This window comes from Arvicola amphibius, chromosome 13, assembly GCF_903992535.2.
Source record: "Arvicola amphibius chromosome 13, mArvAmp1.2, whole genome shotgun sequence".
In the NCBI taxonomy this organism is placed as follows: Eukaryota; Metazoa; Chordata; class Mammalia; order Rodentia; family Cricetidae; genus Arvicola; species Arvicola amphibius.
The window spans coordinates 45,695,101-45,808,666 of NC_052059.1; the positions used below are offsets into that span (position 1 = coordinate 45,695,101).

The 113,566-nt window shown below is 39.2% G+C and overlaps 2 protein-coding genes across 2 annotated transcripts; both read left to right on the forward strand.

The window, feature by feature from the left end:
• The first annotated feature begins 7,026 nt into the window (after positions 1-7,026).
• Adam28 (ADAM metallopeptidase domain 28) lies at positions 7,027-63,842 on the forward strand. Its single transcript, XM_042054075.1, has 23 exons — positions 7,027-7,117; positions 12,838-12,941; positions 16,440-16,516; positions 17,242-17,320; positions 18,906-18,982; positions 20,494-20,686; positions 23,168-23,239; positions 24,227-24,298; positions 26,638-26,807; positions 30,370-30,454; positions 31,978-32,108; positions 33,891-34,068; positions 35,571-35,660; positions 37,106-37,301; positions 41,983-42,085; positions 44,968-45,127; positions 47,795-47,875; positions 48,190-48,268; positions 55,710-55,818; positions 56,720-56,798; positions 57,542-57,616; positions 58,845-58,891; positions 63,710-63,842. The coding sequence occupies exons 1-23, from the start codon at positions 7,066-7,068 to the stop codon at positions 63,840-63,842; spliced, it is 2,442 nt and encodes an 813-aa protein (XP_041910009.1). The 5' UTR covers positions 7,027-7,065.
• Positions 63,843-68,633: 4,791 nt separating this feature from the next.
• On the forward strand, positions 68,634-96,726 carry Adamdec1 (ADAM like decysin 1). The gene is made up of 15 exons (XM_042054076.1): positions 68,634-68,718; positions 77,841-77,972; positions 79,834-79,952; positions 81,232-81,308; positions 82,403-82,481; positions 82,791-82,867; positions 86,492-86,678; positions 86,879-86,938; positions 88,126-88,197; positions 88,618-88,787; positions 89,152-89,233; positions 89,916-90,046; positions 92,347-92,521; positions 94,290-94,375; positions 95,796-96,726. Exons 1-15 carry the CDS (start codon positions 68,634-68,636, stop codon positions 95,800-95,802), a joined length of 1,539 nt encoding a protein of 512 aa, XP_041910010.1. The 3' UTR covers positions 95,803-96,726.
• The last annotated feature ends 16,840 nt before the right edge of the window (positions 96,727-113,566 follow it).

The following is a 113,566-nucleotide window of genomic DNA, read 5'->3' on the forward strand; positions in this document are numbered from 1 at the left end:
GTCATGAGTATTGTAGAGTATGCTCATTTTCACACCCAACAAACTTCTGAATGTGGCTCTGAGAGAATATGGTGAAATATTATGCATGTTTTTTCTGGTTTCATACTTAAGTGGTTAAAAAGAGGGAGCCCTGTCCACTTATAAGGAGGAGTGTTATATCATGATATACTCTATATCAATAAATAGTTCAAAGAATGAAAACCAACTGTTGGGGGGGTACATGAATTCTTTACATACGTGATAAATAGAAATATTTAAATGCCAAAATTTTTCTTAGTTAGCAGAAGACTAGAAACTCAAGAAAAATTGAAGTTAGGTCCACAGGAGGTCCTGACTACGAAAAGTCAGTTTTGTGTGTGTTACAAGGCTCACTCATAATGAGGAGAGTGATCTATTCTGCTCTTACTCACCAAGTTAAGTCTTACACCACATCTTAAGACACCTTCATAGAATATTCAGAATATTGACCAAATATCTGACTACAAAGACTCAATCCAGTTGATATACGAGACAACACCAGTTTCATGTGTTTTTTTCATTACTTAATTTTTTTTTTTGAACTCTTCTCTCCATCTTAATATTCAGTTGCAATTTATTTTTTTCTGCTATTGAACCACTTTCAGAAATGGCTTTATTATTGTTTAATTCCAAACAAATAGAATTTATGAAATGTAGATGTCTGTCATTCATTACGTAACACCATAACACTTGCATAAATATTATACATTGACAGAAAGTACATGTAAACTGCTTTGGAGACAGCAGAGACACAAATCAGAAGGGCTAACCCATTCTTCTATCTGCGTTCTCTCAGTTTCACTGACTGTACCTACATAGACACACATGAAACATACACAGGTAAGAATAGGGTGCAGTACACGTGGAACAGATATTCACACGCTGGGTTTATAATTAAAGGAAGAATAGTTGGAAGAGCAACAAAGAAGTAAACCCAGAAGGCCACAAGTCAAGAGCTGTTGGGTCTCAGAAGAAATGCTGGGAAGAGGCTGTGAGTCTTTTAGTAGCAAAACCAACTTAGAGCCTTCTGTTTCTTGTACAAATATAAGTTCCGCCTGTTGATAAGCTGAAACTATTTGATCTTCGGCCTTAGTAAATACATTTTTGCAGCCAGAAAGGCATGAGACTATGTTATCGATCTTCAGGTACCTGTGTTTGCACAAGCTGATACTTTCTTGCTTTAGGTTCTAATTCTGTGGATAGGTCAATAAACCCTCAAGCCCCAGATTGCAAAGCCAAGTGTTCAACTATGCCACATTCCATGGGTCCCCTGAAGCAAGACATGGCTTCCATCAGTCTACCACATGGTTAAATCTCGATAGTGATCAGCAGAGATGCTCTGTGCATGATCAAGCTGAAACATCACTTACATCTTGGCAGAACGCTGTTTACCTAGAGTGAGGGCAGATGTTTGCTCATCCACAGAGCTGTGATACTTTTGTGCCTCCCTCCATTCTTACATGGTTAGAAAGACACAATTAAGCTCAATGTTATGAGTATGCTGGTGCTTTTGAATCCGGAAGGGACCAAAGATGGCCTAACCACAAAGCTGTGGTCCCTCTCCACTCTGTTCCCACCGATGTGGCTCAAAGAGCTCGCTTTCTCAGTTTCTGCCTCATTCATGGATGCTGGGATCCAGTTTCCGTGCCAGCTACAGAACCACTCAGGTAAGTCAGTCACAGGAATGGGGCTTCACCTCTCTTCTGATGACCCAAAGTCTTCTTCCCACAGTTCTGATTGTTCAGCATTTCCAAGTAGGCTGGGTGGTCCCGCATGTCATATGGTGTCCTTCTCCTTAGAAGGGGAGGACTGTGGGACAAGGGACTGTGTCCATCTCATCTGCCAGTCTGTTAGAATGCCATATGTTCAGTTGCCCCATCCTCACCAACAGGACGCCTGGGACACAGAAGATGGTTTAAAGTGTTATCCTGTACTGTGCGATCCTTTGCTTGTCATCTGACTTAGGGAAAAGCTCCCCTGGTTCAGGACATGAAGCAGTTGGTCAGAGATCATTTGTCTAAACCAGTGGTTCTCCATCTTCCTAATGCCGAGACCCTTTAATACAGTTCTTCATGTTATGGTACGCCCCCCCCCACCATAAAATTATCTTTGTTGCTACTTCATAACTGTAAAATTGCTAGTATTATGAATTGTGATGTTAATATGTGATGTGTAGGATGTCTGACATGTGACCCCTGTGAAAAGGTCATTTTGCCCCAAAGGGGTTGCAATCCACAGGTTGTTTAGATCTAAACACTTAAGTAATTAATTTTGAAAAGTGTCTTTAAGCTCTTAAATAAGGTAAACATACAGAGAACACAACACAGCAATACGTTTCTTGAACTGGAACTCATCCATAAGTCTTGAGAAGTCAACCCAAACTGAGTCAGTCTTCCCATTTCTGGGTGTGGGGGATTATCACAAGTATAATACATTTAACTCTGGTTTGAATGTGAAGTGGCCCCCCTACAGGTTCATGGGTATGGCTGCAAGTGGGTAGCTTGCTGTGGAAATTTGGGGTAATTTTGGGACATAGATCCCCGAAGTGGATATGAGAGGCATATGGCCTAGTCCCACTTCCAGCCTGAGTTCCCTTTACTACATGAGCTAATAAGATGTTGACAATCCACACCCCAGTTCTCATTCCAGTTCCAATGCCTTTCCCGCTAGGAAGACCTGGATCCTCTAAACTAGGAACCACAGTAAATATCCCTTCCTTCGGTTGTTTCTTGTCAAGGATTTTGTCCCCCACAACAGGAAAAGTAAAACCATGAAGACCCTAATACACGTTCTCCACTTCTCTGGGTCTTTTGCTCCAGCAATTTAATTTTTGAGGTGGGCACCTGAACAGGGAAGGGAAGGCTAAAGGGGCATTGTAGCCTACTGCAGACCACTGCTCCAAGTCTGCTTTTCAAAGCACAACAACATGCAGCTTCTTAGGTTAGGCCTGTGGCAGAATGACATCCTCAGCCTCAATTCTCTCCTCTGCTATCCTCCTATCTCTTCGCTCCTCTCTATCTCTCTCTCTGCTCCTCTCTCTCTCTCTCTGTGTGTGTGTGTGTGTGTGTGTGTTAGCAGAGAGTTTTCTCTAGCGAGAACATCCCAGCTGGCATCCGTGAAGGACTGTCTCACAATGACATCCCAGTGAACTGCACCTCCTCAGTGTGGTGGTCCAAGAGCTGGATAGACCCCCTGGTGTGTACCTCAGACTCCTACAGTGCCACTGGTCCTCCATTTCTGCATATTCACTGGGGTTCCCGATATCATAAAGCTTTCATAAACATATCTTATGGGACTGGAGAGAGAGCTCGGCAGTCAAGAGTGCTCATTGTTCTTGCAGGAGGACTTGTGTTGAGCACTGAACAACTACATCTGGACACACACACAACCTCCTTTAACTCCACCCCCGGGACATCTTATGCCCCCTTCTGGCCTTGATGGTCACTGAACACACCTGGCAAACATACACACTTATAAATAAAGATTGAAATAAGAAAAAAGAATAAGTGAAATTACAACAATGTACTCAAAGTGGTATTAGGCATGTTGAGGGGGGTGGCTTTCCCAGAATCCCTTCCACAAATCATAGTAGACAGGAGCTGTACAATTGCATGAGATTCAAAGCACCAATGGCCTTTGCATCGAGGTCGAGTTTCATCCCACTGCTTTTAATGTGATTCTTAAAAACTGATCATCTTGCAGGGATCTTTGTCCAGATGACCTTTAACTCAGAGAAGCTGGTGTTTGTAGGGAATAATATAGTCATTTTATGAACACTTGTCCAATATACACCTCCATTGTTCTCCATAAGGTCTTTAGAATCAACTTCTCACTGTATGTATTGTGCAAAATTAGAAACTTACTATTACCTATTGAGATCTAAGACAAAGTAATTCAGGGAAGCATGGAAAGTGGTACAGTGAGGAATTGAACTCCGTATTCCCTTTCAAGAGAGTACGTGCTCCTCCTCCAGCTGCAGCATCTACTCCTGAGAACCTTCTGGCTCCTGGGATGGCGTGAAGAAGACTGCTCCTTTGCTGCACCATGCAGGGCTGTGGTACTTCTAAACTCGCCAAAAAGTGTCAAAGATCCACTCTGACAATTTCTGTCCTTATTCTTCCCCCCTTATTTTTATTCATCACTGCATTTTTATAGGATGGCAAGTTTAGCTTGGTCTGGATCTCTGTTCTGACATGGTACACTGTGACTGTGGAACACTTAATCATTGCCCTGAGTAGAGCTAGTTTGTCCTATGTCAGAGAGATGCTGGGGAATGTTGCTTCTGTGTATGACTTTGATGCTTGCAATCTCATATCAGGGGTCTGTGTACTGAGCCAAGAAAGCAATAGTTCCCACTCCCCCGTGCTTATGTTTGTTTATTTTGACTTGCAGCTCATTCCCTCACTTTCTGTAATTCCATGGAAGTCGTCTTGTCTCTCTTACCCAGACTGGAAACATCTCAAAACAGTGATTGGGTCTTTTTATTGTGTGACACAAATTAGGTACTAATTAATGTGCAATAAAATAAATGAAGGAAAAAATAAAATGAACATAGTATTAAACTAACTCCTAATGACTTATTAATCATACCCATAGATCAATGCTTCATCATACAAGCTTCTTTTTGCAGCAGATTGTGATTAATAGGGACCACAACTGACCGACCAAAGCAGAGGAAAAGAAATTGAAGAATTCTTAGCTCTAAATGAGACACTTTTTATCACATCCCATACCTTTGGGCTCAGGGATCTATTTGGGAGGAGTGGAGGAACGTATAAGAGCCAGAAGTAATGGGTGACTTCAATGAAGCCATGTCCTCAAGACTTCAGACACAGCAGGGCGTACATGAACTCATAGCGACTGTAACAGCATGCACAAGCTCAAGCCAGGGCAAATTCCAGCACAGAGAATGGAGGTGAAAGGGAAGTCTCACCCCCAGCTGATGAGTCATTTGCAGTTGATAGCTTCTGGGAGAGGGACCCAGTTTTCTTTGCTCCCTCTCCCAGAGAGGTAAGTCAGTCACACTCTAGAGGAAGGTCACACATCCAAGACAATATGGTCACATACTGGATTTGATGGGTAAAAATAGGTAAATAAATAAATAAATAAATCAAAACAAAACAAAAACAGGACAAAAAGTTGGATGAGTCGGGGGAGAGTGGATCTGGGAAGAGTTGGGGGAGGGGTGAATATGGTCAAAACTCATTGTCCGAAATTCTCAAAGAACTAAATAAGAAAGTGAAGATAGCCTCCCTCTTGCCTGGAAAAGGAAAAGCTGTAGAGTGTGGGTTGAAGAGACGAGCTCCCTACTAGTAGTAGGCTCTCAACCTCTATCTTGAAATGCTGTCAATCAGATTTACAATCCTCTTGTGGTTGTGTGGTGCTTTTATGGTCACTGAAAAACAGTCCTTTTTACTAACATGTCTTTAGCACCAAAATGTGCTTTGTATTAAGATAGTGTATAACGCATGTGTCCCAGCTACGGGCTATGCATTCACAATTTGTTCTCAGAGCGATTTCTACCCCACAGGGATCTTATCATTAGAAATAACTGTGTGTGTGTGTGTGTGTGTGTGTGTGTGAGAGAGAGAGAGAGAGAGAGAGAGAGAGAGAGAGAGAGAGAGAGAGAGAGAGAGATAACTAAGAAACATGAAGGTGTGTGACTAAGAGCTCAGACAGCATGGAGTTCAAATTCCTCCTCTTCTATTCCTGCCTGAGTAATGTGAGCAAACAGCCTAATCCTCTTAATCTACACAATGAAGACCGCAGAATCTTACTCTTGTGGACCCTTTTATGTTTCTAAATTCCATTTTTCCACAGACAAAATGGAGGTAAAATGGTACTTGACAGACAAATGTGTCTGTAGGATTTAAATAAGAAGAATAATCATCTAAGAAGGTACCTAAAATTTAATAAGCAACTAAACACATTCCTTTTTCATTTCAGAGTATGATTTCTGCACATATCCAAGTGACAGGTTCATAGACTGCTCCTCTTCCCTCCTTAAGTTGACATCCCCATCTCACCCAGGTCATTAGTGAGGCTGCAAACACTGTGGTGGTCCGGATGTTCTTGTACTTGCGTTGGCAAAATTTTTAGGATAAGGGGAGTAACTCAGTTGGACAAAGGCTTGCCAGGCATGTGTGAAACCCTGCATTTGATCTGCAGCACTATGTAAAACCCTGAGTGTGAAGTTCCTGCAATGCCAGCCCTCGGGCTAGAGACAGAAGAGTGGAGAGTTCAAGTTCATCCTGTGCTACACAGTATGTTGGGGCCTAGCCTAGGATTTGTGAAGTCCTGTCTTCAAAAGCTTCTTATTTCAGGACAGTCAAAGCTTCTTGTGAACATCATTGTGTGAGAGGACTGGGCAGAGTAATTGGAATAAGATATTAGCTATAGATATCTTATAGACATAAGATATCACATAGATATTAAAAGGAATTAGAAATTAGCTATAAAATAAATATATATGCAAAGAATAATATTCTCCATAACTTTTTATTGATTAGCTGAAAATGAGAAATCCATATATTTAAATATATTATATATAACATGTGTATGTTATATAATATATATTATATATAATATGTATAATATATAATATATATAACATTCATAATATGCATGTATATTTGTATACAGCATGTCCATATTCCAAATATAATTATGTATAGGATATTCAACCTGGAGTATATATCAAGATATCTCAAGGTAGTTACTTCTTTGTGACCTACTGAGCTATAACAATACACTGAAAACTTGCTATTTTACTCTTGAGTGGGTAAATTCATAGAGAATAAAGAGAGGGAAACAATAGCTGCTAATACAGGAAATTTTAGAGCCAGGCAAGAGGCGGTCAGGACTTCCTCCTGCCATGCCATTGTGGCGGGACCACAGCTCCCAAGTTGTGCAACACCTTCAGTAAATACTTGCTCATGCGTACACAATGAAGCAGGGAGTTTCATTCTGTCTCCCTTAAGAGGAGGCTGGAGCAGAAGCAGCCTTACAGGTGTGAGCGGAGGCAGGCACTGCTCCTGGGACCGCAGCATGTTGCAATGGAGTCTTCTGGTAATCTCTTTCTTTCTTTCTCCAGTTCCAGGTATGTGTTAACCCTTCTCTGGGCTCTGTTCAATGTGTCACAGGACGACATGCTAGTCAGCCGCTCCTAGTCATAGGGTGTATAATACATTAGATAGCTGTTTCTTCCCCTTTGCCAGTTTTACTAGCCTTTTGGGCTGTTTTTAAGCTGTGGTTTGAAGGCTGTAATGGACGTGAAAGAGAGCAAATAGAGGATTGTGTGGAGCATTTATTTTCAGCTGTTTCCTTAAAAGAGAAAAGGAAGCTCTTGTACATTTAAACCATGAATATGATCTTTGAATCAAAACCAAAAAACAAACAAACAACAACAATCCACAAAGCTATCAAAACCAATTGTGTCAATTTTTAGTTCAAAATTTGAGTGGTTTTGCCCATCAAGGATTAGAGAAAGTATCTGCTCTTATAACGGGGGCCAATTCAGCAACTTCAAATACTTTGGACAGCACGTTTGTAGGCTCAATGGTAATGGATGCAGTTAATTGGCAGGGTGCCGTGCTCAAATTTGTGAGAAAGCATTGTGATGTTATTGGTGAGGAGGAGTCTCAGTTAGGTGTGTTGATAACCTTCCCTTACAATGGCTACAGCAGACACTTAAGAATTTGGATGCAGTGAATTCTCCTTCATAACATGTTCTAGCAAGTAGGTTGCACCATTTTATAAATTCTCATCTTAGGCTCTCACGCCTGGGACCTGACTACACATTTTTCTAGCTTTTCTGTGTCTGTGTCCGGAGCTTGAATCTTCATCCTAGCTGGCAAATGTTTTCCTGGATCATGAAATGTTTGCTGGGACCCAGGAGTGAAAGAATGATGAACAGAAGTGACAGGGGCAAGCACAAGAAGATTGTCCCCCTCCCCGACCCGTTCTGCACCTTCTTACTAAAAATGGCTTCTCCTTTGTTTCTCAGACTTGTAAAACACCGTTGAATTTTAGGATACTATTATATCCTTAAATACGTGAGCTCTTGACTTAAAATTCCTATTTGGATTTGCAGGAATTGAAGTGTTTGTAAAGATTCCTTCCTCATATTTCTGAAAACATTGTCCCCAGTGCTGTTGGGGACACCACTCTTAGTAGGAACAGAACTGCTTGGGAGTCAGCTCTGCTCAAGGGAGAAAGATTCGGCAGATCCAGTGACAGTCTCACAGGTGATAGGGGTGCATGCATGCTTCTGTCATGTCAGGGACATCCGGTAGAAATCTCCAGAAACAAAGCTGTTTCTGCTCCTCCCACTCTACATCAGCACATGGCAGCAAGTGATGCAAAGTCTTAGAATCCCCCCTAGAAGTGTGATGTCATTCTGGCTGGAAAACCAATCCTTACTGGGAGTCTAGCAAGGGTTTTCCAGCCAGAATGCAAGAAACAGAAGATTGGTTTTCTTACGTCTTCTTCTTTATTTCTCCCTCCACATCATCTGTACTCCATGCACGTGCCTTCTGGCTCTATCGTTTACCTGGTTCCACTAAAAATAAAAGAAAAAATATGTAAAATTGGGCCAGATGCTTGTAATGAACTTCACTGTTTCCTGAGAAAAGTGACATGGGATTTCATCATAGGAAAAGTAAAAATACATATTTTGAAAGACACGGAAAATGTTTAGGGGAAGAGGAAATAAATTGGTGCATTGACAAAAGACAAATTTCCATCTCATTTGTCCAGGGATGCAGTGGCTTTAAAAATACATTTATTTTAACTAGCAGTTATTTCTGGCCTTTATAAAGTGACTGGAAAAGGTAAGCTATTATTCACAATTTAACCTATTTAGGCAAATAATAGACTTCATTAGGATATGGGCTCTAGTTTCCCCCTATACTCGCTTTTCCTGAATAATGTTCACAAGTTCAAGAGTCTGAGGGGGACAGAGAGTCAATGTCGTAGCATAAACTTGCGTTAAAGGCTTGATGCCTCATTTGGAAAGACAACCCTGACACTATTTCTAACAGAATTGGAGCAACATGCAGATGCCAATATTATACACAAATGGTCCCCCAAATGGACCCAGATAGAACAGCAATCTAGAATGAGGTCAGCTATGACAGTCTCATTAGTGAGTCTTGCTTTATTTTAACCTAACGAACAGTGAAAATAGTCTGATCCACAACCACAGACTCACACCTCTAGCTCAAGCCAGACTGGCTGCCTTCTCTCTCTTGATCCAGTTTTGCCAGTCAACACTAATTCAACACATGAGTTCTGTGGGAGAGAGAAAGCAAACAAGCATTCAGACAAATTTAATAGAAACATATTGTGTTACGCCTTGGATTTCTGTAATCCCTGGATGGCAGTTAGCTCTGTTTGTGCCACTGGCTTCTAAATAATTAACTTGATTTTATTCACCTGGGAAGAGGCTGCCTCATCGCCATCAAATGAGAGGATGCATGAGGCAAACAAGATCTGTGTCTACTCCATTCCTTTTCTATGCTGTGAAAATTCCGACACCTCAGACATCCTATTTCTAGGGTCTTCTTGCTTTCAGGAGAACGGGAGCCTTTTAAGAGAAATCCTATCTGTTTTCTTTAGAGAACGGATGGTGTTGCAAGGGTTTGGAATGAACTAAACACGTAGCTTATTTTATATAGCTAAGCGAAGTTGTTAAAAGAAACACTTTTGTTTGTTTGGGTTTCTGCTTGGAAGTGCCTCCCCACTGAAGAGTGGATTGGAAATAAATTTTGTGAGTAGTATACACTGTGTTGACTCCTAAGTTAAAAACGAGTTGGTGGCTTTCGGTTTCATGAAATGTTAGGCTTTCAACTAACTGGAAGTGTGTGTTCAACATGTGTGGCACCAAAAGGGGCTTGCTGTTGGGTGGGGTGACCTAGTTCCCTGTTCACTTTCTCCCCAAAGAGAAGTGGGGCTGTTGTCACATTCTCTCTATAGAAGGGTCAGGTAGGGTATAATCATCGCTTTATGACTCAAAGGGAGCTTCAGCAGGTTTCCTGTTAGGACCACAGGTGTTGGGGATGAGCCCAACTGATATGACTTTTTGTTATTAAAAAAAAAACTAAAAAATGTTTATGTATGTGGGTGCTTTATCCTTAGGAAGAGTAACTTAAACACTGGGCCATTGCTCCATCCCTCCAATATGGCATTTAAAAAGTTACTTCTACTTTGTAATTGTGAGTTTGTGAGGGCATCTGTGTGTGTGTGTGCAGAGTGCAGATATCTGTGTAGACCAGGAGAATCAGAGGCCCCAGAACTGCAGTTTCAGGCAGTTGTGATAGGAAGTGAATTTGGGGTCCTCTGAAAGGGCAGGAAGTGCTCTTAACTACTGAGTCATCTCCCCAGCTCCACCACTCCCCTTGTATGGCATTTAAAGAAATGAATTGTTGTTGCTCGAGTATTAGTGAGAGATGGCTTCATAACTCAACATTCTGGAACTAATTGCAACGATTAGACACCATAATACACCAGGCAACACACTGGCACCGTATGGCGTGTTTGTTCTGTGCCAGTGAATTAAAAGAGGCTGCAGGGAATTGTACCCATGCCATTAGCTCATTTTTGGCAAGAGCTCTTTCTTACCTCTTGGCATCTCACTGCTCTGAAGTAATCACAAAATTTCAGCAGGCGAGAATGACCAGCCCATGTTTTAGAACATTAAGATGTTATTTTTGTGCCCAATACTATTACTTTTTTCACTGACATTAAAATGAATTGCATATATATTTAATAAAGTTTGTATTTCATCCCATAGAAATAAAAAATACAGTGATTACCTCATGACTGCAAGAAACAAGCAATCCAAGAATCTTGTGGACTGGGCTTAGAGATGTAGGTAGAGAAGCCCAGCTTTGGGATTTGGAAGTAGAAAGCTCTTGAATTTGAGGCTAAGCCTAGTGGGGCCTGGAAAAATGAAGAACAAACAAAAAGACAAAAAAAGAAAGAAAAAAACTTTGTATTACTATAGAAGCATGATAAAGACTTACTTTCACAGCTGATGAAAATGTATTTTAATGAGCGGGGTCCTTCCGAAGACATTATAGCAGTTTGTGTTTGCTTGTATAATATTATAGACAACTTGGACATATCTTAATCTTCCCTCACTTTCCAGGCAGTTAAAATTTTCCACATCTAAAATGAAGATATTGTAGTATCTGCACACGACTTTAAATGTCTTTATTTACATATTTTACATTTTTGTGTATACGGATATTTTGCTTACATCCATGTCTGTAGTCCACTTGCAGGCCTGGTGGCCAAGGAGGCCAGAAGAGGACCTCAGATTTTCTAGACTAGAATTACCCACATTTGTGAGTTGCTTTTCTCCTGTGGGTGCTGAGAATGGAACCTCGGTTCTCTGCCAGAGCAGCCAGAGTTCTTAACTGCGGAGCCACCTCTCCAGCCTTAGCTTTGTTTTTGAAATGTCTTCTAAGAGTAAACAGTAAGCCATAGAGAGAAAGCTTCTTTCCTTCATTACCTTAATTGCTATTTTGACGCTGAGTGCATCCTTAGCGCTTAATGAGGTTTCCTAATCTCCTGGGTTAAATGGTTCTTGTGCGATCAAATGAACTAAAAACATTCCAAACCGACATCACTAGAATTTTTTTCTTTTTTTTTACTGTTTGCTTCAATTCTCATGAAAATAAAATGAAAAGGAATTAATGCTTATTCTCTGAGAAGTCATTGCGCTAAGCTGTCAAGTGCTATCCTGCTTGGCAAACTCTGTCATTTCTGTCTTCTATTGGGTGGGCAACAGTAGTATTGGTTGATGTAACTGTAAGTGCTTGATCTGGGAGCTAGGTTTGCCCTCAGAGAAACTCCAAATAATGACACAGAGAAGAAAAGGAAGCTTTTTCTAGACCCTGTGACACGCATCCTGCCTCTGTTCTCCGAGTTCCACTGGTCTTCATCCCAGTCGGGCCTTTAGGCACCCGCTGCAGCCAGAGTGGGACCATTCACATTTCCTCCGGAGGTACCTGCGGAGAGCTGGGACCATACCATGTGGAGAACAAAAAGAAAAATGAAAAATCTAATTAAAGATATGGAAAGCTCTGGATTTTTCTTTAGCCTAGTTTCCAGAAAAGGCTTGGGCCTGAGCCTCTGAGATGTGAATTGGTTGTTTGGGGTGACTTTCTCTTTTCCTCATGGTGTGAATCTGGCTTCCAACCAGCCCTGCCCAGATCAGCGCCTCTGTTCAGATTCTCTACTTCTCTTATTTTCTTCTTTTTCTATGCCAAAAATGAAGGCTTGTCAGGACCGCTCATGATAGCCCTTTCTATGATCCCAGCACCAGAGCTTTTTCTTATGGGGGGCTACGGTTTAAATATTACTGTTGAAAATGCCAAGGAACATGTGTTTTGATCAGAAATGGTGGGCATCTGATTCCATCTTCATAGCAGCGAGGTCTTGGAGTATTTCTATTGTGTTATCATGGGAGTAACCAGCATCCACGGGAACTGAACGCTGCTTAGCTTGTACTTGTCTTGGTCTCCCGCTGTAGAGTCACTGCCCAGATCCAAAAGGATTAAAAGAAATGGGAACATTAACAAAAAATGTTGTCTTCAGAGAGACACTTGGAAATACCTCCCTGAGAAATACCAAAGGACAGAGATTAAATATTGGGGTGGGGTGGGGAATGGGTTTCTAGTGTTCTCCAGCTTTCCCTGTGTCGGGACACAAATCGCTGAAGGGCTCTGTGTGGCATCGTTCATCACGGTGGCCACTTCTGAACAGCTGGTTCTGCCCCACAGCTTCGTCTTCTCGTCCTTCTTTCTCCCCCAGCGAGTGCAGCCAAAGAACTCCCAAGGGCCAAGAATTATGAAGTGGTTTATCCCATAAGACTTCATCCATTGCGCAAAAGAGAGACCAAAGAGCCAGAGCCAAAGGTTAGTACATCTGTGCTTGTCTTCTTTCTTGTCCATGCAGCCGATGTGTATGCCCGGGCACATATAAATTAGCATTTTGTCTGAACTTTGTACCTTTTCTATGTAGAGAGCATTAAATTTTGTGTAATTCTTATATTGTAATGAAATAACACATTGTCAGGCAGCAGTAGCTCAGATTTTTAATTAGTCACAAGAAGAAAGCTAAAACATGATATGCCGATCTGGGCATGGCAGTGCACACTTGTAATTCCTGGGGGGGGGGTGGTCTATATGTCTGTGAGTTGGATATCAGCCTGGGCTATATGGCGAGTTGTAGGCCATCCTGAGCTAGACTCAGAGGGCCTATTTGCATAGTAAAATATGATGTTCCATTCAACAGCAACGTTCTAATAATGTATGTTCTGCAACATTTGTTGGGAGTCAGAAACAGAGAGATAGACGGAAGTCACTGATAACTGAAATCATCCAAAATGCAACCACTCAAAAGTGTGTATCCCCCTATCAGAAATTCTCTTCATTCAATTTCTTCCAACTCCAATTGGTGCTAGCAGGACTCTTAGTAGAGTCTGCGTACCAGGCCTTTTCCTTTGGGGCCACCAACCAGCTCCCAAATCACGACATGGGGGCATCTTATTAATTATGAATGCTTGTCCTAGCTTAGGTTCATTTCTGGCTATCTCTTTAATGTAAATTAACTTGTTAACTTGTTTCTGTCTATCTTTTGCCTTGGGGTTTTTTTTTTTTTCCTTTCTTTCTTTCTGTATGTCTTACTTTCCTGTTTCCTCTAGTGTCTGTCTGTCTTGTGACTGCCTGGTTTCTTGACCGGGGGAGGGGGCGCTCTTTCTCCCTCATTCTCTTCTTCTTCTTCTTCTTCTTCTTCTTCTTCTTCTTCTTCTTCTTCTTCTTCTTCTTCTTCTTCTTCTTCTTCTTCTTCTTCTTCTTCTTCTTCTTCTTCTTCTCCCCTTCTCTCAAGCCTAGATTTCTCCTCCTGCTTATTCTCTCTGCCCACCAATCCTGCCTATCCTTTCTCTGCCTAGGTATTGGTTGTTCAACTTTTCATTAGTCAAATCAGGTGCCTTAGGTAGGCAAGGTGGAAACAGCAACACATCTTTCCATAATTAAACAAATGCAGCATAAACAAATATAGAGCATCCTTACATTGTTAAATGCAGCATAGACAAATGTAACACAGCTTTATACCGATAAAGTAATATTCTTCATCATAGACAAATGTAACACATCTTTACCTAGTAATTGCCACAACAAGTCTCTTTCCCAAAGTGTCTTTATCAGGAAAATGTCCCACAAACTCTGATGGACTCCACCTGCAGTAGTCTTCTTCAAGGAAATTCTCTTCAAATAACTTTTTTCAATATCAAAAATGTCAGCTACATTTTTGTCTGAGTGTTTTGAGGAAGTTTGAACATAGGTAAAGTGAGTTTATCAAAGCTATGAAACAATCACAAATCAAGCTTTTATTTGAAAATTATATTTTGATATGAAACCATAGATTATAGCCATTGGCTATGGTAGATGGTCAATTAGTTCTTAAATTATTTATACATATGTGCCATGTGTCTGTGTGTATATATGTACAAGTGCAGGTAGTTACCTGTAAAGGTCAAAAGAGGTCATCAGACCCCTTGGAGACGGAGTTACAAATGCTTGTGAGCCACCCTTCTTAGGTGTTAGAAGCCTAACTGGGGTTCTTTGAAAGAGCAGCAAGTGCTCTTAACAAGGAACCATTCCTCCAGTCTCACAATTTTGGCCTTTAGACTGGTTTGCAGAGGGATGTGTATGATGTTGTGTCTTGTTGTTACTGCAGACACATTGCTTGTCTAGGTTACCACCGAACAGCCACACAAGCCTTACATTATCCTGATGTATGGTGACCGAGTGGCAAGGGTGAGTGTGTTCATGTTTAGCTTTGCCAGTTCTCCTGTTGAAAACTCTGACTTTAAATAATCCTCTGTCTTCATGTGCATATAATAACGGTGGTGGTACTGTGTGGAAAATGGAAGATTTAACTTATGCAAAGTGAAGTAGGTTGAAAATAACTACTCTGCATGTGTTACTCACTGTGTCACATGCGTTATGACACATTTTCAAGAGTTTTCTGGTTTCTGTGAATGGGCTCTTTTCACTTCTTCTTCTTTGCGACATCAGCTATTTGAAAGTCAGTGTTGGTGCTGTCTTTTTCTTTCTTTGCCAGTGCTTATGTCTGACTCTCTACAATTTCTTGTGGATTCTCTGCCACTTAAATGTTTATACACACACACGTGCACGCATGGACGCACGCACACGTGCGAGCGCGCACACACAACACACATTTCTGTCTCTCTCCCTTCTTCTCTCTCGATCACCTTATATATTCTGTAAAGTCATTGTGGTATATTTATGTGCAGACTAACAGAATCATTTCCTGAAATCACACTTCATGGCTTGTCTTACACAATTTAGTTCTTGATTCTAAAATAACGTTGGTTTTACAAATATAAGGTGGTGTGTGCATGTGTGTGCATGTGTCTATGAGAGTAAATACAACCTTCCTTCTAGTTTGAAGCTATTTACTTGGGTATTTTAATTTTTTATTACATATATTTATATATTTATTTGTTTAGTACGTGTATATGTGTGTGTGCATATATAGATGAGTGTGTGTATATATATATATATATATATATATATATATATATATATGTACAAATGTGTGTGGGGTGCTCATGGCATGATGCTTATATGGAATTCAGAGTGGAAAGGCAGGAGCTGTTTCATGCTTTCATTCACTAGTGACAGAGTTCAGCTTGCTAGGCAACCCTTCACCCACACCTAAGCTGGCCCTAGTTAAAGGCACTTTCTATGTCTTTAGCATATTCCTACACCCCCACTCCCTCATCCCATCCTCTAATCTATGTTCCGGAATATAAATATTTGTTTCCATAAACACTTGGTGATCCAAATAAAGCCTTGCCAAGAATATCAAGACTATATATAAAGATATCAGATAAGGGGCCTAGAATGGAACTCAGTGATAGAGTCCTTAGCCAGCATTTCCAAGATTCTGGGGTCAGTTCTCAGCACACACTCACACGTATACACACATGCACACACAGAGCTTATTTGTCTGTTTAGTTGTTTGATTGATCTATTGCACAGGGTAGAGACCAGTGGTTCTCAACCTTCCTAGTGCTGTGACCCTTTAATACAGTTCCTTTGGTTGTGGTGACCCCCAACTATAAAATTATTTTCATTTCTACTTCCTAACTACAATGTTGCTACTGTTATGAATTGTAATGTAAATATCTCATATGTGGGATATATGATATGTGACCCCCCCACACCAGAGGGGTCATGACCCATAGGCTGAACACTTCTAGTCTGCATAGACAGTTGGTCTCACAGTCCACTGCTAGAGAAATCAAGCATTACTTGCCAAGGATTACATCGATAGAAATTGCCATGGGTTGATCATAGGTAAATCTTGGTGTATTTTTGCAGGAAGCATTTGAAACTGAGCTAAAGTACCAGATGACAATCAATGGCAAGGTGGCAGTCCTGTACTTGAAGAAGAACAAGTGAGTATGTTTCCAGATGCTGCTGTCCTCCCCCACAACAGGCTACAGTAGGAAAGTGTGCCGGCAGGGGCTGTCATGAGCTTTAGTGCCTCCAAGGCTTGACCCTCCAGCCTTCACTTCCAATGAGCCCAAGGACCCAGCCAATGCTCTTTTCTCTTGCGTCGTAGAAAGGCATTAAGTAAATTAATAGTTTACTAGGCCTTTGAAACTTTATAAGTAGAACCCAACAATGAGGTGCAAGAAGACAGGTTAGATTGCTTTAGCAAGGACTGGAGTGGTTCCAATATAATTTGCTTTAAGTTTTGCTTGTTTGTCCATTTGTGTGCTTGAGAGAGGGCCTCACATTACTGTCCTTTGGAAAGGACTGGGGCAGAGGAGGGGGGTGTGGGTAATGCTATGCATTTGTGCCAAACTGGTTGCAGGAACTGCTTTCTACCACCTTTGACTTCGATTCTGCTTCTTCTCAAGTTTCTCCTGGGAATAGCAACCAAGTCCCCTGTGATTAGGGGCTTTTTCCACAGCCCTCTGGAATGTTCCTGCCCCTCCCCCGCTCCCTACTCCTCTGGCCTGACCTATGTGAGCAGTGCTTTCCTGTGTAGACTTGTCTGGCACATAGGGGAAGCTGAGGAGTTAGCACTTGTCTTCATAGCCTGGGAAGGCTTATTCGTTTGCTGGACTTTCATAGTTGACATGTGTAACCACGCTCTTCCTTTTTCTTTCTCCAGCAAGCTCCTAGCACCAGGCTACTCGGAAACATACTATAATTCCAGTGGAAAGGAGGTCACCACAAGCCCACAAATCATGGTAAACCCAGTCCCCCAGGCCCCTTAATAACAGAGTGCCCCCTGCAGGCTTACTTCCAGTGTCCTTGCCAGACAAACAGGGCTGGAACTGCTTTTGCAGTCTTGGTGTTACTTTTTTCTCCAATAGCAGTAATTACTTAATTAATCTTCTCACATTATTATATTTTTCTAAGAATGATGAAGGATGACCCCAGGAACTTTTTCCAGCTTTCATTGGAGGCAGGCACTAGGAGCTCATATTTTTTTTTAAGACTTGTTTTTTGCAAGGAACTCTGTAACATGAGGAGATATGCACGCCTGGTATTTTTAGATATTTGTTATCACATCTCCAAATTATATGGTCTGTCACACTGAAGACTACTTCAACATTGATGTGGGATTCCCCTCTGTATTCTGTGAATATGTTTTATTATCACTGGTTAATAAAGAAACTGCTTTGGCCTGTGACAGGGCAGAATAAAGCCGGGCAGAAAATTAAAACAGAGATATATATAGAGAGAGTAGGTGGGGTCAAGGTTACACCGTGGAGATGCTGAAGGAGAAAGTCTCTGGATCCTTACTGGTAAACCACAGCCTTGTGGTGATACATAGATTAATAGAAATGGGTTAACTTAAGATGTAAGAGCTAACTAGGAATACACTTAAGCTATTGGCCAAATTGTGTTGTAACTAATAAAGTTTCTGTGTGATTATTTGTATCTTGGCAGTCAGGAAATGAATGAACAGTCTCCATTTACATAATAGCGCCCAGCAGGAAACAAAGGCTCAGTCTCCTTTTACACAACATTAATTGTAGAACTCCATGTTGTTGTAAGTAACTCCATTCTTGATCTGTCCCCTGAGCTCCCCATGTGGAGCTTGACACATGGAACCCATAACTGTGTGGCAAAGCATCTACCTCAGATCTTCTTTTGATGTTGCAAGCCTTCAAACCTTCTGGGATTATGTAGGCACATTGCTATTGCTTCCAAGAAAGGAGGCTCTGGTGTGGAACAGCCACATGGAGAAATAACTCTGGAACTTTGCTCCAAATAGAATCATGGCCTGTTGTACAGGTTCATTTTAATCTAGTTTGATTCTTTGGACAAACAACCTGAATAACCCATAGGTTTAAAAGGGATAGGGGAGTGGTCACTCCAAATTGGAAAAAGTGCAGAGAGTAATACATTTTTATAGAAGGAAAGCAAAAGTTAGATTTTTGGAGACTCAGATTTTAAACTTAGATAACTAAATCCATGGTGCTCATCTATTTTATTATTACTAATATATTATTAGTAATATAGTATTACTAATACATTACAACAATAGTAGACTGTACTATATAATGTTATATAGTATACTGTATTTATAGTACTATATATAATACACATACTGTATAATATAAGCATTTAGGGAGTCATTAACTATCATAAATGATTTGATACATAAAAAGCTTGTATTTAATTTTTTAAAAAGTCTCTAACTTAACTACTGTGCAGCAGAAAGTTATTCCTATTCAAAGATTTCAAATTCCAATTGGTTGTGGAGTCTAAAACCTCTGAAAGTCTGAAGACTTTCATTTACAAAATACCTCTCATTCTCCTTAGGTTAACTGTTACTACCAAGGACACATCATTGATGAGAAAGATTCTGAAGCCAGCATCAGCATGTGTGACGGTCTACGGTGAGACTTCAGGAATCTTTCCACATCCCACTGGCATAGAGTCCATGTCTGAAAAGTCTGAAGATCGTCAAGTATAACTAGTTACATAATATAGTTAAGTGTGATTCCTAAAGGGCACACAATTTTGAATTTCACACCAACATACCATTTCTTTTTAAGCATGAAAATTGTAGAGCCGAACTGCCTTTCATTTTGTTTTTGTTCTTTTTCTCATTTAAAAGTGAAGATTTTTTTAGATTCAGTTTTATAGTCAGACTCTTTGAGAGTATAGGGGCTCCTCTAACTTCTCCTCACTTTTAATTATCTCTAGTTTTATTCTTAAAAACATCTGTGTCTTTCCGCCTGTTTAGTGACTCCCCACATACTGGTCTACCCCATCAATACTAAGAACTGACAGATTTCCTTTTCTGCACTTCTAGTTGGATAACTTAGAGAAGAATTCAAGTTTTAATGTGTTCTAAACTAAGTCAATCAATTGTCTCATTAATCATTACTTTCCCTGTGTTCTTTACCTCATGAGTAGAATAATCATTATAACTTAGCCAGTCAGGTATCATGAAGTCTTTGAAGATTCCCTGCCTCATCTCCATTTCCTTATCAAGCTCCAGTGATTATGTCTTCTAGTTACCACTTCCTGTTGGTTTGCTATGTCTGTCTCTACTGAAACGTCCTACTTCAACTGGACCATCTGAAATAAGAACACACACTTGCTGTCTTCTAGTTTTAGACACTATATACTCATGCATTTCTACTTCATACTAATTAGATATAGTTGTATATATATATAATATATATATGCCTTTGCTAAATAACCACATATACTTTTAAAATTATTTCTTCACATTCATTTTCCTCATTTTGAATATAAGGTTCATAAAGGAAGAGACTGTGGAGATCTTTTATTCCCCGCTTTTAGTACAGGGCTTAATAGTCTTGTTAAATATGATGCAGACCAATCTTAGCCATTGGAGCTCTAGATTAATTACGGAGTGAAAACACAACTGGAATTTCTTTTTGTTTGCACAAAAGCTAGTAAGCCTTAAAAACAATGCAGTGAGCAACCAGCCACGAATCAGCTCAGACTTCAGTACCAGGGCTTGTGAAGACGCTGGAAATCTTCCCTGGCCACACGCTTCACCCACTTTGTCTGTCCACCCCTACCACCCTCCTCCTAGCCCTTCTATTTTCTAGTTTATAGACTAAAAAATGAGGCTGCTTAATTAATGTTTCTCTGGGTTCTTGGTTAATCAGAACAGGCCTAGAATTGTAATCCCTCATAAGACTCCAAAGTGACGGTCCCTTTCAACGCTCTGTAGTGTAGGAACGGGATGAAAAGGGAAGTCTGAATCAGGAAACATTCTCCAGAAACAGGAAAGCTGGGCTACTTTGTAACCATAAGATTACACTTCTTTGGCCTTGGCTAGGAAGTCATGAAGACGTTGAAGACACTGTGTCTGTGTAACTGCCGAAGAATACTTTCGTTAAGAAGTCTGAATTCTTATGCTCCTCAGGGGCTACTTCAGTCAAGGAGATGAACGATATTTTATCGAACCTTTGAGATCTGTGAGCCTGGATGAGCACGCCCATGCAGTCTTCAAGGATGACCCCAACGAAGACCAGGCTAACAGCAGCTGTGGCGTGGATGATGTGCGGTGGCAACAAGGGCTGCATGGGAACATGGTCCCATCTGCCACCAGACTAATTGTATGTACAGTTTGATTGTTACTGGTATTTTAGTTTTGTGTCCTAACCTGGGTTCTAATCCTTTCCTTTTCTTCTTCTCATGTGTGTGTGTATTGTATGTGCAGGCGTATGCGTATACATTGACTCTATGTGTGTCTGCAGAGACCCCTGGCTGACGTCAATTGTTTTCCTCAAATGATCCACAACTTCAATATTGAGCCACGGTTTCTTGATGAACCCAGGCTGTGCCGTTATTGATACTCTGCCTAGCTAGGTTACTCCAGGAATATCCTGTCTCTGCCCTTTCTGTACTTGGATTAAAGGCAGGCTACCACACCCACGAATCTTTCACAGTGGGTTTAGGGATCTGAATTCCAGCACTCACATTTTCACAGGGAGGGTTATATCTGCTCAGCCACCTTTCCAGCCCTTGGTTCTAATCTTAGCAGTGTGCCTGGTTCACATTTTATAGCCACTACTGAAACTAATAATTTATACTTTTACTAATGGGAAAAGTTGTATGTTACTAATTCACTTAATATGAATCTGGCACAACTGTTATTATTAACCATATACAAAGGCTAAAAAGAAATTTGAGCTATGATATAGGACAGCAAAGAGCAGACAGCACTCACAGTGCCCACTGAAGCTCGCCACAAAGCACACGCATGTAAAGACTTTTCTTTTGTAGTAGAAATATGATGGATTTGCACTCAAAGATATTCAGTGTGCTAGAAATGCAGTAACAAGCAATATAAACATAGGGTATACCTTTAGGAACACAGAATATTCTCTTTTTTGGAGAACCATTTTTAAAAAGATTTACTTATGTGTTTTGTGTGTAAGAGTCAGATCCCATGACAGATGGTTGTGAGTCACATGTGGTTTCTGGGAATTGAACTCAGGATTTCTGGAGGAGCAGCCAGTGCTCTTATCTGTTGAACTGTCTCTTCAGCCCCAAAGAATATTTTCTTTTGAATGGAATCCTGTTCTGACCACAGAAGAAGAAACAAACCCAGCTGTTTGCAGCTGTGGTGTGCACTAACATGTTCCTGTCCGTTTACTTACATTGTTTGATGATCTCTTCCAAGTGTTCTTAGAATCTGGGAACACCAGGCAGACTGCTTCTGTGTAAAATTGGAGGCCATTCTCTTCATTATGGATTGAATCTTCACCAACCTTATCTAGGAACCCAGAAGAATTTGCCCTGGCTACATGTTTCTCTCAGTATCATGCTGGTTCTGGTTGGCACCAGCCTCTGCTCTTCCATCTTGATTCTTAGGGATCATGTAGAAATGGCCTTGCTTTCCCAACTTGCTTCTGTGAGCTGTGTGCTGGAACACCTTTCTTTCACTCCTCTTCTGGTTGGTCACTTGATATTAGAAGCCCTTGGCAAACTGTTCCCTGTGTTTTGCTTTCTCAGTGAATTCTTCCCGGGTAATCTCATCTTGTCCCGCACCTTCTTTCCTTCAATGGGACCCTGTAGGGCTAGGATATAGCTCAGTTAGTAGAATGCTTGCTATCCATCTCTTCACATATTTCAGTTCTGCACTGGGCTCTCGGAGAGCATTCCAAGATCACCGTGACAACAACTTGTATCCATCCTGTCTATGTCTGTTTCCATCCTAGCAGAATCTATTCTCCCTGGCCTAGGTTGAGTGATGCTTTGTTATAAAGTGCATCATGCTAAAACCCCTGGGTGGCTTTTCCACTCATCACATTTAGCAGACAGTTCCAACCACTGCCATTAGTTACAGATGTCTGTCTGAGTCTGTCTAGTATTCCCTACTTTGGATGTCTCCCTCCTATAAATTTTTATTCCATTATTCTGATGAAAAAACAACCCTTTTTCCTGTTTTTTAAACATATCACTGTCAATTAGCCAAAGAGATTGGGATTTTACATTTTTTTTTCTTTTCTAGTTTACATTCCAATTATTTTCATTTCTTGGGCTCCCGTTTTTATGAGTATTCCGTGTAGCTCAAGTCTTTAAAAACGCATCTTCTAACTCTCTATTTTGTAATCATTATCTAATCACCCAGCTTCAATCCCGTATTGAATCCATCCCATAGCACTAATTACACTTGATGTGAGTATGGGTGTGCCTGCTGGAGCGGGTGCAAGTGTGTGTTTGTCTCTTGTGAGTTACCAAGCTGATGGACCAAGTACACTTATCTCTCCCAGCACCCAGAAGGTTGTGACTGCATAGAAACTACTAGTAAATATTCTGTTTCTATGGAAAATGGGAGATAAATATACATCTCACTAGACAGTATGTAAGACTCTACCTTCAGTAATTTGTTTCTGATTATGGAAACATGAAAGACAAGCATTTCTGAACTCTGCTTGTCTGCATGCTTGAATGTCGTGGTAGAGGTAAAACAGCAATATTGTCTGTCTTGATTGTAAGGTACAATCTATCCTCTTCTAATATGGCACATGCTAAGTAAAAAATCCACAGAGAAACATATTGTCTTAGTCATGGTCTTCCTTTTATTTCAGAAGCTGAATGATGGGAAGGCTCAAGAACCTAAGACATATATTGAATATTATCTGGTCCTGGATAATGGTGAGGTAATTACATCGGATAAATGCATCTCACAAAATTCTCTTGTGCATAACTTATTGTGTGAAACAGAAATGTCTAGCTCCATTTGGAATTCAAAAATATGAACCATACAAAGAAATTATTCTAAGTCTATAAAATTGATATTTATAATGAAATTGACAGATGTTTCTCCTTGTCAGAAATAAGCAAATGACAAATATATATATTATATATATATATATATATATATAAAACTCGTTGTTGGCCCTATAAATCTCTTTTCTTACTATCTTTAGAGATCCAAATTTAGTTCCCATTTAAAATTCTTCATCATGCTGTTATTGTGCAGAAGCCCAGTGGATGGGTTCTTTGAAGAAAGGCAACCTTTGGTGATAGATGCCACAATTTCTTTTTTTAGGAACACATTTTCTAATTGTGAGTTTCTAAACAAGCACTCTATGTGTTTAATGCAAAAAATTGCTTGGATATCAAAATTATGGGGAAATTAGTTAGCCCAGAACCCATATCTCTGGTCTCATTGCATTAGATACATCTACTATGCATATATTTAAAATGATAAACTGTACTTTGTACTGATTATGCACAGTTAGGAAATCATGAAACTTAAAACACATTTAGAATAAATCCTTCGCTCTACTGTGTCACGGTTTTACTTGAGACTGAGTCTTGGTATGCAGCCAAGGCTGTCCTTACCATGGTCATCTTGCCTTGGTCTCCTACTGTTGAGATTACAGGTGGACCACCAAGCATGGCTAAAATTTTAAGAGCTATATGTTCTCCTGCTATTTCAAGGGAGAAGAAATATGTTATTCCCAGAATGTTTTAATTTCCATAAAAATAAATTGATTTGCTTTTATCTTTAAAATATTAATAAGTGATAATTACTTATAATCATCGTAAAGTAAGTTAAATTTGTCTTTTTTTAAACTTTCCCAGTTATATTAATTGCTATCAGCTCCCATTTCTATTTCTGTCTTTTCCTTGCCTTTTAGTTTAAGAAATACCATAAAAATCTTACTGAAATAAGAAAGAGAGTGCTTGAGATGGCCAATTACGTCAACATGGTATGTTATATTTTATTAAATGTAACTTTAAACACTTTGTTAAGAGATGACATTGAATGTTTCTACGAATGAGCATGAATCCAGAGTGGGGAGCCAAGTCCCCTGAAGTTAAGGCTGAAAGGGGCTCCAAGGATTGATGATGGATTTCGCTATTTCAGTAGGTATTAATGTTGCTGAAAGGTCAGCTTCCAGCAGGCCAGGGAGAATGGAGAAAAATACAGTGATGGCACAACTGTATACACACAGGAGACTTCTGGGGGCCAGAGCTTAATTCTTCATTACAGTTTTCTTTCTATAGCTTGTTCTGTTCTACGTTTCCCCTTTATCTCTTTCATCTGACCCAAGACAAAGATTTCTAGGCAAGAAAAGATCACCCCATCACCACAAGCTACTTATTTTTCAAAAACAGATTAAAATCTTTACATAAGAAGAAATCACATTATAAGCAGAAGCTACAGGTTTTCCTTAGAAGCCTATAAGTAGTTAAATACATTTTTGGCATTAATTTTCCCAACATAACATCTTCACCTCAAAGCAATGATTCTTTTACTACTGATTAACAGAGTTTTTAACAAGCCAAGTATATGTTGGCCAGTTCTTTTGTACTAACAGGCAGCTACTTGAGGTTTAGTGTAGCAGATTTCTATCATTTAGTGTAGCAGATTTCTATCATTTAGTGTAGCAGATTTCTATCATTTAGTGTAGCAGATTTCTATTGTTTAGTGTAGCAGTTTTCTATTCTTTACTCTAGAGAAACTTCAAACAAGTGGTCAGTTGATTATCAACTTTTTTTGCACACAATGGGATCATTTAATTTCCTTTCACAACTTTGTTTTTTCAAGGTGCATGACGGGTCCTGTGATTAATTCTCTAAGCTATACGTTCAAGTAACTCAGGCCTAACCTTGGGTGGACATAATACTTTCTTTAATCACCAGCCTGTTTTCCACAGGCAGAATTTATGGGTCTACAATTCATGAAACTTCCTTGTTCTTGTTTTCTATTCTCTGCAAATCTTATATCTAACAAGGTAGCTTCTAGCCTATTTGTGCCCTTTTTCTATCTCTTATTGGAGCAATTGCAGAATAACCTAAACCGATTCCCTAGTCATCTTTATTAATTGTTCTAACCACCTGCATCTTTTGGATTAACTCCAAAAGTATTTGATACTTTCCAATTAAATCATAGATCTAACTAATCACCATCACCCTTATAAAAATCATCTTCATCATGATCTGCAAGATCTGCCCAGAGAGGAGTGGGATTTTTCTTCAGAAACAATCATACCATCATACCGTACTAGATACAGTGGGGGTCCATTCATTTAGTAATCACACTATGCCACACCCAGCAGGAACATAGCAGCAGCAAGCAGAAGAAAGCACAAGAGCAAGGGGCACTCTGGAAACAATCCTCCTGGGACTTTGGCTCTGCAGAACGTACCCAGCATAGCTTTGCTATCCACTGGGCTGTATTCCAAAAGCTACATTGACATCCACTGACAACCCTACCGGCATATTAATACCACCCTGTGCTTAAGACCAAAAAACAACAAACCAAACTTTATTTAGTAAGAGTTTTCCCCCAAATCCACTTAAGAAACTATTTGTCTTAGTTAGAGTTTACTATTGCGGTGAAGAGACACCATGACCACAGCGAGTCTTATAAAGAAAACATTTAATTGTGGTGGCTCACTTACAGTTCAGAGGTTCAGTCCATCATGCTGGGAGCATGGAGGCATGCATGAGGCATGATGCTAGAGAAATAGCTAAGTGTCCTGCATCTTGCAGCAACAGGATGTCAACTGACTATCACACTGAGTGAAACTTGAGAAAAAGACCTTAAAGCCTGCCCCCACAGTGACATACTTCCAACAGAGGGTGTGACTCAGATTAAATGTGTGCCCTTAATGCTGTGTGTCAGCCAGCCTCCTCCAACAAGACCACACTTCCTCCAACACGGCCACACTTCCTAATAGTGCCCCTCCCTATGATCTTATGGGGTCAAATACATTCAAACTAAACCAATGCTAATAACAAAATTCCAATAGAAAATTATTTCAGGGAATTAAAAGAAAACAAAAACCAAAACAGACCCATTAAGTCTAGAACTGTAGTACCTTTCTTATCTACATCATCTCATTCGATCTTGAAAACAACCCTCAAAATGTTACTTAAATATAATTTCCAGATGAGCATTTTTTTTTAAATCTGGAAAGTTATAGCAATGTGCATGGTGATAAAGGACATGACACTTTTCAAAGATAAAGTGCACTGAAAACACTAAACAGTAATCTCACTCTTATGACCCATTGCTTTGCTATGTATTCTCTTTGGACAGCTTTACAGAAAGCTTAATGCCCATGTAGCCTTAGTTGGAATGGAAATCTGGACCGATGAGGATAAAATAAAGATAACACCAGATGCCAACACCACCCTGGATAACTTCTCTAGATGGAGAGGAAATGATCTACTGAAGCGGAAGCATCATGATATTGCCCAGTTAATCTCGTATGTATAGCTTCTTCTTTGTACTCTTCACGGCAATGTACTGTAGACTCTCTTGTCAGAGCCTCAGCAATGAAGTGATGAGATCTTGGAGCACATGAAAGATATAAGCAGGAAATTGAAAAAGGGAAATTGAAAGTGTTTTTAAAAATACGCAATTGGGTCCTTGATGAATATGATTCACTTTGGGTCTACTTATTGCCTTTTGAAAAAAACAACTTAAAGATAAGGTAGCTATTATTTATCAGAATTCTGTTTTATTGTGTTTACACAAAAGAAAGACAAATTTAGACCTTGGAAAGATGGATTTAAACTGTGTTTAGAAGAACTGATTCACTTTGGCCACGAATTAGGAGAAACTTCTAGAATCAAAGTAAGATCTCCTGTTGAATTAAAGCCCACACTGGGACTTCTGCTGAAGGGCCACTTAAAAACAAGAGCTAAAATAAATACAATGGATGAAAGTTGCATTGAACTTTGACCTCTGAGATCACGAATGTGCCTCTGCAGACATGCATAGTTTCAGTGACTTCAGACAGGAGGAAGCTACCATCATGGATTTGAAATGGCTAAAGAATCTGCTTCCTCAGGCAACAGGGCATGACATGGAAGTGGGTGGCCTATGTCCTATAGAATTAATTTATATTTTATACTGATCATAACAAATCAATTCAGAACTTATGACTTTCATATAAGCTTAATTACCATATATATGTACACACACACACACACACACACACACACACACACACACACCTGTGCTAGTATGGCTGGAACAGGCCGGGCTGTATTGCTCTATATACAGTCTTTCATGTGGCCAGCATAGATTTCCTCCATTGTAGCCGTCTCATTGCAGTAGGATTTTAAAAAAGTGTTTGGCTTCTCTCACATCAGCATTCCATGAAGCCCAGGAGAAACTTGGCTCATTGTGACCTAGCCTTAAAGTTTACACAGCACCACAATGGATGTGTGATCTTAACCACAACGGATGTGTGCTCCTAGCCACAATGAATTATGATCTTAATGGCAATGGATGTGTGCTATTAGTCACAATGAGTGTATGGTCTTAACCACAATGGATGTATGCTCTTAGCCACAATAATTATACGATCTTAACCAAAATCCTATACCACAGTACTAACCCATTTCCAAGATAAAGGTACTCATTGGGCTATAAGCACTACAGGAATGACTCATTGAAGGGCATGGTTGGAGAATAACAAGCACAACTCCTTAGCTTGGAGGAGTGACTTCTAGATTGAGACACTTTTGGGTGGAGTCTCTTCCCTAAGGAGAAATGTAATGAGTTCCTGAGTTATGACCTTAGTTACCAGAGAACCTAAGCAATTTGAACTTTCCCAAGTCTGTCAAATTGCTGTATATTTATATACTAGAGAGCAATGGCATAGAGAGATGAAAATCATAGGCAAGATTTAAATGCGTAGGTAAATTTTAATGGAATTCTGAGAAGATATTTCTTGAATGGATTAGAGCAAACAGGAAAAAAAAATGTCACTAGTTCCCTGGGTAGAAGATTTACTGTTCCACTTATAAATTGTAAATTTACTAGACAAATTAACAAAATACCTATATGCAGGTTAGCAAGATAAGAGCATTAAAGTCGAAATACGCTCTGTTCATGGAGAAGAAAAGCCAAAATAGACAATTACAGAGTAGAGAAAGGTGTTAGTTTTGTTAATGTTATCAATGATGAGAATTGACATCATACAAATGTAGAATCAAGTATCAAATCTTCTATAATATAAAGTTAAATTACTTGCTGATGTGATAAACCTCTAAATATGCCAAAATAAAGAAGTATAATGTCCAAATAACATGTACTATTGTAGGCTCTACACTGAAGGGGTATTTTTCATGTCTACACATTAGGGTGACATCTGTTGGGGTCCAGCATCCACAGGGTTTGCATGTTCCAGTATAGGGGCATGTGGATCAGAAATATTAGGTAGAAGGAGCAGAGATATGAAAAAATACAGAGGCATGGAATAGAACCAGAAGGTCTATCCAGTGAATACTGAATAGGAATAGAACCAGAAGGTCTATCCAGTGAATACTGAATAGGAATAGAACCAGAAGGTCTATCCAGTGAATACTGAATAGGAATGCAACCATGTTTGTTTTCCATATGCTTATATATCCCAAGAAGGGGAAAGACAGCCAAAGACTACTTTAACATGACAGAAAGGACAACAGAACAATTACTTAGTTCAATACTTGAAACATCAAACCATTATTTCCTGAGTTAAGCATTCTGGACGTACAGCAACTATGCTTGGACCAAGTATCCTGTAGGCAGCCACTCCCTGGGTCAAACCTTCTGTCATAACCTTAAAGGAGCAGGAATAGGCTTGAATTATCTGACCTTTGGTCAGGGTAGAGCAGTTCCACCTCTATGGGTCATCTCAATATCCAAAAGACCACGTAACTACACCCTAGGCCGGGATCTCTTGTTTGTAGTAACACCTTAAGACAGACTTCTTGTCAATGATTTTGAAAGAACAAGAGTAGGCTTAAGGTTTCTGACCTTCAGTCAAGGTAGAGTGGACCCACTTCTGTGGGTCCCCACAACATGTGTAAAGTCAGATTAGGTAAAAGGTAAAATATACAGGGAAAGGACAGTGAGGGGAAATTCTCTTACTTTTCTCATCTTTCATGTTAGAATCAGTGTTTTCCTTCTTTGAGGCTGTTCAGTGAAAAAAACACAAGTTTAATAAACTGGGGAGTTGAAGGTTTGACAAGTACTTAAAATTCTGCTAAGGGTCCAAGCCTTGTGCAGATGATAAGGAAGGCACTTTCTGTCACCATTGCTAATTAGAAATAGACTCCAAGGGCTGGAGAGATGGCTCAGCGGTTAAGAGCACTGACTGCTCTTCCAGAGGACCTGGTTCAATTCCCAGCACCCACATGGTGGCTCACAACTGTCTGAAAATGCAGTTCCATGAGATCTGACACCTTCACACCAATGGACATAAAGTTAAATAAATCATTTTAAAAAAATTAAAAAGAAGAAATAGACTCCAAAAGAAAAATAAATTCAGCTAAAACTGTTAGCAAATAAAAGCTTATTTTATTTTAATTATATTAATTTATTTTATTTAAAATAAATTTAATTTAAATTCAAACAAAATATGAAATTTAGCTTATAACCAAAAAAATAGATACAGGGGAACATTTGTTAGGACCAAAGGGAAAATAACAACAACAACAAAATCCCCACAAAAGCCAAAAACCAAACTAAGCTAACAAAAACCAGTTTCTTTTCTTGACAAGGAATAAATTACAAATTGACAAGGGAAATTCTAAAAATTTTAATCGTCATGAATACATAGTAAACATTGAATGTCTTACATCTAAATGCTTGAATTTCAAGTTCTGTGGAAGATAGTATTAGAAAAAGTCCTTTTTGTGATTTCAAAACCCCAAGAAAATACTTAAATGATGGCTGGCAATTTAAGTTACTCCAGTACCTGTTTAGAGTTCTAAATAAATTGTTTATAAAAATACAGGTTCCTCATTTTTACATTCATTCTTTTCTTCCTTACAGCTCAAGAGACTTTTCTGGATCAACAGTGGGCCTCGCTTTCATGTCTTCGATGTGTTCCCCTTATCATTCTGTTGGCATTATTCAGGTCTGTTTGACAATCAAATATTGGTTCTATGCATCTTTCCAACTTTCCTACCCTGTCTATGGAGTTAGGGCTGTCCTAATGCCATTTCTGGGTAAATACAGTGACTGAAAGGCAAACTTTGACCTAACCTTGCATTTTGGGGGTAAAGCTGATATATTCATAAAGTATTGTCATCATTCACAATGCTAGTACATCTTCCGGATCCCTCCGGATCCCTGCTCTAGACTCAAGGGTAGTATCAATCTACAGTTTAATTTTTTACTATAGCTTGCTTACTAAAGGTTTGGTTGTTATAGTGAATTTGACCACATTCAAGGACTTGGAATATATTTCCAACTCTGATTTTATGCACTGTTTTTGCCAAAATCTTTATCACAATACACCAGTAAAACTTTGTGGTACTGTAGTTTTCTTTTAGAAAGAATTTTGAAGTCAAATTTTATTGGTTCAGTCAACTTTAGGACTGCTCAGATTATCTTTATTTGAGCAACCTTGGTAGTTTCATCGTTCAGGGGGAAAAGATGTCCCTTGACTGACTATATTCCTTACAATCTTTTCTATATGGAGCTAACTTACAAGCTTATCCTCTTATTATATTGATTGTAAGTACCTTTTCTTTTTTTGTTGTTGTGATCAGTTTCAGTCAGTGTTTATCAATTTCTTTGCTCTATGCAAAAATCATTGATCCTTTCAATGGTTTTTTTTTTCCTCAAATATCATTGGCTTCTGGCCTTGTCTTACTAATTCTCTTTCCTTTACTTATATTGCATTTCATTTGTTCTTCTTTAATTCAATCACTGTCTCACTGTATATTGTTTTAGGTACATCAGTACATTGAGATTTTTTTTACCTTAAATAATTCATAATTTTTTTAGACCTAACTCTTATATTATCTATAAGTGTTATGTAAAATTTGTTATTTTTATGCACTGGAGTGCAGTCCATAGAATTTTGATTTTTTTTATATTTGTCTTTAGTTAACAGCTCCATATAAACTGACATGAAAGTATCTTCTGTGAATGGTCTAGAGTTGTTAATAACATCCAGGTAATTTTAGTATTGTTGAGATTTATTCAGTCTTAATGAAAAGTAGGCATTGAAATACCTAAACATAGTTACTGGGTTTTTTTCCTTTTTATCTTCCAACTGTATGTTTTTGCTCCATGGGTTTTGAAGCTCTGTGGTCAGGTGTTTACATAAGTGTAATCACTGTCTCCCTGAAGAGCTGACTTTTATTATCTCACAATCCTAACAAATGTTCATTCTCAAAGTGCTGATTGTTTTGGTGTCCACTTTGTATAATGCTGAAAAGGTTACACCAACATTTTGTTTGAATAATAAATACCTTTTCTTACTTGTGTGTTTTTGGTGTGTGTGTGTGTGTGAGAGAGAGAGAGAGAGAGAGAGAGAGAGAGAGAGAGAGAGAGAGAGAGAGAGAGAGAGAGAGAGACTCAGCTGAACTCAACACCAAGAGTATGTCACCATGAGAAGTACATGTCATTCTCCCCTGTTATTACCTTTAGGATCACAGTAACTACCACCTTCGAGTTGCAGGGACAATGGCCCATGAAATGGGGCACAACCTCGGTATGATCCATGACTACTTGAGTTGCAAGTGTCCATCTGAAGTCTGTGTAATGGAGCAGTCACTAAGGTGAGGGTGTTGGGACACGCTGTCGGTCCCTGGTTTGATGTACTATGGTTGGTGCTCTCCTCAAGGTAATAGTCAACAACTTGTTCGAGATGTTATGTCTTAGAATTGGAAGAATTTTAACAGAATCAGCAAGTTTACATTTGTTGTCAAATTTTCCATAAACTCAGAAAGAGTGACTATAGGGACAGAGTTTTTGAAAAAAAATCTGATGTCCCTCAACCACAGAAGAGTAAATAAAGAAGATGTGGCACATTTACATAATGGAGTATTTCTCGGTTGTTAAAAAATGACATCATCAAATTTTCAGGCAAATCAATGGAACTGGAAAATATCAGCCTGTAACCCAGGTAACCCAGACCTATAAAGACAAATATGATCTGCCATCATCAGAGAAGGTTCTTACCGCAGATGGGAACATAGGCCAACATTATACAGAGACTGAGAAACCTTGGAACATCCAGTCTTAAATGGGATATCTCCTCCATTCTATTCCCCCTTTCAGAACCCAGGGAACATTGCAGAAGATGGGGCAGAAAAGTGTTAGAGCAAGAGGGGATGGAGGACACCAAGAAAAATAACCCTTGTAAATCAACCAGAGCAAACCTCATATGAATTCACAGATTGAGGCAACATTCATAGGGTCTACAAAGATCTAATCTGCACCAGGTCCTCTGTGTATATATTGTACCTTCCAGTTTAGTGGATTCCAGTCTTTGTGGATTCCTGAGTGTACAAATAATTGGGTCTTTGTTTTGTGTGCCTTCTCTTGGGTTCTTTTCCTTCTGTTTGCTTATCTTGTCCAACTTCAATGTGATAGTTTTTGCTGTGTCATATTTTATTTTGTTATATTCTAATACTAAATCTTGGAAACCTGTTCTTTTCTAAAGAGAAACAGAAAGTGGGTGGGTTTGGGTGGGGGGGGCATTGGGGAGGAACTGGGAAGAGTAGAGGGAGGGGAAACCATGAGCAGGATATATTATGTGAGAAAAAAAATCTATTTTTAATAAAAGGAAAAAATAAGGAACTTCTTAGAGGAAAAAATGGGAAATGTATTTATATCCCTATCTTTCTGGAAAAATTTCCAGGCAATCTTATCTAATTCTCTATCTATCTATCTATCTATCTATCTATCTATCTATCTATCTATCTATCTATCTACCTATCTACCTACCTACCTACCGATCTATGTATATATGTATTTACATATGAATATGCATACATGCATATAGGTATATATATGTGTGTGTGTATGTTTGTGTGCATATATATTCCCTCTTTTCTGTTCTTATCTTTCTGCCAGCCCTATTATTAGATTATTTTTTATGCTCTTTCCCCCAAAAGAACCTGGATTCCCTCCAGTTACACATTTTGTATCACTTCTCCCAGATATTATTGCATGTTTAAGGCTCTCCTTCATTTATAAGATGAAAAGACTATTAATTGGCAGTTATCTAACAGAATATGATTTATGCATAAAATGGGACTGTTTTCCATAATGATCCAGTAATGAGAGAGATGACATGAGCTGGCCAAGAAGCATTTCTGTTTTCATTAAAATTGGTCAGCATGCTATACTTTTAGAACGGTCATAATTGTCCACTAAGCTGTCTACACAAGTGGGTGAATTTAGAAATTTAGATGTTCTCATAACTTAGTACTTGGTCAATGCATTAGATTTGATGTCTGTGGTTATTTGTCAATATCATTATTGCTAACCCCAGCCATTACTTCCAACAATTAAAGCATGGGGGTACTGCTTTTTCTTTTTCTTTATCTACATAGGTTTCATATGCCCACAGACTTCAGTTCCTGCAGCCATGTCAACTACGGGCAGTTTCTTGAAGACAAATTATCTCATTGCCTCTATAATACCCCATTGCCTTCCGATATCATATCCATCCCAGTGTGTGGGAACCAATTACTAGAGATGAACGAGGAATGTGACTGTGGCTCCCCCCAGGTACTTCTAGCCCTTTCTAAAACCACCTAGTTCATTTATCAGTTGTTGAGAACATAAAGCATACAAGACTATATCATAAAACTGAATGGTTCTTTGGACTTTGGATTGGTAGGTATTTTTCATCTAGTATGCCAAGGCACGTGCAGATCTTAATATATCTTTATTTTTCCCACTAGATCCCTTTCCATCCTGACTTTGTAGCATCCCTCACCAATGCCTTCATCCCTAGAATTCTGGTTGAAATTATTAAGGTAGCTCAAACAGCTGTAGATCAGTGAGCATCACCTTGGGGGGTCAGCACTACAGCAGTATTTAGTGAGTGAATCATTTGCTTCCCCATGCTCACAGACCTGGTCAGAACAAGAGTCAATATCTAGACCCAGGTCTTGCTTTTTGACTCTCACACCCACAATTACATGTCTCACATCTGTCAAGACCCAGAACTTGCTGACATCACAATCCAAACCCCACCCTACTCTCATCCTATTCACAGGTGGGCCAAAATTCTAAATAGGGTTCGACCCTACCCCCATTTTTTTTTAGAACTTAACAGGAGTGATGCATGGCTCCCTCTGGGGACTGGCATTGCAATGACTTCAGAATAAGATTAAAGATTTATTCCTTCTATCCTCAAGGTTAATCTTCCTCTGATGATGGTTTTACTTAAATTTAGGGAAGTAGTTTTAACTTGAAAAGCATTGTAACTCTTGAAGTCTCACTTTTCAGTAGGAGTCCTGACAGGTACAGGGAAATTGCCTGCGGTTCTAGGTTCTTCAACACCTGTAGAAAAAGGGGTTGGATCTCTCAGAAACAAAAAAACAAGAGCCAAAGAAAGTATGATGCCGTCGTGGGTGTCCAGCCATTTGACATTGCAATATGGTGTCACTTACAAATATGTTGATCCACATTAGAAGTTATTCTGGGACATGTACTAGAATTAAATTAATGGCCAAAGTATGTATGTTGATGGCTAGTTTAATTATATTTAATATCTATATTGAAAATGGAATTAAATTGAAGATGAAATAGAGCCACAACTAATAAGTAAGATTATTTAAGTTGGATTTTTCTAAAAATACTACACTTTTCCTTTTGTTTTCCTTTATATTTTATCAAGAAAAATAGAACTTATGAATAGTCCTATTAAAGACTTGTGGGGAATGTATTTGTTCAAAAGAATAGAAAGCATATGTCCATTGAAACATATGGGAGACCTTACCCTTTCTGGAGAGTGGATGGGGGTGTGGGAAGGTGAGGGGTGAGAAGAGGGGGTAGGGAGGGGCAACTGGAGTTGGTATGTAAAACGATTAAAAATATGTAAGTAAGAGTCAGATATACACAAGCCATCAGCCGCTCAGACTCTTTCTAATGTCTGGGCATATCTCTATTTCACTACAGGCAATTTTTAAATGATGCCAAGTAATGTGTACATGTAGCGAACAAGCTATATATCGAATTGTCCTGAAATAATATGTCACTTCCGTCTGACTGACATTTCCTAGGAATGTACCAACAGATGCTGTGATGCGAAGAGATGTAAAATCCAAGCAGGTTTCCAGTGCGCCCTGGGCGAGTGCTGTGAGCAGTGCCAAGTAAGGGTCATTTGTGCCGCTTTTATAATTATGATTCTGTTTCTGTACTAATGCTGCAGTCACTAAGTCGCACAAGGACAGCAGTGCTTTTCTCCCTAGAAAATAATGACTCAATCACTCATTGGGTATTTTTCCAACTCAACCAGTCTCCCAACAATGCAAAGGAGATAGTATCTCATTTTTCTTGTGATTGAAAGGAGTCTTAGAGCAGAAATGGTGAAAAAATATATCAAGTGAAAGAAAATAGACTCAGAGAGCCAAAGGCTGTGTGATCTCTTATAAAGGCAGACTCTAAAAAAGTTGACGTTAGGACTCAGCATGTGATTCAGCTGGCAGAGTGCTCATCTAGCATGCATGAAGCTCCAGATTCAATCACCAGTGCAGCATGGACCAGGTATGGTCATTCATACCTTTAATCTCAGCATTCAAAAGATAGAAGAAGCCCTTGAATTAAATAATTCAAGGGCTCACCCTCACTATATGGAGGAGAAAAAGAGCAGAAATATATACTGGAGAGACCAGAGAACAGTTCACATGAACGCAGTATTTCTGATGACTGGTAAGCAGAAAGTGATTGATTTTAGGTTTAGATTTAGGCATCAAAAAAACAGATAAGAGAGGAAGGAGAAGTGACTTGGTGGGGTTTGGTATAAGAGAACCAGGCTGATTGGAGCAATGGGAATTACATTCAGGTCGGTAAACTCTGACTGTGGTTTTGGTCTGGTCCTGTAACTGGTATTAAAACAGTGGAAGTTGTTTGGTTCATGAGATGAACAGTGCCTACTCACACAGCTGGCAAAGGAAAAGCCTCCTCTGATTTGCTGAAGTGGCAGAGGAGTTTGTTTTTTTAATCAAAGTTTCTCCTTGGAAATAAGGGCAAAATTTACAGTACCATTGCAACAGAGTTCACGTAACTAGAGTTATTTCTTTCTTTGCAATGCAACATTCCATAACAAGAGTTGACAAGAAATACCCAAATCTAGAATGAAAAGAATTGAGGAAACTTGATGCCTGGGAAAGTCTTGAGGTATGCGAATCTGGCACTTGGAAAGCTGTCTTCTTTTCCAGCAGGAGGTTCACTTAACCAGCAAATCCTGACGTTGCCAACTTAAAACTCATAAATCATGACAAAAAGAAGCATTCAACAAAATGAGAGTTTTGTTGCTCTCTGCTCTCCATCTGAGCCATTGCCTGGCATTCTTCTTATTTTACTATGTTTCTTTAGTGTTTGCATTGTAAATTCAAAATGTTAATTGCTTAAAGACTCGGAGTATTGGTCAGCATCAACACTAATGACATGACAAGGATGTAATGCAAAAATAAATTACAGTAATTAAAGAATGTCATGGCCCAGAAGACCAAATGGATTTGCTTGTGTTACTCTTGGGTGTCAGGGCTTACAAGGGGCAAGGTGACACATATTTTCTATTTTTCTTCTCTTGCAGCTTAAAAAGGCTGGGGTTGTATGCAGAGCAGCAAAAGATGAGTGTGATCTGCCTGAAATGTGTGATGGTAAATCCAGCCACTGCCCAGTCGACAGATTTAGAGTCAATGGCTTTCCTTGCCAAAATGGGCATGGCTATTGCTTGAAGGGCAACTGTCCCACCCTGCAGCAGCAGTGCATGGAGTTGTGGGGCCCAGGTAAGACACTGTATTCGTTACTTTCCTTGCTACTGTGACAATAAGGCAAAGAAGAATACTTAAGGAAAGGATGGTTGATTTTGGTCTCTTAGTTCCAGCAGAAATCCTTCATGGTGGGGAATCGCAGGCTGCAGGAATTTGAGACAGTTGGTTATACTGTATCCCTAGTTGGTTATACTGTATCCCCAGTTTGTTATACTGTATCCCCAGCTGGTTATACTGTATCCCCAGTTGGTTATACTGTATCCCCAGCTGGTTATACTGTATCCCCAGCTGGTTATACTGTATCCCCAGCTGGTTATACTGTATCCCCAGTTGGTTATACTGTATCCCCAGTTGGTTATACTGTATCCCCAGTTGGTTATACTGTATCCCCAGTTGGTTATACTGTATCCCCGCTTGGGAAACAGAAGTGTAGTGACAAGGCAAGCAGGCCTGCTTTTCATCCTGCCAGGCTCCCTGCCACCTGGCTAGCTTAAAACCGGAAATAGCAACACACAATTTTGTATTCATTTAAATACTGCTTGGCCCATTAGCTCTAGCCTCTTACTGGCTTACTCTCTCTTGCTTTAACACATATTTAGTAATCTGTATAGCACCACGAAGTGGTGTCTTATCGGGAAAGATTCAGCATGTCTGACCTGGTGGCTGGCTTCATGGTGACTCTCTCAGAGAGGAGAGGCATGGTGTCTGCCCGAGGCATCTGCCTCATTCCCAGCATCCTGTTCTGTCTAATCCACCTACCTATATTCTGACCTATCAGACCAAGCAGTTTCTTTATTAATTAACCAATGAAATCATCAGATAGATAGAAGACACACCTACATCACAGAAGAAGAAGAATGCCTATGCTCCCTTTAGATTTTCCTTTTTATGCAGTCTAGGACTACAGCTCATGGGATGATGTCACCCACGGTGGGCTTTCCCTCCTTAGTTAAGCATTTCTGGAAAGAGCTTACAGATATACTCAGAAATGTGTTTCCATAGTGATTCTAACACATACCAGGTTGGCAATGAAGATTAGTATCACAGCGGCAAGTTCTTCTCCATGCCTACATCATCCCAGTGATGATGTTTGGCCTTGACCAAAGGACCAAGCTATCCCATTCTTCCAAGAAATGGTGTCACTTCTCAAAATCAGAAATAAGTGTATTTTAAATTTTTAATTGGAGAGTTACATCCATGAATACACCGTATTTACATCAACCCCACCCCTTTCCTTAGCTCCTCCCTCCCCCAGCTTGCTCTCAGACTCATGAGATCTTTCTTTTTCTATTATTATTACTGCTAACGTACACACACACACACACACACACACACACACACACACACACCACTGATTCCATTTAGTGTTGTTCATACATACACATGTGTTTAGAGCTGACCATTTGGGATGGTATACAGGGTGTTCATACATGAAGACAACTGATTTTCCCTCCCTTCCTCCCTCCACAACCATTGGTTCTTGAAAATTTTTATCTAGGGACATGGCCTAGTGGGCTCTCCTATTCCTTTTGTGTGTTGAATGGTGTGATTATAATACAGGTCTTGTTTAGGCAATGGCATTATTGAGATTTTATGGGGTCATATATAGAAGATGCTATGTTGCAGCCAACATCTTGGTCCTCCAACTCTTACAGTCTTTCGGCTCTCTTTTCCATTATGTTCCCAGAGCCTGAGATGTAGGGATTGTAATGTAGATGTGCTAACTAGGGATGGGAATCCCATAGTCATGTATTCCTTGCATTTTAGACATATTTGGATCTCTTTAGTAGTCCCTGTGTACTGCAAAAAAAAATAAAATAAAATAAACTTTAAAAAGCTTCACTGATAAGGGAGTGAGAGCAGTTGTTCATGGGTATAAGGATAAATGTTTCAAAAAAAAGTAGCAACTGTATTGATTAGGAAACGTGGTAAAAGTAATTTCTCGTTTAGTGTCGATGACCTCTCCAGTCACGGGTTATTGGTAGCACCAGGCATGAATTTCCTCGTATTGAACTAACTATTAAATCTATCTAGCTGTTAATTAACTCCAAGATATAAGTGCCACTATTGCACCATTGGGGAAATCTTGTTGGGCTGGTCATTGTTGTAGTCAAAGGCACAACAGCTGTGCAGAACTAGTCTCCCTTGGCAGCTTGCAAGGTACCTTTAGATACTTCTGAGAACCGAGTTTAGATTCTAGACACACATGTTCCATAATCTAACTTAAGATGTGGTGTGTGTGTGTGCGTGTGTGTGTGTGTGTGTGTGTGTAATTGTGCCACAATGAGTGATAACACTTGTTCATAGGTGTCATAGACTATCTAATAAGCACCCTAATGACAGGCAATGCACTCCCTTGGAGGTATAGCTCATGGGCTCTCCCATAGACAACCTCCCCTTTAAATATCACATGCTTTTCCGCTACCATTGGTTGCCTCCCAGAACTTGAAGGTAAGACATTTTGCTGAGGACACCACACACCTCAGATACAGGAAAGCAGAGGAATCAAGCTAGATGAGGGTATTTTTTTTTAAGACCAAAAGTTTAAAGATAACAAATAAAAAGGCTGTTCTGGTGAAATTTTACTTTTAGATTGACATTTTTTGCTTTAATATCTTTCTGTCCATACAGTGTTTGAGACAAGCTTTTCAAAAGTCATTTTTTAATCTCATGAGTGCTCTATCTGCATGACTCCAGGAGAGAGTATCAGATCCCACTATAGATGGTCGTGAGGAACCGAAGATCCAGTGCTCTTAACCACTGAGCCATCTCTCCAGCCCTGTGCTTCTCTTGTACTATAGAAAGTTTAAAGTCTAGGGAAAGCACAGTGTTACTGGTTGGGGAATGGTAGCTGTGAAGGTTCTTGATAGTGTGTGTCTGAATAATACTTTCACAAATATTAGAATCTGTAACTCAGAAGTTAAGGATTTTTGTTATGACATTTCCTTTATTTGTACATGAAATTACCTGTTCCAGGAATATATCTATATTGTTATAATAAGGAACTAATATGTTGCTAAGACTCAAATAATCCCAGAAATAGTCACAAAGGGTTTTTTTTCTATCACCTTGAATAAGTAAAACATGAAATTTGTTAAAAAATGTTTCAAGTTTATAAATCAACATCATATTTTTTTCTTGAAAATAGAGGAAACTCTTCCTAAATTTTTGCTTGTTTTACTTTTGTTAATTGTCCCTCAGAGAGAGTTTAAGAGCTGTTGATCACTGAGTTGAGTAATGAGTCAGGGCTGAGGCTGAGGCTGAGGCTATGGCTTGGGGAGAAGTGGGTGAAGTTGGCTTTTTATCTTCCTGTGTGACTTGGGGGTGAGTCTCCATTTCCTTATTGATACCTTACTGAGGACGGCAGTAAGAACCCACACACCGCTGAACAGGCCCTGTTCTCAGTGGCTTATGCATATCAACTCATTTAATTATCTCATCAAACCTATGAGTTATGGACTACATCACATCACACACTCTCATTTTATAGATGAGCAAGCTCGGTGGTTAAGTTCAAAGCAGGTCAAGTAGTAGCTAAGTTGTGCTTAAAACCCGAACTCTTAACTGCTGAGCTTTGTGCCCATCTGATGGCTATCTGAGGCTGATTCCATGGGAGTGGAGGGAGTGATTCTTGGCACTGTGCTTGGCACACGGGAGGCATTTGGTTAAACATAACTGCTAGCTCTTTTCGCTGCATTTTGTATTTGATTCCTAATGCTTGTGGGCCTCTAAAATAATGATGCAATGGCAACAGCTTTCTGGCTAAGTCTTTTATTTGGGTGAAATTTTTTTCCTTTTTTTATTTTTATTGAGCTCTACATTTTTCTCTTCTCCCCTCTCTGCCTTTCCCCTCCCCCTTTAACTCTCCCCCAAGGTCCCCATGCCCCCAATTTACTCAGGAGATCTTGTCTTTTTCTACTTTCTACTTCCTATGTAGGTTAGATCTATGTAAGTCTCTCTTAGTGTTCGCATTGTTGTCTAAGTTCTCTGGGATTGTGGTTTGTAGGCTGGCTTTTCTTTGCATTATGCTAAAAATCCACCTATGAGTGGGTACATGTGATAATTGTCTTTCTGTGTCTGGGTTTCCTCACTCGAAATAATGTTTTCTAGCTCCTGGATGGAATTTTTTAACCCTCAGCAACTCATACAGATATTCCCAAATACCCAAAGAGCAATTATTAACAGAATATTTAAAAGACCATTTTAAATTTCACTTAACTCCTCTGATATTAAATTATTCAGGCTTGTGTCTGCAAATTCTCAATAGAAGTTTGCCAAAATAGCACAAACCTATATTCCTGACCTCAAAAGGCTGAATACTACATGCTCCAAAATACAAAATTAATTTGAATGTCACCATTTACCTATGACCCTCATGTAACAGGTTAAAGTTCAGGCACTCTAAAAATGAGTAAAATAACCAACAGCCATGTGTTTAAAGTATTCATGAAACAGTAAATGAATTTTACTTTTGGGGTGGGTCCTATTCTGTAGCTTTCTCAAGGTATATATGAAAATACCTCAAAGTATAAAAAAAATTGCAATCCAGATCATTTTCAATCTTAAGGATTTTGGATAAGGTCTATTCAATCTGTACTCTTAATGCCTACTTTATATTTTGGTCATATTATATAGTACCCCATTTCTTACCTATTTTCTCTTTACGTATGTCACATTCATCTGCACCTGATTCCAGGGACCAAGGTGGCAGATCAGTCATGTTACCAGCACAATGAAGGTGGCTCAGAGTACGGATACTGTCACATAGAGAACGGCACGCACGTGCCCTGCAAAGCAAAGTAAGTGACTGTACTGTTTGAATCTTTCTCCTACAGTCCCCACTGGTACAACGGCACATTTCCTCCCATGTATCCTGGCTATTTCTAGTTCAAGAGGAAATGATGTCTGGTCTAGAGAGATAGTTCAGAAGTTAAGAGCACTTGCTGCTACCACAGAAGACCTGGGTTCAATTCCAGCACCTACATGGAGGCTTCCAACCACCTGTGGCTACAGTTCCAGTGGAACCAAGGCCCTTTTCTGACTTCCTCGTTCAAATGATACACATACATACATGCAGGCCAAATGCTCGCTCTCTCTCTCTCTCTCTCCCTCTCTCTCTCTCTCTCTCTCTCTCTCTCTCTTTCTCACATACACATACACACATGTGATATAAATGTATCTAGAAAAATATTTTAAAAGATACTTTTTCAATCAGGTGTTTTTCATTATGAGTTTCTGGGTAGAAATTTTTATCTACCCAAAGAAACAACCACTAACACACTAACATATGTGTGTGTGTGTGTGTGTGTGTGTATTGAATTTGTCATGACATTTGCATGAGAAAGACTATACTAAGAAATGTGGCTAACAAGTCACCTGAAATGTTCATTTTAATTTCAGTATTGGTATCCTGAAAGAAAGGTAAAAAAAATATGCCGGATAAACTTGAGATTTTTTTTTTACATATATGTTTTGCCACTTTAAGATTCAAATTCAACTCAAATATTTTGTTTTTCAATTCAATTTTAGTTATAGACATTAAGGTGTGTTTGTGTATGTGTATGCCACATGTGTGCAAGTGCCCACATAGGCCAGAAGAGAGCATCATATCCTCTGGAGCCGGAGCTACAAGGATGCTTCTGGAAACAGAACTCTCATCCTGTGAAAGAGCAGCCCTAGTTGGCTTTCTATTTTATTTATTTATTAACAAATACGTGTCTCTCCTGCCCCCTAAGGTGTTTAATACTGGATCAAATGTTCCATGCCTGGTCCAAATTTTGTAGACAGAATTTGTAACAAAAGGTTGAACAGCAGGAGCATTTTTCAAAGCTTTCCTACTGGACACTGACATTGTTAGATAATTAATATTAACAAATTAGTTGGGTGGGTAGAGACCCATTGAGGGGATCTGGGCCTAAAGGGCAAACTTTGTCGTGTGACTTTTCCTTTATAGGAACACAGAGTCTATTCTAAAATGAAGCAACTATGGATGGACACTGACATTGTTAGATAATTAATATTAACAAATTAGTTGGGTGGGTAGAGGCCCATTGAGGGGATCTGGGCCTAAAGGGCAAACTTTGTCGTGTGACTTTTCCTTTATAGGAACACAGAGTCTATTCTAAAATGAAGCAACTATGGAAAAGGCCATACACAGGCTCAGCAAAGCGGTCCATTGGGTGGGAAGGGAGTTGGGTTGGTTCATCCCTCCTCTGTAGCCTGCGAGTATCCTCTTTGCCTTGATAGCTGTGTTAACAGGAGATAATGAGTATAATAAGATGCCCAGACATCTCATCCTCTTCCCGACACCATCTAGTCTCTTTATAGCCATGGCCTGTGTTGGGTAGTCATCGCCACACTTCCTGTGCCCAGCACCATCCTTACAAGCTTGTCGCGAATCAGCCTCTGACTATTGAAGACCACCCAGTGGAGTCTGGAGAAGCTGTTACTTCCTAAGTTTACCAACCCTGTTTGCTCCAACCGCAGGCAGGAACAGAAAAGCCCGTTCTCTCCCTTCTAGATGACTTGCTCACAGGCGTCCTCCAAATTTCGCATACAGCACTTAACTGTGACTTGGCTTTGGCTTTTCTTGGATTTTCTGATGGTCGGTGAATGGCTTCCCTGAGTGTTGAGCAGTTTAGCCTGCAGATCCAGAGGGAGAGCTCTGAGGGCCACACGGACTGCTTTGATGTGTCAAGAGATCTCTGGAGTTGTGTAGACCACCCTGTTGTGGAAAACTGAGGCTTTTATCTTTGAGAGTTTATCCGAGGAAAGTAAAATAGTACAAATAAATGACCGTCTAGGCCCCTGTGTAAGGTCAGGGACCTATCCTTTGTGTATCCTCTCGCTCCGCCCACAAGCAATGCTCAACGGCTGCGTCACCACCTCCACCTACCACATCCAGCCCCAGTTTGCCTTCTATTTCTGTGATGAAACACTCTGACCCAAAGCTACGTTTGGAAGGAAGGATTTGTGTGACTTACACTTCCAGGCTCCAGTCCACCACTGAGGGAAGTCAGAGCAGGAACTGAAGGCAGGAACCTGGAGGCAGAAGCTGATGAAGAGGCCATGGGGGCGTTTTAATTACTGCCTCCACTCCCCATGGCTTGCTCAGTTTGCTTTCTGATACTCACCCCAATACTACCTGCCCAGGGACAGCACTGTGATTCTGGATCCTCCTGCATCAATAATTAATCAAGAAACTTTTCCCCAGACATGCCCATAAACCAGTCTGATGGGGACAATTCCTTAATTAAGATATTCTCTTCCTAGGTGACTGCAGTTGGTGTCAAGTTGGTAAAAACTAACCAATACACTTTCCATCATCTAAAGCGAGGGGAAAAAATGCCCAGAAATGGGGCGTGTTCCCTTATTCAAGGCCGCCTTCTAGAATTTAGGCCCAAGATTCTGCCCCCTATCCCTATTAGCTATAACATAAATAATTGGCAAAAATTATCTAAGGGATCTGTATTTGAGAAGCAACACATTTTGCTAATATCTGAGGGTCCCATGAGTGCAGAATAAAGACATTGTACATAGGTACAACCAGAAGTCGCTGCTATTAGGGAAATATTATTTTTTAAATATTGATAAGCAAAGGCTTACTTGCATTTGTATGAGAGTGGAATTTGAATTCCTGGGGTCAAGTGTTTGATTTTGTTGTTGTTGCTGTTGTTTGTAGAGATGCCATGTGTGGGAAGTTGTTCTGTGAAGGTGGCTCACACAATCTTCCGTGGAAAGGACTTACAGTATCTTTTCTGACCTGTAAGTTATTTGCTCCCGAAGACACCAGTCAGGGAATAGGCATGGTGGCTAATGGAACCAAGTGTGGACAGAACAAGGCAAGTTGAAATTGTGCTTCCACAATTCATTATCCCTCACCCACACGTGTACCTGAATTTTAGTTCAGTGCCGTTTATTACAATTTCTATAATCACACTACACACAACTGCTAGGATGTAGGGGAACAGAGGAAAAACTAACAGAGGCTGAAATAAATAGGACAGTTGTTTCACACAGTGGTAAGTTTAGAGAAACAACAGCCTGCATGGTAAACCCAGTGATGCAATGCCACCACCAAGGACTGAAAGTGTCTCTCCTTGCCTCCTGCCATCTCCAGTACGCTGCTGTACATGTTCATACACGGTGCTCACCATCCAGCACTGCAGACGCAGGCAGCACATGGCTGTTCCTTTTGTGCATCTTTTCTTAAAAAAAGAAAATTTTACTGAGGTCATAGTTATGACCACCAACCTGATGTGAGTTTTCATTGCCCAAAGTTTTACCACCCAGTCATTTGCAGTGTACCTGACAAAGGACAGGGAAGTACCACAGTGGCCTATGTTTGTTTAAACTCACCCACAAGACACGGGAAAGCATTTGTCATATGAGGAAGCACATAGATACCATCATATTAATAAAGTCAGGTGTCCACAGCCATCTTCTTTGTGTGACAAACAAATCAGATTAGTAATGACCCTTGAACTCTACTTCAATACATTTTGATATTTACGGTTGAAAGTTTTCCATTTGCTTTTGACAGAGCATTTTATTCAAAGGCAATCATACAAGAAATCTAAATGTGAGAAAAGAACGCGAACAATGCCACACACACACCTGTGGCCCCCGCCTGCCTTCTAGAAAGTTTCATGCTCACATGTTTGTGCCTCTGATTTGTGCGTGCCTGCACCCATCTCTCTGATACTGTGTAATTAGCGCCTATGATATGCTTATATCATGTTATCAAACTTGGTAAATATTTTAGAAGGGCTTCTTTCTTTTTTAGTTTTTGAGAATTTCAGACATGTATGCAGTGGAATATGATCAGATACACCTCCATTTCTCCCTCCAGCTCTCCCAGGATCCTCTCCAACACTTTCCCTTGTGACTTCATTGTTATTCCCCCACCCTCATCATCTTACTCCTCCTTTTAATAGCTCACTAAGTACTATTAGTACTGCTCATAGATGCAAGGATATGGGGCCATACACTGGAGCATAAAGCCTACCAGTTTCCACACACTCATAGAAAAACAATTATCTCTTCTCCAGGAGCTGTCAGTTGCCAATAGCTCCTTAATAAAGGTTGGGACTGAAGAGCATCTACTACATCCATGCAGAAATGTTGGTTGGCTTGATCTTATGTAGACCTTGTGCAGGAAACTGAAACAACTCTATCATTCCTGGACATAAACACAAAGGCAATTTGTAGCCTACTATAGAGATACTTAAATACCCATGCTAATTATCACTCTCTACACAACAGTTAGAAAATGAAATCAACCTAAATGTCCATCAACAGACGAATGGACAAGAATGCTGCAGTATGTATACAAAATGCAATATTAGTGGCAAGGAAAATTGAAAGCACCAAACTTCCACATAAATGAGTAGAAATGAAACAAATTATTGTGAGCGAGGTAATTCAGGCTCGTAAAGACAAACTTTGTCAATTCCGGTGCTTCAAAACTGGCAGGTGCCCAGTCAATGGCAGCGCCTCTTATAATGGCACAGAGAAGAAGTATGGCATTCACTTTCTACTCACAGTAGTTACTGTAGCAGCATCATGTGTAATGGGATCCCAGAACTCCCTTCGAGATGTTCATTACCTCAGTGCTTGGCTCTGTGCTCAGTAATATTTCCAAATGTGAGGAGCTCTTAAGTAGAAAGAAATACCTATCAGGAAGGAAGCAAAGGGTCATCTTAAAGACAGCTTTCTAAATATTTTACTATATACTAAAAATTATCGTGTTTGGTCTGTCTGAAAACCTGCTAGTGTTTGCCTAATAAAAAGTTGAGTTTGGTTGCTGTTAATTCAGTGGTTAGCAGCTCTTGCTGCTATTTCCTAGTTCCTCAAAACCTTATAGCTCACAACTGCACAAAACTGCAATTCTAGGGGATCTCAAACTCCTTTCTGGCCTCTGCAGCCACCAGCATACATATGATATTCACTCACAGACACATAGATCAAAATAATAGTAAGAAATCTTAAGTGGACACAACAGGCCATCTGAACATATCAACTCAAAGCTGTTGTGACAGCATGAACAAGACCAGTGTGAGCTCAACCAGACAAAATCCTAACAAATAGTGGGGGGAGGTAGGTACAAAGCTCCACCTCTAGCTGAGCTATTATTGGCATCTGATGGCTAATGGAAGAGAGTCGATTTTCTCTGAAATCATATTCCCTGGAAAGCCGACGGCACTCTTGGGGAAGGCCATACATTCAAGAATATTTGGACAGCATACATTGATTCTGACTTTTTTGTTGTAAAGACACCATATGGGTGGGTTGGGCCTGGACTTGGAAAAAGTTGGGGGGAGGAAATATGATCAGAACGTGTTGGAAATTCTCGAGGCACAGGGAACTAATAAAAAATGTTCTTTGAAAAGATGAGTTTGATGACATAGAATTAATGAAAATTTTTAAGACTTCATTCCAGCCAGTCATTGGCAGAGGTGGATTCTCTGGAAGGGCTCCATCCAATCCATGTTTCCACGTTGTTTCAGGTGTGCATTAATGCGGAGTGTGTGAGCATGGAAAAGACATACAAGTCAACCAACTGTTCCCTGAAGTGCAAGGGGCACGCAGTAAGTTTGGAACACAGCTATCCCCGGTTTGCTAAGCCTTATGCCTTTTCAGTTCTGTTGCGATAAAGCTGAACTCATACGCTCAGCGACCACAGATAATCATGTTTATCTGACACTAAGGGGTATATAGCATGGGACACTGCCTCTGAGAGGTCATCATGGAAATCTTTGCTTGTCATTAATACTTCACCTGAGCAGATGGAAACCAGAGGAGCGGGGGTCCTGCTCATGTCAAAATCCACTTCATTGTGAAAGAATGGGGCCTTGGATGGTACACTAAGTCTCATGGTGACCGAGCATCCTTCTTCCACTAGGTGTGTGACCATGAGCTGCAGTGTCAGTGCAAGGAAGGATGGGCCCCTCCTGACTGTGAGGATTCTGCCACAGTCTTCCGTAGGTAACCCTGCATCTCTGGCCTGAAAACCTGTCCCCTTTGGCCAAGCTCTTCCTCTGTGTTTGTATTAGTCACTTTCCTGCTGCTGTGATAGAAATGCCCAACAAAAGTGACTCGAGAAGAGGTAGGCTTGTTTGGGATCACAGTTTGAGGATGTCATCTGTTATGGTGGGAAGTCATGGTAGCCGGGGAAGCCTGAGGCAGCTGGTTACATTGCTTCCAGAATCAGGAAACAGAAAGATGACTGCTGGTGGCCACTTCTCTGCCTCTTCTTTTTTTAAAAGAAAAATATTATTTTATTAAAATATGTTTCATAGAATGTATTTTGAATATATTCTTTCCCCTTCCCTAACTTCTCCCTGGTTCTTTCTACATTCCTACTCAGCCAGCTTCATGTTCTTTCTCTCTCTCTCTCTCTCTCTCTCTCTCTCTCTCTCTCTCTCTCTCTCTCTCTTTCTCTCTCTCAAATAAAAAATCAAAACAAAGCCGGGCAGTGGTGGCGCACGCCTTTAATCCCAGCACTCGGGAGGCAGAGGCAGGCGGATCTCTGTGAGTTCGAGGCCAGCCTGGTCTACAAGAGTTGGTTCCAGGACAGGCTCCAAAGCCACAGAGAAACTCTGTCTCGAAAAACCAAAAAAAAAAAAAAAAAAAAAGATCAAAACAAAAACAAAAAAAAAGACAAAAAATAGACAAAAAATACCAAAACAAAGCAAAAACTGCTGAGAAACACATGGAGTCCATCTTGTGTTGGCCAACTACTCTCAGACATGGGACTTGTCCTGGAGTTTGATTAATATACCCAGTGAGACCCCAGTTGAGAAAACTGATTTTGGCTTTCCTAGTGATTATCAATTGTAGACTGTTTTTTGTTTAGGGGACGGATATTGTGTCCACTTCCTCTTCTTCCTGCTGGGAGTCTGCCTGGTTTGAACCTGTGCAGGTCCTGTGCATGCTGTCATAGTCTCTCTGAGTTCTCCTGTATCAGTCCTGTTGTGTCTAGATGGTTCCAATTCCTCAGAGTTATCCATCACCTCTGGCTCTTACAGTCTTTTTGCATCCTCTTCTGCATAGATCCCTTAGCCTTGAGGTGGGGTGTTGATAAAGACATCTCATTTAGTACTGATCTCTGCCTCTGGCCCAAGGAATGGTTCTACCAATATTTAGGGTAGATCTTCCTGCCTCATTTAATCTGAAACTTACTCATAGATAGTCCTGGAGTTTGTCTTCTAGATGATCATAGTTTTTTCAGGTTGATAGTATTGTCTTTTACCCTAGGATATAGGATTCATTGTCTTTTTTCTTTCCTCGTCAAATTTCTGTTCTGTAGCTTTTGAACATATGCTATTCACCCCCAAATTTTCTTTAGCAATATTCAAATCATATTTTCAACACTCTTACATTGTCAAACTTCATACACAAAGATAACTTCAAACTTTTCATTTGTAATATTACTTTACTATATCTTGTTTTCTTCCTTGCTTTATGTTTTTTCCATTTCCACAATGTTACACAATTGTTAGATAATATTAACTCATGAGTCTGAGAACATGACTTGGATTATGGTGGTAGGTCTAGATTCTGTTTCTGAGTTATTTTCCTTTATTTTGAGGTATGTTGTCCTATTCATTCAAATGCTTCTACAGGTGGGCTGTCTTGTTTACCTGCATACTGAATACAGATGCTCTCCAGCTCATCCACATGCTGCCCACATTTCGTTAGACTCTTTTTCTTTGGCATGTATGATTTTCATTAGATCAGGGGATAAGCTTACTCAAACTGGTCCAATGGGTCTTCCTTGCATTTGGAGTGTTTGTTGCTCCTACTGACATTTCTTTGGGTAGAAGATAAGACTCAAGGTATGGGCTGGGCGGTGGTGGCGCACGCCTTTAATCCCAGCACTCGGGAGGCAGAGGCAGGCGGATCTCTGAGTTCGAGGCCAGCCTGGTCTACAAGAGCTAGTTCCAGGACAGGCTCTAGAAACTACAGGGAAACCCTGTCTCAAAAAACCAAAAAAAAAAAAAAAAGACTCAAAGTATGAGGAAGGACACCCTCTAGGTCCTCAAGGAGGGAATGAGTCATGAGGAAACCTTGACTTTTAGTTGCCATCATGAAGAATGCTCAAAGCTGAGAAATAGCTCTTTATGAACTCCCTTTTTTTTCTTGAGCACCTTCCTTGAACTCCTTTCTCTGCATGGTTGGGGGTGGGTGTCTGGAGCTAGATTCAGCCACTTTGGGGTACTCCTATACCAAGCACCAATGTCTCTAGAAAGAGATTCCTGGAGTTTTGTCCCAGGATCATGAATCTATAAATCATGAAACTATATCATTCTGTGTACACAGAGAATGGGAATGGAGATGTGCTTAGGATGGGCCTGAATGAACTGTTTGTCCCAAGTTTAAATACATTTTAGGCATTTCAAACAAAAGAATAACATTCAATGTTTATGCTTCAACTTACTTCTTTTATTTACCCAATTCCTTTACTTCCTATCTTCCTGAAGATTCTAAACTCTGTTACCTTTTTATATTATAAGATGTTATTATACGATACATTATGAACTGAATTTATCATGCTTGGAGTGGGGTTGCAGGGTAATTCAGAACAAAATCACAGAATCAACTACTTAATTAGAAAGCTCTTCGATGATTCCAGTTTTCGCTAAAATAACCATGTGTAACTTTTCTCTTTGTGAAGACTTTATTTTTATTCATCTATTCAGCTGTGGGAGTTCTGAAATCTTAATGGGTTGGTGAAGGTTCCACATAAAAATTTGACATTATTCTCATTGATCCATTCCGTAAAGCTTGGAAGAAATACTGACACCCAGTGGATCACCCAACCAGTCCACAAGCACAGAGAGATGGGTGGGCTGACATCTGCAGGCTGCAAGAGCTATGGCCTTGGGAAGGGGCCACAAGGTCCACCATTCAGTGGGGGGTTCCTATCATTCAGCTTGGAGAAGACACAACATTCTCTGGCTCCACTGTCACCATTAATATAAGCAATGCTTGTAGCAAAATTCATGCCCAATAAATAATTTAAGAGCACAAACTTATGAGTAATCTTTCAGGAAGTTTTTATTCATTCAACTTTCTAGATTGAATTAAAGACTGTTTATGTCCAAATAGTTCTATTTATATAGAACTAAATAGAAATGTTTTCAAGGAATCTATAGAAATAAGATTGGGTTCTTAAATCAGGTCTTCTTTCATAACTATATTGAATATACACTGATTTATTTTGTCTGTTTAATTGACAGGGAAAAACATAAAAGTGTATGTACTTATTAAATACCATGTGGTATTTTGGTACATGTTTACATTACATAATGTTGAGGTCAATTTAAACACAACTGCTTCTTCAAACATTTATCATTTCATTTATTTTGGCTGAGATAATTCTGTTTTATTTTATAATCTGCTGTTACTTTTTCTGGTTTAGATTGAAATAATTAAAATTTACTTGGTGAAGTCTGTAAAGTCATATACCACATACATGTTTTTCTACTGGATTATCTCATGTGCAGAAGTAGGAAGCAGTGTGTTTTGCAGACATAAACATATCATTATTTTTTCAGTCTGATATATAGTATTTAAGAGTTAGACATATATTAGGCTAATCACTGTTTTTAATTGGACTCTCATCCTAGCAAAGTCAGCCTTGTATCTGGACAGACTCTCTATCTTCTATAAACATGACTGTCATGTTACAACTTCACTTCCTAGGGACTTATTGTAGACTCTAGAAGCATGAGCAGAACTAACTTCTTCTATACATCAAAAGAGCTATAATATGTGTGTAAAAAAGTAAGCATGCTGCATACATACATTATTAGATAAAGTGCAGTGAAGAACATCCATCATTTATCTATGGTAAAAGACCCTCATAAATTCTGTTACAGATCTTTCAACTGTGCAGTGAATTTCTATCTATGCTACCTCATGTGTGTAATACACCAGAGTTCATTAGTAGCTGACTATTACATATCCCACGAACCCCCTCCCCGGGTCTCCCCACCAGAGACCTACCACCATCTGCTTCCTAACATGCAGGAAAATGGGGTTTCCCTAGTTATTATTTAGTTAATACTTAGGACAACGATTACATGGAAATCAGAGAATATATTATGTGGAATGTATTCTGAAATTAATTTAAGCTAGCTTTATGGCTTAGCACATAGTCATGTGTGCAGGTTTTCTGTGTATGAACAGGAAACACGGCAACATGAAGTTCACACTTGTGTCCTCCTGTGTCTACATGTGTTCTGTGTGCCAAGTTGGTCTGTACCATTGCTCGTATCTAATCCCAGCTACTAGTTTATTTTCTTTGTTCTACCAGTTACCGTGTAGAAATCTTAAAAATAACCACTCTGAAGATGTATTTCGGGGGTGGTGAGATAGTTCAGTAGTGAGGACTACTTGCTGCTTTTACGGAGGATGCTGGTATGATTCCCAGCACTAACTCCAGCTCCAGGGGATTCATCACCCTCTTCTGCCTCCTTCACAGGGTGCACGCGCATACATGCAATTAAACACTCATACATAAATAAAAATAAATAAACCTTTGACTTGATGTTATAACTTGGTACTGCCAGTGACTATCTGATTAGAAGTCATGGTATTATTCACACGCATTATTTGGAATAGTCACATCTCCTCAGCGGATTAACACCGCCTTCATTGTGAACTGGCGCTGTGATTGTCTCTATTGCTGCCTGGAGACGAAGACAGCTGGAGCATAATTCTGCATCTGTTTGTGTTGCTATAATATCCTCACATTTACATTCATCCTTTTTAATCCCTTTAAAACTTGAATATTATGCATTTAAATTATAAAGTTAAGAAAATTATGCACTTAAAAAATCTTTGCTATCTCACATACCTTTGGGTTTGGATTTATTTTTCAAAGTTTATTTGGAGGACAAATTACTGAAGTGCTGGGACACAAATCATAGTTATATGGAGCAGTTTCTATGTGCCTTACCTCATCTAAGCTTCTTCTTTTTGCTCTTTTTTATTTATATTATGTGCTGTATTACAAACCAGTTGGCCATTCTGTTCACCATTTTGCTCTCTTTATGAATTTTGAGGGTAGGAAGTTTTTCATTCTATTAGTTGTCCTAAAAATTTCCATATCTCTTTATTTGTTCAACAAGATTTTGAGTGATTGTAGATACATAGCAACACTGAGCACCACTGTAGAGTGGTGTATTAGTGGCTGCCAATAAACATATTAAGATTCCATTGCCATTCAAAGCACAGCTCATGTCAGGGTTTGCTCTTGATTCATTTGCTCCTTCTCATTTCCCGTGTTTCTAAGCATTCCTCCTCCTCTTCTTCCTGCTTCTCAATTTTGGTTGTCAGTCCTTGAGATGGCATCTAGGACCTCGTACATGCTAGGCAAGCACTCTCCCACCGAGTTACATCTGAAGCTTCTTTCTGGGATCATTTTTCTCTTCCTCTCTGTCTTTTCTTAAATTATATTTTTGTTAGTATGTTGAGAATCCAATACAAAGTATTCCGACAGTATTTACCCCTCTCTTCCACTCCTCCAAGATTCAATTCTCTTACCTGCCCTACCCATCCAACTTCTAGTCATTGATATCATCTTCTTCTGCTCTTCTTCTTCATCTAGTCTACTATTGGGAGTGGAGGTAGGGCCTGCCCTGGAGTGTGCTGACCTTCTAGGGGTCATGCCATTAAAGAAACTGACCCTCTTTCATTTATATTTTTCTAAATTCTTACTACATCATTAATATCTACAAAAATCTATTTTTTAGAACTTTCATGGATTTAGGAGTTTTGTACAAACTTCATGCTAATCAAGATCACCATTGCTAGCAGTAAAAGAAGCTAGACTTGCTGTTCAATTATTTCTATCTTCAACTGCCTACTTACTGTCTTTTAGTATTATTTTTTTCTTTTACTCCAAGCCACAACTTTGTCCTCTCAGATTTAGCGTGTTTGTGAGTACTGACAGTATTCCAAACACTCTGATATGATGTTTTTTTTTTAAAAAAATACGTATTATTCTGACATTAGTTCCAATGTGTCCACTCTTCCCCATTCTGAAGCTAAGCTGTGTCTATGAGAAATGCCACAGCATTTGGTTTTTCTTTGATTTCCTTGAGCAAGAATTTTATGGAATCTGAAAAGAATTAGATATTTGAACAAGTACCATTTTCTTATCTTCAGTTCTGTGTTCTGGGATGTCTACCTTTACCTGTGTTTTTGTCTTCACACTTGTAAGCTTTTTTTGTATTTTTGGAACTGTCAGTCTTCCTGCTGGACTATGTAGTAAGAGCTCCTTTGTTCTTCAGATGTGTTTTTTTTTTTTCTGGTTTCTGCTGATTTCAGATGATTAGAAGAGAAACGAACCCTTGAGATTGCCAAGGACCCAGGCTGATTGTATTACTTAGACTACAGCATTAAAACAAAGACAGTTCATGGATGATGTCCTGTCTTTTTTTGACTTACTCATTACCCTGCTCTTTATTTGCCAAGGGGGCAATACCATCTCTTTCTTGTTTCATTACAAGGTTGGATTTAAAATATGTTTTCCCTGCTCTGCCATCCTCGTTATTCCATATCCTCCTGTAGTCTCCCAGCCTTCACTCTCCTATTACTGCTGCCAATCTTCTTCCATTTAAATAATTTTCAGGAAGAAGTTATTTAACCCACCTCCTGTGTACTTTTACTTGCTTTTTATAGACATTAGCACTGTGATCATGATCAATACCATTTGCATTTTACCAACTCTGTTATGTTTCTTTTCCTTCTCTTTCTTGGTTTTTATTTTTGACAGAATACTTGATAAATGTGTCTTAAGGAAGGGCTTGCTTTGGTTTAGTTTTGTGGTTACAGTCCATTTTGGTAGGGAAGACATAGTAGTGGGAGAACAGAGAGCTGAAGGGTCACATGGTACCTGCAGTCAGGAAGCAGAGAGAGAGAGAGATGAATGCAGTAGCCAGAGGTCTTTTGGCTCATTCCTCTCTTCAATGCAGACTGGGAACCCATTCCATGTCTAGAGTGAGTCTTCTCTCCTCCTCTCCTTCCAAAGACCAGATGACAGTTAATCAGCAAATATAACTTTCCAGGAAGACAGGTTCATTTTGTAAAAACTAGATAAAATTTGTAGCAAATAAGTGAGGCCAGATGCAATGGCAATCTATTGTAATTCTGTTACATGGGAGTTTGAGACTGGAGGATCACGGCGAGTTTGAGACGAGCCTGGGCTACACAATGAGGTCAAGGCCAGCCTCGCCTACATGGCCAGATTCTTTTTGAAAAGGAAAGAAGAAAGGGAGGGAGGGAAAAATGGAGAAAAGAAGGGAGGGGGAGAGAAAAGCAGGAAGAGAAGGAAGGAAGGGGAAAAGGAAGGAAACTAGAGTAAGACAAACGTCTTGATCCTCAATAGGGTTTCTGTGCTCCCTGTTGTAGATTTCTCCATCGTGGTTGGTGTGCTCTTCCCTCTGGCAGTCATATTTGTGGTGGTTGCTATAGTGATCCGGCATCAAAGTGCCAGAAGGAATCAGAAGAGAGTTCAGAGGTAAGCCTTCATGTACTTTGGAGACCCTTTAACCTCTACTTCATTTGACATTGGATTCTATGATTTAATCCTTCCAGTTTAATTGTATTTTACTTCATATATTAAGAAAATCACCCAGGTATGGTTTTCACTGACCAGAGACTGGGTGTCCCTTCGACTGGGCAATCTTTTGCACTCAGGTACAATTCTTTTCTCCTTGGAGTAGCTAATTTTGTAATTAATAACAGCAGTGACATTGAGCCTCATTATTAAATATTTTTGCATTTATTATTAGAATAGAAGAGAGCATATTAATTGTCTGACAGTTGTCTGGTAGACATTGTGCTGAGAATTTCCTATCATCTTTTTTAATCATCGAGAAGACTTCATGAAACAGCTGCAATATTCTCACTCTCTGGATGAAATGTGACCTCTATGTCTCTTAAGATAATGGAAAATCACTTTTAACAAATGTAGGGGAGACCGGAAGGTTAACAAAGGCCTCTACATCCTTCAAAAGTGAAAAATTGAGCTTTGATTGGCAGGCAGATCCTTTCTCTTGCAAACCATCTTAAGAAGATTATTTTCCATCACTTTCCAAGACTGAACTTATTTCATACAAAATGACTCTCAGGGAAATATTTAAGGAGTTAAAAATAATCAAATGTCATGACTAAGATAAAAGTTGACTTATCATCATCAGCATCTTTGGGATATGAGTTCTGCCAAGAACTCAGTTATTAGCCACAGGATAATAATTGCAGATAACTTGCAACTAAAAACTGAGGAATGTTCAGGAAGCACATGGAACCCTGGTAGTGGAGCAGGGCACAGTGGGCAAAGGAAGTTGTTCATCCTCTGTTGAGTTTTCCTGGCATGCTGAAGACGCTGTTCAATTCACAGGACGTGTTTTTACTTATAGGCAACTGCCCACCAAGGATGCCAAGCTGCACAAACAGAAGTGTAAATCTCCAAAGGCGAAGACAGTTGAACCCCAGGAGGTGAATTCAAGTTTGAATTGGTTTTATTTTTGCGACACCCGAGGTTATGATTTACCCCTTTCTTATATTATTCTGACCGTATATCTGTCATTTGTGCATAGTAATGCCTAGAAATCTACCCTACATCAGTAGATAGTAAGGACGGTGGACTCTGTGTCTACACACACAGTCAACTTCCCCTAGTGTCTTGTTAACACACAAAAGAATCTTCATAAAAGCCCTTGCAGCAAGGGCTTATGAAACTCAAAGAGAATAGAGGGGAGCAACGTTGACAGCTTCTCCCTCCCCTTCCTTCTCCTTTCCCTTTCTTTCCCCCTTCTTCACCGATTCTGCCCTCCCCTCCAGCTCATTCTCACTCTGTCCTTTTGACTCTAAGTTCATTATTACTCCCGGTAAACTCCTCTCTACATAAAGTGATGTGTATATTTGCATGGTCAACCATGTAGCATGTGACATGCATGACACTTACAGCTCTTGCCATGTCTTAGATGTTTAGGACTTTGAGTTGAAATAGATCAATAGCACAGCATCAGTGGTGACGGTTGTGACAGAAGTTATTCCTGGAAGTTCTGGAGAAATCCTCCTATAATGCTACAACTGGGCTACTGGGATCTCTCCTGTCTTAACTTATCTCCAAGTTTCGGCTTCGCCCTTATCATATAGGCTGGGAAAGCGTAACTTCTCTGCTGACTGTACTTCAGCACCTGGTGGTTTCATTATAAAGTTTGATTTCTTCGTTTTAGATGAGTCAGATAAAGAAGCTCCACGTGTGTGAAGAAGCTCCGCCCACTGAAGAGAATGATCCTCCCCCCAATGTTGTGAGTCAGCAACTTCTCTATTACCTAGTCCAACCTCAAGGAAATGCTCCCGAAAGACATAACCCATAGTGCTCAACTGTTGATTCGGAAGAATGTTGAGATTCGTGTGCATATTAATGTAAACTATAAATTCTTCTGCAAAACTTTAAGATGCAAAATGTGGGAATATATGCCTCTACATTTTTATCTCTGAGTTTATCCCTTAAATTAAGAGCCTAGAGGTGGAAGTTGGTAATGCAGAATATTCATGTCTTACCTGGGGTTTCTGTTGCTGAATTAAAACATTGTGAACAAAAAGAAGTTGGAAGAAAGGATTTATTTTAGTTTATAGCTTATATGTCCATCACTGGGGAAAGCCAGGGCAGGCACTGGAACAGAAGCCATGGAGGGATGCTGCTATTCAGATTGCTTTCTCTGACTCTGCTTAATCTGTTGTCTGATAAGCTCAAGTCTATCTGCTCATGGATGGCACCACCCACAGTGGGTTGGGCCCTCCCGCTCCCTCATTAATCATCAATCAAGATAATAGTCCAGAGATCTATATACAATTCTCAAGAATTGTCCAATTCTCAAGAGGCAGTTCTTGTTGGAGATTTTCTTCTTCCCAGATACATCTAGCTTTGTATTAAGTTGGCAAAAACCAATCAGTGCAATTCATTTGCTTCACAGAACCCATGTTTAGTCTAGGTTGATGCAGTAAAAAGTAGCATAGACTACATAGATTAAACATTTATTTATGTTCATTCTTGAGACTGGGAATTCTAAGATTGAAGATCTGGAATTTTCTGGTGTCGTCTGGTGAGAGTTGATTCCTGGTCAGTCAGTTGAGGATAATGGAAAGGAAATGGGGGTAAAGGAGAAAGATTAGGGAAAGGAGAGATACAATTATCTTTCTTTATCTTCATCGATCCAATTCTAAGAACTCCACCTCCAAGAGGCGAATGCCCCCAAACCTAACAATCACACTGGGGCTTATGGCATCAGCATATGATTTGTGTGGATGCAAAAATTAAGTCCACACTAACCAGTCTCATCACATAGCTGTGGACCCTGTGCTTATGTCTGGATCATAACTAAATGGAAGTGTCACACTCATGGGTTTAGAATTATTCATGTGGTTAAGTTTCCAAAGTCTCTGTTCTCAAGAATAAGTTAAACATTTTCAGTATGCACACACATTTTGAAGAGCCTATTCCGAGCTGACTCTCCCTTTTTATCTTCTTCCTAGCTATCCACAAAGCCAAATTTCCCACCACCACCAATTCCTGTTTCCTCGTAAGTATCAGATGGTTACTGGTGGATTTTCTGCCAACTGGCTCTAACCCACAGGCTCTTTGCCAGTGCTCTTTAGGCTCACCTAACCTCATCACAGCACATTTGCTCTGGAGAACCTTTAAAGGCAAGGCCTCCTTCAATAGTAATTTCACATGGCTACTGAATCTTTATGATGACACAGTAGTCCTTTCAGTTCATAACTGTTGAGAAATAATAGATAAATTTATTGAATAAGGTAAACGTCTTCCAAGAAATTGTTTCTGGATGCTCATTATAGAGGACATAAGATTACATATTTATGAAATGATGGTTATTTCTTTAAGAGGTAGAGGATGAAAAGGAGATCCATGAAGGCAAGCTAGAATAAAAGGCAAGTGTTCTTTAAGTCAAAGGCAGAATCCAACTACTCATGAGTAGTTATCATCCCTAACCCTCTGTTGTGTGTAAAAGAGAAAGAGTCAAAGTTCCTTTTGTCAAGATGTTTCACAGTGTTAGCGAGCAAACAAGTCACACTTGCCTGGTGTGCCTAATTCCTCAAATACTATTAGTGTCAAAGTGTGCAGTACTAATGAGAAACCATTGTGGTGTCCCTGTGAATGGAGCTGGTGAAGCAGAAGACCACTGACCTTGTATTTGGAACTGGCCCCAGACACTAGGGTAGCACCGAAGTGAGTAGTGAGGGGGTAGGCAGTAATTCCATGAAGGAGCTAAGCTTGGCTGAGAGGGGGAAATCATGCCATCTCTAACTGACTTATTTTTCTGTTTTGTAACACAAAATCATTTTTCTATTTCCAAAATAAGCTCACTTCTTCACCCACTTAAGAGATCTATAATGAAATTATGATAGTCTCTTATCACTCCTAGTGCCAAGGAGAAAAGCCCCTACCATGTCTTCTAAGGTTTTTACTCCAGGGCAGGGCCTGACGTAAGTGTCTTGATGATGAGTTTTTTTTTTAAATAACCAAGAAAAGAGAGACTGAAAAATGCTCAGCTACTATTTTCTAGGGAACAAGAACACAAGAACTGCGTGAGTGGTACAGCATTCCACAGAAATGCTCGCCTAGATCCTTAACTCTTTCTGCATCTCCTTATCTTAGGAATCTATTAGCCATGGTCTTCTTTCCTATTTCTGTAACTCCTACCACCTCTGTCTTCCTTCTGCTAACTGTCCACAGAGAAACTTAAATCCAAGAGGGAGAGTTGTCTCTATTTGCAGCTTGACCTTCTGCACTTGCTAGTTCTTCATGGCTGATGTATTAAATAATTTATATTGTAGAGAGCAGGGTTTCAAGGAATTCGTTTAATTTTCTTATTAGCTTCACATTACATCTATCTATGGACTTTGCTAAATTTTTAGGACGCTTTGATCATCTAAGAAGTTTTTCTTTCTTTAAGGGACTCAAACGCAAAAGTCTGAAGCAACAGCTAAGCCAGGGTTGATGATCGCATGATCAGATTGGAAGCCTGGATGTTTTGGATGGAAAAGAGATGTGCTCACTTCTTTATGACTATTGCTCTTGGCACTCAGAGGTCAACACTACCTAGTTTATGCTGTATTTTGAAGAGATTAAATCTTTCAAGAAAGATACTTTTGAGAACCTTTGACCTAACTTAAATAATCTACTTTCCATACTCATAGGAAGATGGCAAAGGAAATATATAAACTATAAAACTCTAATTAGTTGGTCCCAACCCCTTGGTTTACTATGATGGTGACTGTTTAAATATTTTTGACGACCTGAATTTTCTTCCGCATTTGGAAGGGATTGATGTGCTCTCTAATGAAAACACAACAATACAAACAAAACAAAACAAAATCATAAGAAACTGCGGGAGGGTGCATTCATTATTAAATAAGTAGCAATGTCTTGATTCTATCTACTTGTCAAATTACAACATCAATTTAAGAATAGAATTATATAAGCACCTCTTCTTCTATATGTCTTTGATATCCTTTCTTCTGAAGTTTTTATTAACTTTGCTATTTGGGGAGTTTCCTACAATAGAGTAAAATATTTTTATGAACTAATTTAGTCACCGATTATTTGTGTGCTGACTGCTGGCATGGCTAAAGTGAGCTTCCCTTTTAAAACAGAGAATGCTCAGTTAAAGAAATGAACATGAACCAGGAGTTGCAAACTGGTGACCTACGGGCAGGGTTTGGATTGCAGATGTGTTTTATTTGCTCTAAATCAAAGATCCTGGCCACACAGCACTATTTTAAAAAAACAAGGTTGTTTTGAGTTTATAAGAAATATTTTTAAATTGCGAGATCTTGCATAAACATCCAGATTCCTGGATTGTAACAAACAATCAGATGGGTCTGTCAACAACAGAATCACACTTCCCATAACATCTTCAGCTTCATTGACAGATGGTAAAATGAACATGGTTGGCTGGGTATCAAACACTCCCATGCCTTGTTTTAAGAACCCTGATTTTACCTAGCTGTCCATTCTTTTTTTTAGAACAGCCGATGTAACTCCATACACATTATGTTAACCACTAATGACAATCAGAATGTCCTTGCCTCTGATTTGTTAAGTGAATGGGTTACTCCCCATTTTGTCCCTGTGAGATGAGGGAGGAGGGTATGTTGGAAAACTTCCGAGGAATGTTTCCCCATCCATCCTTTCTTCTGCTTGTTGGCATCTGGTCCTCCTGCAGCTGTGTTGGGATCTGAAGACGAGGATGGTGTGGACAAGATAGGGCAGAAAGATAAACAGAATTCAGCTGAACTTCCTAAGATGTTATTGAACTGGTAGACTAACAACTGTTGAACTGGCTCCACTTTTTGCTGGGACTTTTTGTACAATCAATAAATTTTCCTTGTTGTGCAAAACATGTCGAGTTGGGTTTTCTCTCATGTGAAGTTGCAGTTGCTCTAAAGAGTGCAGTAGCTTTGCCATTACCAAGATGCATGCTTTCCTATTGTCATGGGTGCATTTCCCTTTATTACATCTGTGCTGTTACATTCATTGCCAACATCACTTGTCCCTGCCAGTCCTTTCACTCTGTATCTCAAGAGCACAGTTCAACATCCAGTGATTCTAGATACCACCTGCCGAACAATTCTCATTGGAACTCTTCTTTCCATGTAGGAGTGTCTTAACTATGGAGCTACTTAAGTATGGTTGAATCTTGGGGATAAGACTATAAACTTAGAACACCTTATTCTAACCTGGAAATACATCCCTATTTCCTATGAAGTTTTAATTTGATTGTGAGTAACCTTTATGCCCCCAACCCCATTGTTTATTCGCTTGTTTCCTTGAATTAATAACTCTTCCCAGGCACAGATTTACTTTATTCTTTCAAACAACTGCATTTATTTGCTATGTATGTGTGTGCTCGCCAGAGAACAACTTGCCAGAGTTAGATGCCTCCACCCACCATCCACCATGTGGGTCCTTTACCTACTGAGTCATTTTGCAGACTCTCACATTATGTAGTGAGTGCATGCGTGATGTGATATGTGTGTGTTGTGTGTGTGTGTGTGTGTCCACACACCCATGCCTGCATGCACGTGGAGCTCAGAGGGCACTTTAGTAAAGTTGGGTCTTTCTAGTGGTCTTTATGTGGGCTCCAGGGAGTGAACTCAGGCCTCCGGGCTTTTTCTGCATGCACCTCTGCCTTCTGAACCATCTCACCTGCGCTCACTTTATCTTTTATGATGTTCATGAAAAATCTTGAACTTAGAACTCTCAAGCAGCCGCTCGTCATACCTGGAGCTTGACATAAGCCTTACACTCACAAAGAGCAGTACTTGAACATGCTGTGATTTTCTAAATGATGTTATTTTCTCCTTGACCAATTGAATAGTTCAAAGGTTCCTAATACACCTAATGGGCTCTAACCACATGGGACCTCTTTTATCGTCTCTCTTTCTCTGTCCTTTATTTCTTTCTTTCTGAAAATTTAGTGGCATGGTCCATCTGACTGATTTATCTCACACGCACTCTTTCTCTCACGGTTGTCTGGATGACTCCTTGGTGGCTTGGGAGAACGTCGGTTTGTTTTCACACTCACTGATTTTTATGTTGTCAGTCTTCTTTCTTAATTTCAATTTGTTTTGCCACTGTTCGCCATATTTGCTTATTCAGCAGTGACAATCCTTTTCAGAAATGTTTAGTGCTAAAATGAATGCAGTATTACCTCTCTGTCTTTTGCCTAAGGTTATTAAGGGCAAAAACTTCACATGCCAGACAATCAGACAGGACATCATCTTCCAGAGGTTCCAACTATTGAAATCGGGGTTACTGGAGGAGCAGGCTTTGTCTGAGAAGGATTGCTAGAAAATTGATTACAGAGTGTGTTCGTGCTTCCATTGGTGTGATGGGAGTTGAGGAAGTAAGATCAGGCAGCGTGAGGAAGAAGTCTTACCTCCGTGAAGCTGTTAATAGGCCATACTCCAGCTCTGACCATGGAGTTATTCTTAGAACAGTACAAGGTCAGAAGACAAAAGAAAAGGTCTTTCTTCTCTAATGTCAATCAATCACAAGTACAAGTTGTCCCCAGCAGAGATGAGGCCTTGGGAATGACTTTAGGATTGGGAGTAATTTTTAAGAAAGGCCGAAGTCTCTTTGCAGGCAACACTGGCAACCACTGGGGGACTTTATGATGCTGGTTGGGTACCTTGGCACATGCTAGCAAGGTCTATTATTTCTATTTATTTCATTGAAAATACTTGGTTCAACTCATAAGGATGGCATTCAAAATGGCTCTAAACATACTCAGGTAACATCTATAAAGATGACCTATGAGAATATGTCCCAGCCTCATTGTATGGAGTAATGGGTCTGAGGATCTGCTCTCCAGATGCATCCCTCTAGAGATAAAACAGCAAAGTTGTGTGGTGGTGGAGAACGGGATGTTGAGTTTGAGTAACCTGGCAGTGGGGCCTCAGAAAACCCTGGCAGTGGGGCTGGATGCTGGTTCAAGTTTGGTTTAGTGCAAACAGTATCATCATGCCAGAGGCACAGATGAGATGGGTACCACTCTATATGAGGTTACCTGGAAATTGTGGTTGCATAGCCACCAAGTTTCCTTCTCTACACTCTTGTTTCAGAAATCTACATTAATTCCCTGCTAGTTTTTAATTTCATGAAATATCTACACATAAAATGATAATATGATTCCGTGGCTTTACCTACATCCCCAATCCCGTGCAGCTGTGATGTCTTGCCAGTTCCTAGTCCTTGTCTATTTTCTCAGGGTGTCTTTATTCATCAGACAGAACCTCCTCATTACCCACTTTCCCAGTCCCCAGTAACCCCTATTTCAGATTCTATTGCTGTGACTTTTTACCACACCAAATACTTTGTGTAAGTACGGTCATGTGGGGTATGTGTGTGTGTGTCTCTGTGTGCCTCTGTGTGTCTTGTGTGTGTGTGTGTGTGTGTGTGTGTGTTTGTACATGCCTGGATCACTTCTCTTAGCACAATGCATTCAAGCTTTCCCCATTGTTGCAGTATTTATTTGGATCACATCATTTTTTAAGCTTAATCAAACTAATCCCTCTTACTGTATTTATTTCAGACTTCAGGTTACCCCCCCCCACATGAGCTCAGACTCATCAACACCACTTTCATTTGTACTCAGTTTTAAGCCAAAATAACGCTTCCTAATTTTCATCTCTACTTACACTTCCATGTAGACAAACCTAAGCTGACGATTTTATTCTCTCTGTTCTAGTATTGTACAAACCTCGTTTTAAATTTGAGTTCATGACATCCTTTTTTTTTTATCAAGAACCACATCCGAGTTCTTGGGAAATATTGATGAAGAACCTGTCTTCATTCCTATGTTGACATCTCGGTTCTGTAACTGTCATGGGAAAGAGAGTTTAAGGAAGTTCACAAATTCACTTAAGTGAAAAAATAAACAGAAAAAAAAAATAAGTATGGCTGTCAGTTTCCCGTTGATGTTCTATCACGTCCTTAAATGGAGATGACAGTCACTGGCCTGCAAGAGTTTCAAGCTAAGTGTTACAGCTCAACAGAGAGACGGCCCCTCCATGCCCCCGTGTAAGTCAATAGATGCCACTAAATTGACCTAAAGTCTTCAGCTGCCATGGTAACTTGCTGAGACATGTGCCTTTTGTGTCTAGAATTGGCATGGGGCCTTTGGAATCCAGCTTCAAGCAGGACTTCTTTAATCTTTCATGCTATTAGCAAGACCGAGCAGAGCCACCAAAAAGCAGAAGTGTCTCGTGGGCAGCAAAGGGAACTCGAGAGGAAAATGTGTTAGAATGATGGCGGGAAGAAGTAGGACGACACAGAGAAAGCAAACATTCCTGGCAGACTGCACACCACAGTCAGGAAGGAACAGCAGTCCGCCTACTGCCAACGGCCAGCTGTTAGCCTGATGCAGATCATTCAAACTTTCCTCGCACCTTCAGATTTCTTCATCTATAAAATGAGATAAGAGTGCATACTTTTCCAACAGTAGGTAATTTTCTCCCACCTCATGTAGCGACTTCGTATTGGAACAGCACACAAACTTAACTATCCTTCTCCACACTTTTTCTTTCAGCACCAAAGATCAAACCCAGAAGGTCATGCATACTAGACACAAACTCTACCATCGAGCCGCACCCTTCACACCCCAACCCAAGTTTACTCTCCGCGCCACCATGTTGCCAATGGCAAAACAAGTTTGCACAGAAAACCCGTATAATACTATAATGTTTGTTATGCAGATTCTACTATTGTATCTCTGGTAACAATATTTATATATGTTCCGTTACTAATATTCACTGTGTCAGCTAACGGAAGGCTTCCTTAAAGCTTAACATGTTGCACAGTTTACGCTTATCGGGTTGCTTTCCTTCTTTTCCAACATAAATATTTACAAAGCCTCCATTTACCATGTTGATATTAGGGGCAAAATGCTGGACCCCTTTTCATGCTGTCCAGCCCGGTTCTTAAGCTTTATGTAAATAAACATAAAGATGAAATGGTTGCTGTAGTGAGGATAAACGGCTACAAGGAAGCCCGAGAGGGGATGTTTACCAGAAAAGGGCAGGAGAAACTAATTCATGGAGTTATCATGTGAGGTCTTGAAACACATTTTATTACATACTTTTAAGGGAAAATGGACTTCCAGAGAGATACTAGGATTAATAATCGTCACATTCCTCGCAAAGGTATAGCATGTTCTGGGCACTGCATGCAGGTCCAAAGATTCTGTTCAGAGCAGCTTTTCTATATTTGCATATGGCACTCTTTAAATGTACACACACACACACATTACACATTAAACAAATCAAGGAATCTTCAGAAATTGTAAAGCAAGCCAAATGAGACGCTTGAGGTATCAAACACACAGCGCTGCATGTTTATGAGCAACACTCGCTGTCCAGAACTACTCCAAAACAAGTATTAATTACACAGGAAGGAGAAGTAAAAGTGGCCAATGAGAAACTCACAGTGCCCATAAAGTGAGAGAGAGAGAAAAAAAAGCTGCGATGAAAGACAGGAAAACCACAGAAGCCAAGCAGGGCCAGCGAGCTGGAACATACAGTGCAGCAGAGGGAGCCTGGCTCTTCCTACTCTGAGACCTGAAACGTTCCAGGGTGTCCTCATGTTGGGTACAGCTAGAAGAACTGTCTATATCCTTTGTCTAGATTCTCACCTGGAGGTCTAGGGACACTCTGTAAACACAATCAGTGGCTGCTTACATGATCTACGCTCAGATCACGGGTCACATCCATTTGGAAAGATGCTCCAACCGAGCATCCATCATCCATCCCTCTCGTCATTAGCTAAGAATAAAGACCCTTGCCATTCATCTTCCCTTCAAGTCTCTTCTCTCTTTGTTGAGCTAGTCCAGGCTACAGAGATCACAGTCTCCCTGCCTCCACCTCAGTGCTAGGATTACAGGCACACGAGCAAATATTCCCAACTGAGCTGAGTTCCAGGGGTTGAGAACCCAAACAGAAACTTCCATATCCATAGCACTGAGCAAATCAAAAGAGGTATTTTATTTTCTCTTGTCTGTAAAGCTTAATCATGGTGATTTTAGTGATTGTAGCAGCATCTTGTATCACGGTACAATCATTATTTTCAACATCTTAAACATCTGTACTTTTGGTCCCTGAAATTATGAACAACAGAAGTAGAAATTCTGAAATCTAGGTAACAGGAATATCAACAAATCATGATATTCCCCCTCCCCCCAACAAGTAAATTTAACAAATTAAAGAAATACTTGAAAGACCTAAGTCTTTTATTTTTTTCATTCATCTTTAGACTTTTGGAGTTTTTTGATAATTTATACGTATTGAGGGTATAAGAATGCTTATGTTCCCATCCTTACAATGACTTTGTTTGTCAATTCTGTATGGAGTGATATTCAGTATTGAAATAATATAAAAATTCCTTCATATTCCAAAACAGTCAACTTTGGAAGTATTTATCATATAATGATGGTTCCTGACCAAATATAGGTATCAAAATTTTCTGTAATTTCTAGCATTCACATTATTTGTGTTCTAGACCACCTTGAGAGGGTCATGTGCTTTCAATATGGAATTCCTAAGGTCATGCATAACAGTAAGGTGTTTCTCGTGTGCATATTTGTCAGATGGCCTCTTGAACTGATCCAGCCACTTTTTCCTTTGTTGCAACTGGAGATAATACACAAATAGACATTTTGAGTTCTTCAGTTTCTCTACAGACTGTGCATCTTTCCCTAAAGACTGGCTCAGATGACCTCAGCTTCAGCAATCAGTGAGGTTGCATGCAACAGGGTCTCACCACAGAAGCCACGTGAGCTGTGTGGTCTAGACTCTCTTCTCAGAAAGTAAATGGAGAAATACAAAGGAAGATTTCCAGCTCAGATGACATAGTAAGCTTTTTACCAAAAATGGTTGTCTTAAGGATACATTCCACACATAGATCAAAGTAAATTTGGTTACGAAGAGAACACGGGAAACTGCATCAGTGGTCACCAGCAAATTTGCTAGTATCATGTAATTCAGGTTTATTCTTGTCCCAGAGCCAAGATACCCTTAAAAATATAGGGTAAGCTGTTGGTACCTTCCTGGGCTCTGGGCTTAGAACAAGAGCAGCTGAATAACTCTTTGAGAGGAAACAGGAGACATGGAAAACACCTAGATACTTCCCTGGAAGCTTGGTGACTCTGCCTTGAGCACACACTACTGTGTGTTTCAACTCCTGCAATAGGGACTGTACTTGGTGGGCTCAGGTGAAACAATGTGATAAAGAAACAACTGTAGCCGGGCGGTGGTGGTGCACGCCTTTAATCCCAGCACTCGGGAGGCAGAGGCAGGCGGATCTCTGAGTTCGAGGCCAGCCTGGTCTACAAGAGCTAGTTTGATGCCTAGGGAAATGAATGTGTCAAACAGACCCATACAAGGTGGCTTGGTACCCAACCCCTCTAAAGCAAGGTAATACTCAATAACGAGTGACACAAGTCACACTAAGAGTTTATGTTGATAATGCCACCACTCTGACGCCAAGAGGCGAGGAGATGACTTGAGGTCTCTCTGTGGTGGGAGGTGATGATCAGGTCCTAGTGGTCCAGAGTTTCCATACACACTGGGGAGAGTTTATCTATGTTTTCCTTATAGACTAAGGTTTTCTTGCTGAGGTGTGAGGCCTTCTTATACTCCTGGCTAAATAGAAATGGAAATAATCTCATATAAAAATTAGATATCATGCTAGGATAGCAACAAATAACAGAAAAGTGAATACTGAAAGGAAAGATTTTGCACCAAATGAGAGAGTCTAACGTCTACACCAGTGGTGGTGATGATGGTGATGATGGTGATGATGACAGCAGAGCATTATGGTCACAAAGAAGTGTGTTCAAAATGTGAAATAAAAAGAAAACTTTAAAAAAAGAAAAAAATTAGTTCTTGGAATTTGAATGACAAAAATATACAATAAAGTATGTGGAATGCATGGGTGGGCAAATAAATTGAGAAACAAGTCAGGAAACAGAGAAGAAGGAAACAAAAATGGAAACAAATTTTGGAAACACGCAGTTTCTATTGGATGCAAATGCTAAAATTAAAGTAATAGGAGCCCCAGAAATAGAGAGATGTCAAAAAATGAACATAAGGAAACATGAAAGACGAATTGTCTACACTTAAGAAAAATAAATGCAAAAGGAAAGAAGAAAATACCATGGAAAAACCAAAGGAGACAGAAAATAAAATATGAAATAAAATATTTCCTCTTTAAGAAACATTAAGACAAATTTAGGAAAATTATATGAAACAGAGGTTGAAGTATACAACACAGAGAAAAAGCCAGGACCCAACCAACCTTAGTCTTGAAAAGCAGTCAGTTCAAGAAGGAGATGCAGTAATAGAACGTGTCTATAGCAAATATTCCGTTTTCACCTTTGCATATTTAGATTATGTGTATATAACCTGTAAACACCGTGAACCTGTATTTAATAGATGTGTGTTCATCCTCTTTTAAAGTATAGGAAGAATATGTTTTCAGGGATTGCAGTCTAATTTTAATTTTAGTGTTTCTGTGACAGTGTTAGCGATTTAACTGGTTTACTGCAAATTTATTGAACATCTACAATGTACAGGAGAAAAAAATTTGGAAGAATTTAGAATGGCATCTAGATTCAGACTCAATAACCAAAAGAGTTAATCTTTGCATGCACACACACACACACTATATATATATATATATACATATATATGTGATATATATGATAAATCTATTAAAAATAAAACATACTTGATAAGACTAATAAAAATATGGTTACTCAGACCGTATTCAGAATGACTGTGATGTGTATAGGAAATACTGTAAAGTTATTATAACAGTGGAGAAGGCAATCAAACTTTATTCTGAGTATAGCATGGATAAGTGGGAGAATAGAGCCAGTGAACTGCGTGCAAAGAATGACGGACACATGACTGGAGGACACGGTTCTATGAGCAATCGTTTTATTTTTGAGCAGACATTTTTATGTAGACATTTCATTCTGAATTGGCCTCATGAGGCTCTTGTTGCAAAACCCATTCAGGAGCTGGGGCAAGATGAGGAGATCTTTATTAAACATAGGGGCTGTTTTTATTGATATCGGGTATTGGTGTCTGCTTGCTAAAGAACAAAGGTGGGGAATCTTCCAAGGAGATATTTCATTAACAATAAATACATACATACATACATACATACATACATACATAGGCAGATAGATAATCAGAGATGGTTTAAGGAGATACTCAAGAGCTTGATGTAAGTTTCTTGACAAGAAGAATGCTTGTTACAATGTTGAATACTTCTACTAATTTGTATGATGGTTCCTTATCTACTAATAATTAGTCTGAAAGACATTTTTAAGTTTGTTTAATATGGAATATAAATCTGAAGCATATTAAAATTATAGTAACTAGTTTTGAAAGACGACTATGAGCTCTTAAGTAAAAGCATATTATTAAAAGACTGTGTCAATATGCAGGATATTATTGCCACCAAGTCAATATAAATTCTGTAATCATAAAACTGAAATAAAATAAAGAATATTAGAAAGAGTATTTAGGAAAACATATGGCTAATGGGAGTTGCAATATTAACGAAGAGGTGACTAGTTCTGCTAGGTGATTAGCCGAAAGTTTATTAAAGTCTGGAAGGAAAAGAATTTAAAGGTTAGGATTTTGTATCTAATTAAATTCATGAGAATATGCAGGTTGCTTGAAAAGTACTTGAAGGCAACTAAAGGCCAAAGAAATTTAACTTTACCAGAGCTTAAAATTTCTTTACATTAAATGAGAGATCCTGGGCTCAGAAAAGCAAAAACATGATATTCTCTCTCTCTCTCTCTCTCTCTCTCTCTCTCTCTCTCTCTCTCTCTCTCTCTCTCTCTTTCTCTCTCTCTCTCTCATGGATTCCTGCTCCAAAGGGTTAAAAATGTCTGTTTAAGTGGAAGCAAGTATGCATGTGAGGGGAACCAGCAAATTTGGGAGGCATCCATAGATGGGAAAATATACAATCTTTTCTCATTTTTCATAGCTATCCCTGTTCCCACTCCCTCCCTTCCTCCCATCCCACCCTTCTCCCACCTTCATCCACTCCTCAGAAAGAGTAAGGCTTCCACATGGGGAGTCAGCAAAGTCTGACACTTCACTTTGAGGTAAGACCAAGACCATCCCCCTATATCTAGGCTGAGCAAGGTGTCCCTCCAAAGAGAATGTGCTCCAAGATGCCAGTTCAAGCACTAGGGAAAAATCCTGGTCCCAGTGCCTGTGGTCCCACAGACTACCCCAGCCTTACAACTGTCACCCACATTCAGAGAGCCTAGTTTGGTCCTATACAGGGTCCCCCGCTATCAGTCCAGAGTCAGGAGCTTTAAGTAGCTCGGGTCAGGTGTTTCTGTGTGTACCACCATCGTGGTCTTGATCCCTTTGCTCATATTATCACTTCTGCCTCTCTTGGACTGGTCTCCAGTAGCTCGGCCCAGTGCTTCACTGTAGAGTTCCCTTATCTGCTTCCATCAGTTGCTGGTTGAAGGTTCTATGATGACAATTAAGGTAGCCATCAATCTGATTACAGGGGAAGGCCAGTTTAGGCACCCTCTCCACTGTTGCTTAGAGTCTTAGCTAGGGTTATACATGGATCCCCCGGGGAGGGGGAACAGACAAGATCTCCTGAAAACACTGGGAGTTATAGAAACCATAGTTTAATGCTCAGAAGCCATTGATCAGTAGCTAGTGTGTGGCACAGCGGAGATGGAGAATGTGTAGATACTTGGCATCATTGGAAATTCTGGTACAGATATCTAACCCAGGCTTTTGAATCATTGTAATTATGAATATAACTTCTGCTTTTACCTGATCTTTGATCCCAGTACTTTATTTTAGGACACATGAAGTTTATCAAGGCATCTCAATATCTTGTTTCATGTGCCTTTTACAGTAAAATATGGATTTATTATTTTTACTCATTAATTTACTTAGAAGACTCTCTGTTATTTTATATAGCTTTATTTAAAAGTGCTAATACTAAATATTATATAAATACAGCATTGAAGAAATAAAACAGGCAAATATACATATTCAATACTGATGTAATCTCCTTAAGTGTCTTTTGGCCATTTGAGAGTCCTCTGTTGAAAATTCTCTGCTTAGGTCTGTACACAATTTTTATTTGGATTATTTGTTCTTTTGATGTCAAGTTTCTTGAGTTCTTGATAATCATGCCACAAAAACATCTGCTCAATCATATTTATAGCAGCATTATTCATAATAGCCAGAACCCGGAAACAAACTAGATGCCCCTCAACTGAAGAATGGATAAGGAAAATGTGGTATGTTTACACAAAGGAGTACTACTACTCAGCAGCAAAAAATAATGACATCTTGAAATTTGCACCCAAATGGACAGAACTAGAAGAAAAACATACTGAGTGAGGTAATCCAGACCCAGAAAGAAAATATAATATGTACTCTCTCATAAATGGATCTTAGACATAAAGCAAAGGTTAACTGGCCTACAATCCACAACCCCAGAGAACCTAGACAATAAAGAAGACCCTAAGAGAGAAATACATGAATACACTTAGGAAGGACGAGATCTCTTGAGTAAATTGGGAGCATGGTGGGCTGGGAGGTGGAAGAGGTGAGGAGAGGAAGGAAAAAGAGTGGGGGAAAATATGTAGCTCAACTAAAAACAATAAAGTATATATAAAAAACCACACATCTTAAACAAGATAGAAAAAAGTCTCTCAAAACAATTGCATTTGATAGATGGAATAAATATCCTATATCATCTTACTCCCAAAAAAGTACAGCTAAAACCCCACACAGACAGAATTTACAAAGCTAATATAAGACAGTGAAAAATGAATTGCAGAATGCAGGCCTTCTGGAACCTCGGAGTTCAAAGAACATAGGGTGGTGAGTTTCTTGAATTTTCTGTTGGCCCAGACTGGATTTGAAGAAGTCATTAACCTAGAAATATCAATAAAACAAAACAAAACAAAACATTCTCCAGAGAAAGTCTACCCAACCTAGGCAAAGGATCAGAAGAGAAAGGGAGAGCCAGCACCCCATAAAACTTCTAAACAACTTTTCTACTCCTGCCAAACCAGAAAATAATACAACAAACTACAGATAAACATCCTCAAAGAAACAGATGCAAAATCCCCAACAAAATACTCACAAACTGAATCCTGTAGTACATTTAAAGGATTAATCATCGTGACCAAGTGGGATATAAAAAAATACACATACACAAACTAAATTAGCATACCTTATAAACAGAAATGAAGGCAAAACTCTGTATTATCTAAATAAGCATAGAAAAGCTTCAGGCAAAATCTCCTTTATTTTAAACTCTGAATGAGTCCTGTATAAAAGGATTGTACCCCAGCATACTAAAACCTATATATGACATATATAACAAAAATTACATGGCAAACCCACCACCCATATCATGCTGAATGGAGAAAACCATTCCTCTAACATCAAGGATAAGACAAGGATGCCAACCCTTAGCTCACTTATTCAATATGGTAGAAAAATCTTGGTCTGAGAAATTAGGAAAAGAAAAGAAATGAAGGTTATATATTAATAAATAGAAATGATGGGACTGAACAGATAGCTCAGCAGTTAAGAGCATTTGCTGTTCTTTGGGTTTCAATTCTCAGCAATAACAAAGTGGCTAACAACCATCCTTCTTCTGAACTCCATGAAAACTGGACTCATACGGTGCATTTACTTTCAGGCAAATAGCCATACACACACATAAAAGAAATAAATCTTCTTTAAAAGTGAAATACATTGAAACAACAAAAATTGGAATAAACACACACACACACACAAACACACACACACACACATCCATGTGTTGGATGATACAATTTTGTTAAAATATCTTTACCAACTAAACAATTGACAAATTCAGTGTGTTCTCCATCAAAACAGCAATGAAATTCTTCACAGACTCTGATGATGTTGATGGGGAACCTAAAATAGATATTGGAGCACAAAGGAACCCAAAAAAGGCAAAGAAAATTTAAAAGAAAATGAAAAAAACAGAACTGGAGACATCACAATACGTGATTTCAAAACACACCACAGAGACATATAACCAAAACAGCAAGGTACTGGGTTCAGAAGATTACTCCGGTCATTAGAACAACATAGAGACCCAAGAAACAAACCCACACATCCATAGTGAACTGACTCATAAAAAGTAAGAATAGAACTAAACCACAGGAAAGATGACTGTAAATGGTGCTGGGAAAATTACTCATGGGCAGAATGTTAGTATTTGACCTCTTCCTCTCCTCCTGCAATGGAAAAAAAGACCTAAATATAACACTCAAAACTTTAAAACTACTAGAAGGAAACATAGGTAAAATACTTGAGACACTGGAACAAGCAATGGTTTCTTTTTAAAACATATGGTTCCAACAGCACAGGCAACAGAGCCAAGTGGGATGACACCCAACTCAAAACTCTACACCACAATGAAGGAAACAGTCAGCAGAATGAGAAACAACCTCCAGCACGGGAGGCCATACTTGGCTACTACTTCTCTGACAAAAGATGGATATTAAATATATAAAAAGAGCTCAAAATTAACCAAAAGAGCCAGCAACCTCATTAAAATGAACAAGGGATCCAAATAGATTCTTCTCAAAAGAAGCAAGGCAAGTGGCCAACAGATAGGTAGCTATGTTCAGTACAGCCAGTCACAGGGAAATGAAAACCAAGGCTGTTTTACTGGGATGTCAGTTTGCCCCATTTGGAATAGGTATTACTAAAATAACAAAAGCTGGAGAATGTGGAGGCATGTGCTTTCTGTTGGTGGATGGGGATGTGCGTTAGTAAGCCTTCGCGAACAAGAGTTTGTTCATTCTTTGAGAGCTAGAGAACTATGGAGGCTTCTGGCAAAGCTAAATTAGGCCTACTGTGTTATCGAACCGTCCCACTTCTGACGGCAGGTCCAAAGAAAAGGAAGTGAGCCTTCTTGAGAAATACACACATTTTCAAGTTTATTACAGTAGTCTTTGCACCCGACCATCATTGACACAACTCGCTATCTTATGGATCCCTCAGGGTTTGGACAAGTTCAGCTTGGAAAAATTTATCGAGTAACTCTAATGTCCTGTTTTATCAGCTGAGGCAATGGGTCTGTCTTTATCCTAACACCAGTCAAGAGCAAATAAATTCCTGAGCAGTTACTTCAGAGGAAGGATAATCCTTCCCACCTTAAACCTCTCAGCCATTCCAGGAACTCCTGCCCACTCAAATAGCAGTGGTATAGACTTCGTCCTAGAGACAACTGAAACCATTGTGCAAACTGTCTACAATCAAATATTTGCAATCCTTTGGTTTTGATATCAATTACCCTTTTTCGCACCTTAATGACTTAAGAGACATATATTTAAAATAGTCCATAAAGAGTGGAGTATATCTCTCATTTTTTCAGTAATATATGCAATGAAAATAATAGTCTTTGAATTTATACTCCACAGCTGTTGTTAAAATGGGAAAATTTAAAAAATGTGAAAGTCTTTAAATATATAAGAGATTATTATAATTTTGTGGGTGTAAAAATTCTGTTTCAATTTCTTCATAGACAATATTTAGACATCAACCCCAAACCACCCAAAATACTTTATTATGAAATATCTGGAAATGTCGCAAGTTTTATTGGAACAAAATTCTCTGTAATCAGGATGCTGGTTAAAATTCCTTAATTTTATGATCATAAGTTAAGGTCTATGTTTAGCTGAAATCAGATTCAACAAAAAATTTTGCACATATGCCATTTCTCATCCCCTCCAGATGCATTTAGTAAACAATTTCCTCACTGTCATTTCCACAGTTTTAATTTATAGTCTGATATTCAGCCCTCTAGTAAACATCGACAGGATCGATGAAAGAGTTGTTTTCGAAGTCTTTGCATGGAGGGGCTGTTCAATGAATGTTGTTAAGCCATGATCTTCAAAATGCTGTCTCTCAAGGGCATGCCAAGAGATGCAGCTCCTGTCTTTGATGGGTTGACAGACTACAGCTCTTACCAATGCACCAAATAGGAAGTTGTCAGCTACGAAACACATGCAGTTGTCAAGCTGAGGGATGGAACCCATTCCAGAACTCTGTGTCCCTTAGCTGCTCCAGCCAATCCATCAGCAAGTGTGACAGTTTTATGAGATAAATGTTTCACAGATTTACGTCTTGGTTTTTTCTTTTCTTTTTTTTTTTTTTTTAACTTGAAGTATCTTTGTTACTGTTGTATTTTTATTTTTTAACTTCTGAAAGTAAAACATCATTACATTATTTTCTCCTTTCCCTTCCCTCCATCCGGCATCTTCTGTGTACTCTCCTGCTTCTTCTCTCAACTTCCTTGATACGAAAACACTTGAGAATATCATGCAAGATAGGAAACAGATAAGCATTAAGACATTCCAGGAACTTGTTTGCATTTTATGCTAAAAGACAAATTATTGTACATTAGTAATATTTTAATGAGAAGTGAGAAGGATTAAAAGCGGAATGCTTATCTTTTGGACCAGTAAAAGGAAAAATAGGGCTGCATAGTGTCAGTTCAAGAGGAGGAAGAAGATGCACAAGGACAGACAGATTCAAGTGTGACAACACAGGGTATGGCCAGCGGTTAGAAGACATAGCTTTGCAGGCTGGGAAGTCTCCTAAGTGGAAGTTCAATGAGGGGTCAACTGCCTAAAGGCACTGAGTCATTTTAGAGCAATAACTTCCAGTTGACCTTTCTTTCCTTATCAACTGTATATTATCATCTTTAGGAATTAATCCTAAGAGTCAAAACAATGCACATAACTACAAGTAATACATGTGCACAAGGCGATATGCAAAGGCCCTTCAAGTGTCATGTTGCTATTCAACATCATGAAGGTTCTTACAGTGTAATGCTATACAAAAATAACAAATACCTTAAAGCCTTTATGCAGTGGGATCGACAACCTAGTCCCTTCTTTATATCACTGCACAAAAGGTGAATAAAAGTGAGCTGTGCAGACGTCAAGTCAACAGAGCTCATCTCCTGCTGTTGGGCTATCTACTGACTGTTATCCTTCTCTACGCTTCTGTTTAAGGAATGAAAATATAAAATTCAGGTACTCAGAAAAACATTATTTTGGCTGAAGAGGAATCCATTGTATACTCCAAATAGATAATTATGCACATGGTTGGGTTAAAGCTAACACTGTTCAGACTATTTACATATGTAGGCTTCTTTGCAGTTCTGTATGTGTGCTTAATGCCTACGAGGTTGTGTAACCTCAGATGAACTTTGATAGAAACTTTGTAGTTGATGTTACCAGAATCTCCTCTTGCATTTAAAAACAGAGATTTATATCATTAACATTTGCGAGATTTTGCTTGGTGCTATGTTTTTAAGATGATAGACTTGGAACTGGGGAGATGGCTTAGAGGTTAAGAGCACTGGCTGCTCTTGCAGAGGACCTAAGTTCAACGATTCCGAGCACCCACATAACAACTCAAACATCTGGAACTCCAGTTCTAAAACCACCCTTTTTTTTTTTACCTCAGTAGGCACCACATATGCTTGTGGTGCACAGAAATACAGGGAGACAAAGTACCCACACTTATAAAATAAAGGAAAAAGTTAAAAGACGGCATGATTTTTTTGCTAGTTTCTTAAAATATGGGCACAATAGTGACATTTTATACATTTGCAAATGCTTATGTAATTAAGTAATTATGTAATTAAGTGCCCCTGAGAAGTCTTAACACTGCTATCAGAGCAGAACTCAAGGCAAGCAGCTGCCCAGCTGTGAACCCTTACTGAGCCTCCCAACAGATGTAAACATTGTTTTCAAAGGAGGAACATTCTCTGGATTTTAATGCTGCAGTTCATTGGTCAGTCTGCAACACAATTAGGAAACATCCCTTAATCTCACAAGTTAAATTCTCGAGACTTTATGTTCCTTTTCAACATCTAAAGAGAACTAAAGGGAGATCAAACTGGCCCCTGGAGAGAGCATAGCTGTGTGCTGCTCAGGACCTCTCAGCTACCCACAGAAGCCAGCATGTCTTGGGTCCTGCTTTCTGTCCTGTGGCTCATCATTCAAACCCAAGGTAAGTATGGACATCTTCTAAGAAAAAAATCAGATTATTTGATGAGTATACCAATACCCATGAGTAAAAAAATGACCTTTTCACTCATAATGCAAAAGTCAATACTGTTTGCACAGTATGTTTCTTATATCTTTCTCTAGTGAAGTATGCTATATACTTACACATATTCACAATAGTTTATACATACATATGTATGGGTGATGGTACTTTTTAGATCACATGTTGAAACATGTATTCTAAAGCCCACTGTATACATTTTCAAATTTTATATACTTCACTCAGTAAAAATCATGTTTATATATGCTGTGATGTGACATTTTTCCAAACAGATGAAACAAAGGTTGATTATTGCTCAATTTACATTTATACTAGGAAGTAAAACTGTATAAATATAGTCATTGATCAAGGCTATTTCTGAGTTGGTACTTTGGGATATTTCTCAGTAGTAGGAAAAGATTCTCAATAGTAGAACATAGTCAAAAGAAAAGTCCTGGAACTGTAGCTCTTTCTCCATTTGAAGCTGATTACTGAGAGATTAACAACTTGATAACAATCAACGAGAAGCTCTTTTGCTACATCATGTATACTTTAAGTGCACCAATGCCATCGCTGGTTATCTTTCTAGGGATGGCTTTGCAATAGTGTTAAGAAGTCAAACCCTGGGAGCCTGCATATTTCCATTCATGAACAAGTACATAGTAAATCTCCTGCTGAAATAGCGGAAGACTGCAGCTAGGGGTTTACCTAAGCTCAAAACACTCCCTACTTGTTCAGTGCAGTGCTGGCTTGTGTGCCTTCTATGTTTCTTGCATTGTTAAGCCCTAGTGAGGTTCCCAAAGAGATTGTAAAGTAGAACAACATTGATAATAATTGTGTCATAGAAACAGGCATATTAATGAAATCTTTTTAAGTCCATTTAGTCAGCCCTTGTGAACTCTGTGGTCACAGTTATGGCTGCGGTTTGCACAATAATTGAGTTAAGTGTCACTCCTCTAATGAACTCTGATCGCTGTCCTAAGTAAGAATCTGTCTCAAAGCCGTGGAAACACAAGCATCCAATGGTATGATTGAACTCTGTGAACAATTGCAGAATTCCAAAAAAGAGAAAAGGTGTGTCTGTGTTTTCCTGCAACAGTGCTTTAGAGTTTCATATAGTTTATGTGGCAGCTTTTATACTAATCTATGTAGACAACAAAGGATAGAAGGCAAAGTGACTGTCATTAAGCCTTTTACCTAGGACAGCAAATCGTGTCTTCTGACTCTGAATCCTTTCTTCCCTTACCATGTGCAACCAAGAGAAACTGTCTACCTTGCACAGCTGGAAGTTACATGAAGAAGATCCTTTTACTATAAAAAATTTCCCTATGTGCTGTCTGTTCCTTTAAATTTTCTCTGAAAAAGGGTCAATAAGAGCTTTATAGCCTGTGAAACCTACAGTTTGAGGGTAAAACTGTAAAGAAAGATGAGCTTGGCTTATTGTCCACAGAGGGATGAAATCTCTGGGAGTTGGGTCTCTCCTAAGTAAAGTATTACTTGCACGTGGATATTTTCATATTCAAAGAGAGAGTAGTCAGAGAATTTGCAATTGAAAAGGACTGCAAAGGAATGCACTCAGTTACAACAGGCAGAGTCCAGGCTTACCAATAAATGTTCTTATGAGCTACTTCTGTACAAAGAAGTGCACAATTTTCTGTGGTGTGCTAGAAGTTAGGGAGACAGGAAACAATCCTTTGTCATTAAAGCTGAAGCAAGGGAGCAATCTGTTTTGAATGGTTAATTCACGTCCGTAGGACAAAGCAATCAGCCAAACAAACCAAAACACTGTCAGCCTTTCTTATCAGTGTTTTCTGGCTTTCTCTAGTGATAGATACAAAGTCAAGCTCCGAGTTAAAGCTCCATGAAATAGTTCATCCTAAAAAACTAAACATTTCACCCAGAAGAGGAACTGAGAACAACCAGACAGGGAGATATGACAAAGAGGTAAGTCTTGTTTCAAAATCATCTGAAGACAGAAATGAAGGGGCTTTGGGGAGTAGTGTGACGTCACAGTCACCTTCCAGCAGCTTCGTCGTGCAGTCCTTCTATGAGCTCTGCTGTTGAAGATTCTAGGGTGCAGTGCTCAAGGGGGGCACAGAAGGATTATTGGGCTATGAAGTTTATTAGAAACATCATTAAACCCACAGGCAAACAAATAGGGAGACAAGAGCATGGTTAGGTGTGCTAGGAGGGTTCATGAGCCAGCACCAAAGATAGACAGCAGAGCAGAAATGCAATCAGGCTCAAAGGGAAGTTTGGGGGTTCCCTCTTAGAGAGTTCTGAGGAAGTCAGGGTTTCTACAACAGGAGTCTACAGCCAAACTCTTTGATTCCCAGAGAGCAAGGAAGGAGGATGGGGAACAGGATTCTCGGCCGGTGGTAACCCTTTAAAGTGTCGCAGGCTGTAAGCTTACTTCCTTAGTAGGAAAATCTGGGCACCTGGAAGTTTGTTAGCTAGAGCTTCACAGAGGGTGCTCTGGGAAGGATGGAGGGGTTGTGAGTGTGTCTGTGAGAGGGGAGGGGCTGGCGCAGGGGGATGCAGCCTGCACAGTAGTCTCATCCTAACACTGCAGAGGAGAGACATCATACAGCTTTTCAAGATTTGGCTATAATTTAACATCAGAGAAGCAGCTGCCTGGCTTGACGATAAAGGCAAAGCTTCTTAGACATACCCTCAACTCTGTGGGAAAGACAAGCAACAGTTCTAGAAGGAGACTTTCAGTTTTCAGAGTTCTGCTTTCTCTTTACCCACCAATTCCCCAGTGACTACACTTTTCTACAATGTTGAAGGTGTTCTACCACGTTGCTGATATTCCCTCTTTATAATATTTTTATTTAATTCTTAGTGGATTTTCAAAACCATTTTAAAATATATTTCAGTGGAAATACATTGCAAGAGATGATGATTTCGTGTCCTGTTGGTAATTTATTATGGTACACAGGACTGGATATTATACGTTGAAGCAAATGGCAAGTCTCTGTGTAACAAATTAGAGATAGATTGATGTGTGTAGCTGTCAGGTGATTATATTTTAGGAAGTTCTTTTATGTGCAGATTACATTTTTAGATATAAGAAAGAGATAAAATGTAGGAGAAATACTTTAAATTTTTGTATCTTTGCTATTGTAATGTATAGTGTACATAATTGACATGTTGTAACATTTATAATTTTTACATTGACCGAGAATTATGTGCTTATAACTGTATCATTAACTATTTTCAGGAGAGATGTGCGCCTGAAGTTCAGTATCAGATCATACTAAATGGAGAGGAAATTATCTTTCACCTAAAGAGAACCAAGTAAGGACAATTACTTCCTGAAAACCCAGCCACTGGTTATATTCTCAGAATATTGGGAAACTTCTCCTTGGCTGTAGCTCCATTTCTGTGGCTGAGATAAAATATCCTGGCAAAATCACACTGAGGGACAGAGGGGTTGCTTTGGCTTACAATTCTAGGCTGCAGTTCCTCACTGCAGGAGGAATGCAAACATGTTTCCTGCTCAGCTAACTTTACCTACTCTTATGCCCTCCGAGGCCCCATATCCAGGAATGGTGTCTTGGGGTTCACTTCAGGCTTGGTCTTCCCACATAAGATAAGGGACCCAGGACAATCTCCCTTAAATGTCCTCAGGGGATTGGTGCCCAATAAGAGGCAGAAACAGTAGGATCTCCAGAAGCTGGCCTGTCTTACACAGTGAGACAAGAGACAAGCATCAGATGCTGTATCATAAGAGGTGGGAGGCGAGGGCTCACAGATGGATTTATCTTCTGATCTCCATGTGTGTGTTGCAACATATGCAATTGCACACAAACACACACTTATAGAGATCCTCCCCAACCCACACATACGCAAGAATTATCCCTAAGCCTGAATCAGGGTACTCAACCTAGTGATAAATTCTAGGGGAAGAAGGAAAGGGTGCCACAAGTTTTCTTTTTTTTAATTGATTTTTTTGTTATTTTTTTTGAGCGCTACATATTTCTCTGCTCTCCTCCCCCTTCCACCCTCCCCCCAGGTCCCCATGCTCCCAATTTTCTAACAGTCAGTAAGCCTCCCTAGTGGGTCTCTTATCCACACCTGTGATTCAGCCCCCTCCAAAGACCGTGCCCTTGCTCCAAAGAATCCCATCAGCCCTTTACCCATTCATGTTGGAACAGTAATTTGCAAGGGAAAAGTAATTGAGTGAATTTCCCCCTTTGGGGTTAATAAATGTGACTACATGCTTTGATTTATTTTAGTAGGGAAGTCCCCATGTTGGAAAAAGATCAGTGGTCAAAAGTCAGCCCAGTGCCGCTGTATACACAGTTATTCCCATAGTACATATGATAATGCAGAGAAATCAGTATTTGCTGGAATCATGAGTGCATTGTGTACCTTTCTACTCTTCACAGGCATCTTCTGGGGCCAGAGGACACCGAAACATCTTACTCACCCAAAGGAGAAGAGGGGACCAGACGCTCTCAGGATGTGGTAGGCTCTGAATCCACCCTGGGATCTGCCATTTATCTTGTAAAACACATATGTCCAAGGATAGCTTTTAAATGCATCAAGTGACTTGAAAGAGAAGGGATTATCCATGGCCAGGGAGACAGCTTTTCAAAGAGAGGAGCGAACACACTAACACTCATACACACAATGCTAATGTACCTACACACTCAACTAGACATCCCCACGTACTTAACTAAAGTCATTTAAAAATATTTGTTTCCTTATTTGCTAATTGTGCACATGTATGTGAAATGTCTACATTTATACAGTACAATATATTTTCTATTCTAGAAACCCTGCTACTACGAAGGCCACATCCTGGATGCAAGAGACTCTCTTGCCAGTATCAGTACATGTGATGGGTTGAGGTAAGAATTGTCATAGAACATATTAAACACTAAGTGACTCTGTCACACAGCCTTAAGATTTCCCTGAGTCTTCTTTTGTCTTCATACTGTTTGGATTGTTCATACTAATCCCTAACCCACTGGGTTGTGTGGTTAAGCTGATGAACGAGCTATCCTGCTACAATCACTTCATTACCTGTTGTTCCCGGAGTCAGCCCCAGCTCTGTCAAAGCTGAACACTGGACCTCAGTGACATCTGTGTCCATTACCAAGTTCCTCTACCTCACTCCTGGAACCTATTGTGTCATATTTTCTTAGCTAACATGGCATTTGTGTATTTTTTTAATGTCGCATGTGATTAAAATGTGAAATAAATCATGTAATTGATTCCTAGCATGGTTCATACTGAACATGGCATCACTTTTTCTATATTATAAAAATGCCTCCCTCCAAGGACATAGTTTTATTAGCCTTCACATTGGCTTTACATATGTCAGCAATGGAGCAACTTCCTGTTTCTAAGCTGATTATCTTCATAGGAAAAGAGTCTTGAAGTTATTCTTAGCTCCAATTTGTTACGCAGCTGTTCTGAATGAACCTCTTGGTGTTCTCTCTAGGGTTCTGTGTGTCTAAATAGTCATTTACTGCTTTCTCCACTCTCTCCATAGGAACTGCCAAGGAATAGTGGATAAATAAAAAAGCAAAAAAAAAAATAGGAGAATATTTAATAGATTCATGGTGTTAATTCCAAGTAGTCTGGATTTGCTTCATTTTAGTAATTCTTGAGGCTACTCTGGAAAATGACATAGACTTCCTTTCTTTTTTTTTCTTTTTTTATTTTAATTGAAAATAGCCTATTTTTTCCTCACATACCGCGTCCTGATTGTGGCTTTGCCTCGCTTAACTCCTCCCAATACTTCTACCATCCCCATTCATCCAGTTCTCCCTCCTTTCCTTTTATTTTCCTTTAGAAAATAATCAGGATTCTAAGGGATAACTATACTATACTATACTACACTATGATAAAACAAAAACTAATACATAGGATATAGGGTAAAAGAAAGCAAAACAAAACAACAACAAAAGAGAAGAAAAGAAGTCCACGAAGAGACCCAAGAAACAGATACATTCATCAGAATACCCAGACCGGTGGGTACGCACTCATTCTCACACTCAGGAATCCTGTAAAAACAAAACAAAACACTAAGCTAGAAACTATAAATATATATAGGCAAAGTACATGTAAGGTAAAAAGAGAGAAAATGAGTGAAATTATCATGAATATATATATATATATATATATATATATATATCCCTAACATGGCATTATGAACCAAGAACCTCCAGTGATAAAGCTGAGTTCCTTTTCTGTAGTTTGTTTCCCCAGTGAGACCCCCATGGAGAAAGCTAAATTTTTGTTTGCAAATGGTTATCAAAAGAGATGTCTTCTGAGATAGAGATGGGGACGTGTGGCCTCTTCTCCTTTAAGCTCTACGACCCAATCAGGTGCAGACCTCTGCAGGCCCTGTGCGTGCTGCCTCAGTCTCAGTGAGATCATATGTGATTTAGAGGCTGTTTTTGAATTGGTGTCCTCCATCCCCTCTTATTTCTACAATCTTTCTACCTCTTCTTTGTCAGGGTTCCTTCAGCCTTGAGGGGAGGGATTTGATTAAGACAACTCGTTTAGGGCTGAGTGTTACAAGGCTGTTCACTCTCTGTGTACCCACTGGCTGTGGGTCTCTGTATTTGTTCCTATCTGCTACAGGAGGAAGTTTCTCTGATGGTGGCTGAGCAAGACACTGATCTATGAGATTAGCAGACAACTTTTTTTTTTTTTTTTAAATAACAGTAGTATTTGGTTTTACCCTAGGTCCCTGAGTTATCTAGTCTTAGGTGCTTGGTCACCCAAACAGTGTTGGGTACCTCATGAAGTGGACCTCAAGTCTAATCAGATATTGACCGGTTACTTCCACAAGCTTTATGCCACTATTACACTAACATATCTTGCAGGCAGGATACCATTGTAGATCAAAGGGTTATGGATGGGTTGGTGATTATATTTCTCCTATGATAGCATGCAGAGTATCTTCCTACACCAAAGATGAAAGCTCATAGGGGTGAAGGTTCTGTGTGGGCACCAGTTCCACTTCCCCATATTCAATGAGTTCTGTAGTAATTAATGTCTTCAGCAATGGGGCCTAGCTGTCAGTTATGGAGAACAATCTATATCCTTGCCAACAGCCTGAGTTATTTGGGGGTTCCCATGAGACCCCTTTGCCCAACAGTTTGATTAGATGTGATCTAATCTCTGGAAAGCTTCATTTGGTGACAAAAGATGACCAGTTGGGGCTTTGTCTCCCCATTTGTTTGGTGATTTCATATAGATCCCCTTCATGTATGTATATATTTTAGTGTATTAAGTTTTCAAACTACCCTTCAAATGGTTCTTAATTTTAGCTCTCTCTCCTTATATGCCCCCCGCTTTTCCTCTCTTCTCTCCACTTCCCCTGTTGAACCTCCCAAATCGGTCTCTCCTATCTATCCATGACTATCTATGCTACCTAGAGCTATCTTTCCCCCCTAGTACTGAGTTCTATACCTAACCTCTGTGGTTCTACAAACTGTAGCTTGATTGTCATTAACTTAATAGATGGTATCCACATATAAACAAATGCAAACCATATTTGACTTTCTGGGTCTGGTACACCTCATTTAGGATAATTTTTTTCTAGTTCCATCCATTTACCTGTGAATTTTATTATGATATTTTTTGACAGTTGAATAACATTGTGTAAATGTGCCACATTTAAAAAAAATCTGTTCATCTGTTGAGGGGCATCTAGGTTGTTTCCAATTTCTCACTATTGTGAGTAGAACAGCAATGAACATGGTTGAGCAAGTGTCTGTGTGGTAGGAAGAAGCATCCTTTGGATCAAAGGCCAAGAGTGGTCTAACTGGATCTTAAAGTCTATTGAGAACTGCCCTTCCTGAGGAACTGCCACACTGATTTTCATAATGACTATACATGTTTGCACTCCCACCAGCAATGGAAAAGTGTTCCCCTTACTCCTCATCCCTGCCAGCATGCGATGTTGTTTGTTTTATTGATCTTAGCCACTCTGATAGGTTTAAGATGGAATCAAAGTACTTTTAATTTTCATTTCATTGATGGCTAAGGATGTTGAATATTTCTTTACGTGTTTCTCATCATTTGATTTTCCTATTTTGAGAATTCTGTTTTTATCTTTATCCTCTTTTAAATCATTTTCCCCTGATATCTATTTTTTGAATTGTTTATATATTTTGGGTATTATCCCTCTTTTGGATGTGTGGTTGGTAAAACTCTTTCCTGATTCTGTGACCTGCCACTTTTTCTTAATGACGGTGTCCTTTGCTGCACAGAGGCTTTTCTGTTTCATGAGGTCCTGCTATTAATTGTTGACACCAGTGACTGATGACACAGGCTTCGTTTCAATATTGGGCAAATAATGATTGTAACTTGAGTGACTATGTGCCATTCACAGGGACCACGACTGACAATCTGTGTGTGAGACTGGAATGGAGAGAGAGTTACCACTCCATTCTGAGTGGGACGTATGAATGGGCATGCCACGTCGTCCTAAAACATAATCTTATATCCCACAGAGGGTACTTCACACATCATGATCAAAGATATCAGATAAAGCCTCTGCAAGGCACAGATGAGGGAGAACATGCCATCCTTCCATACAACCAGGGGGAACCAGGTGCCGCTAAAAACAAGCATGCTGATGAGCGTGCTGGCAGGAAACAAAGCCATCTTCGAATTTCCAGGTCACTGAAAAGCCCAAAAGTGAGTATAGCTTTAAAGCCTATGTATTTTGGCTGTCTAAGCAAGGATATAAGGTGCACAGGTTTATTCAGAGATGACTGGTATATGTAAGTCTCCGTTTACGTCTTTTTAAATTTATTTTGGGGAAGAAAATGTAAGTACCTGAATCAGTGTGAGTAGAGGTGATTATTAATGAGGTTCTCTTGTTATCTGTAAAACAGGAAGACCCCCTTCAAGTTCAGAAATACCTTAACCTCTTCTTGGTGCTGGATAACGCCTTCGTGAGTACAACAGATGGGTGCCCCTTTCCAAGTTCTCCCAACTGATGAGTCAGATTAAAAGAAGCCATTAGACTTGTTTAGTTTCTGTTGACCTAGACTTTTTGGCTGCTTTGTTGACAACAGTTTTCACACATCCCATGCCACTTAGTATGAATCAGTCACCAAATATTTATCTACATGTAATAGACTTAGTACTAGAGATCTATGTTCCAGTTTGTTTTCTGTTGCTGTAGTAAACACCATGGCCAAAAGCACCTTGGGGAGGGGAAGGCTTATGTGGCTCACAACTTACAGTTCATTGTCAAGGGCAGCCAAGGAAGAAACTAAGACAGGACCTGAAGCAGAGACCATGCATGAACAGTTACTGGCATTCTGCCCCGGCCTGCTCAGTTACTTTTCATATATAGCCCAGGTCTACCTGCTTGGGGTTAGCACAGCCCACAGTGAGCTGGGGCTACCCACATTAATAAGCAATCAAGGAAATGCTCCACAGAGATGCCCACAGTCTGACAAAGGCTATTCTTCAATTGATGTTCTTCTTCTTAGGTAATTCCTATAAGAGGAAAGTTGACAAAAACTAACCAGCAAGTGCTTATAAGCAATGAACCATAAAAACATTAAAGAAAAATATTTTACTAAAGTATTAGATTGTTTTAATAGCTTACCATAAAATGTAAATGTCAATTTAATAGGTATTACGCAAATATGAACCCAAAGCTATATACAATTTACTAAAATATAAATATAATGAAGCTAGACTTTATGTTGTCTCATAATCAAATCTGAATTAATATTTATTGAATGCAAAATATTTACTATTAATTTGATTTAGTCAGATTAAAAATAAATAAGAAAACCCAAGTTCTAATCCTATAGTTCAAATTCGGAATGCTGAAGCAGGAAAATCATAAGTTTAATGAAATCTTGACTGTGTAGGGAAAATCTGCTTCATGCCAAACCAAGCCAAACAAACAAAGAGAAAGATGAAAGACATTATTATGAATGCCTAACTTTTATCTTATCAAAACCTCTATATTTGAAGTAGAATTTTTTGAAATCGAATCTAATATAAGGTACCCATGAATTGAGATGATGTTAACTATGTTAAAACATGTAAAATTTCTATTTAATCCTCTTACCACCAGCCTTCTCACTTCAATTTTCTATTTTAATTTTGTATTTTTCAGTATAAGATGTATAATGGGAATGTGACTCGGATAAGAAGCTTTGTGTTTGAGGTGCTGAACTTGCTCGATGTGGTAAGGCATTTGTCATGTATGTGTGTTTCTACACAGGGGCTTCCCCTGTGACGGACACTGGATGGGGCTAAGAGTCACCTGATGTAGGTTTGTCTTCTATCTATCTGATGATTTCATTGGTTAATTAATAAAGAAACTGCTTGGCCTGATAGGTTAGAACATAGGTGGGTGGAGTAGACAGAACAGGATGCTGGGAGTGAGGCAGATGCCTCGGGCAGATGGGGCGGCAGGAAGCGGTCAGCTAAGGGTGAGAGCTCATTAAGGTGAAAATCATACACAGTAACAAAGGCATCTTCTAGAATTTCTGTTTTTATGATGGAAATCTATGATATTTAGTGTGTCCCTTTATCATCACTTGTGGTCCCCAAGGGTGCTAAAACTAAGCCTGAATGTTTTCATTAAAAAATGTTCTTTCCACAGATTTTCAGAACCATTGATACTCAAGTGTCTTTGGTGGATATGGAAATCTGGTCTGACACTGATAAGATAAAGGTGGTACCCGGGATTGGTACCACATTCCGAAGCTTCATGAGATGGCATTACTCTATTGTGGGAAAAAAGAAGTTCCATAACCATGCCCAGCTTCTCAGGTGAATTTCTTCTTGCCAGGGCAGGGATACAAAGGCAGACTGGGTTGTTATCTCTAAAGTTGCTTGACAAGAATTTCTGCTAAGTCATATCTCTCCAACAAATTGTAAGTGGCTTGATCACTACTTACTTCCATTAGTAATAGACCCATGAATTATGTGAAGGTCATTATCAGATCAATAAAGTACATTCTTGGATGCAAAATATTCACCTGTAATTGTGGGCCTGTGGTATGGTAGAATCTGTGCTGGACCCTCATTAGCATACAGAAGGCTAGGGGACACCAAGGGATGTTTATAATATCATTACCCAAAGCTTCTGGTTTCCAGAGTCAGATTGTGATAGGACCTCTCTACTTTTATACAGTGGATCTGGCTTCCTCCAAGGGCGTGTAGGAATGGCAGCTTCAAATTCCTTGTGTTCTACATCATCAGTGTCCGTTATTGAGGTTTGTATACGTCTACTAAGACATCCTGTGTTTCCATCGCTGTGAAGATGAGCGTCATGCCCTATACCAGAGGAATCACCATGGCCATCAGCTGAACTGATAAATTAAGTTAGACATGAAACCAATTTTGACCATTGCACTGTAGAGTCCTTGGATGATAAAATCTTAGCTTTGCCAAAGGCCTCATACTTCAGTTTGTATCAAAGAATGAGGCTCACAATGTTGAGACCAAAAGGGGAGTTAGGGTCCTTCTGTGGCCTCAGGGAGCCCTAAATGAATTCTTTGCTATAGCCAGTCAGAGGTCAGACAAGGAAAAACCTCATGTAAGGACTTCATGGGACCATTGCTACCAATGGCATAAGAATTACAACCTCAGTTTTATAGATGTGGCCATACCATAGCACCTAATAGCACTTTCCATAAGAATGCAATTAATCTAACTCTCATTTACTGGGAATTCAGGGTATAATATAGTTCGGTATTCACTGATTGAGCTAGAGCACTGAGTGTTCTTAGGAGCCAACCATTTCAGATATACTAAGCTAAAAGCCATAGTTGGAAAATGAGCTTAAGCATACACTCTTCTTCCTTTCCCAAACACTCACATTAGACATTACACAGAGACACAGACTGAAAAATAACTGAATAAAACAAGACATAACAGGTGCTTCTATTTGTCCAGGCTAAACGAAAGAATAGCGTGACTCTCGCAGCTGTGATGTCACATGAGTTGGGCCATGCCCTTGGTATGAAGGACGTTGTCTATAGCACCAAGTGTCCCTCTGGCAGCTGTGTGATGAATCAGTACCTGAGGTAAGATGATATTGTCCCAAAGTAAAGAGAAAAGAATTTCCATTCCCAAATAAATGCACTGTGCGCATGTGGTAGGAGTACCTGTTCACAAAGGTTGCTGCTCTATTCTTTTACCCTGCAGCTTCTTCATTCATGCATTTTTACCAAATTCAAGGCTCATTCATTAAGATTTCTAAATTTACCATCATAGAATTTATTAGTGTGGCAATGATATAATTTTAACTTAAGGTTCTTTTATTTTTATTGGTATCTTCTTTCCCCAAAAGACTATCCTGGTTAAGATATTAATTTTAGTCTAAGACAGCCAAGATAAACACATCTTCACCCCCATTACCAATTGAGCTTTTATTTTAACATATTCATTTATTATCTCATATTGCCAGTTACTTTCCCAAGGCATCAAGAAATTTGAATATGTCATTGGTTTTTACTGCGGAGTAGTATTCTGTTTTATAAATGTACCACATTTTCTTATCCATTCTTTGGCTGAGGGGCACCTAGGCTGTTTCCAGGTTCTGGCTATTACAAATAATGCTGCTATGAACATAGCTGAGCAAATGTCCTTGTAGTATGAAAGAGCATTCTTTGGGTATATGGCCAAGAATGTTATTGCTGTGTCTTGAGGTAGATTGATTCCCAATTTTTGCAGAAACTGCCACACTCATTTCCAAAGTGGGCTGTACAAGTATGACTCCACCAGAAATGGAGTAGTGTTCCCCTTACTCCACATCCTCTCCAGCATAAGTTCTCTTTGGTCTTTTTTTTTATCTTAGCCATTCTGACTGGCATAAGATGATATCTTAGTGTCATTTTGATTTGCATTTCCTGATGGCTAAGGATGTTCAGCAATTCCTTAAGTGTCTTTCAGCCATTGTCAATCCTTCTGTTGAGAATTCTTTGTTTATATCTGTACCCCATTTTTGATTGGATTATTTGGTAATTTGATGTCTAGTTTCTTGAGCTCTTTACATATTTTGGAGATCAGTTCTCTGTCCAATGTGGGGTCACTGAAGATCTTTTTCCATTTTGTAGGCTGCTGTTTTGTCTTAGTGACTGTGTCCTTTGTCTTACAGAAACTTCTCAGTTTTAGGAGATCCCATTTATTAATTGTTGCTCTCAGTGTCTGTGCTACTGGAGTTATATTTAGGAAGTGGTTTCCTGTGCCAGTGTATTCAAAGCTACTTCTTACTTTCTCTTCAATGAGGTTCAATGTGTCGAGGTATTTGATCCATCTTGACTTGAGTTTTGTGCATAGAGATAGATATGGATCTATTTGCATTCTTCTACATGTTGATATTCAGTTATACTGGCACCATTTGTTGAAGACGCTTTCTTTTTTCCATTGTATCGTTTTAGCTTCTTTGTCAAAATTCAGGTGTTCATAGGTGTATGGATTAATATCAGGTTTTCAATTCAATTCCATTGGTCCACCTGTTTTTGTGCCAATATCAAGCAGTTTTTATTACTGTACCTCTGTAACAGAGTTTTATGTCAGGGCTGTCAATGCTTTCAGAAGTTCTTTTATTGTAGAGGACTGTTTTGGCTATTCTGAGTTTTTTTCCATGTGAAGTTGAATATTGTTCTTTCAAGGTCTGAAAAGAATTGTGCTGGGATTTTGATGGAGATTGTACTGAATCTGTAGATTGCTTCTGGTAGGATTGCCACTTTTACTGTGTTAATCCTACCTATCCAAGAGTATGGGAGATCTTTCCATTTTCTGATATTTTCCACAATTTCTTTATTCAAAGACTTAAAGTTCTTGTTGTACAGTTCTTTCAGTTCTTTGGTAAATGTTACCCCAAGATATTTTATGTTATTTGTGGCTATTGTAAATGGTGATGTTTCTCTGATTTCTTTCTCAGGCCTTTTATCATTTGTATATAGGAAGGCTACTGATCTTCTTTTAAGTTGATCTTGTAAGCTGCCACATTACTGAAGGTGTTTATCTGCTGTAGGAGTTCCCTGGTCGAAACTTTGGGGTGACTTAATGCATACTACTATATCATCTGCGAATAGTAAAAGTTTGACTTCTTCCTTTCCAATTTGTATCCCTTTAATCTTCTTTTGTTGTTTTATTGCTCTAGCTAGAACTTCGAGTACTAAGAGAAAACATTCAATAAGAATATTACACATACTTCACTACCCACCATAGGTAGCATAGAGATGTTCTAGACAGTGGCTACATTTGGCGTTTTCACTGAACTTGGTCCCACAGTGAGATATAATAGATTCTTCAATTTATTTATCACCCATAAGCTTCTGTACTGTGCATAACGCTGATCTATTTTTTTCTGTTACAGTTCAAAATTCCCCAAGGATTTCAGTACTGCCAGTCGCTCACTTTTTAAAGGGTTCCTTTCCTCTAGAGGTGCAAGGTGTCTGCTGCAGGCACCTAATCCTAAAAACTTCATAAAACCGACATGTGGGAACCAAGTTCTGGAAACAGGAGAAGACTGTGACTGTGGGTCTCCTGAGGTATGAAAATACATGATGTTTAAAATTGTGTTTATCAAGATTTTAAAGCAGAACAACTGGGTAAAAGTTATATATGTTAATTTTCCATTTTCTTCTTTAAATGATTTTATTTTATGTTTTATTGTGTGAGAGAGAGAGTGAGTGAGAGAGAGAGTTTATGTGCATATACATAACATGGAGACCCAAGAAAGAGCATCAGACCCTTTGGAAAAGGAGATATAGGTAGTTTTGAACTGGCAAACATGGGTACTGAGATCTGGACCTCGTCCTCAAGACTGTTCAGCAAGTGCTCTTAGCTGCTGAGCTATCTCTCCAGACCCCTTTTCTTTCAGTAGTGTTCCTTTAGAAATTTGTTCAGGAGATGAAATTGGTGTTTTGGTGCTTTGCTTTTGATTTTAGTTAACTGCCCCACAAAAAGCATGCATGTACACATCTTCCCATCCACTGATAAAACCCACCAACATCTGTTTATGGCATGATCACACAAAGCCCACAGCGTGCAACATTCCTTGTAGACACTTGGAAATTCTTAATTTTAGGGCTAATAATTGGTGAATCCATGTGAATTTGTAGTTTTGCCATTATTTTTTTGACAGCTCTTTGACAATGTAGAAAGCATCTTAGATTTCAGTGAATCAGGACATTTATGCAGAAGTTCAAATTGTGTATCAGATTTTTAATGTAGTTGTGTCGGGATTTGATTACTTATTTGGAAGTACCTTCATATTTTCTTTTGTGTTATCTAAGGTTTTCTTTTTGATACTGGTAATGATTTATTGATATTATCTTTGATGTCATTTTACTATTATCTTAGTCACTTATCAAATATTTTTAAGAGTTGACCCCAATTTATTTTATGTAGGTAATCATTACACATCTCAATAACATTATTGAGGCATGGTATAAACAAATTTTAATTTTAATTGAAATGTTTCCTCTATTTTAACATCATTTGAATAGTTCAGAAAGGTTCATCCTTGAAATTTTCAGTATATTTAAGTGCAGTACCTTCCAGACAAAATTTATTTGAGGGAATTCTTTGTAATTTTTCACCTCTTCGTCTTTAATGACAGTGTTCCCTGAGCACAGCATTTCCTCCTGTCATTGACTTTCCCTGGTTTTAAGGCCACTGGAATTGGTACAATAGAGTGGATATCTTTAAAAAGAGAAACTTCTCTTACCAGGTCTGAGAGTTGCACTAAAAATAAGAATTTAGAGGGAAGTTTGATTTTTGTCTGTCTAGCAGGATAAAAAATAGTAGCTTTAGCCTTGGATCTTATAAACTCCTCAGCCATGGATTCTTGACCGGGTTTCCAGTACCAGGCATGGGTTTTCTCCTGTGTCCAATCAGAAAACAATTGGTTACCCCCATCACATTAGATTGCACTGCGGTAGATGGCCCCTCACTTAGGACTATACGGGTTATTAAAAGTAAAAGAAAGCCAGGCCTGGTGGCAACACTTAAGAGGCAAAGGCAGGCAAATCCGTGAGTTCAAGACCAACCTATTCTACATAGGAAATTCTAGGACAGTCAGGACTACATAGAGAGACGTCTCAAAAGAAAGAAAAAAGGACACAAAATTGAGAGGAAATGGAAAGGGACAGGGTGGATCTGGGAGAAACGATCCCCCTGCAGGTAGAGCATGGCTAAATATAATCATAATATATTCTATTAAATTCTCAAATAATAAAATATGATACTTTAAAAAGTGAAATTTTCTTTTACTGTTGTAGTAAACTCAAGGACTGTTCTGTTTGTTCTTTGTAGGAATGTACCAATCTCTGTTGTGAGCCCCTCACATGTAGGTTGAAATCCAAACCTGACTGTCAAGAAGAAGCATCCAACCATGTCACGTGAGTACTGTCTTGTCCACGTTCCCTAAATGTCTTGCTGCTTTTCTTTCAGATTTCAAAAAGGTGTCCCACTGGGCTCAATAATACACTAAAAACAAAGTTCACCTGCACTTTTTAAATGACTTAATTTTGTAGAGAAGAAAGAAACGCAGTATACACAAAATTGAGGCTGTGTGGTTGGTCATACATGTATGAGAAAATGGGTTACTCTGACATTTTATGAGATTAGAGTTCCAGGGGCTTCTGCCAAAATCGGTTTCATTTCCTATAGTTTAACATGTTAGCATGAAAAGAATTCAAGTGTATATTTCTAACAAGACTTGATTGATGAGCATAATTTCTTCTCCATTGGAGATGATAGGGATTGTTTGCTAGGTAGTCAGAAATCAATAATCTTTAAAAACTCTAAGCTTTGACAGTTTTATTACTTTTATCGTGTTTTGATGGATTACAATCCAAGTATTGTTTTGGGATGGCCTGAAGATCTATGTGATTTGGGGTAGGGAAACCAATGGCTTGGCATATGGCATTAGGTTTTTCTTTGGGTATTAAGTGGTCTCTGTACATAAATAGCAACAACAGGTATCAGAAAGCTGGGATTCAGGAGACACGATAGGGGAAGACTTGTTCTGTGCCCTTTTCTCGGACATTTCCAGGAATGAAAAGTACAGGGACCGTGAAATAAAATAACCAACTCCAACACCATTCGGTGTCACTTCCTCAGGAAAGGAACAAGGTCAAAGGGAAATGAAGATTCCTTTTCTGTTTACTAAGCACTGTTGAATACTTCAGTGAACCTTCTTATGGGTCCACTTGGCAGAGAATTCTGGAAATCATGCCGAGACCATAAGCAGGTGTATAGAAAAGCAAAATCCAGGGGGCTGGAGAGATGGCTCAGTGGTTAAGAGCACTGACTGCTCTTCCAGAGATCGTGAGTTCAATTCTCAGCCACCACATGATGGCTCACAACCATCTGTAATGAGATCTGGTGCCCTCTGCTGGTGTATGGGTATACATGGAAGTAGAATGTTGTATACATAATAAATAAATAAATCTAAAAAAGAAAAAAAGCAAAATGCAGAGCAAACAACAAACCAAAAACCTTAGTTCCTTCGAGGGCTGGAATGACAGATACCTATGCGCCTTTCTATATAAAATAGGAAGTTCAGCATCGATGGAAGAACATATAGATGAGCTTGGAATCTAGATATTTAAATTCCAGTCTTAATTCTGCCAAAACACTGTGGGATTGAAGACAAATTACTGAACTCTTTCCCTTCTTGCACCGTGAAACTACTGATGTGTTCTCCCAGTGAGGTTGCTGGTCTTGTTTGATGTCTGTAAATGTCCATTTGTGTCAGTCCAGAATATTTTATTAGATAATAACCACAACCTCTGTGTTTTGTTTTTCTTTAATTAGAAAATGATCCAGTGTCTACTTCAATGAGAATCTGCTCTGCCAGGACCAAAGTCTAGCGCCTGATACACCAGGAGTCTTGCCTAGTTTCACTTTGTGCTTCTATGTAGACTTGCCTCTGATTGTTGCGTGTGAATCCATAGATTCAGTCACTGGACAGTAATATAGCCAAATACACTTGTGTCTCTAGTGACTGTGTAGTCAGTCTCTTAATTTCTCCTAAATAATACAGTGTAACAACTATTTGCATAGCATTTTCATTGTCGAAGTTATTAGGTGTTAGAAGGTGTCTTGAGATGACAAAACATTTAGAAGAATTTCAATAGTTGTAAACAAATATACTCCAGTTCTTATAAGGGACCTCCAGTCCAAAGATTTAGGTATCTGTATGTTCCTGGAGCCAATCCCTACTAGACACTGAAGAAAGACCTTTGCTTTTCTCTTTCCATCCTACTTTCTGCGTTCCAGCCGACAGGTAAATAGGCGCGAGATGTTGCCTATAGGTGCAGGTTTTATCTGCGGTGTGAGTGCGAGAACCCTGAAGGTGTAGTTTGTGTTTCGGTCTTTGGAAAACAAAATAAATGAACCTTTGCTGAAACCTCAACACACTCCACTGAACTGTTAAGTTGATCCCAAATGGCAAAAGGACAAGTCATTCAATGATGAATCCCTCTACTAGTATAGGAAGAGCAGAGCCCCAGCCCTTGCTGTCCCTCACTTCGTCCAACTCCTGTAAATGTCCCTGCTTTGCTATCTCATGGAATACTGATTACATCCAAACACTTTCCATGTGATCAAATATCGTTTCTCACATTTCTCTCACTGTCTTGTATAAGATTTATTTTAAGAGGTCTGTATTTGCAGCTTAGTGGAAATGGAAAGATAAGGCTTCATTTATTGGTTGATGTAATAAACTATGCTATCAATAAAAGCAGTGAATCCATTGTGGTCATTTTCAAAAATGAATATTTCCAAACTTATTTAGATGAATCAAGATCCTGATTATTGTTTACCTTAAAAACAACCTGCCTCAATTACTTCACACTCTATATAGAAGTGGGCAGCAGGGCAGAGGTGTGGTAGGAAGCTCCTTACTAATTCTACTTAATAACATACAACTCAAGATGAAATATTTGCATAAAATGATCACATTTAGCCCCAAATGTTTTAAAAATCTAAGTCCTAAGAACGTGCTGTATTAAAATATCCTATTAAATAAGTCTTACCATGAAAAGGTCCATTTTGGCTTTTGTTTATTTTTGAGATTGTATTAATCACCACATTTAAGATGAATTAATTACAACATTTCTTCCTTCCCTCTCCTCCCCTCAAAACTTCCATGTACCCAACACGACTCTCTTCCAAATTTGTGGTCTTTTTTTCCATCCATTGCTATTGCATGCATATGTGCATTTGTATATCCACTCCACACACATTACTAAATATAGCCTGTTGAGTCTGTATTATGCTATTTGTATGTATGTTTGCAAGGCTAACTGTTTTGCACTACACAATCAATGAATGCGCTCTTCCTTGGGCAGGGCCACCTCTCCCACCCCCGACTTTACTTGGTTGCCTGTAGGTTTTTGTGTAGGGTTGAGGCCTCTGAGACATTCCCATCCACTTTTACAGAAAGCAAGCTTAGATATTTGGATGGCAAAAAGAAAGCACACAATTGACACGTCACCAAACCAATAATGTAATATTTATAGAATTATATAGGAAAGGTAATCATTGCTAGGTTATAAAATTGTTCAAAGAGTCATTGCTGAGACTAGGAAGTATGTTCTCTGAATGCTTGACAGGTTGCAAGACGAAACATCTGCAGGATTTACTTTTGATGTTTGGCAGTAGCTTGCAATCTCGTGATTATATGTTATGCATTTTTAACATTTAGAAACTGCTTTTCATGAGCACAATTCTATTCCCACATCCCCTCCCCCTAAAACACACAAAACACTGTAAACATCTGTAAAATGCCTAAATTTTATACATTATTTTTATAATTTTGCCTAGTTTGATACTTAAATAAATAAGTTGTGCAGGATATTCTACAGGAGACTCTGTGATCCAAAAGATCAAGTGACATGTCTAAGGTCGTTAAAAACCTAGAGCAAACAGAATGCAAGTTCATTCCCTAAACACTGAGCCTAAGATGGCCATTGTCTAATTTCTGTCTTATAGAGTTCTCCCTAGAAATGGACAGACTGCCCAAACTACAGTATTTGCAAAGTAATTAACGACTGGTGTTGACAAGATGTGGTGAATTCTAAGAGTACCAGATCGGACTACGAAGTGCCCCGGGGATTGAATCAGAAATGTCCACAGACAGTCTAAAAATATTCATACACAGACATTCACAAAGTCTCACACTCATGAAGACACACACACACACACACACACACACACACACACACACACACACACAGACACCTCATAAATACATACATCGTACACTTAGGTATGCCCACTCCACTGGATGCCTATGCCTTCTACAGGTTGCCACAGAGAAGCTACATATAAACTGTAGAGTGCAGGTCTTCATTTGGTAATAATTTATATTTAAAGCTATGATTAGGTGGATAGTAAAGTGTTTGTTTTTCTAGAATAGCCCTTTACTTAGATTTTCTTAGGGATGGTTCATAAGAAAGAATCTGATCCCTTACTCCATGAATTGACATAGAAAGTAGGTGAGCTGAGCCCAGAAGACACAAAAAGACAGGGATTTTTTTTTGTATGTTTGTTTGTTGTAAGTCCAAAGTGTGAAAGGAAAGGATCAAATACTATATGTGGATATTAAAGGAGTTGAAAGGGGTGGATTAGAGAAACTGAGCATCTGAAGAAAGGTTTGAAGAACAAATCAATTCCTGGGGAGAGACTGAAAGGGACCAGAATTCCTCCCCAAAATATCAGGCCTTTGCATTTCTCCCGGTCAAGCCAGCCAGTCATCTAGGTGCAGGAAAATCCACTGAGTCATGTAAGGGGGATTTCTATCTCATGGGACTTCCTGACTCACTTATCAGGCAAGCACTGTCAAAATGATACTGTTGTCTCCTCTGGGAATTGAAATTAGTCTAACCAGGGACTAATCAGGTCTGTTCACCTTCTTCTCCTGGTTTTCATTCAAAAGGAAAGCAACAAAAAAAAAGCAACAAAAAAACAAAAAACAAAAAAAAATAAAAAAATAAAAAAAAAAATAAAAAAAAAGAGAGAAAAAAAGCCGGGCGGTGGTGGCGCACGCCTTTAATCCCAGCACTCGGGAGGCAGAGGCAGGCGGATCTCTGTGAGTTCGAGGCCGCCTGGTCTACAAGAGCTAGTTCCAGGACAGGCTCTAAAAAAGCTGCAGAGAAACCCTGTCTCGAAAAACCAAAAAAAAAAAAAAAAAAAAAAAAGGAAAGCAACTCATTACTTTGTATATGTTTCTCCAACCTCAGTTTGAAGCCAAACAATTCAGGATAAGGTTGAGATCTGAGGACCATGGGTTCAAAGCACCCTGGGCTGCATAAAAACTTTCCAGGATACTCTAAACAACTGTTTCAAGAAGCAAGCAGAATTCAGGGTACGGGGTGGAGGTGGGGCGGATGGAGAGACAGCTGTGATTAAGAGCATTTGCAGTTTTTATAGAGTACCCAGATTAGGTTCCCTGCACCCATATAGTGGTTTCCAACTGTGAAGAGGGACACTTAAAAGAAATCCCACACTAGCTCAGAACTGAGTATAATAGAGGGTTATTTATTTGGGTGTAGACTCACAGATTACAGTCCTCTGCACGAATGGGGAACAGGAACTGAATCTGATGCCAGAAGAGAGGCCGGAGGCGCACTTTACATTGGCATATATGGTATAAGAGGCCACACCCAAGTGGGCCAGTAGCTTAAAGGCTACTGGTGGTAGAAATTCCCACAGCACAACTGGCCATTAATGCCAGCTCCAGGAGGTCTGATGCCCTCTTATGGCCTTTGTGGGCAATAGGAAACCAGAAACGCATGTGGTACACATACATCCATGCAGGCACAATACTCAGAAAGTACAACTAAAGTCTTTTTAAGTGAGAAGGAGGGGGCAAAAGAAACAGGAAGAGAGGAAGGAGTGACTTTTTCTCTCACTTCTCTTCTGTAGACAGTGTTTTTGACTATGACTTTCCTTCCCACCCACCTGTGAATTTATTGCCGATTGGCCATTTGTTGGCTGGTGTTCTAGACACAAGTCCTCTGCCTCCAGTACAGACCTCTAATATCTCAGACAAATCAGCTACTTGTGCATAAGTGACCAGGCAGAGACTAGCCTTTCCATTTTCTTAAGGCCATCTTTCCGAGGTTCACAGATTTTGACATTACGGAAATCTGATTTGTTGTTTCCTCTTTTTATGTGTGTTTGTCCTGAACCAGATCTGCTTTGCTTCCTTCACTGGAAAGACTTTCTGTTGCTCTTTTAGAAATCACATTCTTTTCATTTTATACTGGTGTCTGTAACACATTTCAAATAAACGTCCATGTGTGGTGTCAGTGAAAGCCCAGTGTTCATTTCTTTCCACACACGCAGCCAGCTTTCTAACAGTGTTGTTGAAATAATAAGCAGTCCGTTTCCCTTGAATTCTCTTGGTGTATGATCAAAATGTGTGTACAAATCCATTTTTGGCCCTGCTTGACTCTTCTGCTCATTCACATGTCTATCTTGTGACCTTATTAGTACCTCCAGTCTTTCTGGAGATTGGTCATATTACTTGGACACCAAGACTTTTTAAAGCATCTCTTAGCAGGGTAGCCATGCTGAACCTGTCCAGCCTGGTCCAGGCAAAGGAGCCTTGTTTGTATTCTGATGCTCTGCCTTCCCCAAGTTCTGCTATGCAGTGGCCATCTGAGCCCACATGACACCTCCCTTCCAGCTACAGACTGTCGTGAGCATCATCCCCTCTGCTTCACTGTCCAAATGTTGCCTGATATTTAATTTCATCTCACTATTTCAATGCAAAGTATGGATTTTTCTGCTTTTTATTATTGCTGGGGGTTTTGTTATTGTTTTGTTTGCTTTGTTTTATCAAGATAGGATTTCTCTGTAGACCAGGCTGGCCTCGAACTCATAGAGATCCACCTATCTCTGCCTCCCGAATGCTAGGTATTAAAGGCATGTGCCACCATTGCCTGGCTTCCTTCCACTTTTTGTTCTAGAGAGAGGTGTGTGTTATGTGGGGATGCCTCACATATTTTGCTAGTGGACAGAGGAATTGATTTTTTTATCCTTAAACTACTGTTTATCATTAATTTAGGGTTAAATATTTCAGCTTTTCATTGGATAAACTGAGGTATAGGATAAATAACAAATACATATGGGATATACCAGATCATGTTTCCTGGTGCAGCTACTTGTACAAAATGAATGGAGAGCTACTGTCCCATGAAAGAACATTCACCAGTTTTACCAGCACTAACTATCAAACCCAGGTCCGTGTGCGTACTGGACAGACATCCCACACACAGCAATGCACATGTGTTTAATGGTGTGGGTGGGTGTGCTTTAAAGCTGTAGTTGGCGGTGCCTTTCTTTTTCATGAAGAAGCGTAGGTCATGCTTCCCTTTTGTTAGGCAATACTGACACCTGCTGTCAGAAGTAAAGTACTGACCTCCAGTCCAAAGCAGGCTGTTGCTGAAAAGGCAGATGTGCTGTCAAAATGTGGACTTCTAGAGAAAGGTGAGCAGGGAACAGTCAGCTTTTCGTCCTTATTGAAAGGCCAGTTTTTATCAGGTAGAGCTTTGTGCTGAAATATTGCGGGCTGCCCCAGGGATGTCTCTTCCCTGTCTCTTGTTATTATTCTCAGGATGAGATAGTAAACAATTTAGTGACACTAGGTAGACAAAGAATTGAAGATCTTCACACATTTTGGGGCATCTTAGAAATCACTGTCTCTTGCTTTCTAGCTCCCTTGGTGTGTTTTGTGACATGTATAGAAAGACAGACAGACAGACAGACAGACAGACAGATAGAGATGCATAGATAGATAAGATGAATGGATGATAGATATATAGATGATAGATAAACAAATTATAGAGAGATATATGATAGATAGATAGATGATAGATGATAGATAGATAGATAGATAGATAGATAGATAGATAGATAGATAGACAGATAGATAATGGATAGAGATGATTCACAGATAGATAAATGATAGATAGTTATAAATAGGTGATAAATATAGATAGTAGATAAATGAGATAGATTGCAGACAAAACAGATAAGAAAGATGTTAGAAATAGTTGGTAGACATCTAAATGATAGAGATGCTTGATAGATGATAGATAGTAGATAGATGACAGATAGATGATAGAGATGCACAGATAAATGAATAATTAGAACTTCCTTTTGTGATCGTCCACAGAAATTTCCCTACTCTCCTAATCAGCACATGGACCACTGTAATGATCTGTTCCCTTAGATCTTTTCACAGCTTCAACCACTGGCCTTCTTTCTATCATTGTAAATTAAGTCTACTTTTTCCAGTTTCAAGCAAAGGAAATCATACAGAATATGTGCACTGTGTCAAACGTGTGTTTCTCAGCATAGCTGAGGCTACATCTGTTAATAGACCCAGTTATTGCTGCATAATTCATTACTACAAAACTTAACACAGTGTATTGGTCAGTTTTCTGATACAACAAATGTCTGAGGTGATTGCACTGTTTTAAGGAGAGGGGTGTCCAATTTTGAATGTATTCTGGAGATTTTAGTCCCTGGTTGACTAGCCTTCTTGATTTTAGATCTAAGGTAGTACATCAAAATAAAATTATACGGCATACATATGTGGGAAAATCACTAACTTACCGTGAAAATGAAGGGAACAGAGTGCTGCAGACCCCTTTATTCTGCCTACTTGCAACTTAAGGCATTTTTCTTTCTGTAGGTAGAGAGTTATTTTGCTGATTTTTGGATCTTCTTTGCAGTTTTGTTTCTACATGTTAGAACTCTCTTAGATTTTGATGCTTTACATTTTCTTGTCATTTCTCTCTGATTTTCTGCTTGATTATTGGTTCAAAATACATTTTAATTTCTATGTAAATTTGGATTTGCACATCATGATGAGAAAAGGTATTTGCTATAATTTCAGCATTTTCAAATTTACTAAGATTTGGTGGGCACATGGTCCATCCAGAAAATGCATATTCTATTGCAATTGGATTGAGTTTTCTGGAGGAACTCCAATACGCAGTCTCTCTTCATTATCGTTAAACTAACCTTCCACCTGATTCACAGAGAGAAAGAAGGTGGAGTCAGGCAGATGCCATGTAGCTGCCTAAGGACTCTGGAACATTACTGGTAGACAACAGTCTCATGGTGATACATAGATTAGTAGAAATTGGTTAACGTAAGATGTAAGAGTTAACTAGGAATATGCCTAAGCTATTGGTTAAACATTTAATATAGCCTCATGGTGATACACAGATTAATAGAAATGGGTTAATTTAAGATGTAATATCAAGGTAGGAATACACCTAAGCTATTGTCCAATCAGTGTTGTAATTGATATGGTTTCTGTATTATTATTTGGGTCAGGGCCAAGGAACAAGAGAGCAATCTCCATCTTCATTGTACATTTTTATCTTCTACCCACTGTATATAGCCAATGTCACATGCCATGTCTTTTTGCATTGAACACCAATTACTAGAGATTAATACTAATTTCATACTTTTAGTTTAAAAACTATAAACAAAATAAATGGAGTAGTGGATAATAATGTAATTATCCTTTATATAGTTATCCATGTGTTCATTCTTGCTGAAGAACTTCATGTTTGTATCTGGTTAATTTCTAGTGTCTTCATTTTACATTATCAGGGGTTATAAGGCAGGGAATTAATATCATTAGCATTTGCTTATACATGAATTTCTCTCTCACTTCTGTCAAACAGACTTTTCCAAAAATAGAATTCTCACTTGTCAATTTTATTCTTTTAGTGCTTAAATACCTTTGTCTTTCCCTTTTGACCTACAAAGTTCTGCTGTGAAATATGTTTATCTCACTGAGGAACCAGAGTGTACCACAAGTTGCTTTTGTTTTGTTGCTTTCATCATTCCATGTTTGTCTCTTGATAGTCCCATTCATTGTGCCGTGTCTACATGTGATTTTAGGTGGTTGTGCTATAATGAGTATGTGCAGTTTTACAGCTGTTTAACCATGCCTTTTCTCAGATTTGAGGAGCTGCTAATTAGTGTTTCTACAAAGAAGTGCTTGCAAGCTTCTCAGCTTTCTTCTAAAATCCCCATCTCACATAAATTGGTATGTCTGAAGCTGTCTCATGACTGTTTAGTCTCCCCCACCCCCTTTTTTAAATTTCATTGATTAGACTTATAAAGTTTGGGCAAAGGAACACCTAAGTTTAATTTGTGCCCTCTTGATACACATTGCTTCAAAACTATAAATAGCTCAAGAGGCTGAGACTGAAGTATTACCTCTATTTCAAGACAAGCTGTGGCTACATACTATCAGGCTACCCAGGACTTCATAGCAAGTTTCCATTGCAAAAATAAAATCAAATAAACAAAAAAATTATGAATGATGCAATTTCGCCCATGAATACATTTTTTGTTATCTTTTTTTTTTTTTTTTTTTTTTTTTGGTTTTTCGAGACAGGGTTTCTCTGCAGCTTTAGAGCCTGTCCTGGAGCTAGCTCTTGTAGACCAGGCTGGTCTCGAACTCACAGAGATCTGCCTGCCTCTGCCTCTCGAGTGCTGGGATTAAAGGTGTGTGCCACCACCGCCTGGCCATTTTTTGTTATCTTAACAAACCTCCCTGCTCTTAGTTTTGCTTAGTTTACTACTTATTTGTGTGCGTGTTTGTGTGTGTCTGTGTATGCATATGAGTAAGGGTGTTCAGGAGATGAGAAAAAGTAGTAAGAATCCTCAGAGGTAGAATTAGCTATACTATAAGCAGTTGCACATCACCTGATGTGTGTGCTGAGAACTAAGCTTGAATCTTCTTAAAGAGCAACACACTCTCTTATCTACTGAACCATCTCTCTAGCCCCACATCCTTATTTCAAACAGAAGGAAGCTCTTTAAGTCTGTCAAGATTTATAAACATGTGGTTCTGCTCTACTGAGAAAAATCACTCTGTTCACTCCATTCTGCATGATCAGAGAAAGGGAAAAAACATTATTTGATAGCACTGTGCATGGACTTTGTGGCTCACAGACAACTGTTCTCAATTCCTTGACCTTCTCAGGGAAACTAGAACTATTCTCATTATTCTTTTTGTTTGTTTGTTTGTTTGTTTTTTCACTTAGTATGGTTTTGTTTGCTTTTTTTATTTGTTTGTTTTTCTAATGGTGATTTTTACATTTTAGCCAAATGCTAGCCTGGTCATTTATTCTTTCTAAACTTCATTACTCATACCCTGTGACATAAAGATAATTTCTAATTTCTAATGAAAGTCACAAGGATCATACATAATAACGCACAAGGAACAGACTTGGAATGTGCAGAGCTATGTACAGGTCAAATGCATATTTAAAAATGTCATTTACTGTCAGTTAGGCTACATTAAGCTGTTGATTTGTTAAATAATTTCCTTCTGAAGCCGGGCGGCGGTGGCACACGCTTTTAATCCCAGAACTTGGGAGGCAGAGGCAGGCGGATCTCTGAGTTCGAGGCCAGCCTGGTCCACAAGAGCTAGTTCCAGGACAGGCTCTAGAAACTACAGGGAAACCCTGTCTCGAAAAAAAAACCCCAAAAATAAATAAAAATAATTTCCTTCTGAAAATAATTGACTTCAATCCAATCGAGGTTTTGAATATTTTCTGCATTTCCCTAAAATGTTAATGAGGTCCCCAGTTAATTTAGGCAAATATTAAATTTGCCATCTACTGACTTTAAGTTAGATTTGCTATCACATCTCTATCTTAAGCTAATCCTTCTAGCTTGTAAATGTTCATGCCTGATACTTGGCCCCTTCTTGTAGTCTGGAGACTGAGCCACGATTTTGGTTTAGAATGAGTGAATTTACTAAGCATATAGCAAAACAAAGTTTTACACACACACACACACACACACACACACAGAGAGAGAGAGAGAGAGAGAGAGAGAGAGAGGGAGAGGGAGAGAGAGAGAGAGAGAGAGAGAGAGAGAGAGAGAGAGAGAGAGAGAGCTTTGATTGATATATATATATATATACCACTTTGTTTTATATACATATATAACTTTTTTTTAACACACACACCAAAAGAGGACAGAGAGGGAGCACATGCCAATGCAGTTCCTGACAGAATCTTGGGCAGAACAATGTCCCCTGAGGCTTCCAAGTAATAGAATAAGAGCAGAAAGACTGCATTAACATATCAAGGCTTCCAATATCCAGCTGAACATGCCATGGGCAGCCCCACTGAGGCAGTCAGCTGGCGCTTGCAGTGAGCTTACTCCTCTTGAACAAGCTTCCCATGGTTAAGCATTCATCCATCTGCCTTCTCATTCCCGTTGGAGGCATCTTTATGCCGCCAGGGTAAACAACCTTAACCTCCACTGGAAAGGCTTCATCTAGCTCTTCCCAAGGGCACATTTTAACTCTGACTGTTCTCTGTTCTCTTCCCTCCCAGTCACAGAGTTGGGGGTGCCAGTCCATCTCCGTGAAAAGGGGTTTCGAAGGACACTTGACAAAACGTATTTGGAGCTGAAGTGTGTGCGTGCCGAGTGTGGGCACCCCAGCTTCCAGAGCCAGCTTCTCAATGCGCTCAAGGGGAAGAATTTACCAATGCAAGTGCGTTACAATCGCTCTTCTCTACCCTCTCCTGTGCGTCTGTCTCTATGTCTGACCTGATACGTTATCTTATGTGGACTAACCTACCTACTTCTGCATTGCTGTATACCAGAGGTTTTATGAGAATCACAGTGATACACACTGTGTAAGAAGCAGGAACACATTTGCGATGAAGAAAGGTGAACCTTTGGGTTTTCCGTGGTCATTATTATCAGTTTTAGTCCCCGACTGCATAGAAAGTGTCCTAGGTCAAATTAGGTACTAGTATTTCAATGATAATGACCCTTTTCTTCTCTTCTGTGGTACTTACCATAAAAAACAACGACAAAGAGCCAGGTGTAAAAATATCTCGTAATTGAGTGAAGGGAGGAAAATGACTTTTGTTCATGTATTGAGTAAAACATCGGTGTTATTTCTCGAGTGAAAGGGAAAACAGGGAGACCCCAGACTGTCTTCCCAGGGACCTATGGCTCATTTTACCTCGGGATATAAATAGACACCTTGGAGCCTGAGTCAAATTCTCTGAATTCTTTCTGTTTATATTTTGTTACTGGATTAATATCCCAAACCTTGATTTTAGCCCGGGTATGAAATGGTTGAAATTTGACTAAGAAAAAAAAACATTCAGACACTGAAATCATTTTCTGCATTCCATATAAATAAAACGGTAAGGGCCTGCTGTCGAGCCTGCTGACCTAAGTGTGCTTTCTAGAGCCCACACAGTGGAAGAGAGAACCGACTCCTGCGACTTACTCTGTGACCTCACGTGTGTGCTCTGTCATGTGACTCCCCACGCTGTATCCCACACATGTCGACGAAATAAATAAAATACAATAAAAACATGCAAATAAAATGCTAAGAACCATTAATACTAACAATATTGGGCTCAAGTAGTTCTAGTAAAGTCCTTAAACTTCTCGTTTTTTAGTAAATCCAAGAGATCAAGTAGTTCCTCATTAATGGACTCTCTTCAGGGATAGACAGAGCTAAATTGAGGTTTATTACAGAAACACATAGAAAACACTTGAGAAAAGAAAATCTATTTTTTTTTCCTTAAAAGAATCCTGTATCCACATTGTTTTGCTTCTTTTGTTTGACTCCCATTTGGGAAATTAAAATAAGCTCCACAGAATTAAAAAACCAAAATAGCTGTTGTGGGCTAGAGGGGAGCTCAAGGCTGTCTGAAAACACTCCCAGTCCTTCCACTCTTTCAGATGAAGTGCTTTCCCCCAGAGCCCGGAGCTGAGGTCAGATTTCTTTATTAGGAACAGAGCATTTTAGAGTCAGAAGATGCCTTTAATCTCTACAACCTTAATGGGTTTTGAGCTAATTTTAGCCTCAGACATGGCTAGGGCATGTATTGATTCCTAGGAGTGACGGCTTGAGTTTCTGGAGAAGTATGTATTTCTAGTTACTTTCGGTTTCCCTGTGACTCCAGTGAAATTTATAGCTGCTTGAGAGAATTCTTGGCAGGGGAAGGAGACAGGATTAAAATAATAATGATCATAAACCTTTAATAGAATAAGTATGAAAGACTTGGGGCTTGAGTAGTTTGTCTGCCCTTATGTGTAAGAAATACATGGGCATGACTATGTTTAAATAAAGTTTATTTATGAATCTGATTGTGGTTTGTGCATTAGGCTATCCTTTCTCCTTTATCCTTTCTGAGGAAGATCTATGGTTTCTTATTATTTTATGCATGTGAATATTTTGTCTTCATGTATGTCTGTGCATCACCTGCATGGCTGGTACCCTTGGAGGCCACAAGAGAGCATCAGATCCCCTAGAATTGTGAGTATTGGATGGTTGTGAGTTGCCATGTGGGCACTGCGAATCAAACCCAGGTACTATGAAAGAAGACTATGTGATCTTAACCACTGAGTCATTTCCCCAACCCCTTACTCTATTTCTTAAAATTCAGAAAAATCACAGGTTTTTCAAATCACAGAGAAAAGCCAACCCTCTAAAACCAGCAAGAAACCATGATCTCTTACCCTATTCCATACTAAATACAATCTGGATATTTTTCCTATGTAAGAAAAGGGCCCAGGAATAAAATTCTATAAACATATGAATAAAAATAAAATATATTGGCAAGAAGAAAACCTAAATTAAAATCAAATTATTCTTTATGGCTATCAGTTTGGCTCAAACAAAATGGTTATCCACACCTTCAAATCCCATTATTTCTGTGCTCTTAGCCAGAAAACACTGCTCATGGCACTATTTTTGTGATTAAAATATTATTATCAGAATATTTTCAGGATACATTTTCATGATTTTTCCATGGAGCCTGAGCTCTTCATCATCCACCTGCTACCTATTTTCATGGCATCATCTCCATGCTCTGTCCTGGAGTATGATGGATACCCAAGTTATTAAAAGTCATATAACCTTGTATCGAGCATTTGATAGTTTGTGAAGGGTTCTTATCCACAGGCAATTCAAGGCCCTTAAGCAAGCTTGTGTCTCTGAACAAAACCTAAAATCTAGAAAACTGAACATTGTAGAAGTGTCTTTGGTTAAGGTTAAAAACATATTTGCCAACTATTCCATGAAACAAATACAAAAGAAGGATTACAACAACTTGATTTAGTTCTTTTTAACTCTTAATTTCTTTTTGAAATCATTTTTATGGGCATACAAATCAATGGGTTTCATTATGGCATCCTCATACTAATCAAATTCTTAAAGTATTATTTACTGAGCCTCAACAATATTCTGTCTGCGGTTAGGAGAATCTTCAAGATATGGATAAATATTAGTCAAGGGTACTGTCACTTGTTTGTTTCCAAAAACAAAATTAAAGAAGGAGAAAAAATTAATCCTGAATTCCCAGTTCTTGATTGCAGTCATGGGGGAATGGCTTATACCTTCAGACATAACACTATGTTTATGTCTCAAGTCTACACCAATGCAGAAACTTACTAAACATTATAGGTCTTACCATCATAAGTTCCCCCTATAAGAGAGAAGCATGAAAATTCACTCAAAGGTATTTACATCCTAATAGACAGGAAGGCAGAGGTGTTCAGGATTTTGGAAATCAGAGGAAGCCAGAACTATCATGAATGTGGTGCCAGGTGTGTGGGTTTGGGAAGTGGACGGTGGAGAAGCCTATGTCCCAAAGTGACTTATCACATGGCCAAACTGAAGGAGAAAATTGGCATCGAGTAAGGAGTATGATTTAACCACCAAAGACTAACTGGTGCTTTCAGTTCTGTCTGTTCAACCTTGAAAGGCTCTTGGATCTAAGCTGTAGGAAGATAAAAGGAAGGACAACTTTGTAGGAGAATTCACACAGGTGAGACAATGAAAGAGAGAGGGGTACCAAGAAATGAGTAGGCCAATCAAAGAAATTTGTTAAAAGTAAAACCTTTAATTTGTTGTTGATGGTGACTATAAAATATTTTTCAAGTAGTGCATGGCCATGAGACCCTAAGTTTTCTTATATTAGGCCATCCATGACAACTAGGAATTACTAGGCAATAAGGTAAAGAGTCTGGGGTTTCAGTAAGTCTCTTATGATACTTTGGTTCTTGACAACAAGACAAAAACTATAACAATGAATCCCTAAGCAAATGGGGAATTTACTAGAAGCATTTAATGAGAGTCCACTGCATCCGAGGGACTATGATGGATGTTAGAGATGTAACAACTGACACAAATCTATATTGCATCATATTTCAGGGAACTGGATGGAAAACAAATACTCATACATCTTTTAATAAGGAGATGCCCAAGAGATGCATCTCAAGGTTTTTTCTGTCATTGTGGTCATTGTGCAAACATCAGCATCACACACACACACACATACACACACTCACCCATAAGCATGCTGCTGGCATAACATGGAATGCTACTCTAGTATAAGCATCTTTCTTTTGTAAACAGGAGCACACTTAAAAATAATGATAAAACAACAAGTCTTATCAAAATAATACACTAAAAATGTTTTCTTACCTTTAGTATAAAGCCTAATAACAGATGCTTATTCTTGATACCAAGTGTTATTTTTATATGACTGGCTGTGCTGTAACCTAGGAGTAGCATCATCAAAAAACCACAAGGAATGTGTGAAGATATTACCGTGGTTCAGCCAACTGTAATATCTCTTGGTGATGGGGAATTTTAGCTTCATTATAGTCAGATAGGATTCAGTCTCTTACTGACTTCACGACATGTGTCAGTCCTAGAATAAATAAAGAAGTTGTAGAAATTCAAGTGTGAGCTGATTGTGGGTTTACTCAGGGTGGTCACACTGAAAGAGGCAGAAAGAAAGACAAACATTCCAGATGACTTCAATGCCTTTGGCTTGTACAGTCATAGTGGCAGTATTCATTTCTCTGAGAGAAGAAAAATATTTGGAGGAAGAGTTTTGGAGATTAAGATTATCATTTAGTTTGTGTATTATCTATGGCATTAAAATGCAGGAAACAAATAAAAGCAAATTCATGGAAGTATTTTTGAGTTTCACTGAGTTTTTGTGGACAGAAGATGCAGTAAGTGAAATAAGTGAACCCTGGAGCCTCTCTAGTATTCAAAAGTCTGGATTATGAAGAGAAATTTTGATGGGAGTTAAGAGAAAGCAACCATGTGGGAGAAAACCCTATGCTACTGGTCAAGAAAAGAAAATATCTTCTAAAGCTTGGAAAGAGAAATGGTCAGTAAATCAAGCATAAATGCTGAGAGAGGTAATTGCATTCAAGATCTGAAGGTTGCTGATGACTTGATGAGAAAGGTGTGCAGAGCAGTGAGGACAAAGATTTGAGGGAGTGTCTTAAGGAGAAAATTCAAGAACCTGGTACAGTGATAACATGTATCCTCTTCTATAAACCTCACCAGTTTTCAAAACACTGAGGACACAAGCTCAAGAGAATTACTAAAGTGTGTCTAAAGATAAAGGAGATCATCTGAAGTGACAATAGATGACTAATAATATCACTAGAAGTAGAGGAGGTGATACTGTACATTTTGTGTGCTCTGAGCCTTCCATGTACCCTTGTACCCTTAAGACATTAGAATGTGTTAATATTTATATATTTTATCGTATTCATTCTGAGATATTTTCTATGCATATAAATAGAAAAAGTCTGTGTTTTGTCTCATTTGTGAAATGGAAAATACTTTTCAAAATGTTTAATTTTTCACAGTTGTATTTTACTTTTCATTCTTTTTTAAACGACACTTTCTACTCAAAGTAGACCTTAGTAAAAGTGACACAGAATCAGAGTATGAAAACGTGGGCATCTTGATGTTGAAAGCCTCTTCAAAGTTAAACATTATAAGACTCCCTATTTGTAAATCAGACATTGATGTCCACAGAAATAAATGACTTTCGAAGGGCAGATGAATCAGTTAATGGAGAACACACAGCTCCTGATTCTGAATGTGATGTTCTTTTCAGTGCACTGAAAACATAATTAATGGGCTGAAATTGGCTCCTGTTCTGCAGAGAAAATTACAAGCAGACTGTCATTAGTGCGATTTTGGGCTAGTTTACTTACTTTCAAGTCAGACAGGTTAAGTTGTTAGATCGCAAATGCTTTCTTCAATTCTGGAGGTTATCTCTTCATTCTGATATGGGTTTCCTTTTTGGTGTAGATCTTCATCACTTCACAGAATCCTGTTTTTCCCAATCTCATTTTGCCTCCAGTGTTTGTTGGTACTTAGCCATGAAGCGTTTGTCTCATTCCAATCCTCTGGATTCTTTCTGTTTGTTTACTTCTAGAACTTCATGGTTCTAGGTCACAGATTTAAGTCTTAATCCAATTGAGGTGGATTTTTCTAAATCATGAGAGCTACTAGACAGCTTTCATTCGTCTCTTCATAGAAAGCCCATTTTCTTGGCAGTACTTACTGGAATAAATGTCTTGCCCAATCCATGTTCCTGTGATCTTAGCTATAAATATCTGTATTTGTTTGTAGATGTCCTGATTCATTTCATTGGTCTAGTGATCTCCTTTTATACTAATACCATAATTAATCAATAAAAGCACTGCATACTTTCTAATTACCTGGTGGAGATAGAAAGACAATTATAACCAGAGGTTTTTTCAGGTTAAAAAAGACAGTAAGAGAACCTGGAACTTGGAGAGAGAAGAGGATGACCAAACATGACAATGAAAATTTAAGTGCTAAAAATTGATCCCAGACTCTTAGGATGTATTTACTTACTTCTCTGTTGAACTTCCTAATGATTAAATACTGAAATAATTATAGCCTACTTTAAATTTTTCTATATTAATTTTTAAATTACGTGTAGCAGTGTGCATGTCTAGAGGAGTGTCTGCGCCTGTGAGTGCAGTGCACATGGAGGCCAGAAGAGGGCATCTGACCCCCAGAGTTGGAGTTATAGGCAGCTGTGAACCATCCAACTTGGGTGCTGGGAACCAAACTCAGGTCTTCTATAAAAACAATATGCACTATTAACTGCTGAACCACCTATCCAGGTCCCAACAGTTTACTTTTAATAAATACTTACTCTGAAACTGATATTACTCCAAATTTAATAAGGTGTTCTCTCAATAAATATGCTTTGATTACATGCTACTCAAGGTACTGAAGATTAATTTATAAAACAGATGAATTTGTTTTCTTTAGAAAGTTTCATTTTAAGAAGAGTAATCAGGTAATTGAAAAACAGAATAGATTAGCAAAATGCATGATTTGAAGTGGTGATTAATTCAGGGCCACAGAGGCCCATATTGCATAAAACATTTAGATAAGAGCTCACTAATAGATATTTATATAGGGAACTGAAAAGAAAGGGGGAGCAAATCATGTGGCTATCTTTGAAGAGAACATTCCAGGCAGAGGAAAAACCAGGCAATACCCTTGAAATAGAATGTATGTGGTGTATTTCAGGAACACTCAGAAGCACATAGCAGTTGATTCGGAGAAAATGAATAGTAAAATGTGAAAACAAAGTATCAAGCAGAGATCACGGGGAATCTAAGGTTATCACAGACTTTGACTCTGAGATGAAAAGTTATTGAAAAGAAGTGGTTAGATATGATGTGTATTGATA

What these genes read in the sequence shown, in the direction of transcription:
- Adamdec1 (XM_042054076.1), top strand. Translation starts at nt 68,634, where the DNA reads ATGAGAGAGTCTAACGTCTACACCAGTGGTGGTGATGATGGTGATGAT. An exon ending in CAGGGAGATATGACAAAGAG is followed by an intron (nt 79,953 to 81,231) that starts GTAAGTCTTGTT and finishes AACTATTTTCAG; the next exon opens with GAGAGATGTGCGCCTGAAGT. An exon ending in GGTCACTGAAAAGCCCAAAA is followed by an intron (nt 86,679 to 86,878) that starts GTGAGTATAGCT and finishes TCTGTAAAACAG; the next exon opens with GAAGACCCCCTTCAAGTTCA.
- Adam28 (XM_042054075.1), top strand. Translation starts at nt 7,066, where the DNA reads ATGTTGCAATGGAGTCTTCTGGTAATCTCTTTCTTTCTTTCTCCAGTT. An exon ending in CTGTACTTGAAGAAGAACAA is followed by an intron (nt 16,517 to 17,241) that starts GTGAGTATGTTT and finishes TTCTTTCTCCAG; the next exon opens with CAAGCTCCTAGCACCAGGCT. An exon ending in GGATTCTGCCACAGTCTTCC is followed by an intron (nt 48,269 to 55,709) that starts GTAGGTAACCCT and finishes TCCCTGTTGTAG; the next exon opens with ATTTCTCCATCGTGGTTGGT.